The sequence below is a fragment of the Lepus europaeus genome, chromosome 7, assembly GCF_033115175.1.
Source record: "Lepus europaeus isolate LE1 chromosome 7, mLepTim1.pri, whole genome shotgun sequence".
Taxonomy (NCBI): Eukaryota; Metazoa; Chordata; class Mammalia; order Lagomorpha; family Leporidae; genus Lepus; species Lepus europaeus.
This window is the reverse complement of record NC_084833.1, coordinates 115,657,194-115,799,344: the sequence shown is the minus strand read 5'-3', so window position 1 is coordinate 115,799,344 and position 142,151 is coordinate 115,657,194. Positions and strand designations below refer to the sequence as shown.

At 53.6% G+C, this 142,151-nt stretch overlaps 1 protein-coding gene across 1 annotated transcript; it reads left to right on the top strand.

The window, feature by feature from the left end:
• Positions 1–30,125: 30,125 nt before the first annotated feature.
• On the top strand, positions 30,126–141,874 carry KIRREL3 (kirre like nephrin family adhesion molecule 3). The gene is made up of 13 exons (XM_062198461.1): positions 30,126–30,159; positions 56,351–56,500; positions 62,209–62,358; positions 111,157–111,314; positions 118,118–118,268; positions 124,851–124,956; positions 129,833–129,981; positions 131,019–131,146; positions 131,696–131,822; positions 135,103–135,203; positions 136,957–137,155; positions 138,508–138,543; positions 141,708–141,874. Exons 1-13 carry the CDS (start codon positions 30,126–30,128, stop codon positions 141,872–141,874), a joined length of 1,656 nt encoding a protein of 551 aa, XP_062054445.1.
• The last annotated feature ends 277 nt before the right edge of the window (positions 141,875–142,151 follow it).

Below are 142,151 nucleotides of genomic sequence, written 5' to 3'. Positions count from 1 at the left end.
TTAGACCAGCGAAACGGCAGTGTGAAGCGATGTGATTTTTATTGATCTTGGCTTTGTGTACCTTGTGAACAAGGACATGGGAAGAGGGGCTGCTCTCATTCAAGGTCCTCCAGTGGGTTTTCAGGGCCAGCTGTCTTGCCGTGTCTTCCCATGTGTGCGCTCACAGGCCACCGCGCGAGCACCGCCACGTCTAGGGGAGGGGCTCGTGGCTGAGTAATGCTCTCCAGTAGAGAGTTTGTTTTTAAGGGGAAGAAGTAAAGAATGATGCTCCTGTTACAAGCTGCTGGGGGAATTAGGGAAGCAGAAGGCCATTACTCAGGCTGGAATCCTGCCAAGATTGGTGATGTCATATTTATTTGCCAAGAGAAACACCTCCCTTATACCTCTTGGGCAGCAGAGACAAGCGGAAGCCCAGCTCCCACCGCTGTGTGCTGTGGATTTAAGACACATAGATGGAGCCTGATGACAACGGTGACCGTTTCCATTTATATGGTACCTCTGAGAGTGATAGATGGCCCCAGTGTGGCAGGTGCGCTGCAGAGACGTGCAGACAGGTGCGCGAAGTGACAGGAACGAGCCTTCCTGCCCATGCTGGACGGACACAGCTTCCCCCGGGTCCTTTTTGCCATTTGGTGGAAAATCAAGAAGTTTTCCCATCCAGTCCTCTGCTTCCAACCCCTCTTGAGAAAATAGGAGATGGATACTCACCATACTGACAAAACTCCACAACCCATCTTGGTTAAAAACGAATTCCTTGGGGCCAGTGCTGTGGCATAGTGGGTTAAGCTGCTGCCTGTGACACTGGCATCCCATATGGGTAGGGGTCCGTGTTGTGCTGCTCCACTTCTCATCAAGCTCCCTGAGAATGCGCCCAGGAAAAGCACCAGAAGATGGCCCAAGTGCTTGGGCCCTTGTACCTATATGAGAGACCCCAAAAAAGCGCCTGGCTCCTGGCTTCTGGCTTCTGCCTGGCGCAGTCCTGGCTGTTGCGGTTATTTGGGCAGTGAATCAGCAGATGGAAAATCTCTCTCTCTCTCTCTCTCTCTGTCTCTCTCTCTCTCTCTCCGTCTCTCTCTCTCCCTTTCTGTGAAACTCTGCCTTTCAAATAAATAAATAAATCTTAAAAGAAAAAAAAATACTAATTCCTTTACAAGGCACTACAGAAACCTCCAAGTTGTCCACCAGCAGTGAAATGCCCCTTACTGGGGGTCCCGCCTGCTGATTGTGACCCACGGGTGGCATCTGACCTGCAACTTTGAGGACGTCACAGAGGGAAGCTCTCCTCCAAATCTGGAAGGGAAAAAAAAACACATGAGTGGGACCAAGGGAGAGGAGCCGGCGGCGCCAACACCATATTCTGGGCCCCCTGACCCCAAGAAGGGAGAGTGACATCCATGTGGCTGCCCATGTTGAGAAAGACCCCATGCACTTCACTCTGCCCGCCTGGACATCCAGGCTGGGCCTGGGGCCAAGCCAGAGAAGCATGGGGGAGAGAGGAACATGACCATTGTGGAATCCAGGGGGGTGGAGAGCAGCTGCAAGAGAGAGTGAAGTGTGACAAATGCCAGGGACAGGCAGGAGACAAAGGCACCGACAGCAGGGGGCCAGGCGAGTGACACAGCACAGAGCTCAGAGCCCAGGCACCCTGCTCCTGGGCACCGACCATCCACGCTGTCCCCCCAGGGGCTGGGCTGTGCTCCGAGGCCCAGGCTCCTTGTCTGTTTCCCTCACTCGAGGACACAGCCAACACCTGCAAGCATGCGCCAGGTGCCCTGTCTGCCGCCACCGTGTTCTATTTCTCAAATTCCGCCCGCCAGGACGGCTTTGTGGCGGATACATCATCTCATTTTCTTGGAGGTCCAGAGGGGCAGCCACCAGACTGCACACGCTGAATGTCAGCTACATTAAGCCAACACATTCACATCCCTGAAAAACCCTATTTACACATAATAAACATGGGGATAGATGCCGCGGAGGAAATAATATCGTATTGATTAAAACAATGGCCCGTAATGCCTTCGGAAAGGCTGCCGTCACCAGCAGCTTCCTCCGCAGGCCTGCACACACACAGCCTCCCCACCTGGCAGCCTCGGGCCTGCCGTCAGCCGTCACTCTCCAAATTGAGAAGACAGGCATTTCCTGGGGCCACGGGCGCAAAGGCAGGAGTCTTCGTTTATGGAGCCCTCCCGGCGTGCCTGGCACTATGCTAAGCGCTGGCTCTCATTTCATCCCTCCAGCAGCCCCTGGAGGGAGGTGGGTGGGATTCTTATCTCCCTTTTGCAAAGGGGGAAACAGGAGTTAAGTGTCTTGCCCACAGTGGCACAGTGAGTAAGCGATGGAGCTGGGGTTTGAACCTAGGTCTGCTTATGCCACTGCACACATAGACCTATGCTGGTTATTCCAGGCTCCCCGGGGTATTCATTTGCTATCTGTATATGTAAGTAGGGAAAGAGTGAGAGAGATGCTCTGGTGGGCTGGCACGTGCAGTAGGCACTGGGGCCCACCACAGGTTGTTATCACTGGTTTGATGAAGGGGGTAGAGGGAAGGGCGACGATTGTGAGCAGCTCAGCCTTGGCCATGATCCCAGCTATTCCAAACCTGGAAGGTCTGTAGTTTGGCGAACCTGGAAGTCTCCAAGTCTCTAAAGTAGAAAACCTCGCATAAGAGAGAGAACTTTTTCAAAAATTGCATTTACTTCTATTCATTTTATTTGAAAGGAGAGAGACGACGACAGGGGTGGGGGTGCTAAGTGCCTGCCCCAAGAAAGATAGCGTTGTTGCCTTTGACTCCAAAGGAGGCAGGAGTGCCTGGGACCTCAGATGTGTGTGTCAGTTGGAGGAGCCTCCAGGAACACAGGAGTGGCAAGCTGTCCACATGGGATAATTTTCCATGATGCCGGTAGCTGGTGGGGGCAGGATCCGAGCTTCAAGAATGGACAGCAGTGTACCCTGCAGGCCATGAGCAGCCATGCACTGCGCTGTCCCTCACTGATGGTGTGACTTTGAGCAAGTCACTTGGGCTGCCCGAGCCTCATAGCAAGATGAAGAGTGCATCCTCTGTCTTAGGTGGGCGTTGTGAGGACTTGGCAGGACAATGTCCATGGCTGTACAAAGCGCTGGCCCGTCGTGCAGTCAGCACTCGATAAGGTCAAATCGCGATCTTTCACCTGTTTGTGCAGACTTCACCACCTGCCCCTTGGTTCCTCCTGGGCCTCTAAGCCTGTGAGACCTCCACATTAGGCTCTCAACCACACCTCCCCCTCCCGACCCGGAGCGGAGGGCAGGGCAGCCACGGGCTTAGCGGCCGCGCTCACCACACAGCCTGGATGGAGAAGGTAAATGGGTAGGTTTTGCGTTTGCAGAAATCCTTGCTTCACTGGGTTTCACTCTCTTCTGCTATAGGGGAGGATTTCCACTTCACTCCGGAGCCATGCAGGGATTAGCACTTCTGGCAGAATCAGAGGGTGTGCTCTGATACCAAGTCGCACAGGCAGAAGGCAGAAGGCAGACACAAACCCAGGCCTTAGCCAGGCTGGTAGAGCAGCTCCCAGGTGGCTGTTTGGGAAAATGCAGGCCCTCGTCTGGCTGAGGGGGGCAGTAGTTGGCTTGGTGAGAGTGGACCAATCACACAAGCAAAACCGGGACCCGATCAAGGGCAGGAGCTGGGCTTGGGGCTGGTGGACTCGGCTGCCAGCCCTTCTCTCTGAGCTGTGCAAGGGACATTGGGCAGGCCGCTTAAGTCCCAGAGGTCTCTGTTTTTCCATCTGTATAATGGAGCTACAAACACCTTGGCATAGAACCAGAAGACAGCATGGTGGCATCAGGGATCAGGATGTGGCCACCCCCTCCCCGGCACCTGCCCCGAGTCCCCTCACCTTCCCTTCTCCTGTCTTCTCAGCACACCTGAGGCTTTCCATGCCAGGGCCTAAGTCTCTTCCTCTGGTTCATGGGGAGCTGCTTCTGTTGTACAATGTGGAGATGTGGTTAATAATAACTGTATACTCAAAATTGCTAGAAGAGCAGGGTTTTTTTTTTTAAGATTTATTTTATTTATTTAAAAGGCAGAGAGAGAGAGAAATTTTCCACTTGCTGGTTCTCTCCCCAAATGGTTGCTATAGTTAGGGCTGTGCCAGGAGCCAGGAACTCCATACGGTCTCCTATGTGGATGCAGGAGCCCATGTTCTTGGACCATCTTTTGCCACTTTCCCAGGAACATTAGCAGGGAACTGGATTGGAAGCAGAGCAGCTGGGACTCCAGCCAGTGCTCTGGTATGGGATGTAGGCATTGCAGGCAGTGCCACAACATGGGCCCCAAGAGTAAATTTCAAATGTTCTCACCACCAGAACAATGGCAAATATGTGAGGTAATGGATATGTTAATTAGGTTAATTTAGTCACTCCACAATGTATACATATATCAAAAGTCATTGTGTGCACCATAAATACATACAGCTTTTGCTTGTCAAAAAATAAAAAATAAATAAATTTTAAAAGTTAAGAAATGGGCAGAGGATCTCAGTATGCAATTCTCAGAGCTATAAATGTCCAAGAAACACATGAAAAAGTGCTCAACATCACCAACCATCAGGGAAATGCAAATCGAAACCACATGGGGTCTCATCTCTCCCCAGTTAGAATGACTGTTGTCAAAAAGTAACAAACACTTGTGAGGATGCGGAGGAAAGAGAACCTTTTTTTTTTATGCTTCCTAATTTCTTCTTCTTCTTCTTCTTCTTCTTCTTCTTCTTCTTCTTCTTCTTCTTCTTCTTCTTCTTTAACTTTTATTTAATGGATATAAATTTTCAGTGTATAGTTTATGGATTACAATGGCTTCCCCTTCCCACAAGTTCCCTCCCACCCACAACCCTCCCCTCTCCCGCTCCCTCTCCTCTTCCATTTGCATCAAGATTCAATTCTCTTTATATACAGAAGATCAATTTAGTATAAAGATTTCAACAGTTTGCACCCACATAGAAACACAAAGTGAAACATACTGTTTGAGTACTGGTTATAGCATTAAATCAAAATGTACAGCACATTAAGGACAGAGATGCCACATGAGGAGCAAGTGCACAGTGGCTCCTGTTGTTGACCCAACAAATTGACACTCTAGTTTATGGCGCCAGTAACCACCCTAGGCTGTCGTCATGAGTTGCCAAGGCTATGGAAGCCTTCCAAGTTTGCCGACTCTGATCATATTTAGACAAGGTCATAAAAGACAGAGTGAGGATAGTAACCAATGATCCTAAGAGTGGCATTTACCAGGTTTGAACAATTATACAGCATTAAGTGGGGAAGAGGACCATCAGTACACACAGGTTGGGAGTAGAGCCATTGGTGGTAGAGTAGAGGTTATGATTACAAAGGAATGAGGCCCAAGTGCGCTAGACAGGGTCTAGAACAAAGGACAGAGTCATTATTAGAGGAGCTAAGAAAGGTGCTGTCTAAGCTACAATTAAGTTTTCTGATTTAGAGGCAAATAGAACCTGATAGAAGGGGCTTGATAATAATCTGGTGGGCTTTAGGCCTTGTAAGTTAAGAGGCCCAGACCTATCTAGGAAAGAGAACCTTTACACACTTGGTGGAAATGCAGAGTAGCACAGCCATTATGAAAGCAGCTACAGAGGCCCCTCAGAAAGCTGACACAGCTATGTCATAGACCCAGCCGTCCCACTTCTGGGGACTTATCCAAAGGAGTGACCTCAGCATATGAAAGAGATGCCTGCACCCCAATGCTCGTTGCAGCACTGTTCACAACAGCCAAGATACAGAATCCACCAACGTGTCCATGATGGATGAATGGAGGAAGAAAATGTGGTACATAGACACAATGGAGTATTACTCAGCCATAAAAAAGAGAATGAAATCCTAACATTTGAGCTAAATGGATGGAGCTAGAGGTCGTTATGTTGAGTGAATTAAGCCAGACACAGTAAGACAAATACTGCAAGTTTTCTCACATCTGTGAAAGTTGAGACATAAACCGTTTGAGTTTAGAACAGCAAGTCCTGGGTGTTGGGAAGGATGGAGGAGGGGACTGGTGGGAGGTTGGATAGCAGACCCCAAACACAGTCGGATGGAAGCTCTAGTGTTCCATAGCATGGGGGAGTGACTGCAGCCCACAGTAGTGATTTATGCATGACAGAAAGAATTGGAAAACAGGAGCACATGGGCTTCTCAGAAAAGATAACCAAGTGGAGAGGCTAGCCACCTGGTTTGATTGGCTTACACAATGTATAAGTGTTGAAATACTGTACTGTACACTGTACCCCATAAAAAGGTACAAGTATTGCATGTTCCTCAAATATTTTTTAAAGTAGAATAGTTTTTAAAACATAAATGTAAGTAAACCTAACTTTTAAAAAGTGACTATAACATGACTAGCTGTGAACCCACAAACCTCAGAAAACTCTAGTTGATAACTTACCCAGCAAGCAAGTGGCCTGGAATCCGTCTTCCCTTCCCCTCGTCCAGCTGTGGTTCATGTGTCTGTGTCCTTCCTGCCTACTCTGTCAGCCTCACTTGGGCCCAGTGTGAGATGGACTGTCTGACCCACTCAGGAGCTAGCAGGCATGGCCACATGGTGTTCACATTAGGGGCACCTGACAACAGGTGCTGGATCTGCACCACAATTTACTTATCTACTTAGCACATGCAAAGACTGAAAACCACAATCTACTTACCTACTTAGCACATGCAAAGACTGAAAAGTGAGAGTGATCAGGGGGAGGGGATGAAGATGGCAGAGTAGGGAGGGAGCTCACTGCTCTAGTCTAGGAGAACATAGTTTTAAAAAAGCCGAGAGAGTACAGTCCCTGGGAAGAGTTAGGGAGAAAACGGCAGAGGAAACTCTATACAAGTTAGAGGGACAGAGTGGACCTATGTGGAGGGCATAAACACCCACAACGGAGGACCCCGGCAGCTGAGAGCCTCCAAACCTGTGTTGGAAAACAAGGTGAGACCAGGCTGCAGCAGCCCAAGCCACTGGAAATGAAGGAAGAACATAGAGGGAATCTGGATTGGAGCCCCTTGGGGGATAGCGTAATTGCCAAACTAGAGGAGAAAAAAATAAATAAATAAAGGAGAGGCCCATTTCTCTCTCTACATCACCCTGCAACAGCATCCTGCAACAAGTCAATAGAGTACAGGCTTCATTTTGGACATACAGGACAGCTGAGCCAGCTTATGCCCGTGCCCAGCAACCAGCCGGGTGGAGACTCCTGAGTCTGGTGGGGAGAACTGAGAGGGGGCTGGGTGCTTGTGACTGTGGGAGGCTTCTATGGCAGGACTGTGAAAAAACTGAAGCTGTGTAGGAGGGCTCATGTTGTGTCTTGGACTTTGGGCAGTCACTGTGGGAGGTTCCACATGATCAGGACTTCCTCGTTACCTGGTAAGGGACATTGCAGGGAAATCTGAGCTTACACTGAAGACTTCGTGATCCTTTGTGTGGTCCTTGGGACAGAGTGGACAAACCCAATGGGGATAGCGCTCAGGCATTGGTCTCCTTTGAGGAGATTAGCTCAGCTGAGCAGAACAAACCTCCCCTCTGATAAAAAAGAAAGGAAAGAAGGAAGGAAGGAAGGAAGGAAGGAAGGAAGGAAGGAAGGAAGGAAGGAAGGAAGGAGGGAGGGGGGGGGAGGGAGGGAGGGAAGGGGGAGGGAGGGGGGAGGGAGGGAGGGAGGGAGGGAGGGAGGGAGGGAGGGAGAAAAAAGAGGAGATTTACAGAGCCAAACCTGACTATATCACCTTAGACATGCCCTTCACCCTGGAGAACTGAACAGAGCTCCTTGGCCACAGCCACCACACAGCTCTAGGTATTCACTGAAAGCAGGCACTCCACTAATCTACAGAGACATAGCACAATGATAAAAGCCTCCACAGCGAAAAAACAGAGAAGAAATCAACAAATATTTCCACAAATTCCGAATAACAAACACACCAATTCAAGAAACAAGAATAAGGAAGACAACATGATGCCTCCAAAGGAACACAACACTTCAATACTAGATTGTGAAGATGATAAGGTTGAAGGAATGCCAGAAATGGAATTCAAAAAATTGAACATAAGATTACATAGAAGTAATCAGAAACAAATGCATGAACTAATGTAATCTGTACATGACATGAAAGAAAATTTCTCCCATAAAATTGAGATCTTAAAGATAAATCAAAATGAAATGTTGGAAATGAAGAATTAAATAAAATGAATAAAAAATGCAGTGAAAAAGGCTTAACAACAGAATCAGTGAGGCAAAGAATATCTGACTTAGAAGACAAAGCAAAGGAAATTGAAGTCAGACAAAACACAAGAAGAAATTAGGAAACTGAAAATCACTATTGATAATCTACAGGACACTAGCAAATGACCCAACATACAGGTTCTAGGAGTATCAAAAGCCATGGAAAGAGAGAAAGGATTAGGAGGCCTTTTTAGTGAAATAGTAACAGAAAACTTCCCTAATTTGGAGAAATAAAGGGACATCCAAATACAGGAAACATAACTCCTAATAGACATGGCCAGAAAAATCCTCACCACGACACATTGTAATCAAACTCACCACAGTAAAACAGAAAGAAATTATTCTAAAATGTGCATGACAGAAATACCAGATTATTCAGAGGATCTCCAATTAGATTCACAGCGGACTTCTCATCAGAAACCCTACAGGCTAGGAGAGGATGGCAAGATATATTCCAAGTCTTAAGAGAAAAAACTGTCAACCAAGAATACTATACCCTGCAAAGCTCTCATTTATGAATTAAGGTGAAATAAAGACCTTCCAAAACAAACAGAAATTGAAAGAATTTGTCAACACACGTCCAGCCCTGAAAAAGATACTTAAGAACGTGCTACACATAGAAACACAGAAACATGATCATCACTATGAAAGAAGGTAAAGGTAGTAAAAGTACAAAGGAAATCCAAAGTGAAAAATAGGATAATTTATGGAAAAGTGGCAGATCAAAGTCATTACTTATCTGTAGTCACCTTGAATGTAAATGCCCTCAACTCTCCAGTTAAAAGACACAGACTGGCTGAACAGATTAAAGAACAAGACCCATCTATTTGCTGCCTACAAGAAACACATCTTTCCAACAAAGATACGTGCAGATTGAAAGTGAAAGTGTGGAAAAAGGTATTCCATGCTAACAGAAACCAAAAAAAAGAACTGTTATAGCCATCTTGATATCAGACAAAATAGACTTTAACACAAAAACTGTTAAAAGAGACAAAGAAGGGCACTATGTAATGATTAAGGGATCAATTCAACAGGAAGGTGTGACTATTATAAACGTATATGCACCTAATTACAGGGCACCTGCCTATTTAAAAGAAAAGTTAAGGGATCCAAAGGGAGACGTAGACTCCAATACAATAATAATGGGAAACTTCAATACCCCACTTTCATAATGGACAGATCAATCAGCAAGGACACAGCAAAGTTAATCGACACTATAGACCAAATGGACCTAACAGATATCTACAGAACTTTTCATCCTATAGTTGCAGAATACACATTCTTCTCACAAGGGTGTGTAACTTTCTCTAGGATTATATGCTAGGCCATAAAGCAAGTCTCAACAAATTCAAAGAAATTGAAATCATAACATGCATCTTCTCAGACCACAATGCAATGAAGCTGGAAAACAGCAATTCATGAATCTCTAGAGCATATGAAAACACATGGAGACTGAACAACATGCTCCTGAATGGACAGTGGGTCATAGAAGAAATCAAAAGAGAAATCAAAAAATTTCTGGAATAAATGAAGATGACAATACATGTCAAAACATAAGGGATACAGCAAAATCAGTGTTAAGAGGAAAGTTTATAGCAATTGGTACCTCCATCAAGAAATTGGAAAGGCACCAGATAAATGAGCTATCAGTGCATCTCAAGGATCTAGAAAAACAACAGCAAACCAAACCCAAAACTAGTAGGAGAAATTAAATAATTAAAATTAGAGAAGAAACCAACAAAATTGAAACAAAAAAATACAAAAGATCAGCAAATCGAGGAGCTGATTTTTTAAAAAAATAAACAAAATTGACACTCCATTGGCCCAACTAACCAAAATAAGGAGATCAATAAAATTAGAGATGAAAAGGGGAATGTAACAACAGACACAATAGAAATAAAAAGAATCATCAGAAATTACTACAAAGAACTGTATGCCAACAAACTGGGAAACCTAGAAAAAATGCATAGATTTCTAGACACATACAAGCTACCTAAATTGAGCCATGAAGACATGGAAAACCTAAACAGGCCCATAACCAAGACAGAAATTGAATTAGTAATAAAGACCGTCCCAACAGAAAAAGCCCAGGACTGCTTGGATTCACTGCTGAATTCTATCAGACATTTAAAGAATTAATTCCAATTCTTCTCAAGTTATTCAAAACAATTGAAAGAGAGGGAATCATCCCAAATTCTTTCTATGAAGCCAGTATCACCTTAATTCCTAAACCTGAAAAAGATGCAACAGAGATGGGGCCGGCGCTGTGGCACACTAGGTTAATCCTCTGCTGGCATCCCATATGGGCGCCAGTTCTAGTCCCAGTTGTTCCTCTTCCAATTCAGTTCTCTGCTGTGGCCTGGAATAGCAGTAGAAGATGGTCCAAGTGCTTGGGCCCCTGCACCCAAGTGGGAGACCAGGAAGAAGCACCTGGCTCCTGGCTTCGGATCGGCGCAGCTCCAACTGTTGCAGCCATTTGGAGAGTGAACCACAGAAGGAGACCTTTCTTTCTGTCTTTCTCTCTCACTGTCTGTAACTTTACCTGTCAAATAAATAAATAAAACCTTTAAAAATAAATAAATAAAGAGAAAAAAGATGTAACAGAGAAAGAGAATCACAGACCAATTTCCTTGATGAACATAGACACAAAAATCCTCAACAAAATTCTGGCCAATTGAATCCAACAACACATCAGAAAGATCATCCACCGAGACCAAGTGGGATTTATCCTTGGTATGCAGGGTTTGTTCAACATTTGCAAATCAATCAATGTGATACATAACATTAACAAACTGAAGAAAAAAACATGTGATTATCTTAATAGATGCATAGAAAACATTTGATAAAATACAACACCCTTTCATGATGAAAACTCTATGCAAATTTGGTATAGAAGGAACATTCCTCAACACAATCAAGGCAATTCATGACAAACCCACAGTCAGCATCCTATTGAATGGGTAAAAGTTGGAAGCATTTCCACTGAGATCCAGTAGCAGACAAGGATGCCCACTCTCACTATTGCTATTCAATATAATACTGGAAGCTTTAGCCAGAGCCATTAGGCAAGAAAAAGAAATCAAAGGGATACAAATTGGGAAAGAGGAAGGCAAAATATCCTTATTTTCAGATGACATGATTCTATATATAGGGGAGCCAAAGAACTCCACTAAGAGACTATTGGAACTTGTAGAAGAGTTTGGTAATGTAGGAGGATATAAAATCAACAAACAGCCTTTGTATACACAGACAATGCAAAGGCTGAGAATGAACTTCTAAGATCAAGCCCATTCACAATAGCTACAAAAAAAAAAAAAAAACAAATACCTTGGAATAAATTTAACCAAGTAAGTCAAAGATGTCTACGATGAGAATTACAAAACATTAAAGAAAGAAATAGAAGATACAAAAAATGGAAAAATCTTCCATGTTCATGGATTGGAAGAGTCAATATCATCAGTAAGTAGAAGAGTTATCTGCACCCCCATGTTTATTGCAGCTCAATTCACAATAGCTGAGATATGGAATCAACCTAAAGGCCTGACAACCAAAGACTGGATAAAGAAACTATGGGATGTGTACACTATGGAATACTATACAGCTGCAAAAAAAAAATGAAATCCAGTCATTTGCAACAAAATGAATGAATCTGGAAAATATCATATTTAGTGAAATAAGCCAGTCCCAAAGGGACAAATACCATATGTTTTCCCTGATCTGTAAGAATAGAGCACCTAAAACGAAATCTGTAGAAGTGAAATTGACACTTTGAGAAGCAATGACTTGAACAGCCCTTGTCTTGACTGTAATGAAACAGGTTTTTTTTTCTCTTCTTCATACTATTTGTTGAACTCTTTACTTAACATAGAGTTGATCAGGTGTGTATAAAGTCAAGTGAAAACAGATCTCAGTAAAAATAAGAGTGGGAATAAGAAAGGGAGGAGGAAGTTTGTAATTGTAAAGCTGCATAGTTCTGCATACATTCCTATGGACTTACTTCTAAGGGTACAGTTTAAAAACTTGCCATGGGACCCCAAATCCCATTAAACTGGGTGGTAAGAATGCCATTTTAAGTGGTAAAGTGATCATATCTAGTGTTAAAGTGAAAATATAGATAGAATTAAATGTTAATCACATAAATATGTAATAAAAATAGATAGAATTATATAGGAGAGAATGTTCCAACATGGAAAGTAGTCCCCACAGCAGACTCAGCAGTACCCTGACCTCAGAATCAGCCCATAAGGCTTCCTGGTCTGGCTGAAAAACCCATGAGAGCATTTCAGGCATGGAAAGCCAAGACACTGTGGCGCAAAATATTCTACATGAAGGATCTCTGTGAGTGAGACCCTAGTGGAAAGAAGTGGCCATCAAAGAAGGATGTACTTTTCTCTGAAAGAAGAAGAGAACTTCCATTTTGCTTATGGCTTTGTCTAAATACTGACAGTTTGTGGACTCAAAAGGCTTCCATAGCCTAGGCAGCTCATGTCAAGAGCCTTGGGTGATCACTGATGTCATTCATAAGAGTGTTAATTGTTAAATTAACAATAGGAGTCACTGTGCACTAACTTCCCATACAGAACCTCTGTCCTCAATGAGTTATATTATGAGAGTTAGCCATAAAACTAGTTATGTGTGTGTGTGTGTGTGCAAGTTGTTGAAATCTTTACTTAGTACAGAGTTGGTCTTCTGTGTATAAAGTTAATTGAAAATGAATTTTAATGGAGAATGGAACTGGGAATGGGGGTTGGGGGAGGAGGAGGGGGAGGAGTCTGGGTGGGAAGAATCACTATATTCCTAAAGTTATACTTATGAAATTTGTATTCCTTAAATAAAAGGTTTCTTTAGGGAAAAAAAAGACTGAAAGGTGAGCCCACTGTAGCTCAAGTGAGACTGAGAATTGTCCCTGTCAAGGAGGCAGGAGGAGGAAGAGGAGACTCCTGAGCCAGGGGACAGGGCTGGCTCTTTCTCTCTGACTCAGAGGGGAAGACAGGGCAGAGCGGCCCTACCCCCTAGAGGGCCCTGCTTGTCCTGAGTACACAGAATCATGCCAGCTCCCTCCCCGCAGGAGGTGAACAGTGACCTAGGCATGGCAGGAGGAGAAATTCCAGGCGCCACCCACTACATCCAAAGACCTCCTCAGTGTGCTTCAACCTGCCTTTCTAAACTTCACTACACAACCTGCCTTCCCACCACATCCAGAGTCCCCTTGCCTGTTCTAATATTAACTTGTGCTCTAGCTGTCCCTCCCACCTGCAATGCCCAAATACCTTCCAGCTGACAGGTTCCCAGCATTCTGTGCAGCCCAATCTAATACCACCTCCTCCAAGAAGCCTTCCTGGGGCAGAATAGCCGAGGTAGCTCTATCTACCCTGTGTGTGCCTCCTTTTCCCCATATGGGGATCTCCAGAGGAGCACATCCTTTTTTTAAAGATTTGTTTAAGAGAGAGAGAGAGAAAGATCATCCATCCATTGGTTTACTCCTCAAATGACCGCAACAGCAGGGGCTGAGCTGGGCCAAAGCCAGGAGCCCTTCTTCCAGGTCTCCCACGTGGGTTCAGGGGCCTTAAGCGCTTGGGCCCAACTCCTGCTGCTTTCCCAGGCCATTAGCAAGGAGCTGGATAGGAAGTGGAGCAGTAATTGGGTTTCACACTCACCTATGTTTGGGAAAGAACTACCTTCCCCAGCAGGTGCAATGTCCCAGGGCCCACGGTGTTGTCTGCTGCAGGCCAGAGTTCTGGTGGGGAGGGTGAGACTTGCTGAGACCCTGGCCAGTCCTCTGGCACAGAGGCAGCCTGTGGCCATGTCCTCATGGCTGGCAATTGGAGTGCAGACTGCATCCACTGCTTTCTGGCCAGCCGACTATGCCCCCTGGCAGGGCCCCAGTGTGTCCATAAGTCAAATGGGGACAACTTCCTCTCTCGAAGCCTGGTGAGGAGCAAATGTGAGAGTTTATGATACTTGCCCTTGGATGGCCCCGAGGACATGCCAGTCCGTTTGCTTCTCCAAGGCAGCACACCCAGCACAAGTGTGCTACGGCAGGCTGGAACCTCACATGGCCAAGCACGCTGGCTGGTTTGTGAGACAGAGTGGGACTTGGGCAGCATTGGAGGCCTGGATGCCAGGAACAGTTTGAGAACTCTCCAGAGGGGTGGGGCAGGTTCCAAGCCCAGATTCCCACTGGCTAGCCCAAGCAGGGTAAACACACACACTTGCACACACACACATACCTGCCTATGTGCTGCACATGCTGTCACTGCTCACCATGGTGTTCACCCACAGGGACATGCCATACCCTGTCCTCACTCCTGTGGACATAAACATTCCCACTTGGTGGGTGGACACACAGGAGTCACACCCATGTGGAAATCCACAGTGACATCGAGGATCACCCCCTGGTCTTTCCTAGGTCATGAGCCAAGGGTCTCTTCTAGCAGCTTCTCACTTGGGCTCCTCCTCCTCCTTCTCTGTGGGATGCTAAGGGATGGGCCAGCCAAGGAAGCCAGGGCCTCAGGTGCTCAGAGAAACTTTCGTGGGCTGCAAGCATCCCTAGCCCGACACACACCGAGGGCCATTGCTCTTGGAGAAGACGAGGCCAGCTGCCAAGCTTTTGGGTCCTAGGACAGAAGAGAGATGGGTGTCATTCTGTGTATCCCCTGGGTGCAGATTTGGGACTGAAGGGAGTCCCGGTTGCAAGGCAGTAGAGGCTATATACTACACTTAATAGATAGAAACTTTACAATTATTTGAGCTCTCCAAATAAAAAGTACAACTTGGGTGCTCCCTGCATCCTGCCGCATCGCCTGCCGTCAGCCTGGCCTGAGTGCAGAAGTCCTAAGACTGAATTTGTTCTGGGTGACATTTTGATGAATTTAGACCCAAACTCACTGGGTTTATTGATCCTAGAGAAAACGTTCATCCTTTAAAGACCACCCAGCTGCATACTTAATCCATGTGCCACACACCGGGTCGATAGGAAACACTGCCAAGACAAACATGGTGCTGAGCCCTTTATTGAAACAGTTTGTGTCGTTCAGTTTCTCTCTCCCTTCCTCTCTGCTGGAGCCCCAACCGATGAGGGAGGAAGCATCCCCCCGGCAGGAAAGGTGTGGGTGCTCAGCCTATGGGTCTCTGTGCGGTGAATGCATGACTCTGTGTGTGGGGGTGAGTGGGCTGGTGGCAAGCACGGGGTTCTGCTCAGCACAAGCCAGTTCCTTGTCCTCACTCTTACGTCCCAGCACAGAACACTTCATTCACAGCACAGGAATCCCTTGCTCCTCAACTGATCAGAAAGAACCCCCTCGGTGTGCCACCTAGAGCAAGGCACCAGGAAGACAGGAAGCCAATGTACCACATCCAGATCTACGGGCAGCACCGAGCCCCAGCCACACAGAGGCCAGGCTGTGGTGCTGCCACACTCTGCCAGCCTTAGAAGGGCCACAGTGAGAGCACTCTGCAGAAGGAGAGGCTGAAGCTCCACACAAATCCATCCGAGCCTGCGTGAAACTTGCCACCACCAAGTTACACGTAAGAGAGAAGGGAGCTAAATAGATGCTGTCTAAAATCATTGCCTCTCTTGTTTGCCACAATCAACATAGAAACCAGAACTGACAGGTAGTGAGCTCTTGAACAATGCTGAATGAATGAAGACTAGGAAAAACGGGAAGATGAAAGGCTGAATGGGTGGATGGAAGGTTGACTGCAGAAGGCTGGCCCACCCCTGAGGCTGACTGACGGACTATTTCTGTCAACTGGCAAATGATGGTGGAGAGAGAGCTGTCAGGTGGGCCTTGTGCGCACAGTCCCATTCTCAAGCAACCAGAGAAGCTCTCGGACCCGAGCCCTGCAGCGTTCAGGGGGGGCAGAAGTGCTAAGTCAGATGGTAGCCTGCAGAATATTCAGGCAGACGGTCCCTGCCTGCTGTGTCCCTCGACCCAGGTGAGTGGTCACTGCTAGATGCCAGGCTTGGCACTACATACTGGAGATGCCAGGGTTAGTCAAGATGTGCCCACCTCCCGGTCTAGAGGATCGGACCAAAGACACCACAGACCCCTCTGCAGGGGAGCTCAGATCAAAGGCATGCATGGGTGGGGTTGCCCCATAGGGAGCTCATGTCCGTGCAGATGGGCGAGAGATGGCCACACATCGCACAGAGGAGCCTTCAGGTTAGAGAAATTAGAGAGGGTACAAGAATGCCTGATGGGGGGGAATAGCAAGGCCAAGGCCAGCACACATTCTCAGCCCTCACTGCTATGCTGGCTCTACAGCAGCAGAGGAAGGGTCAGGAGACAAACGGGGAGGCGGGCAGCGTGCTCATGCTGCCATTCAAGGCCCTCGTGGGCCAGGAGAGACACAGGCCTGCTCCCAGGAGACCCTGGGCTGGTCACTTCCCTCCTCTGAGCCTCAGTACAGGGCTCAGCGGGGCGCTCTCTAAGCTCCCTCCTGGTTCTAACATCCTGTGACATTTCTGACTAATGCACCAGATCAGATCTGTACACAAGCCCAGAGGTGTAAGAAAACACACAAAGAAGCAGGGGTTCATCCAGGGCAAACCACGCAGGAGACGGTGGCTTCACTGGTAAGATGGTAAAGACCCCTCAAGGAAGGGGAGTGAGCGCCCCCAGGAGGCAGTGCAGGAACAAGCAGAGAGGAAGACTGTGCTGTGCCAGGAGCCAAAGCCAAAATTCACCTTCCCCACGGAGCTCCTAACATTCTGACAAAGGTGACCCTTCCTGTGACCCCCACTTCCTGTGGTCGGCTTTGTTGTTAAGCTACAGTCAAGGAGTGGGGGAGTGGCATCTGTTAGACTCGAAGCTGGGTAGTTTATAAAGCAAAGAGGCTCATTTAGCTCAGTTCTGGAGGTGCCAGTTAATGGCGCCGCATCAGCCCTGCTCTGGGGAGGGCTTCCTGGCTGGTGGCATCGTGCAACGGCAGCACCTGTGGGAGCAGGTGAACAGGAAGGGCCCTGGCCGTTACAACCACCCACTCTGGCAGGAAAAGAGTGCACTCCTGAGACCCAGCCCACGTCTCCTGACCTGCATCACTCATTCATGAGGGCAGAACCCTGGGACCTAATCCCCTCCCATGAGGCCTCTCCCCTTAAAGGTCCCACCACACCACACTGGGGACCAAGCTTGCAGCACATGAACCCCTGGGGGCACATCCAGGCCACAGCATGGAGGCCTTGGGCCCAACCTAAAGCTAGAAGGGTTTTAGAGACCCTTCTAGTAGAGGTTCTTAATGTGGGGGGGCTGCAACCCTTACCATCAGGATCATGGTGTTGGAAGGCAGAGGCTTTGGGAGGTGCGTACGTCACAAGGATGAAGCCTCATTATCCTTGCAGAGAGCAGTGCCTGTGCCCAGAAGTCCCTGGTCCTGACGCTAGCCCTGTTACCTGGCAGCCAACCTTTTCTTTCTGCCACCTGCAGCTCCCTCTCCTATGCCTCTTTTGGCCAGGCTTCCAGAGCTGGGCAGTCCTGGTGCCCTCCTCTTGGTGCCCCCAGCATGGTCCTGGGCCCCACTGCCCACATGTTCTGAGCAGTGCCAGGTAGAACCTTTTATTGCCCACTTAAACTGGACTTGTCCTGAGAGGGTCATTGTTAGGTCTTTCTGTATATTTGTTTCAACTCCTTGACTACTTGTAAGATCCCAAGAGTGGACCTTAACCTTCCTTCTACCCACAAAGCCCACTAGATACATTGTACTCACTCTGCAGTTAAGAAGCTGTTGGTGAAGTTGACAATACCATTTCCAGGACCCATTGCCACTCTGGTTCTGCAAAACACCAGCCTTAGGATAGGCATTGGGTGCAGCAGTTAAGTCATCACTTGGGACGCCCACATTTCATGTCAGAGTGCCTGCTTCTGATCCAGCTTCCTGCTCATGGGTACCCTGGGAGGCAGCAGGTGATGGCTCAAGTACTTGGGACCCTGCCACCCACGGGGAGACCCAAATGGAGTTTCTCACTCCTGACATTGGCCTGGCCCAGCCCTGGCTATTGCAGCCATTTGGGGATCGAACCAGCTTATGGAAGCTCTCCCTTCCATCTCTCTGCCTTTCAAATTGAAAAACCAAAAAACCAGCCTGGAGCCCACACACGATGCCATCCAGGAGTTGCGGGTCTTGGTCAGACTCCACTAGCCAGTCCCTTACTGCAGAACCGAGCACAGCCAGCCCCTGAGCTGCTCAGCTATTAAACAGAATAGGAACTTCTGTTTAAACTACAGAGCTAGAGTCCTTTGGCTAATCTTAGAGTATTTTATTCTTGCCCTGTCTTTATAAGAATCCTGGTGCTGTGGTTTGCATAAGGTACTACCGCTTGTGTGCAGCCATGGATCCATACTTCTGCACGCTGATAAGAGCATACTTGTCACCTGCACCTCCCAGGATCTCTCATACATCTAATTACCTCTCATCCACACCACAGCCCAGGACCTCTCCATGTTACAAACAGAGACTGAAGGTAGAAACCTCAGACCAGAGCCAAGAGGTGGTTGGAGGGGCCACGCTGCTGTGAGAGAAGCCCTAAGGGCTCCAGGGTCAGTGGTGCAAGTTTCCTGGCTGGCTTCCCTAGGTCTCAGGAGAAGACCTGGCCCTACTGCGCAAGCCTGCAGTGTGGGACTTTCTGCTCACCAGGCCCCTGGGCTTCAGTGTCCCTCCTCTTCAATGTCCAGGCTCTCTCACTGTGTCCTCTGGCCAGAGAATGTTCTCCAGATAAACAACAAGTGGAAATCTCCCTGCAGTCTAGGCTCTGGCACCAGCCACTTCCCCATTGCCATGCCAGAGCCCGAATCAGGAAATTGGTCACAGAAGCACACTGAACCTTCCACGTGCACTGAAAACCTGCACGCTCCATTGTTCCCGAGCAGACTCAGGAGTGGGCAGTGTGGACCCAGGGATTTTCTGGTGCCACTCATTCGTCTTCCAAGATGTATAGGATGGCTTACAAATGACCCAGTGGATATGTTGGTGGAGTTAGTGGGCAAGGGTGGAGGGGTGAGCAAATACCATTGTCTCTCCAGGGGAGAGTTAAGTCTAAGATGTCAGCTTGAGTCTGGAATTCTCTTATTTCTGCACTATCGTTAAGTGAACACACACACATAAATTCTCTCTCTCTCTCTCTCTCTCTCTCTCTCATCCCAGCTGTTAGGTGGCATGGCCCAGTCGGGTCACCTCTCTGGGGCCCTGCCCTTGCTGTGCAGGGTCTGTAGTCCCTGACGTGCCTGCCAGCAGCCAGCCTCTGAGTAAACGCTCGGGTTCTCAGGAAGCAATGGCTGGGGGTTCAGATCACGTTTTCCCTGGATCTGACTGGGGCCGATTCCTTCCATCGAAGCTATCAGTCTCCCCCTTCACCCCTGCCTGCTGGAAGGTTATCATGCAAGGGAGGAAAGGAGCTTGGAATTTTGCTTCCAGCTGCCAACTTGCACGTGGGCTTGTGAGGGCGGGAGGGGCTTGGTTTTCTCCTAAGCCTTGTGTTCAGATCCCAGGTCTGCCATTAGAAGCTGGTGCCCCAGGGCCAGTTGTGGAGCCTCTCTGATCATCCCGAGTGTCGCAGGTTGGGAGAGCAAAAATATGTGTTTGGCGAGTACAGCTTCAAATGCAAGCCCACGGGAGAGTTGGGTGGCTAATGAAAGCCAGTTACGACCTGCTTCCCTCGTTTGCAAACCCATGTTTCCTCCAGTCCCCGGGGCTGAGCCCTCTGGCAACTTTCTGGAATTAGTGCATCTTCCAAACAGCATCTTAAGAACAGGTATCATCTTAAGGACAGGTATCACTGACATCAAAAATAAGTGTAATTGTTAAGTCAACAACAGGAGTCACTGCACTTGCTCCACATGTAGGACCTGAGGTGTGCTATGAGAATTAACGGTAAAACCTGTCTTCAAACAGTACTTTATACTTTGTGTGTCTGTGTGGGTGCAAACTGTGGAAATCTCTACTTTGTATGGAGTTGGTCTTCTGTACATAAAGTGAATTAAAAACGAATCTTAATGAAAAATGGAATGGGAGAGGGAGTAGGAGGTGGGATGGGAGTGGGGGTGGGAGGGCAGGAATGGTGGGAAGAAACACTATATTCCTAAAAGCTGCACATATGAAATTTGTGTTCATTAAATAAAAACCTTAAAAAAATTTTTAAAAAAGAAAGGGCAGGTAGAATAAGATGGGGCCCGGGTCGGGTCTGGCAGATGGACAAGCTTCTTCCCCCGCAGTCATGACCCTCACCCTGTGCACAGGGAGCCCCCAGCAGGAGCTCCCCCAGCAGACCTGCCACCCCTCCCCTCCAAGAGTGAGAGGGACTGCGTTTGAGCTGTTTCGTTTTTGAAGGCAGAAGCAGCGCTGGCCTAGGGCCTCCATCTCGCTATAGGGATAGCTAGATAAATAATTACTATATAAATAAATAAATGAAAGTAAACAAAGAAAGCCTCCAATGAGCCCGAATTGCTGCCGTGCTGAGAGGTAACTGGCAGATTGGATTTAATTATAAGACACAGAGTTGTAATGGAGTGTGTGAGGCTCAAGGAAGATGCGTGCAAATGGGGGGACAGCAGGGTTCCCTGCCTTTTCTGTTGAGGCCCCTCCTAACCCTGTCGCCTGCGCGCCTTGCTGCATAGGCTGGGGCGATGGGCGAGGCAGGTCCCAGCGAAGGCTTTGCCGTGCCCTGGAGGATGAGGCTGTGCCAACCCCTGGGCTGCCTGCACCACGCAGGCCTCAGCCCCGCAGGTGGCACCAGTTAGGCCATTCTAGAGGGCGGCGCCAGCTCCGGACATGTAGGGAGGATGGGAGGAGGTAGAGCCAGGATACTACAGGTGTGCTCCCCTCCCTCCTCCGCCCCTGTGAAAGTGCACAGGACAGACAAGGCCCACCCTGCAAGGCCAGGCACGGCCACTGGACGGTGGATGTGGCTGCTGTGACTGCGTGGTGGCTGGAGGCAAGGAGGTGCCTCCCCCTGAACAGCTGTTCTACCCAGCAAGGGCAGGAGCACTCCCAGCCCACCGGAGCCCAGCTCGTCCCCTTCTGTCCCAAGGTCCCTAAAAGCCTGCACTGCCCCACTTCACAGACATTGCATCTTGCCCTCTGTCCTCCTCCTTACACCAAGTGAGAGAATTCGTCACCCACTACCTTCACATCGTCCAACAGGACGTGGGGGCTCCTGGGCCTCCTCCGGTGACAAATCCTTTCAAGTCAGCATCTGGCCCTTTGGGGGCCCTCTCAGTGAACCCTCGGCACACATGATTTTATTTGTGCCATCATGGGTCTGTACAGGGTGATCTGTACCAGCAGCCGTATTCATGCCCCCAGCCCACCCACCCTCTCCACACATTCCTGCTCCATCCCCTGGCCCCCTGGCCCCCTGGCCTGGGGGGCGGCAGAGTATGGGCTCTCCTGGGGCCTTGCTCCCCACTGTGGGAGTGATGCTCTCAACCACGTGCCAGCACCCTCTGGAAAGGGCCCTCTTCCCCTTGGGGTCTCTGCTGGTCCCCGGGGGCTGCTCAGGCTGCCCCTGAGAGGAGCCCTGGGCCTGAGCTTGGGAAACAAATGGTCTGGCTTTTAATCCTACCTCCTCTATTTCACACTTGCGGGAATTCAGGAAAACTGCTCAAACTCCCGGGCCCCAGTACTGCTGCAGGGCTAACATTCCGTGTCTTCATCAGTCAATCCACACGTCAGTGCTCTATTCAAAATCTCATCTCGGGGCTCCGCCTTCCCAGGGATCTGGGCCCCAGGAGAGCTGCAGGGGATGGGGTGGGGGCCCTGGAGGCTTCATGGGCCTCTGCAGGCTCCCCTGGTGTGCTCAGTCTTTGTCTCTTGGGGACTCTGTTGGACCTACCAGGAAAATGAAAAGAGAAGCCTTCCATCTGCCCAGCCTCCCAGCTGAGATGGACGCATGCACCATGCTGAGCCTCCCCAGGGGCAGGGCGTCCAGCTGCCAAGCATCTGGCCCATTCAGTCCTGCGTCACCGACTTCCAACTTTCCTGGGAGAAGTGGAGAAGTCTGAAAGCCTTCTAGGAAGATGGCTCACAGTGGGAGAAGACCCAGGGCAGGCCAGTGGGTCAGAGATGACCTCCTGAGTCTGGTTCCCTGCCATGGTCAACCGCTGGGATTAGACATGGTAAACTAGACACGGGCTGGGCCCTTCCTATACCTATGATAAACCTGTTCCCCACAACATTCTCCAACCAGCCTGTGCAACTTCCCTTGCTCCTCACAAAGCAGTTTGTAGGTAACCCAAAGAATCTAGCTGATGATCAGCTTTACTGACCTCAGCACTAACCATGTAACCCCTGTGGATCCTCAGTTTCCTCTTCTGCCAGGTGTGAATAATAATAGTTCTTACCTAGCAAGTGTTATGCGGATTAAAGAGAACAATGCATGCAAAGTGTCTAGCCCAGAGACTTGCAGAGCATAGCAATCAGTACCTGGCTGCTCTGAGTGTGCTGGCGAGGGACAGGAGCTCAGCCCCGGGGGCGAGAGCCTTCAGGATGCTGGACGAGGATGAGAAGTCTCCAGCCTCCAAGGCAGGGAGCCACTAGTGTGCAGAGGGGCACAGTGGACTCCAACTTTGGGGCATCCTGATGGCCAAGTGCCCCAGAGGAAAGCCACAGTCTGAGCCAGCTGCTCTCGCTGTTGGAATTCCAGGAAGTTCAGAGGCTGGAAGAAAGACCAAAGGCAGTGTCTGAGGGGGTAGAAGAGGATCCCAGGCAAGAGCCTGGCAAGGGGGCTGGTGCTGTGGCTCAGTGCATAAAGCAATGCCGGTATCCCATATCAGAATGTTGGTTCAACTCCCAGCTGCTCTGTTTCCTATCCAGCTCCCTGCTAATGCACCTGGGAAAGCAGCAGAAGGTAGCTCAAGCCCTTGGGCCTCTGCAGCCACCTGGGAAATTTGGATGGAGGATCCTGCCTTCAGCCTGGCACACTCCCAGCTGTTGTAGCCATCTGGGGGCGTGAACCAGTGGATGGAAGATTTCTCTCTCTCTCTCTCTCTCTCTCTCTCTCTCTCTCTCTCTCTCTCCCCATTTCAAGTAAATAAAATAAATGTTTTTAAAGAAAGAGCCAGGCAGGGTCTCAGAGAACCAGCCCAATGGGCTGAGACTCAGAGTCAGTGAGGAGTCACATCTTGCAGGGAAGGGCCAGAGCCTGGCACCATGCCCCAAGCCTGGAGGCAGGCAGGCAGGCAGGGGTGTGCCAGGTTTCACCACTCACCAGCAATGGGACTCTGGGCAAACTCCCCAGTGTGTCAGTATCCTTGTTTTCATAAGGTGGTTGTGAGGGTGAAATAAGATGGGGACAGTGCAAGTCACAATGCTGCCTGGCAAATACTTGCTGTCCTTTTCCTCCCCAAGACGTACAGACGTGGGTCACAGGGAGCAGAGGTTTGGAGAAGTCTGAGGATTGATGAGCACACGGACACCCAGATTTCCTGCAGCCCTATGGAATCTGGGCCAATAACAACAGACAATTCTAGGCCCTACAGCTGGAGAGAGCTGCTCACAATGCTGCCCACCTTGGCCGTGTGATGGATAGGGCTTGGCCAGCCAGCACATGGCAGAGCTGAGGCAGGCAGGGCCAGCAAAGGGCAAGGCCAGCATTGGTCACCGCTGGGTGAAGCTGGAAATGCTCATCAGCAGATTCTGAGGGAGACTTGCTCCCCACAGGGGCCCGAGATGATAGGCTGGTGGTCACAGAATCTCCAGGGACTGATCACAAATGATTGTCAACTCTTCCTGAAAGACAATAACTCAACATGAGCTTTTTACATAATTCATCATTTTAAAACCTTAATTTAAGACCCCAGCTGTTTCAAGTTTCTCTTATAAGAATTTAATTGGTATGTAATAGCATAGTTAACCAAATACAAATCAATAGTTTAAAACAACTAATTGATACTTAATCTGAATGGGGAGAAACTCAGTTCTAATATAATTAACTCATATTAAATAAGCTATGAAATAGCAATTATGTCTTTACAACAATGTAAAGTTTATAGTTCCTTAATAAACTTACATTAGCAAGCAATGAGATTCAAAAATTATGAAACAGGTAATATTGGGCTATTAAACATTTATTATTCATCCTAAAGGGCCAAAGGCAGGCAGTCGTAGGGATTAATAAACCTTTCCTACCCCTCTCTTCAAGTCCCTTTGCTAGTGAAGTTGATCAGAAAGCTGATCTTCGCATGATTTATGGGTGTCATTATTGCCTGGTATGTGAGTAATTATGATGAAAACAGCACTAGGCAGAGCCAATGCAGAAAAGAGGAAATTTGCAGTCTCAAGGTGGGAACTTTCCAAACCTGAGACTTCAGCACCCTGCAGCTGGTGAGGCACCCCTGGGCAGAGCAGCTACTGGCGGCTGTCACAGGATAATCTCCTGTGTCGACTCCCAGGTCAGGTTCAGCTGCTCCAGCACCTGCACCGTGCCCATCCCTGGTCCTCTGTTCCACACATCTTTGCTATGGCCACACCAAATGGCCAGCCAGTAATACACTACTTTTGTTGGATTGGCTTGGGAGACCTGCTCAGTCTAACAGATTCAGGTGGGCAAAGGCCCCTGAACCCTTGTGACTGGTGAGCTGAGAACAGGACAGGAAGGCCTCCTACAAGTGGCCATCCACATGCACCGGACAGCCTCAGAAAGAGGGAGGCAGTAGAAGCTGACACCTCTCCGCTCCCACCAGCTCCATTGGCAGTTACTTGAGAGCTCACTAGCTTCAGGCTGGGACAAGAAGCAAGCGCTATCCTCACCAAGGTGGTGCTCGCACTGGAGCCAGGAGCGGAGACAGGGATGCTCGGGGCCCCCTGGACTGCAGCTGAGTGCTCTTGGGCAGGCACACACAGAGTCAGCCCTCCGCACAGCTCTGTGTGTCTACCACCCCGCGGCCCCATTTTAGCAGCCCTGGTGGCCACTCTCCAGCCAATTAGGATCAGCCGAGCAGTTGTGTGATGCTGCTCCCCACACAGAGCTCTTCCACCTGGGGCTCCTAAGAATCCGGCCACTAGAATTCACCAGGTCCATGGAGAAGGCCAGCTCCTGCCCTCCCTGTTTGTATCAGCAGCTGGTTACAGCTGTCATCACAAAGTACCCCACACTAGGTGGTTTCTCAGCAGAAATAGGTTCTTTCCCAGCTCTGCAGGCTGGAGTCCAAAATCAAGACATCAGCAGGGTTGGTTCCCTCTGGGGACAGTGAGGGAAGGCTGTGCCCTGGGCCTGTCTCTGTGGCTTGTATGTGGTTATTGTCACATTTATGTGGCCTTCTCCAGAGTGTGGGTCCACCTCCAAATTTCCCCTTTTTGTAAAGACACCTCAGACTGGATTACGGCCCACTGTGGTGCCCTCATTTCAACCTGACCATCTCTGCAAAGCCCTACTTCCAAATACAGCCACATTCTGCAGTACTGAGAGTTAGGACTTCAACATAAGAATTGGGGAAGGGGCCTGACATTGTGGCACAGCAGGTTAAGCCCAGCATCCCACATCCAAGCATCGGTTTGAGTCCCAGCTGTTCTGCTTCCAACCCAGCTCCCTGATAATTGCTAATGCACCTGGGAAGGCAGCAGACAATGGCCCAAGTACCTGGGCCCCTGCCAACCACAGGGCTCCTGGCTTTGGTCATTTGGGAAATGAATCAGCAGATGGAAAGAGATCTCTCCCCAAATCCCACCTCTCTGTCACCCTGCCTTTCAAATAAAAGGCAAAAATAAATAAAACCAGTCTTTAAAAAAAGCATTTGGGGAAAGGAGGATACACTTGAACTTGTTACTGTCCTAACCCACGCCACAGGCCCCTGTTCTTTTCCCTGTGGGTCTTGACTGGCAGTCTCTGCAGCCTAGGGATCCCATACCTTACCCTAAGAACTCAGCCAGAAATCAGCCCTGGCTTCTAGCCTGAGGCTAGCACCAGCCAGAGAGTGTCCTTTTGCTTCTCTGAACTCCACATTCTGAAACTGACAAGAAGGAAATAATGTCTGCCTTACAGAGCTATGATGAGCATCAAATGAGATAGGGACTATAACAGCATCGTGAAAAACTAAGTGTCCCACAAAAGTGAAATGCAGCCTCATATTACCTGTGAGAAAAAGGGGCAAGAGTCCCGCCTGTGCACTCTGCAATGGAAGGCAAGTGGCTCCTTTTATGGAGACATCCTTTTTGGTTCCCCCCAAGGGGAAATCCCACCGCATTCCCCAGACTCCTGTTCCTGTGACCCACAAATTTCATCTACTCTACAACCACCCTCAGCAACCTGAATCCATGCACCACCTCTAGGCCCCCTTGTCTGTTCTAATCAGGTTTGGGGAGAACTGACCTGGGACCAGCCCATATTTCCCAGAGCTCTTGCCAAGTACCAGGCACTGGGCCTGGAACTCCCTAGGGTTGCAACATCCCCACTCCCTAGATACCCACCCTGTCCCAATAACTTCTGACTGGGCATACAGTAGTCCCCAAACCTTTGTTCTTCTCCATCTGCAAGAAACCCTGCACTTTTTTCTGTGAGCTCTCCTGTGAAGCCAGAGCCCCGTTCATCTTACCGCGTACTATATGAATGCCTTCAGTGTGTCTGGGTGGTTCTCACTCTGACAAAACCAAACAAGGCAGCCGCAGAGCCTTCTTGGGGGAGATCTTGTTCATGACCTTGCTGTTCCCAAATGGGCGTCTGTGATCTGACCCCACCACCCATCTCCGTGCCATGTAACAAGAAGGTGGCCGCTCAGCGTTGATTCCTGTTTGCCCTGTCACATTCTGTCATCTCCTGCTAACAGCCCAGTCTGCTCAGCTTAGCAGTTTCTCCAAGCCAGAGCACTTCCTTCCTGCTTCCTCCTCGTTCTCCCTGGGGGTCCATGTCTCTAACAACTCCCCTCCTTCCTACCTGGTCTCCAGATCCTCCCGCTCCCTCACCTCAGCCCTGCATGCTTACTTTATCTTGTACACCCAATGATCTCTTATTTAGCTCCAAAGAACACCCCAAATTTCATCCATGGACCACTGGCTAATTCTCACTTCACTACCCATACAACCTGCTCATCCTTTGTAAAGATCCTGCTGGCTTCTCCCCACTTTTCAGCAAAGACTCAGTCACAGAGCCCTCTCACTTCATAAATTTCTGCAGTGTGCTTATTAGCGCCTCGTAATGCAGCCACCTAAATAATTAAGACTAACCCACACGTGTCAAATTAAATGAGCCAAATACTTTGAGAAATTGCCTCGTCCTCAATTTCTTTTATTAATCAGCCTTTTTAAAAACTTCTTTTCCTGCTCATTTGCACAAATCAAACATGATCAGTGAGACTCTTTCTTACTGTTTGCATGGGCAGCCTCTCTGTGGGCAGTCACCCCGGGGGGTATGTGATATGTGACCTGGGATAGCTGGAGCTGGGGTGGCGGCCGTGGGTGCTCACATGGTCTCATCTTTAGGAGAATTGCTCCCTCTTCCGTTTGTCTGAGAGTTTGGGGAACTGTCCAGCAGACCAGTGAGAACATGGACTTGATCCCATCCAGTACTGTTCCCCTGGGCTCCCTCCTGGACTCAATCCAGGAGCCCAGACTTCCTTTCTCATTAGGCACCACTGCTTAGATGGACGTAAGAAGCTGATGGCAAATACAATAGGAACCCTCAGCCATTGTATGGCTCTGATGATGAACAATACGCGTGCAATTCGCATGGGCTGGTTAACTCTGCGCACTGAGGTTTCAGCACACCTGCAGCAAGACACTATTGTTGGCTGGAGCTCAGCGCCTCCTCACGGCTTGTACTTCCGCTGGTCCCCTCCTGGCATGCCGTATTCCTGTCTCTTGAAGGTGCTTGTTAGAAAGAATCCACAAATACAGTAAGTAAACATCAAAGGGGCTTTGATCCACGAAGCCCTCGACAGAGCAGGAGCCCCCAAAGAAAGGGCCAAGGCCTTGGATGGGGGAACTTAACATCATCAATTTGGGCGCCTGAGATGTGAGGCTGTTTGAAGTGAGGGCGGCTTGGCACGCGAGCCAGTGTGGAGGGGAAGGGAGAGAAGTGAGTGCCTTTGGAAACGCGCCCTCAGATCTGCCTCTCTGCTCTTTACTGATAGGCAATAAACCCCTTTACAGAAGCGGGAGATCAAAGCGGGCGACCTCCCCAGGCCGTGGCACTCTGCCACCGCCCGCCATGCTTTGTTTTTCTCCAGGGCCCGAGCACCCAAGCTTGACTTATCTGTATCTCATGGGCCCCCTCCCCACTCCCTTTCATCCTGCTCCCCTGGAAAGGTGGACATGGGCAGCAGAAGGTGGCTGGAGAGGAGGAGGAGAAACAAACTCACACTGCCGGCCTCCTGTCCAGTGCAGGCACTGACCGGCTGGGGCTCAGGGACACACCTTCCTTCTCTGTCCTGGCAGAGCTGGGAGGGACTGCCCTCACCTGTTGTTCCTTCTTTATGGCAGCTGACCCTCGTGTATGACTTCCAAGCAAAGAGGTGGCATAGAGAGTGTGTAGTAATCAGGGGGAGCGTTTAATCTCACTGCACCTTGTCTTTCCCCTCTGTGTAATGGGACAAGGTGGCTCGCCTGCCCATCTCATGATGTTGTGGGGATCCAGAGAGAAACTGAGCATGGAAACACTTCAGAACCCACAAAATGTTTAAGACAAATCAGGATGAAAGGACAAATACCACAGAGAAAAGCTTCCCTTCCTGTGAGGCCAATACACTCTAATCCAATGCTCACAACAGTGGACACCAATTCACAAAATACTATGCAAAAAAAAAAAAATAGATTGAATCTTGCGTTTGCTACCCAGACTCATCATTTGATCTTGTTTCCAGTAAGGTTGGAGCTCTGTGGAGTCTTGTGTGTCTCAGCTGTCCCAACCCTAAACTCCAAGTCTTTCTAGCTCCTAAGTGCTGGATAATGGTGCTGGATTGCACCTCAATGCACAGGAGCTCCCAGCCCCTGAAACTAACCCTCACCAATGGCAGAGAGTCCTTCTGCCCATACTTGAATCCCTGAATCTTCCTCCAAACTCACCCAATCGCTCTCTCCTCCTTGTGAAATCACCCGTTGTATTCAGTTAGCTTGTTCCATCCTGGACATGCCTGGTTAGAATCTGCCTCTTGTCTGGCAGGCCTGGCCACATCTCTGGGGGTCTAGGCGTGGTCTCCAAGTCTGGGATAGAAAGTAATGGTAATAGGGGTCTGTGCTGTGGCATGGTGGGTTAGGCTACCACCTGTGGTGCCGGCATCCCATATGACCACCAATTCAAGACTCAGTTGCTCCATTTCTGATCCAGCTCCCTGCTAATGTACCTGGGAAAGCAGAGGAAGATGGCCCAAGTGCTTGGGCCCCCGCTACCCATGTGGGAGACCCAGATGGAGTTCCAGGCTCCTGGCTTGATCCTGACCCAGACCTGGCCGTTGCAGCCATTTGGAGAATGAACCAGAGGATGGAAGCTCACTCGTTTCTCTCTCTCTCTCTCTCTTGCTCTCGCTCTCGCTCTCTCTCTGTCACTCTGCCTTTCAAGTTAATAAAAAAAAATTTTGAAATAAATTAATAAAATAATGGCTATGATGAGCATGGACTGCATAAGTTCAAAATTCTGTTCCCATCACCTGCTAGTTCTTTCATCTAAGGTCACTTACTGCATCTAAAAACAGGAATCACATAAAATGGAGACAATAGCACCTACTTCACAGAGTTGTGGTGAGAGTCAAACAAGAACTAATGGCTTAAAAGTATGCCTGGATGGTAGTAAGTGCTATGCAAATGTTTGTATAGGCAAGAAGCCTTGTTTATAAGAGCAACGAGCTCCTCAAGGCCCTGCAGAGGGGCCTCCCCTAACACCTGAACCACTCCCAACTCACTCACCTGTGCTTTTTTCCAGAGCTGGGCCTCCAGAGGAGAGGATGCTGTCTGGTGCTGGGCTACATGGCCAAGGACAAGTTTCGGAGAATGAATGAAGGTCAGTGAGAACCCCCTTCCCATGATCTCAGGGGCAGTATAGAGGGAGGAGAGGATGCCCTATGACCATGGTATGGAGGAACCAGGAAGGAGAGCCTGGGACACCTCAAAAAGGACACCTGAGCAGATCAGCTTGAATTCCATGAAGTTCTCAATGCAGCAGCATGGGGAGGAGTAGCTAATGCCTGGGATACAGCACGCTGATTTTCTCCTTATACTACCTTCCTTCCTCCCTCCGTGTCCCCTAATTCTCTTCTTAACTCTTCCCTATTTTTTGTTCCCCACCCACCTCCCAGGGCAATTAAATCTATTCCTTTCATCTTTTCTAATCCAGCCTTGTGTGCCTTTCTCGTCTATCATCCGCTTTTCTTGAATGCCTAGAGAATACATAACACATTACAGGGCACTAAAGAATATGGCAGTGTTTTTATTACCAAAGAACTTATGCTGGGAAATCTGCCCCAGCAGCTCCAGCACCCCTGCCTCTCCCTGTCAGTGATGAGGGTTTCTGCCTTCCTTTTGCACTGGGTCTTTCCACTGAGGCTTACGTGGGTCACAGGAGGCTTGGTTGGGAGGTCTTGGCATTGCTGTGGAGGCTGGCATGTGAGAGGCGTGCTGTCACTTACAGGCCTGCTGTAATAAAGAACCAATCCTCTCCATCCCTGGCCATCTGTCTCTGTGCAACTAATAACCCTCTCCATCAGATGCCACAGACTGTTTGTCAGGATTCAAAAGTAGATAAACAATGGCTGGGGGTGCCATTTATTCATTAAAGTCAGACAAATGATGCCTTGGCTCCCCACCAGCCCAGCTTGCCATGAGCTGACTCCTCCTTTCCCAAGGCCCAGAGACCCTGTAGCCCCATTCCCACTCCAGGCTAGGAGGAGGCAGCTCACCCCAAGAACCTCTGTCCCCAGAGTTAGGCCATAGCATAGTCCCAGTGCCCTCTTCCCCTGCTTGTCAGCTGCTTCTCCTTCTGACCCAGCCTACAACCCTCAAACCTCCACGTGTGCCCCAGACCTGAGCCCTTGCAGTTATGGGTCTGTTGCCAGCACCCAGCACAGTGACAGTGTGACAAGACTCACAGGAAGTGAGACTCCCCCATTTTTGCTTTGTTTGTGTGAGAAGGCAGAAGCAACAAGAACCCACTTCCCTCTTGTAGGAGCTCCCTGGATACAGCTGGGGTGGGGGCTGCATTTTCTCTCTTTCACTCACTTTCCTCTCTCTCAGCTACTCCCTCTCTCCCAATACCGCTATCTAGACCACAATGCTAGGCAGTAAACCCTGCCTATGGGAGCGGACAGTGTGCCTCTGTCCGTGGTTCTGAATAGATGCATTCTCTTGCTGGCGCTGCTCATTAGAGAAGTTGAAATGAAGTTCATAGGGAATGGGGAAGCCCCAAAGTTAGGAGCTGAGTTGCATTTGCCTATGCTCTGGGTGTCTGCCCCAGCTTCCAGATGACCGAGGAAACAACAGGTGGCAAAGGAGTGACCCAACATTTGCAATGAGTTGCAAGTCTCCACTAAGAATGTGGAGATATGAGAGGGGCAGGGTGGGACAGTGGGGCAGAAGGAGATTCTTGAGTAGGTCAACTTTGGCTACAGGTTGGGTGTGAAGGGGTGGGAGGGACCTGAAGTGGGAGGATCCTCCACTTCTGCTGCAACCAGCCTTGTCACCCAAATGTTATATTACACATTTTTACCCCTTTCTAAAGCTCAGCCTCCCTAACTCCCAACACATCTGCAAATAAGAAAATGCCCTAGCAAGTATGGTAGCTGTTTTATGCTTTATAATTATCTCATACCAATACTCAAGAAAGATAATTATAAGTCCCCACATATTAATAATTGAACCAGAATAGCAGCCATGACATTGATCATGAAGCAAAAATTTATGACAGTGCTACACAGAACACCTTGAACAATTGGGAAAATAGTAAAGAAAAAATAATTATTTTCCCATTTGCTGGAATCGGTGAGATATTGGAAGAGTTAACTACTTCCATTAACGATAAGGCAGTGATCATAGTATTTCCAATTTAGAATAAGTATAAAAGATCTACTTGTGGTATATGAAAGTATATTTGCTCTGTTTAACAGTATCCAGTAGGCTGTCTGTCACCTGGGGGGAAGTGGTTCCTATTTCACTTTTTTCCCTGATAATGTGGTATCTTTCTATTTTCTTCTCCCTTCATTCCATCTCCCCTTTTGCTCACTACATTCCAAAAAAAATGAACAGCTTGAAAAGGAGCAGGAGGAAAATAATGAATGAACAGTCACTTTATAGATCTGGGGTTTATCATAAGTTAGAGTAATCGCGATTTGTGCTGTTAAACTACACAAAGCAATAAAAAGAAAATGCTATTCAAAGATCATTTGAGGAGGCCTGTGCTAGTCAGTGAGAGGTTTGCTCTGTTTGGGAGTCTTAATAGCTTCTCAGATGGAATCTGCCGCATTTGCAGGAATGGAGGTGGTTGGTAATGTGCTGAGAGAGAGAGTGTGTGTGTATTCCTTCTTGTTTGGACTCAACACATCTAAGGCATCAAACAGAGATAAGAGAAAGAATCAATGAAGGCAAAGGAGGGAATAAAGGCAGCCCAGGCATAAGAATATCAGATTAGTCTGGCATAATTGTCTGCATGTGATTAAATACATGGTGCTTTAAGGGAGCGCTGTGAGGGAATCATGTATTTATTCATCAAACATCCATTAAATGCCATAAAAATCTTACCAACTTTTCAGTGCCAGGCATTGTTCTAAGCACTGGAGGTATCAAAGGCAATAAGACACAGTCCCTACCCTCAAGGATCTCGTAATAAAAACACACAGGCCTATCTCAGTGCAAAGATCCCTCCACGGAGAGGACCCACCTTAGCAAGTTGAGTAAACCAGATGCCTCTCTTTCCCCTCCCTCCCCCCAACCCCTCCAACATAGGCTCCACCGTGGCAGCCAGTCTGCAATTTGAGGACAGCTTGTGTACTGTGGGTCTCTCATGGGAAGACTAAGACCCTGCTCCTTTCCTCCTCTCCTATGCCCCCATGGCCTTAGCCCCGGGGTCTTGCACGTATGCACTGGTCACCCCATTTTTGTTTAAGTGGTTAATTTGAATGACAACAGAAGAATGATACCTACAGGGAGGGGACTCCTCAGGCAGAGCAGGTGGATATAGAGGGTTCCATGGAGAGTGTCTCCCTCATCTGTCCCCTAAGTGCTCCCTAGTGCTGAACCCCCCAGCTTGCCCTCCTTGCCATCACATAGCGTCTTCCTGGAGAGCCCGGGCCCAGGCAGACGAGCACAGCAGGAGGGTTGGGAGGCAAGGAGGCCTTCTCCAGGAGTGGTCTCCCTCCTTGCACATTGGCTCCCCTTCCTCACCCAGTCAACTGTCTGGAATGTTCTGGAGGCATCTCTGGGCAAGCACTTGCCATCGGATCTGCTCTCACCACTCCCTCTCCCCACACTGTAGTGCATGTGCACCCACACACCTGCACACACACCTGCACACACACCCCTTGCTGTTTTCCAGCTCTCTCCAGTGACCGTTTTCATTGCTTGCCCGAGCTGATCCTATTCCTAGGCTTAATCAAAATCTGTCACTGAGTATCAGGTGAGCGACTCAGCCTGCCCCTCAGAAAGCTGTGAGATTACAGCACAGCCCACTAACTCAACAGGGCTGGGAGCATCGAGTGACTTGGCCAGCAGGAAGTGGAAGAGTGAGGGCCACAGCCCTGGTCTCTGGACACCCAGGACTCTTGGAATTCTGACAGAAGGGCTGAGACCAGAAAGAGAAGGGAAGCTCTTAAACCAATGCCACCATCTGGTTTTTCAGAGAAAGTGGCAGAGGCACGGAGAGGGCAGAGCACAGGAGAGATTCAGGGAGAAAATCAGAAGAAGAAAAAAAAAAAAAGCCTGGAGCCAGGGAAGGCAACTCCCCTGGAACCAGGAAAATCTGTTAGGTCATAGGGCTCTGGAGGAGGAGAAATGAAGAAAAGGATGCTGAAGGAAGAGAAGGAAGAAGCCAGGAAGTGTTGGCCTCCCTGTCCGGCCAGTCCCTCAAGGTCCAGGCGTGCCTCCACGGGCAGCTCTCCCTCCTCACAAAGGGTGTGCTCACGGCTACAGGCTGGGCTGAGCAGATTTCCTGCACCTGCAGAGCCGCGGTGACTGGCTGCTTCCCTCAGTTCAGTGAAGGGAGAGCAGAAATGCCTCCTAGCACTGTCTCTTTCATCTTCCCGGGATGAAATGCTTGTGATTGGCAATGGTGGCGTCTGCTCCCTGGAGACCTCTTAGGAGGAGCTGGAGCACCCAGGAAGGAGAAAGCCAGATCCATGGAGAGCCAGCTCCCTAGCAGGCTCTTGCACAGCCCACAGTTCATGCTTGTCCAGGTCCTGAGGGCCAATGTTCCTCTACCACAGCACACATCCTCACCCCTTAGCCTCTCAGCAGAGACAGAGCCTTGGGAGGCTGGGGAGTGGCATCTGAAGCAGCTCTAAAGTTCTTTGTGATGGCGTGGGAGCCTGTTCTTTCTGCACCCAACCCCTCATGGGAAAAATTAGTCTGAGACTTCTACTGTTTTCCACCTATCCCCTATCCCAGAGAGAGAGGGGCCCACAGTCAGGGTGTGTGTGGCCAGGACCCACCTGTGCGATCTTGGACAAGTCACCAAACAATGTTGGCTAAGGTCACCTGGAAGTCTCTGGTGTGTGATGACACAAAAATCTTTCAGCTCCCAACACCCCACCCATCCCTGATTCTCACCACCCACCCATAATTTTGCCTTGGTCACCCAAGGAACCAGGACCAGGAGGTTGACTGACCTTGCCTGGCAGCCTCGGAAGGCAAATCCATGCTCTTTCTCCTGTGTGTCTGCAAAGGGAGTGCTCAGGCCCATGCCACCTGCACACTGGGTAGTGAGGCAGTCAGGCTGAGCTGCACGTTTTCCAGAGCAGAGGGCAAGCAGATGTAGAGTGGCCCAGGGACTCAACCTGAGAAGGGGCGGCCTCACCAAGGTGGACAGCGCCTCACCCTGGCTGCCGCAGCTGCAGCCTGGGTCATGCTAAGGGTCCACAGTCAGTTTCCAGAGACCATTCCTCCACCGCCTGCCGGGCCCCCGGGATGCTGGCTAATACTGTCATTTTGTTAGCTGGGGCTTTGGGGTGTGTTTTTTTCTTGTTTCATTTTTCTTACTGATGTGTTTTCTTCCACTGGGGCTGCAAAACTGGTTATTTGTATAACGTCCCTCTTTATTATTTATGGCAAGACTCAGACTTCCAGGGCACTTTATGATTGTTATTTAATTCACTCTGCGTCTTGGAACAAGAGACCCGCTATTTCCATTCTCCTGCCATGAACAGATAGAAGATTCTCGAGGTTTTTTCCCTAGGCTCATCCCTCCAGCCACCATTCAGGCTGAAGACCCCACCGGGTCCCTTTCCACATCCAATTCCCATCCTCACCAAGTCCTGGAAATGGGTCCCTCCTTTCATTTCACAGCCGGCATCCTTGTGCCTGTCCTCAGGCTCTCTCACTGGCACCACAGCAGGGCTCTCCTGCCTGGCCTGTCCACCCCCACTGCAGCTCGTTTTCCACATTCTAGCCAGGGCCACGTTCCAACATGCAAACTTGATCATGCTGCATTCTTGTAGAAAATATTCCAATGGCTTTCTACCACTTGTAAGGAAAAATATGGAAATCCTTAGCACGTTTTACGAGAGTCCATGTGATCTGCTCCCTACCTACTTCTTTGACCTCTTGGCCCTCAGCACTCTGTACTCCAGTCTCCAGGGTCTTCTCCCTGCCCCTCAGGCAAGGCAAGCTCCCCTCTGCCACAGGGCTTTGGTCTGCCCTGGTTCATCTGTGGGGGCTGCTGGCCATTCACCACCTCCTACCCCCAACCATCCAGGCAGCCACCACCATCCCACTCACCCTCAAGTCTCAGCTCTGCACCTTCCCCAGTGAACCCTCCACTGACCCAGGCCTCCCTGGTCAAGGCCAAGTTCCTATGTTCTAAGCTCTGCAGGACCAAGGCTCTTCCCTTCAGAGCCATTAGCTCAGTCCATGCACAGATGTTCCTAGTGCAGTTGTTCAACCAATCCTGTTCTCCCCTGCCAGTCAGTAGACTCTGGTCTCTGTGACACCCCAGCAGCCTACCACAGTGACTGAGTGAACATTACAGAAGAGTGAGGTCAGTGACTTCTGGGCCCCGATCAGTGGCTCCAAGATGCTAGGACCAGGGACTTGCAGGTCACAGACTCTTAGTAGAAACATTACCAATTCCCCATAGAGCAGAGAACTGAGACCCAGGGAGGGGAAGTGACTAGCCAGAGTGACACAGTCAACTGGGCATTACAGCCAGGTCTTGGGCACATGCATCTGACCCTGAGTCTACTTCTATTTCTACTCCATTGTGCTAAGTCCTTGAAGTGCACACCATCGAGTGGGTCCGTCAGGGAAATCTGCCTTCCTCAAGTGGGCATGGGACCGTGTTTTGAAAGTGGCAAGGAGCCCTAGAGAAAAGACAAGGAGGCAGACCCTTGGGATATGGGCATGGACAAGCACACACAGTAAGTCGTCCCCTCCCAGGAGCCCAGCACTGGGGGCACGGACGTGGTCTCCACCCTCAGCAACACTGCCCTTCACTCAGAGATCAGATGCGGGTGTTCCACACCTGTTGCTCTTGTGGTTGATTTGGTTGGAGTTTTTCTTTCATGCGCTTTGTCTAGGATGCTTAGTGGTCAAGTACTGTGGCTTGGGAGTTGGAGAAACCTTGATTCAAATCCCAGGTGTCATAAGGCAGGCTTTGAACCCTATCACTAAGGATTCTGGAGCCCGGAAGGCCTCCAGGCTGCCCAGTGAACCCTCCCTTCTGATGTTCAGCAGCCAGTCCCCAGGCACGTGAAGACTCGGTGGCATGCTGCAGAGTTGGGTACCCACTTACTCACCAGCTGTGTGTCCTGTGCCTACTCCCTACCCGTAGTGTGTAAGGACACAGGGCTCACCCCCAAGGACATCAGACACATAAGCGATTACAATAGTGTCATGGCTACCGTAAGCAGGGAAGTAAAGGAGCCACAGGAACAGAGACCGGAACTCAGACCAAGCTGCAGCCCAGATGAGCTCCATCCAGGATGGCTTCCTGGAGGCAGTGCTGCTGAGCGGGGCCCAGAGAGTGATCTGATCTTGAACTCCTCAAAGACAGGAAGCACACTGTCTGCCAAGGCCATGGCAGTTCCCCGTTTGTTCTGCTCCTCACACAAAGCCACTTCAACCCCCAGAGACCAGAGTCTCCACATTCTGAGTGCAGGATGGCAAGGGGACAGAGTGACTTGGGAAGCAGCCACTGGCAGTATCCAGCTGTGTCCTGAGGAGGCCCCATCTCTCCTCTGTTTCTCCATCCTTCCATTCTCAGCCCCAAAGCCTTAGTGCCGAGACCTCCCTCCAGCCCTCTCCCCAGGGCCTGAAGCGGGGCGCGGAAGATGGGGAACAAATGAGGGTGCTTAATGGCCTGCCTTGCGGTTTTAGAGCTGTGTGCTGGAATGAGCAGGTTCAGGCTGAGATGAATTATCCAGGGCTTTCATCAAAGGATAGCCAATAAGCACCTGAAGGAGCTCGCCGCACCTGCACGGAGAGGCCGTGTCACGGCGCCAGGCCCGGTGCTCTGGAAGCAGTCACCGGGCGCCGTGTTTCCCCTGCGCCATCTGCTTGTCCCCTGTGCCTTCCCTCCTGAAATGTGTTTGTTTCCATGGCAACGGTGTTGTTACTGGTAGGGGAGGAGTTTAATGACATTCAGAAGTACCAAATCAAGTCCATTTATATAATGGTCTGAAATACACATAATGGCCTATGGAATATAGGACATGGTGACAGTTTCAGTAACTGCACACCGAATGTGGGATAAACAGAGCCGTGTAACAGCCCCCACCTCCAAGTCAAATGCACGAGGAATAACCACCGTTCTTAGCACTGAAGAGCAGCACTTCTCGCCCATTATGCATGAAGGGAACCCGGAACACTACACGAGCCGTTCTCCTCTCCAGAGGAACGCACGCTGGGTCACGGCTTCTCTGCACCTGTCAGCGTTTGACCAGGAGCGAGGCGCGGCAGGTACAGAGGACAGAGTGCGCTGTGGGTCCCTCCCACGCGGAGGGGCGCGGGCACCCTCGCCGCCCCCTGCCTGCCTGCCGAGGTCACTACGCTGGTTGCGAGCGCTCTGTGTCTGCTCTTCGGCTCCTTTCTGTCTCAGGCACCTACTCTGTGCTGGTGCGGTGGGGTGCAGAGGCTGAATGACACCCGGAGGTCTCCCTTCTCTTACCCTGGCTCCCCCCAGAAGCAGGCCTTAAGCAAGGACTTGAGGGTAGCCACTCACCTGGGAGGTGTAGAGGGTGCGCAGGAGAGGAGGGAAGCGACGTGGAGAAAGGATTCGCCAGCAGGGGGAGCCCCACGGAGCCTGCCTCCTCTGGGGGCAGCCGCACCCTCAGCTCCGTGGGAGACTCCGAAGAGCGCTGCACAATGTGGGCCGCTTACTCACCCGCCCCTGTGAGCATTGCGTGGGCGGCTGCTGGGGTGCGGTCTGTGAAGTCCCGGCTCTGAGAGCACAGAGTGGCTTCAGCGGTCAAAGAGCAAGCCCTGGGGAGAAGGGCTGAGACTGGACGCTGGCCTGTGGGCTCTGCAGGGTCAGGGCTGCGGGATGCTGGTGGCCCTGACAGTGACTGAGGCAGCCGTGGGAGAACTTTGGGTCCCCCGGGGAACCAGAAATAGTCGTTTAATAAAGCAGCAGAAGAGTGATGGAGGGCTGAAGAGAGGCTCAGGTGGCGTGCTCTTGGGGCACAGAGTGGGGGAAGGCCCTGTTTTGTGACTACAGTGGCAGTGGGGGACGTGGAGAAATTAAGGCGGACAAGGGTCACCCGCAGAGGCACTTGGCACACGTTATTCCTGTTCTGAGGATGGAGAAACTGAGCTCAGAGAATGAGTCACAGGCAGACAACTCTGACGCAGTCAAGGACCACACCCTGGTCCTTTTCCTGCCACACTGCCCCACGGAGCCTTGCAGTAGGCATGAGGGTGGGAGACTCTCGCACCACCACCAGGGGCAGGAGTGACTGAGCACCCATGCTGTGTACTTGTCTACCTCTCCCCATGGCCGAGGGCCAGATCTCCCCACTGTGCACTGACCACAGACCCACACACACAGCCATCAAGGTCCCTTCTGATCTGCCAGCTACGGCCTGGGTGACTTTGCCCAAGAGGGAGTGCATGACCTGCACTGCACTGCCCAGAGTCGCAGGAAGGAAAGGAGGCGCCCCCGTGAGAGGCTGCTTTGGCTCTGAGGGTCCCCAGAAGGTGCCCTCTGCTCCGTCCTCATCCCCTGCCCCCTCCCCTCCCAGCCCAGCCTCAGAGAACACCAGGGAGGAGGGGTGCCGCCGGCACAGTTCCCCTGAGCAGCATTTCTGTGGCGTGTTAATGGGTTTTCCGTGAAATACAGCCTCCACTGTTAACTAAGGCGGCGAGAAGCTAGGTGAGACCTAATTAAACAAGTGTCTCTCGGAGACTTCAGTGAGGTCCCTGACGAGGTGAACCACCGGAAGGGGAGCCAAGTCACAGAGCTTCCCAGCTCACTGGGCCAGGAAAGGTTTCTCCCGTAGCATGTGTCACTGGTAGTGTTCCTTGGAATCCACTTTGGGGAGTCATGGCTTAAGGTCCAAATCTGTCACTAACTAGTTGTGTGAGCTTTGTCTTTAAACAAGGGTTGGGAGCAGGTGTTTAACCAAGTGGTTCAAATGCCCACAGCCCACAGCAGAGTACCTGGGTTCAATACCTGGCTGCAGCTTCCTGGCAAAGCGGACTCGGGGAGACAGTGGTGCTTGGGTTCCTCCCACTCCTAAGGGAGACCTGGAAAGTTCCAGGCTCCCAGCTCTGACCTCTACACAATCCCAGCTGTTACAGGTATTTGGACAATGCACAAGCAGATAGGATCTCTCTCTCTCTCTCTCTCTCTCTCTCTCTCTCTCTCTCTTTCTCTCTCTCTCTCTGGCATCCTGTCTCTAATAAGTATATTTTTACAAGTTTTTAAATTTATTTATTTATTTATTTGACAGGTAGAGTTATAGACAGTGAGAGAGAGAGAGACAGAGAGAAAGGTCTTCCTTTCGTTGGTTCACTCCCCCAAATGGCTGGTACGGCTGGCGCTGTGCCAATCCGAAGCCAGGAGCCAGGTGCTTCCTCCTGGTCTCCCATGTGGGTGCAGGGTCCCAAGCACCTGGGTCATCCTTCACTGCACTCCTGGGACACAGCAGAGAGCTGGAATAGAAGAGGAGCAACCAGGACTAGAACCCAGTGCCCATATGGGATGCCAGCGCGGCAGGCGGAGGATTAACCAAGTGAGCCATGGCGCCAGCCCCTATTTTTACAAATTTAAAGAATAAACCTCACTTGCCTTGTGGCAACCAATAAAGGAACATAAATGAACACTCTTCATAAACTGGGAGGTACTATCCAAATAGGAGGACACCTCAAAAAGTTTATGGAAAAAAAAATTGAAAGATGAGTTTATTTTGGTGAAAAAAAAACTATGAAATTCATAGTTTTTTCATCATATGCTTTTCCCATGACATTTTTGGAGACTCTTTGTATGCATGAATTGCAAAATGGTTCTCACCAGAATAAGCTCACCTTTTCATAGCATTTCCCATGAGTGTCTTGCTTTCCCCTCATGTAACAGCACTGGTGTGACTCATATAACTCATCACAACGCTGGTGTGACTTATTCGAATGGAGCAAACACCCTCCATTTCCCAGAGAACATTTCATTAGGAATCAAAGCAAACAAATAAATAAGTTTGCAAAAATCAGTCCTGCTCCTGATTAGGTATGTGACCTTGACCTGGATCCCTCTTGATCTATTTTCTCATCTGCAAAATGGGTATACTCAGTAGTCCTCTTCCTCGTGTGCCTTTGTTGTAAGGATAAAATATGCATAATGGTTGTGCGGGAGCTTTGAAAAAAAATACAAAGTACCATAAAATACAAGGCATTGTCATTAGAGTTCCAGGTTAATACCCCCAATTCAGTCCCATTTGTGCTGAGATCAAAACAGGATGTGTGTTGGGGAGGGGGGCGGCCGGTGGGAGCGATAACAATGACTAATAATCTTCATCCATATGTATGATGTTAGGAGCCTTGTATGAGCACGTCGCTGAGGGGAGAAAATGAATGTTTCATGAGCCAACGCTAAATGTGATATTAAGATGAAATGGATAGAGAGAGCCCTGCTTGCCTCTGCCTCCAGGTGTGCTAGGGAGGTCAGCACAGGCTCTGTGCCTGGTCCCCGGGCAGCTGGAAGAGCTGGCCAAGGGGGAGGAGCTCAGCTTCCCAGCTCAGGTAAGGGGCTGTCCAGTGTGCACTGGTGCAGGGCACTCCGCCCTGGGAGGCAGAAGAACTAACGTCCACTCTGCGTGCCAGCGAGGTAGCCTGGGGCGTGTTATTATAGCCATGCTGGGCCTCCGTTCCCCGTTGTGAAATGAGGCTAAGATCAACCCTGCACAGTCATGAGGTCTAGGTCCAGGCCCAGCTGTTTGCAAGAGGACTTTGTAATGTGCACAAGTGAGAAGGGTTATTATTCCATTATTCACTCAACAGATGTTTATTGAACATCTACTATGTGCCAGTCCCTGCCATGGCCACGTATTTCTCATCCTCTGTGTGCCAAACACCATGTTCAGCACTTCATGCGCATCACTTCATTAATCATCACCACCATCCTGAGAGCAGAGAGAATTTGCCCAAAGCTGTATCGCTACCAAATGGCAGAGCCTGGGGCTGTAGGAAGCCAGCACCCTGAGTTCTCCAATCAGTGGCCCTCCCCGTCCCTGATACTCCTGCAGAACCAGGGGACACCTCACCCCCTAACCCCTGCCGGCTCTCTGTGTTCTGCACATGCTCTGTGTTTGCCACCAGCCAGCATCCTCTCTTAACTCAGAGAGAAAGCCCTGCCAGCCCCTTTTGTTCCTCGAAGACTCCATGCCCCTGTTTCCATCCCCTACTCTCTCCTCTCAAGACACAGTCCCCGTGGGGTTCTGATTTCTGTTCCCGTTCATCAGCGTGGGCCAGCCACCAGGAGGCATGAAAAACAAACCCCTCTCGCCCCCTAAAAGGCCCTTAGAAGACAGAGCAGGGACAGACAGGGCAGTACCAGGTTAACCACAGCTATGTCTTCCCGCTCCTGATGGGTATCCCCGGAGGCAGGCGTGCTCCGCTCGGTGCCGGCTCGGCGCTCCAGTCCACCACGCAGCACGGAGACAAGTCCATCTCTGCAGCTCTCCTTCCCATAGGGCAGCTTCCTGTTATCTTGGCTCCTTCCTTCTCCAGAGATGAAGAGATTGTTTTAAACCTGCCGCCCCACCAGCTCTGCCCCTGGCTTCCAATGCCATTAAGTTTCATTATAACAAATAAACACCACAATGACATTTATAAGTTACCACTGAGCACAGAAGCACAAATATGAAGCAGATAAACTGCATTTGATCCAAATAATTACTGCAGGCAATATTGGGCTTAGTCTGAGCTGGCAGCCGGCTACCAAGTAATTTATTAGATTGCGTAAGGCAATGTTGCACGTTGAGTTTTTCATTATTGTGTCTCTTCCCCTCCCTGTGGCCTAAATAGGTTAGAGGAGTTTAGACGGTGCCCGGCCAAACAAAGACAGACTTTGTTCAAGCAGATTAAGGCCGGGAATGTCGGCCAAGTGTCCAGGAGTGGCTGCTTCCCAAGCTCCACTTGCAACTTGCGAGGAAAGAGAGAGCTCCAGCAACGATCTTGATGCTGCCAGCCAAGATATGCTCCCCACACTCCCACCCACTGGCCCAGATAGGAAAACAGGCCCCCGTGGAGGAAGTAAATGGCAGGGCTGGATGGAGCCCCCAGGACACCAAGGCTGGGTTCCTGCTGTAGGCAGATTCTCAGCCAAAGACCCTCCCTATCAAAAGGCCCCTCCGTAGCCCAGGCAGCCCCAGGCAGCCCCAGATCCCACTCCCAGGCGTCTCCTCCTGCAATAAATCAAAGGAAAGAAGCCGTCCGCCAGCCAAGTCTGCAAACAAAACAAGGAGAGCTGGCTACGAGCAGCCGCCTCCCTGCCAAACCCAAACTCATAAAGTTTGATTCAAGGGGTTACAATACCTCCTATTCAGCGTCCCTCCTGCCCCATTCTCCCAGCCTTAGTAAATTACCCAATAAGCAGCAAGGACCTGTAGTTATTGTGCAGTTAAATGGTATTTGCCCAGTAAATCCTGAGCAGAGTACTAACGGTGATATACAGTAACTAATTACAGACATGAATTCTCTCCCCAAGACGCCGAGTGTTACCAAATATTGCTGCGTTTAAGGGAGGAGGCTTGAAAGCTTGCTCTGTTCTCTGCAGCGAAGCCAGGAGTAACTCTTCTATTGGAGGAGCTGTCAGCCCCTCCATGCTGGAAAATGGAGATGTCCTTGGGGGCAGGTTGGGATGGGACCACATGGCACAAGAGAATGCACGTCCACAGCTCCTCCCCGATCTCAGGGGGCCCTTGCCGCAGAAGGGCCTCGCCAGGCACCAGCCGGTCCTCCTTGAGTCGTCTCACAGCAAATAAGCAGCTCAGCACCACGGTAGCTGCTGCAAAGGCCCAAGCCTCCAGCAATGCGGGGAATGGAAGTCATCATTCACCAGGCCCTGGAACAGAGAAAGCAGTCGGAGAAGTAGGGCTCCTGAGTGGGGATGCAGCGGGGCGGGGTTAAAGACAGCCACATCTTGGCCTCACTACAGATGACTTGTGCCTGAGTGATTGTTCGCAGAGCTGGTCTCAGTCCCAAAGGCACCTGAGGTTACAGGCAGGGGCAGGGCCTGTGCCCGGCGGGCAGGAAGCTGATGTCCCACTAGCCTCTTACCTGTTTTAGGAGCATAGCAGGAGCACTGGGGGCTCAGAGGCGGGGCTATGCTTTCTAAAGAGGAGGCCACAGAGCATAAATACTCTCTGCCCACCCAGCACCATTGTGTAAAACAAAGGGCAGAGTGGGGGGTCAGGAGTTCGAATCCCAAGTCCACCACACAGATTCCTCAACTTCTCCAAGCCACAGAAAATGGGAAGAATTCTCTCTGTCCCCCAGGGTGGATGATGAAAAGATGGTCTGGGCTTGCGAGGAGCTCTCTCCCTGTGGGTTCTTTCTCCCTTGATGCCTGGGCTCAGAGGTCAGCCTGAAACCCCTAGAGAGGGAGAAAACCCCTCCCTCGGTCCTGGGCACCCCTAGCAGCCTGCACCCTCCCTCTGCTGCTCCTCGAGGACCTTCAAGCACAAAATCTCTCCTTTATAAACATCTCCCCTTGAAGCAGAACAAAGACTGGGGCAGTCCTCGCAAGTCCCTTGCTTCTGGACTGCTGCATTCTCGGGGTGGATGCAAACAAACAGTGCCTGCCAGGTGGGGGCAGAAGAGGCAAGAGTGTGGCAGAAGAAGGTGAACGTGGAGGGTGCACCTACGGGAGGCATCAGGCTCTGGCCCCTGGCATCTAAGTCGCTACATCAGGGCTAACGGCAGAACCTTCTCCGAGAGGTATTGTGTGTGTGGATCAAGGAAGAGCATGTGTGTGAAGGGCTTTGTGGAGGATGACGCTTGTCCAAGAGTTAGCTGTGGTTAATTCTGGCCGGGCACAGAATCCCAGGGCGGTGAGAAGCAGATCCCTTTTGTAATTAGGGCACAAGTATAGTCAGCTCTCAATTATCTGCTGGCAAATCGTCCCCCTTCCTGGCAAATGCTGTCACCGGGAATGCTTAATGAAGTCCTCTGTTAACATTTCACAGCTTCTTCTCTTGCTCTTATTTGCATGAGACCCAAAGGGAATGATGGTCCTTTCCAGGCAAAACCAGTGACTGTTACCCCCACCACACACCCATCCCGGGGAGGCCTGAGCCACAGAGACAGTCGGCTGGGGAGGGTGCAGGGTAGCCAACAGCAGAGGTGACGTCTTCCACCCAGCTGAGTGGGAGGCAGGGAGGGTTTGCCAGCACTGGGTCGTGGATTTTTTATTTTTTATTAACTACTAAAAATTCCCAGAACATCAAACACATCCATATTCAAACATGAATACCAAAATGCACTCCAAAGTCAAAAATAAATGTTACTTAGGATTACTCATTATGCTGAGTTGTCCGTCATCTTGGATTATTCACACTCTTGCCCCTCTCCATTAACAAAGATAATTAAGAGTTGATTGTATTTGGTCTCCAAGAGGGGAGAAATTGAGGACACTGCACCAAGACCATCTAGTTCCAGCTGGGAACAGCTCCGGTGGAGACTCCGCAAGAGGCACTGGGTTTAAGCTGTCACTCCCAGCACAGGGCCAGTGAATGAGGCCGAGTACCTGGGGCTTCAGGCCAGCCTGTCTGAGCCACACAGTGCACGCCACATCCTGAGCCTGCTGCCACACCTTCCAGTGGGACTCCCAGCAGTGGCATTGTCCGGCATGCAGACCGGAGATCACTCCGTATGAAACCTTCTGAATCCCTGAGCATTGCAGAGGGACCTTGGGGTCCACTGCCGGGGGCCAGGCACGGGACTCAGCCCTTGCAGCTCTGCCTCAGCTCTGCCTCCACCCAGTTTATGCAGTGGGGTTCTGTCGGTGATTTGATTGACAGAAACGGTTGCCTGCAATTAAAAAGGTGTGAAAACTCCTGACCTCCAAGTGCCTTCACTGTGCATTGAGGACACTCAAGTGCACCCGGAGAGAGACAGCAGCCGGGCCAAGGCCACACAGTGACCTTGAAAGCTGAGAACTGCAGGGAACCCAGACCCTGGCGCCTGGGACGTTGGCTTGCAGCAGTGCAGCTCTGATGAGGTCCAGACGACCCCGTACAGCACCCCCTGCGGGCTGTTAAGACGCAGGTTCCTCAGCCAACTCAGACCCTCTGGTATCACGGAATCTGAGTCGGAACCCTGGGAACTATTTTTAGCCAGTTCCCCAGGTGCTTCTCATGCACAAGGAAGTTTTAGAACCGCTTATGCATGGCAAGGCCAACAGCCGCAGAAAAGGATTATTTTGTTTCTAAAGAAAATGGCGTAGGACATGGATCTTCCCCTAACAGACCAAGTGTCCTTGAGAGCTTTGCTTTCCACTTCTCTGTGCCCCAGCTGTATTGCTTGCAGCTTCGAGACTCCCCTCAATAGGACCTGGGATACACTAGAACATAGAGCATCAGGGTTCAGAGGAAGGGACCCAACAGATCAACTGACAGTCCAGACCCTGCATTTATTTATTTATTTATTTATTGACAGGCAGAGTTAGACAGTGAGAGAAACAGAGAGAAAGGTCTTCCTTTTTCCATTGGTTCACCCCCCAGGTGGCCGCTACAGCCGGTGCGTTGCGGCCGGCGCACTGCGCTGATCCGAAGCCAGGAACCAGGTGCTTCCTCCCATCGGGTGCAGGGCCCAAGGACCTGGGCCATCCTCCACTGCCTTCCTGGGCCACAGCAGAGAGCTGGACTGGAAGAGGAGCAACCGGGACAGAATCCGGCGCCCCAACTGGGACTAGAACCCGGAGTGCTGGTGCCGCAGGCGGAGGATTAGCCTAGTGAGCCGTGGCGCCGGCCCTAGACCCTGCATTTTATACAGCAGGAATCCGACACTTAGGGCAGAGAAGAGTCACGCCAGGGACACCCGCCAAGAGGTGGCAGAGGCAGCGCCAAAAGGTACCTTCTGGACCGGCCTGGGTGCTCACAGGGAACCTACACCTTCATGTGCCACAAAGCAAGCAGCCTTCAGAAAGGGGGCAGGAGATGCTGAGCCTCGCGGCACCAGCCAGCCTGCAGCGCAGCCTCAGGCCTCTCCCAGAGGAACCCACGCCGATGCCCTGTAGCGCAGGACTGGGGTGCACTCCTTGCCATGCCTGGAGCCTGCAGCTCCCTTTGGACTAATGGCAGCCCCATCCCTGCTCTCTCCAGCACCTCTTTCTTCCTTCTCTGCTGTTCCCCAGCTTCCCCGGACGATGGTACAGTCAGGGCATACTCCAACCCAGAGATACAAGAGGCTGAGACTCAGACCCAGAAAGGGACTTAACCTACAGCCCGCGGCCAGCCAGTAGCACCCCAAGACAATACCACCCAACATCTTCCTTCGACATCTGCCCCCACCCCGCCAGTCCCTGTCTACCCCCGGGTGACCTCAGGCAGGGATGGATGGGCTCCTGCACAGGCACTGTAGGGCCAGCATTTCCAGCCACACTTATCAGCATCATCTTGGCATCCAGGCCTTGGCTGGATCGATGGAGGACTCCGTCCCCCCTGTCACTAATGAGTGCCGAGCACTCTCCGGCTGGGCCGTACGGCTGCTAATCAGCAGGCAAAGGATTTATAGTGACTTTGGACTCTCCCTGCCTCGGCCAGCCTGATTGCTCTTCATTAAAGGCCCCGGGCTGTCCAGGACAACCTTGGTGGGTTGTGTGTCCTGGGGAGAGCCGTGCAAAGCCAGGGGGATCACAGGCTGCCCGGGCTGCCTCAGCTCGGGTGAGGAGCAAGGATAGCAGAATGTGTCCTTGGGCTTTCTGCCCCTGGGAAGGGCAGTCAGGTTCTGTGTCAGCCCAGGCAAAATCCACACTCCAAGCTCCTGCAGCCTCGTGCGTCACAATCAAGATACCAATGACTGCAGGTGGCAATGCTGGGGTTGAGAGTGCTTCCGAATCTCTCTCCCAGTACCAGCCTCAGAGAAACAGACAGTGGAGAGGAGGCCCTGCCCGGTTCTTCTGGCTTCTGTGTCTGGAGGTCCAGTCCCAGGCCAAAGGAAGATTGGGTCAGGTGACCTCTTGCCATCTCAACAGGGCTTGAAGCCTGTGCAAACCCTGACAGGAGCTAGGGACCCCACTCAAGGTAGCAGCTGCTCCTAACCTTGGCCTCCTCCCGTAGTCATATCAGTATCTATAACTTTCCATAGTTGGAGGTGAATTCTCAAGTCAACACCGGTGACAGGACACAAAAAGCCTTTCTCCTGTGGCCTGACCCATGGTGAGTGCTCAGTGAGTGTGACTAACCCACCGTCCCACCACACACCTGCATTTTTTTAAAGATTTTATTATTTATTTATTTGAGAGGTAGAGTTACAGACAGTGAGAGAGAGACAGAGAGAAAGGTCCTCCACCCACTGGTTCACTCCCCAAATGACTGCAACGGCTGGAGCTTCGCCGATCCAAAGCCAGGAGCCAGGTGCTTCTTCCTGGTCTCCCAGGGCCATCTTCTGCTGCTTTCCCAGGCCACAGCAGAGAGCTGGATTGGAAGAGGAGCAGCCGGGACTAGAACCTGTGCCCAAATAACACACTGGCGCTGCAGGCAGAGGGTTAACCTAGTGTGCCACAGCGTCGGCCCCCACACCTGCTTTGAAACAGCAGGAGGCTCTGCCGTCACCCACTCACACTGCTGCAAGCCAGGCACAGGGGCCCTGGATGCGTCCCTCTCCCTCATCCTCTAGCAAATGGTATCCACGCTCCTCCAAATGGCTTCTAAATCCATTTCCTTCTTTCCACGAATGCAGCTTTCTTCTGTGCCCTTGTGGCAGCAAAGTCTTCCCGACCAGCTTCCCTGGTTTCGGATGGTCCCCCCTTCCCCGGCCCTCCTCACTGTCACGGCTGTGATCTTCCTGGACCTGATGAGTCCTCACCAAGCACAAAGCTCTCAGGATCTGCATAGCCAAACCCACCAAGCCATCTGCGGGGCCTCATCCTTCTAAATGCATCCCCACGCGCAGGCGCACATGCGCCGTGCACCATGCACCAGTCGCAGTGGGGTCCCATCCATGGGGACAGCTGCCGTGGCAGAGGGCAGGCAGGGCTCTGTCTGTGCACTTACACAACCTGTTCTGTTCTCACCAACAACCCAACAGGCAGGGGCTGCTCTCCAGAGGCGGAAACCAAGGCTCCGAGGGACTGAGGGATTTTTTCCCAGGGACACACAGCTGACAGGGCAGAGCCAGGGATACAGCCTAGACTGTGTGGCTTCAGTGCTTTTGCCCCCGAACCACCTGTCATTGTAGCTCCTTGTGCACACGTCTGCTTTTCCCAGGCTCTACGTCCCTTGCAGCAGAAGACTTGGCAGTGGCGCCTGGACGTCCACACCCAGCCCAGAGTCTTGGAGACTGCAGAGTTGACTCCCACCCCTGCCTGAAGCCACCACGGCACCTCTTGAACCTCCCATAAACATCAGATTTATTAGGCAATCCATGAGCCAGAACACATCCTATCATCTACAATCTTACTCTCCTGAGCTGGTCACAGCAGCACATTCTGAAACTTCCCAGATCTCATAGCCCTGTGCTGAGCCCCAAGAAAACATCAGAAGTCGAGGTTTGGGCTTCCAGGAGCAATCAGAATTGTCTCACCCTGGCCACTGAGCTGGCTCCTTCTCCTTCTTGGCCTGCCATCTGCTGGCTTCTCAGGACAGGGGCAGCTTCCCTGAATCTCCTAAGAGGGCATTTTGCGAGCTCCCGGCTGGAAGAGAGCTGGGGTAAATATCCCCAGAACCTGCGTTCCTAAGCCTTCCCCAGCTGGCCACTACCAGCCGAGCAGACGGTGGCCTTCGGGCCTTCCTGCACGGCTGACCTGGCGCTCCCGGAGACCCTGGGGCTGATGGGACAGGTGGCGGTGGCACAGCCGCGGGAGGGCTGGAAGGCTCAGATCTCTCACCTGCACGACTTGGGGGAAGAAACAGAGTGCTAACAATTTCAGCTGAAAATCTGCAAACCCTCGGCTCCAGGGCCCCTGTGACAGGTGCTTCTCTGGCCCTGGTTTTAACTGCCCTGGGCTCAGAAAAGACTCCTAGAGAGTGAAGAGAATAAGAAAAGTCCTCTATAAAAGCCTTCCTTGTGCCAGGACGAGTTGATGGGCCATCCCCATTTTGCAGATGTGGAAACCGAGGCTCAGAGAAGGTGAGGAACTTGCCCCAGGTCACATCGTGGTGACAGAACCAGAGCTCTTCCCCAGGCCTCACTGCCCCCTGCCCTGGCAGGTGACCAACCCTTTGGCTAGGTATTCCAAGCAGGTGCAGCAGGTGCACTTCAGTCAGGTCTTCCAAGCAGGTGGCTGAGGGTTAGGCATCACTTATGCCTTTGCTTGTGTTTTCCACTACCCCAGAATGGAGTTTGCAGTTTCTGCTTCATCCCATTCCCCTTCTCCTCTTCCAGGAAGCCCCGTCTGGTTCCTCCATGCTTGAAACAGGCGTCCCCTAAACTCCCAAAAAACCTTACGTGACTCTGTCTGGGACTGGTCACTTGATCCCTGCTAGTCTACTGTAGTCCTGAGAGTGACCACGTGTACTCCCAGGGAGTTTCACTGGACACCCTGGGATTTGAGTCTGGGGCAGGCAGGGTCTCAGCTGGGCTGCCTCCACCCACGGCCATGAGGATGGCCTTGTACGTGCTTGCAGAGTAAAGGCAAACACTGCAGGCGACCCCAGCATTCCTGTCCAGCTGTGGCTGCAGTTTCCCCTACGGGCAGCAGTACCTCCCTCAGCCCACAGCTGCTGGAGCAAGGGCCCTGCCAAAGTGGCCTGTCTGAGAGAGGGAATGAGGGACGGAGCCGGCCACACACCAGCACGGAAGGAAAGGGCGACAGCAGGGGATCTGAAATGTTCAGCTCCAGGGCAGAACCTGCACCAAAGCTTTACCCCTCCTGCCCCAATAACAATCCCGGATCCCTGCTCCTTGTACGACTCCCTGCTGATGCTGGATCATTGCCTTTCACTGCCACCATGAAATCACGGTGCCAAGACACACTCCCATGGGGTGCCAACAGTCTTGAGACACTGGAGTACTAGAAGATGCCCCCAAAAGACTTGGGGCTAATGGTTATCACGGCAGAAATCAGTGAGTTCCAGGGCTTCTCTGAGCCTAGCATGGCAAGGCCCCAAGCACCAGGACCAAGGGGCAGGGGCCATCTTCTCACTATCCTGTGCACGCCACAGCCTTGGACCTGAAAGAGCCTCGAGACCACTGTCCCTTCCAGAAGTCCCCCAGAGTGGCCCTGACAGCAGAGTAGGGCCCGGGTCTGTTTGAAGAGGGAGCTGTTCCCAGGGAGAAGACAGGGAGGTGCTGGGAGATGGGGGGCACGGGTGAGTGGAGGAGAAAGTGAAGAGGGTGAAGAGAAAAGGGGCCGGTAGCCACAAACTCTTGGAGATCTACACCTTGACCTTTTGGGCTCACCTTTTAGCCCCAGAAAAAAGTCCTCCCTGAAATTCGAAATCTGAGGCTTTCCAGTATTCTGTAATAATCAAATTTGTTCAATCGAAATCTTAACTGTTTGGAGTGGGTGCTCTGCCTGACGGTTGAGATGCCCACATTCCACATTGGAGTTCATGGCTTTGATTCCTGGATCCGGCTTCCTCTTAATGCAGCGCCTGGGAGGCAGCGGGTGATGGCTCAAGTAATTGGATCCCTGCTTCCCACATGGGAGACCTGGATTGCGTTCATGGCTCCTAGCTTCACCCAGCTTTTGTGGCATTTGGGTAGTGAACCAGCAGACATCTCTCTCTCTCTCTCCCTATCTCTCTCTCTCTCTCCCTCTCTCTCTCTCCCTCCCTCCCACTCTTCCCCCCTCCCTCCCTGTCTCCCTCTCTCTCTTCCCCCCACCCTCTCTCCCTCCATCCCTCCTTCTCAAATGAAATGCGTAAGATTTCACAAACATCTTAAGTGATTTGCATGGAATCGAAGCAGAAAAGATCTGGCTGGAGCAGGTGGGAAATTTCTCACTGCAAACGTCCTCTGCCTCCCTCCAGACTACCAGATGTGTCTGGCTGGCTGGTGGAGTGAGTGCTTGTTCGAGAATCAAAATCCGGGTTCCAGGCCCTTCTTCAGTAGCCCACAAGGGATAGCGGTGAGGAAACAGGGCTGCAACCCTAGATTCTTGGGCTTGAAGTACACCGAAGCTCGCCCCTTGACCTCGGGCAAATCCCCCTATTTCTATGACCCTCGGTTTATCTGTAAGATCCGGGTAATGGTGGTCACCACACAGTGCAGGTGCAAGGCATACCAAGACCCAGCATCAAGTGGGTCTCCATGAGTGACTCAGCTGTGTTTGCTCCTGGAAGCCTGGCTCTTTGAGGCTGCGGCCTTTCCCACTGTTTCTCAGCTTTCCCTTCCAAGCCCTGTGGTCAGCACAGTATCTGCCTGCTCGGTGGTGATCACGTGAAAACAGCTTTCCGGCTCTCGGGAAACAGACTGTCCTGGGGACACATTCACAGGCACAGTGAGCAGAGCTGCATAAGGGGTTTGTGCACTGGGCTAGCCCTGGGGGTACCCTCAGGAGGGCTCAGAGAGGCCTGGGGTGGGAGTAGGGGGGAGGGGGAGTGCAATCCCAGAATGCTAGATCAGGGAGGACTTGAGCAGCTAGCAGCCACACGGGGGCGCCATAGAGCACCTGGGAGAAGGAGCGTTAAGACTTTGGAGCAGGTGTAATCCAGGGTGGAAGGTGGAGTGTTGTCCTGCGGAGGGCAGAGAGAAGGAAAGGCACCACCCTTGCAAAGGAAGGCTGTGAGGCAAGCGGAGATGGAAGGAGAAAAACCCAGGGCCTCACGTGCCGTGGATGAGGGGAGCGTGTGCAGAGCGTGTGGAGGTGCTGAGGTCTGGACCCCAGTTGTAGCAGCAGGAGTGACAGTGAGCGTTGGGCAAGACGCCACCAGCCCCCGCGCTGGCGACACACTAAAATCACAGCATAGGCTCGCTCCCCCAGCCTCTCTGCCTCTCCAAAAGATAACTGATTTCCTAAAAAAGAAAAATGGTGGGTGTTTAGCCTAGTGGCTAAGATGCTCATGTCCCATCTATGAGAACCTGCGTTCAATCCCCAACTCCAGCTTCCTGCTAGTGCCGGCCCTGGTTGGCAGCAATGATGGCTGAAGTACGTGAGTGCCTTGGATTGAATTCCCTGTTGCTGCAGACATTTGGGGAGTGAGCCAGTGGATAAGAGTGCACGTTCTCCTCCCTCTTTCTGCCTCGCTAACTTAAATCACCTAGTTCTCACAAATAGAACATGGGAAGGGGAGGTGGCACCAGCTGCCAGGCTTCAGGAGAACCTCCTCGGCATCCGAAGAAATAGGCAGTCGAGGGAAACCCTGGGCGGAGGCCGGCAGCAGGTGTGTCTTGTCCACACCGAGAGCAGGCCCTTAGCAGAAGAAGTGCTTACCCTGTGCTCAACTGCAGATGTCCCAGGCTCAAGGGGGAGCCCAGACGCAAGCTCAGGGGGGTAGACCAGGCCTGTTCACGAGTCTCACGCGGCAATGCCATGCCTGCCTGGTAGCAGGTACCAGGCAGCGTGTGTGGAGAGACAGTGTTCCCAGGGAGCTGCTGTCCACTCCGGATCACATCCAGGAGGTGACAGAATCACCTGAGGCACTTTCGCACTTGGTTCACTTCTTGTGTGGGAGTACACAAGGAAATGCAGGAATTAAAGCAGACTGCAAAGCAATGGGTGAGGAGCAGTTTCTTGGCAGTGATCCACACCCTTGGCTGGTGCACGATGCCGTCCCTCAGAGGCCCTTGAACCCCAAGCAGAGGCCTCTGGGTCAGTTGCACGGCTGAAAAGAGAGCGGCTCCCTCCCTCCACCCCCTTTTCCTCCACAGCTCCTCAACACTACCCACGCTGGATGGTAACACTCAGTGTATGACCCACTTGCAGAAGCGTCTCACTGGCTTAAAAGAGAAACGTAATTGAGTGGCTTACACCTAATGCACAAAACTTAAAATGATATTGCCAAGGAAATTATCTAGAAGGTATTAACTGCCCCCCGCCCTAAGTAATTTGCAGGTCCTGTTCTTCAGGCAGCTTTGTGAGACTGTGTTGTGCACCCAGCTGCCCCCAGAAATGTTCTATCCATACAGAAACCAAGAGGGTCCAGACAGACAGAACTGAAGCCCTGGGGGTAGCTGCAGGGATCGTGCGGGAAACGCGCTACACTCCAGGCTCCCTCCCAGACCCTGGTGTTATTGGGGGATCTCATGTCTGCCCCCAGCTTCTGGCTCTGAGGCACCCCCAGTGGCATAGTGAGCACCAATAGACCACCTCCACACCCACCTGCACTGGGCCCTCCTCCCAGCACCCTCCTTCCCCCAGAGGCTAGTTACCATGGCAACAGATGTCCTCGCTCTCCCACCACCACCACCACCCCCGCAGAGCTCACCTTGCCCCAGCCCCCCAGGTCACCTCGTCCAACTCATTCCGCGAAGTGGGGGCAATGGGGCTCCTAGGGACGGACATCTCCCGGGGCTCAGGCACCCCCTCGTCTGGGGCCCTCTCATTATAGCCCCTGCAACTCCCAGCTGACAACCTGATAATTCTGATAGCACCATCTTCGGCTGCCTGACATCATCCTTCCTGCAAGAAAGACTTTGAGATAAAAGAATGAGCTGTGAAATCCTCATTAGAGCAGGGAGTAAGGTCCCCTGTGACCACTGTCTCTCCTGCGCTCCCCACCCCTCAGCCTGCCTCCCTGCCCCTTCTTCCACTCCTCCTCCTCCTCCTCCAGTCTCTCCCGCCTCTCCCCCTTCTCCTCTCTCAACTCTTCCCTCCTTTTTGCTCCTGTTTTGGTGCCAGGAACACACTAATTACAACAGAGAACTTGAAGAGACAGAGAGGGGGGGAGAAAAAAAGCCCACTACACATAGCTGATTAAAATGTCCTATGAAATCTAATTTGTAAAGCTCAAATCAGAATAAAAAGAGTGTTACTCCCTCTATTCAAGGCCAATCTGATTGTTAATGAGACTCCTGTGAGACCCAGCCAAGATCTCACCAGGTGGACGACGCAGCCCAGCTCCCCAGCCACACCCCATCCCCATTGGCCAAGGACCCTGCGTCTCTGCTCCTGCGGGGGCCCACTCATGCCCTCAGCTGCCGCCTGCAGCTGACACCAGCTCTCCCCTTCTCGTCTGGGGCCATCCTGCTGCTGAGAGCTCTGCCCTGTGTGTGCTGCAGGCCCATGCCTTTGTGACCCCACAAGGGGCAGCAGCCATGTCCAGGACCCCTGGCCCTCCCTGGAGGGTGAGGCGAGGCTATGGTAGCAGCTTAGCCACCAGGTACAGTTTTGTCCCTGTTGTGTCTGCCATCTGCATAGCAAGGAGTGGAAAAATGTGGACCCCAGCTCCACCCCTCATCAGCTGTGTGACCCTGGGCAGATTCCTGTGCCTCTCTGATCCTGGTCTCTTTGCGATAGAACAGGGCTATCCCTGCCCAAATGGACAAAGGGGAATGTTCAGCCTGGATGGCACCATGAGCCAGGTGTTCGGTGACTGTCAGGGTCCCATGACCCACCCTCCGTGGCCTCCCAGGGAGCACGGTCACCTCGTTCTTCGGCAGCTGCATCCAAGGCCAAGCCAAAGAGCTGGCAACAGGGTCCTGGAGCCAGAAGGGCGTGAAGCCCGCGCCATGGCCCTGCTGCTGGACAACGCAGTGGCCCCCTGATGCTCCATTGCCCAGGCCCCACCACGGGGTTCACGTTCCCAGAGAGTATGATTGCTGTGACAGGTGGAGGGCAGCCCCCCGCAGTGTGTGCTGGGGGTGGGGAGCTGACATGCATGGGCTCCGTGACTGATCCCCGCCTCCTTTCCTCATCTGGAAAATGGAGCTGAAAATAGTGCCTGCTATTTTTAGGTTGTTAAGAGGATGAAAGTATTAATGAGCTAATATTTTAAAACCTTAGAGCAGAGGCTGGCATCTTGTACACACCATGTGTTTGTTTAATAAAATATGAACCAATTAGCTTCGCAGGTTCCATGCTGTCTTGTTTGGAGGTGTGAATGGGGAGGCGTGGGGGCCACCGATGATTTTCCTCCAAGCTATGGTGAGGTGGCAGGAGGGTCTGCTCCAGAAAACACAGGAAGAGCCACGTGGCCACGGGCTCCCTCGGCCACACCCTCTGCCACCCTGCACCACCATGCTCTCCTCTGCGTTCCGCCCCAGGCCAGCTCTAGGAGACACTGAAACCATTATGGGATGTCTTGGGTTCTCAGGTTTAAACAGAACCACACCAGTCCCCAGCCTGCTGCCCGGCTGAGGCATGGCGGGGAGAAAGCCCTGGCTGTGGGATCTCCCACCCCCACCATGGCAGAAAGCGAGGTCCCCTGGGGAGGTCTGGTTGGTCTCCAGCCAGCCTCCGCTCTGCTCCCACAAGTGCCGCCTGCACAGAACTGACCGCCGTGCTGTCTCCCTCCTAGGTCAAGTCTACTCCTTCAGCCAGCAGCCGCAGGACCAGGTGGTGGTGTCGGGACAGCCGGTGACGCTGCTGTGTGCCATCCCCGAGTACGATGGCTTCGTTCTGTGGATCAAGGACGGCCTGGCTCTGGGTGTGGGCCGAGACCTCTCAAGTGAGTACCCCGAGACCTCCCCTGCAGACCTGGCACCGGCCACTGCTCTCCCACTCACACGGTCCCTAGGGAGCACCCACGTACACAGAGCTTTGGGGATCACTACCAAGCCCAGGGCAAGGTCAGCCTGGCAGGGGTGGGGGGCACACGTAGGGCCCTGCCAAGGCAACCGCAGGCAGGACTGGAAAGTCAGTATGTCCACAGCAGGCTAATTTTTAAGCTGATAATTGTGTATGGTCTGCAAATGATGCTATAAATAATCCAAATGGCCTTTGGCAGAAAAAAAGCTGGAGGCCAGACTCCCCAGCACCGCGAGGGAATGGTGGGAGCCACAGCTCGCAGAACCCAAGCCGGTGCCGCCCTGCAGGCTCCACTCCAAAGTCGACCACCATTCACCCGAAGTCTGATTTTCAGAAACCAAATGCGCCTGCTTCTTGGCCCCATTTATCAAGGCAGGGCCTTTAAGGAAAGAGAAGTCGCCATCTGCTTCTTCCAGGCTTCCCACTCATTAAAGGGAGCCCAGCGAACTGAAAACTCGCAACCAAAGCTGGTCGGCCTGGGGGTCGGCATGCTGTGGGAGAAAAGAGAAGGCAGAAGTGTTGGCGCCGAATGGCAAAGCTTGTTCGGCACTCCCCAGGCTGGCGTTCAGCACCGAGCGGTGCTTCGGGCGCTCCCTGGCTGTTGTCGGCCCACGTGTGACCCACGGGCAGGTGGGCATGCCAGGAGCTTCGTTAACTATTAGGAGTGCTGAGCCCATCCAGACACCTTTCCCATACACCTTCTCCTCCAGGAGGAAAAACACACAGGAGCCATCCAGCCGTCGCTCCTCTGCCCCCTAGCGGGCAGGCACAGGGCGGCAAGCTGTGAGGTTTGGCATAAACAATGAGATTCAGGAGAGAGCTGGGTGTCATTTCCCGGTGAGTTGAAAGTGACTGAGGGTGGAGGAGGAGAGGAGAATGTGTATGCCGCTGGGAGGCAGCTTTGCACAGCTGCAGGAAAATAAAAAATCGAAGTGCACCCGGGGACGTGATGGCTAGGAAATTAATATTTTAAAATGTGAGTTATGTCTTGCCAAAAATGTATATTGAAACAGCATAGCATTGGTCAATAGCAGTTGCAGGGTTTGAATGCTGCAGCCCAGCTGAGCATGGATAAAATACACAATGTCTGCACAGTACACCGCACGGCCGTGAGGTTTAATATGATGGGAACCTGGTGATTTCAGAGACTCTGAACTCCCTGGAGAAACCGGGGGAACAGCACGACCTCCCCCGGCTAGAACAGCTGGTGCATTGGGTGGCCCTGAGCTTGGCCCGGCGAGGTTCCCAGTGAAGGAGGCTGCCTGGGCTCCTGGTCCACAGTTTTCAGCCTCTGGTCGGGGGCCATGTGGGTCTTGTTGGGTCATTGGTCATGACGAAGCCGCAGGTCACGAGGATGGTTCTGCAATGGTCATCACAGTGGGGACAGCTGACTCTCCGGCGTCCAGTTCCCGGAGTGGCTGGCTGGGGCCCAGGACCCAAGTCTGTTTAACACTGAAGAGTGACGGGCTCTGATTATCTGCTTTGTCTCCAATTTGACTTCATTTGTAGAAAGAAGATCGGCCCTCTCCACGCACACAACAAACTCCAACTCCTGAGAAAGTACTTGTGCCAAAAATAGCATCATGATAATAACGATAGATACCCACGGGATCCATTAATACTGCTTGCCTGCCTAGTAAGGAAGTGAGCATAACAGCTCAATTTGATTCCCAGAGCAGGGAACACTGCAAAGCTTTTCCTACAGGGAAACTGAGGCCAGCATCCCAGGACCTTCCATTCGAATCATGCGGCCCAGTTCCATCTGCCAGGAATGGCACCTCCCTGAAGACCTAATATCCTTCTGGAGCCAGTGTTGTGTCACAGCAGGTTGAGCCACTGCCTGCAACGTTGGCATCCCGTAAGGGCACTGGTCCTAGACCCGGCTGCTCCACTTCCAATCCAGCTCCCAGCTAATGTTCCTGGGAAAGCAACAGAAGATGGCCCAAGTGCTTGGGCCTCTGAACCCACGTGGGAGACCTGGATGGAGTTCCAGGCTCCTGGCTTAGACCTGACCCATTTGGGGAGTGAACCAGCAAATAGACAATATCTATCTATCTATCGATTGATCGATCGATCTTTCTATCTCTATCTCTGTCTTTCCCTCTCTGTAACTCTGCCTTTCAAATAAGCAAATCAATCTTTTAAAAAATTAAAAACAAAAGAAATCTTTCTGGTCACCAAGGCTGGAAAATCCAATCAAAGAAAATGATTTATAAATGCACTCCCTCATATCGATAGAACATCCTTCTTTGAAGTAACAAAAGTACTTCTCAGACATTATCTCATAAATCTGCAGTAATTGGAGAGAGAAAAAAAGAGCATTTTCCCTTTTATTTGATAGGCAAGCAAAGTCACGAGTAAAGAACAATGGGACTCGACTGTGGCGACCAATCCCAATGCACTAACCCCAAAGGGCCCAGACGCCCTGTCTGCTCGCCCTTGTAAAGACAGAGACCTTGGGGGCTCTGCAGCTGGTTGAGACCTCACTTAGGACACCTGCGTGCTGTATTGGAGTGCCTGTGATTCAGTCCTGCTCTCTTCCAGTTCCTGCTTCCTGCTTAACGTACACCCTGGGAGGCAGCTGATGCCCCTGCCACTCACATGAAAGATCCAGACCGGGTTATGAATTCCTGTCTTTGGCCTGGCCCAATTCCACCTGTTGCAGGATGTTAATATATCTATCTATCTATCATCCTACATTCACACAAACATACACACACACACACGCACACACCTTTCAAATGAATAAAAATTTAAAAATAAAGAAGCGAATTGTTTAAAAAGATAGAGACCTTTCTGGCTTTGTTGCCTGACTGCTTATTTGCATCATCATTTGTAGGCTACTCAGCATGTGTCAGGTGCTTTACGTACATGATGCTGCGTAATCTTCACCGTAACCTGTAAGGTACTAGTATTATCCCGTGTTACTGATAAGAAAACTGAAGCCTGAACAGGTTAAAAACTCACCCAGGACAGCAGAAGTAGGAAGTGATACAACGGGCCTTTGAACCCAGGCGATTTGACGGTAGAACCGAGATTTCAAATAAATTTGTCTCCCTGAGGAACAGTCATGAAGGAGTAATGATACCTTGGAAGGAGCTAGAACTTCCTCGGAATCTCCGTTTCCAAGTCTGTGTTTTTGCGAAGATGCTGCCAGTCCTTGGGATGGCATCACAGCTCGCCGCCTAATTAGGCAAATACAAACAAACCCATCACTGATGTTTTCAGCAGCTCATGAGAGCGAAATCCTGCTGCTGATCGCTTGCGAGACAACAAAAACACTAGCTCCAGCCAAGATGCCTGCAGGAAACCAGGGACTAATCACCAGACAGCGGGATCCAGAGGCTGGGTTGCCAGGGCCGCAGGCTGTTCTGGGAACAGCAGCTGCAGGGAGGGCGCTGGACTTGACCCACTTCCAGGCCCTCATCCTGGCCCTGCATGGAGCAGGTGTAGCTTACCTGGGCTCCAGGAGAGGCAGTGCTCTCTGGGGTGCACCCGACAGCCTTGTGAGCATTTCTGGCCAGGTCAGCACAGATGTAGGAGCCAAACCATTAAGGCCGTAAAGACATGAGCCTGAAGGGCTCAGCTGCCCAGGGCCAGGTATTAGTGGCCCGTGGTGCCACCCACCCTGTAGAAGCCCTGCCCTACCTCCAAAGACCTTGGCCTTAGAACTCACTAGTCCATTCTTTCATCCAGTGTAACGATCAACTCAGCAGCAGCATCCAATCTCTGCTTGAATCCAGCTGGTGGTGGGCACCTCACTACCTTCTCTGAACAGTTACAATAGTCTAGAATGTTCTAAAGTCCTGCCCCTGCCTGTGGGTGCTGGTGCAGCTTCAGGAACTACAGGAAGATGTTTCACCCATCCAAAGAGACTTTGGCATATTTGAAATCTTTGACTCTTCCTCTCATCTTCTCTTTAAAAGACGAAGGCTGGGCATTTAGCCGAGTGGTTAGGATGCTGGTTGAGATACCCACATCCCATATCAGAGTATCTGGGTTCAAGACCCAGCTCCATCTCCTGAGAGGCGTCAGGTGATGGACCAAGGACTTGAGATGCCTGCCACAAATGCAGAAGACCCGGGTTGTCCTAGTTCCTGGGTCCACCCCTGGCCCAGCTCCAGCTTTTGGGGTGTCAAGCAGCGGATGGGAGCTATCTATCTCCCATAAATAATTTTTTTCTAAAATACAAAGAGGCCAAATGTGGCCATTCTTATCCTCTTCCTATGACCCATTTCTGCCAACTCCCACTGCCCCAGGCAGCACTTCAGACTGAGGAGCCGCTTGCGGATGCCGGAGGGCAGAGGGGAGGTGGGAGTAGAGGAGCCGAGGGGAACGGGACAGGGAGGAGCACTGGGGTGTGGTGCGGCTGGAAGGTGAACCCTGCCAGGCGCAGGGCCCCAGACGCAGGCAGCAGAGATCCGCCCACCAGCCCCGGCGTAAGTGGGCATTTATATTCAGCCTTGCACAGCAGCAGGAACACTGATCAATGATTTATCATCCTCAAACTTTTATTTATCTATTATTCATCGCCAGTGGTCTGAGGGCCCAAAAATTCCTAAGTGTCCCGAGTGCCTCCTAAGTGCTTAATCAGGCTCTGGGGGTGCAGGGCGGGTGGCGGGAATGATGAGAACAGGGTGACCGAGGCTCCTGGGCGCAGTCTGCAGGCCGCGTTCTCTGCCTTCTGTCCATCCCGAAATGGAAACTTCTCTCCAGGAGTCTCTCTCCATCCTTTTCTGCAAATTCCTCTTTCTCCTTCCTTCCCACTCTTACTGTCTCCCCTGTGTGAATCTCAACCTGAGCCTCTCTCTCTCTCTCTCTCATAAATAAAATTAATATATTTTAAATAAACAAAAAAAGTAAAAATTTTAGGGAAGAAGCACGCATGTGCACACACAACATGCCGCCCAGCACCCTGGGAAAACTCTTACTTCTGTGCAGGTTACTAAGCCATTAGGGCCCCGAGTAATCACCTGCCTGGCCAGCCTCAGAGGCTGGCCCCTGCTCAGGTCTCCTGTGCTGGGCCTGTTTGTCAGCCACCTCTGCTCCCCACCTGGTCCAGCTCCCCTGATCGATGTAGAGAAGTTTTCAAGTTTTTCCTTTTCCTTACACAGGGGACTACTGGCGTCTACAAAGTAAGCTAGCAATAGACCATTTCAAAGGTAAAAGAGCATCGAAATTAACACACAGTAGCGCGGGAGCCACCCACTAAATATGAGACGCAAAGAAAGGGCCAGAGAGGTGAAGCGTCGATAGCATTCGATCCCCAGGAAGAAATGGGGGCATCGGGCTGCTGCGGGGGCGGGAGGTGGGGACACAAGTTCCCAGCGACAAACGGAAGCAAAGTCATCTTACTATGCACATCAAGTGTCTTGGGTTACGGCCATCAAGGGCCCCCTTGGTCACCTCTGCGGGACCAGGTTTCAAGATCTTCCCTAGGCCCGGGACGAGGAGGTAGATAGGAAGGCCCCCGCCTGCATCCCCTGTTTGCTGGATGCAGATGTCTCTTTGTAAAAGGACAGTTCTCCCGGGTGGTTCGTCTCTGCGCAGCACCCCGAGTGGACGTAGACTAGGCCAGTGTCTTTGCAACTGTGCTTCCATCTCCCTCTCTGCCTGCTCTCTCCCCAGGTTACCCGCAGTACCTGGTGGTGGGGAACCACCTGTCGGGGGAGCACCACCTGAAGATCCTGCGGGCGGAGCTGCAGGACGATGCCGTGTACGAGTGCCAGGCCATCCAGGCTGCCATCCGGTCGCGCCCCGCACGTCTCACCGTGCTAGGTAAGAGCCACCCGCACGTGGTGGGCATCCAGGCTCAGCCCCCGGAAGGGCCTCCCTGCCAGGCTAGAGGGAGCACAAAGGGGCAGCGTCCCCTGGGGCTCCAGACACGCTCTTCCCCTGGCCTCCATGGTGCACGCGTCCCTCTTCCCACCCAAAGGGATGGCTCCTGCCCTTGGAAGTGGGAAGGCCAATGCCACGTGACCTACAACTCCGTCCAACCCCTGCTGTGTGACTGCACCTTGGGGAGAGAATGAGGACTCCTAGGAGCGTGCTTACTGCATTGACAGCGTGCTCTGTGCCCGAGTTGGAGGCAGGGCCCATGCCAGACCCTGATGGAGGGGGACAAGGAAGGATAGGGCAGGGTCCCCGAGTCTTGTTTCTGAACTGATCCCCCCAGGTGCCAACAAAGCCCTCTCTGTCCACCTCCCATGCAGAATGAGCCACAAGCCTGCTTCCGCTAGTGACTTGCAGGAACACCTGTGACCCCTGCTCCTTCCCCCACCCTCCCCAGCTCCCCAGGAACCCTGGGAAAATTCACTTTAGGCCCTTCTTGCAGATCAGCCCTTTCTGCACCTTGGCCCTGCAGGAGGCCAGTGTCCGCCATCCCCTGCTGAGGTCCCCGCTCCTCCACTGAGGCAGACGTGCCTGGTGTTAGGGACTGGGCTCACTCAGCGCCCTCCTAACTGCCTGGTTGTGATTTAGAGTCCAGTCCTGCCCATCTACCTCCCCTAGCCAGACGTTACTGAGCAGCAGGGCCCTGGGAACCAGGCTTGCCCATCAGTGATCATAGCTCCCATTTGCAAAGCAGCTGCCAGCCGCTCTCAGAGTGCCTTCCCGCGCGCATGGCCTCGGCTGTTCCTGGCGCTCCTGTGTGGGCTGGGGAGGGCTCCCCAGACCATAAATGGGGGCTCTGAGAAGCAAAGGGCTCCTCGCACCACCTCACCGTCTCCGTCTGCTGGAGTCTCTCCCAGGCATGCTTTGGGGATCGTGCAGGGGCAGCCAGAGAGGGAAGACCCAGGCAGATGCGAGGAAGCTTGCGCAACAGGTCGGCAGCTGGCCCAGGCCTCGTGCCTGGTGGATCCGGCGCGTGCTGCTCAGAGATGAAATATTTAAGAAGGTGTCAGGTTATCTTCAGATCTACACGGCCAAAGATACCAGGGCAAGGGGAAGGCAAGCACTGTAGCTATGGGGCCCCGGAGGACCACTTAGCAAGCTCAGAGCCCAGTTTCTTGAGACCAGATGCACCCCCAACCGTGCATCCCCTCCAGCTTGCAGCATTCAGCCAGGGAAGCAAGATAAATAAGCTGGAATGCCCAGGCCTTCCCATGGAGTCAGCAGGAACATTCCAGGGGGCAGCAGCCCTCCAGCCTCCCCTGAGACAGGACTGAAATGGAAACTAGTCTTCAATTTAGTGTGGGGCTCTAGGGAGGCGGTGGGGTGGGGGGAGCTCTGAGGGCCTGATACTGTTTCTGATTTTGAGGACTGCAAAATGCCAGGTCAGATCTGCTAAGGGAGGTCATGGGATCCCTGTCCCCTGAGACGGCTCAGGCCACCAGCCTCAGGAAACTGCACCCGCTGCTTCTGATCCTGCTCTGGGGCCAGAACCCGAACACCATCCACAGCCTCAACTTCACACGACACCTGAAGTGTGAGGGTGTCCCCCATAGTTCCTGAAAAAACGCAGTTGACAGAGAAGTGAATTCTGGTGCAAAAAAAAAAAAAATGTTGATCCACGCACCATTTTCTTACAAGATGCATTTCCATAAACTTTATTGAAGATACCCACCTATACACAATATTAAAGCTTTTTAGCACCAAAATAGATTTCCCTTTTAATTCCATTTTCCACCAATGTCTTTGAAGGCCCCTTGGAGACAGACTCATACCCTCTCATCCCACCCACCAGCCACACCCGGCCACGTTCCCCTCCTTCCCCTCTGCTACTCTGATAGACAGCACAGTCCGGGGTTTGGGATGTCCAAATTCGCCTATGTGTCGTGCAGGTCAGGAAATCCAGACTCAGAGAGACAAAGACATTCCCAGGAGGCCACACAACTTCGTTAGCATTCAACATCAAGTCCAGATTTGCCAACAAAACCCATGCTCTTTGCCCAGCGTCCCGGTCCCCAGGGCCAGCAGCATCGTATCCGTCTGGATGCTGAGGGGCCAGGCTTCTCAGAGCAGGGCCTCGGGATCCAATCGGAACGGACCTGACGTTGTCTTCGGTCGCTGAATCTAAGAGGCATTGGCTGTCCTGTGGCCTGGCCTGGCACTGCCCTCTGGGCACAGAGCCGGGTGTTGGGGAGGGAGATGTTTATTCAGGTCTGGAGAGCAGCTGAAGGAGGCGAGGCAGAGCCTCCAGGGGTTCCCCCCAGTGTGTCCTCTGGAATTCCAGACAGCATCTTGTCCATCAGCATTCCATGCAGACTCCCAAGCAAGCCCAGCCTCAGGAGGGAAGAGCTGCCCCAGGCTCTGCCTCTGGTTCTCCCTGGCTCCTTGGGGGGCCCTGGCACCCCACCCTGGCTGGCTGAGCTGGCTGGGTGCAGAGTGCCACTCTGTGGGCAGTGGATGAACAGAGAGCTGTGCAGGCCGAGGGGAGGGAGGCAATTCTCCACCCCAGCCCCGGCGCTTCCTTCTCAACCAAGACCCCATCTGCTTTACCGTGACATCCATCGCAGCCCAGGAAAATGTTCCAGCCAGATCCCCCAAGGGAGCTGCCTTGCCCATGTCCCAGGAACGAGAGAGCTTCCTAATTTAGTCTGTATTTGCCTGAGATAGATTTTTAATTAAATAAAGTAAGAGCCTGATTAGAACCTGCGGAAGACGGAGAGCAGAATCAGATGGTATTCGGGCAGAACCGCAGAGCAAACACTTTGACTAGAACAGAGGGAGGCCCGTGGGGGTCTCCCATCAAAGCACCAAGTGAGGAGGGCAAATACTAGAGATTATATAGCCAGCAGATGTGCGTTGTTAAAATATGCATCTGCCTACAGCGACAGCATGCTCAGAGAAGCCAGAGGGCCGGCTCACAGAGCCTCCTGGGAGGGCGTGGGGACCCGCCCGGCAGCCAGGCCTACAGTCACAGACACATTAATTAGCATTGCGTTTCCAGCTCTCAGATGTAATCAGACAAGGAGCAACCTGGAGCTGAGCATGGACTACCCTGGGAGGCAGAAGGGAGGGAGCCAGCCAGTGAGGAGGGGAGGATGGGGAAGGGGTGGAGCTGGCAAAGCCAAAAGAGGCCAGCCTGGGAGCCCCCAGTCCAGGGTCACGATCAGCCGTGTTCCCTGGGGGACTGAGCCAGCTGATAAGGGCCAGGTGGCAACGGGCATCTCTGTCCACCACAGAACAGCTCAGGAATCATGGTGTTGCAGAGAGAAGCTGCACGTTTAAATAGTCTTGGTCCCACCCCCAAGGAGCTGCGTGATCTTGGGCGCTGATACTCAACCTCTCTGGTCCTCAGTGAGCTTCCCGGGAGAACGAGAGGTGATAAAGGAGAAGATGATCTCTCAGAACTGTCCGACTCCCAGGAGTCACTTCCACAGGAAGGAGGGCAAAGTGCTGCACCAAGTATTTTAGGAAAATGGGCCACTCCCGCTGGAACCTGGACTCGTGTGGTGACCAAGGCGTAGAGGGTAATGGTTTAGGGAAGTTTAGATGGCATCCCACTTTGAGGCTTGGAGATGGGACTACTCAGAGTCCTGCCCAGCCCTTGGGTTCTGCACTAAACTGGATACCTCAACCTCAGGGTCCTCCCCAGGTGCTTCCTCTGCGTTCGGCCTCCTCGGCACAGGGTGGAGGTGTCCTAGGCAGAGCTCTGGGCTAGGGAGCAGAGCGCCCTCTTGTGGCTGACCCACTGTGTGAACTTGGGCAAGGATCTTAGGGCTGGAACTGGGTCTCTAGTTCAACTGTGTAACCAGTACTTAGTACAGGGCACATACAATATGCAATGATGTTTGAAGTTTTTTAATTGAATGACTAAATGGACTTTCTGGTTCCTCAAGTATAAATGGTGACTATAAAAATAATGATCTTGTAGAACTGTGAACATCACACACGCACGCACACTGCTCCTGTTCCCACCTACAGAAACCCCAGGGGGCTGGCTTTAGCTCTGCAGTCTCCTTATCAAAGTGTCAGAAAGCCAACATCTCAGCTGTTCCAGAGCCAGAACTCTAAGGGTGGCTCTGCACTCGCTCTGTCCAGCTGCCTGAAGGGCTTGGGCAGGCAAGAAAACGGGTAACCCAAGGGTTGGATAGAGAACTGCGTAGGAGCCCCCTTATTAATGTACTGATCTAAGCCCTGGGAGTTCATCAACGAACAACAGAGAAAGCCAGCCCTGTCCTGGAGGAACTTGCGTTCTAGCAGGGAGTGAGACGCTCGATAAGCCATCGACAGGTAGAGTGCGTCCTTACGTAGTAATACAAGCTATGGCAAAGCAGCATGGGGGCGGGCTGGCAGTGGGGGAAGAGGGACCAATTGTCATATGAAGGATGAAAAGGGGCATTTTTCCCAATCTATCTCCCCATTCCCTTCCTCCTGGCCCATTCTAATATTAACTGTGCTGCCTTGTGGCTACTATTAGAAATAAAATTTCCTAAATCAGCATGAATTATTTTAGATGGAAACTAAGTCAATTCAAATAAAGACAGGGCTGTCAAGGCCCTGATCCTGAGCAGGGTCAACAGATAGGGTCCAATCTGGCATGCTACCTTAATGTGCTCGCTTCTCAAAAAACACGAGCTCCCATGGCCGCCTCCCTCCTGGGAGAGCTGTGGGGTTTCTGATGTCCATGGCATTGCTGGCAGCCCCCAGTCCCTAGTACTCCAGCCTTCTGGGTAGAGGGGCCTGGAGGCGAGCAGTGAGGAACTCAGGGTCTCACAGCAAGCGAAGGCAGAGATGAAAAAGAGCCCCAGGGTGCCAACTTCTAAGCTGTTTATGCAAAATCTGGTTGTGGGGAGGTCACTCATGGTCACCCTGACAACCAAAGGCAGGTATGCCGGGCCTAGTGTGAGCAGAGCGCAAGCTCCTCCCTGGCACACCAGGCCTTCCCGGGCCCACCGTCAGCCCCCTCCATCCCCAGCCCCACCACCCACCTGCTCCAGAGATAGCAACCAGCTTGTAGCTGAGCCTCCTTCACCCTGTGTTCCTGTCTGGAATGTCCTACCCTGCTTTCTTCCCTTGGCTCATGTGAGCTTGCCCATCCAGGTTTCCTTAGACAGCTCCTCCTCCAGGAAGCCTTCCCTGAAGTCCACATGGCCTGGTGGATCCCCCATCCCTGGCTCCTTTTGTTTTCGGTGAACACCTTGATCTCAGCACATTGTGGAGCAGACCTGTTTTCAGGTCTCTCTGGGGCATCTTGCATGTTTTGTACAGTCTAGGAGCACATAGCAGGTGCTTAGAAAATGTCCATCGTGGTAACCAAAGCAACAAGGCTTGGGAGAAAATTAGGGAGAGTTTCCACTGGCAGATGTAAGCCCCAAACACCTGTGAGGGTTGTGTTGCATTGGGCTGGGTTGGGTTTAGAGAGACAATGTGACTTCAGACTCTGGAAACCAGACTGCCTGAATCTTGCACTTGAAACCTGGCTATGAAGTGTCACACTGGTGTGACCTTGGGCAAGTTTTGTAACCACTTCGCGCCTACTTCCATGTGTAAAACAAAGGCAATAGGCAGGTGCCGTGGCTCAATAGGCTAATCCTCCACCTGCGGCACCAGCACCCCGGGTTCTAGTCCCAGTCAGGGCGCCAGATTCTGTCCCGGTTGCCCCTCTTCCAGGCCAGCTCTCTGCTATGGCCCGGGAGGGCAGTGGAGGATGGCCCAAGTGCTTGGGCCCTGCACCCCACAGGAGACCAGGAGAAGCACCTGGCTCCTGGCTTCGGATCAGCACGGTGTGCCGGCCGCAGCACGCCGGCTGCAGTGGCCATTGGGGGGTGAACCAACAGAAAACGAAGACCTTTGTCTCTCTCTCTCTCTCACTGTCCACTCTGCCTGTCAAAAAAAAGAAGAAGAAGAAAATAATCCTCTCTGCCTTCACAGGGCTATAGAAAGGACGTAATGAAATAACACATGAGTGTGCTTCCAAAGGTTCACAAAAAAATTATTTAAAAGGTAAGCAGGCAGGCACGGTGGTTAAAACACCAGTCGGGACACCTGCAGCCCACAATGCAGCTCTTGGGTCTAAACCCTGGCTCTACTCTCGGTTCCAGCTCCCTGCCAAGGCACACCCTGGGCAGCAGCACTGATGGCTCAAGTGCTTCAGGCTCTGCCACCAACATGAGAGATCTGGATTGAGTTTCCAGCTCCTGGCTTTAGTCTGGGCCTGGACCAGTTATGGGCATTTGAGGAATGAACCAGCAAGTGGATATCTCTCTCTATCTCTGTCTCTCTGTCTCTCTCTCTGTGTCTTTCTCTCTCTCTCTCTCTCTCTCTCTCTCTCTCTCTCTGCCTCTCTTTCTTTCTCTCACCCTGCCTTTCAACTAAAAATCTTTTTGAGGGGCAAGCACTGTGGCACAGATGTAGCCACCACTTGGGATGTTTGTATCAGATATCTGCAGGTGCCTCCACTTTCAATTCATCTTCCTGTTAATGCACCTAGGAAGCAGCAGATGATGACACAGTACTTGGGTCCCTGCCCCCGATGGGAGAGATCCAGATGGAGTTCCTGGCTCCTAGCTTTCAGTCTGACCCAGCCATGGCTGTTACAGACATTTGGTGAATAAACCAGGGGTGGAAGGTCCCTCGGTATGTGTGTGTGTGTGTGTGTGTCTTTGACAGTCTCTCCCCCTCTCTTCGTCACTCTGACTTTCAAATAAATAAATAAATGAAAACTAAAAATGTTTTAAGATAGATTTATTTCGGTGCAAAAACATTTTTAAATCTTTGCCCACTGATGCCGTCAAAAAGTTCACAAAAAAAAATGTATATTATGAAAAAGTTATGCATGGATTTTGAAATTAATTGCACCAAAATAAATGTCCCTTTTCTATGAACTTTAGAGTCCCTTGTAGGTAAGCACGTACAAAACGGTGCCTGCTATGCAGCCAGGCACGTGAGCAGTGGCTGTCATTATTCCTGCTATTACGGAGCGATGTTAAGAGTCACCAGCAAGCAGCTCCCCCCCTTCTCAGGGGTTCAGCCTGGGTCCTGGAGAAGCTTTTCCATGCAGCGAGTGAGGCCGAAAGCCAGGATTCCTGCAGACCCCTCCCAGCCGTATGCCCAGGAAGACAAGCAGAATTGATTTCCTTATCTCCGTGTGAAGCGTGCTTTGCCTGGGTCCGGCCTGGTCTTAGGTGCCGTATCTCATTTGCGCTGTGTGCCTGTTTCCTGCCACATTCATTACCCTGCAATCGCCCCCAAATAGGGGCAGCAAACCAGCCAGAGATGGGAGAGAGGAGCAAACAAACATCCTTATCTCCTGAAGCCCTTAAGCCTCCTCTGAGCTCCCCACACCCCACCCTGCCAACTTCTCCTTCCCACTCCCTCCTGCTGCTCTGCCTGGTGGCCCAGTCCACTCCCAGCATCCCCTTCTCCCCACCCCCTTTAGCCACTGTGCACAGCCTGCCCTCCCAGTGTAGCTCTGTGCTTTCCTGCAAGGCAGGTGATAAGGTGACCATGACTGGGGCCCATTGAGTTGCCCTGAGCTGGTTAATTGCCTCTCTCTTCTCAGTTATGGCCTAGCTTCCTGGGGTGAGGGGAGCCTGCTTTCCGAGGTCCATACTGTGAGTTCCATGCCTTATGCCCTCCTAAGAAGCCCACAGCACTTGTTGATCGGGACTGGGGGAGATCAGGGGGTCTCCATGGTGGTCCCTGCAGCCTTTGGGTCAAGGTGAGCTGATCTCTGCACTATCCTGCTGATCTGTACGTTGCCACCAAAGGAAACCCCACCCTGCCTTTCTCTCCCCACCGCATTTCAGCTTCCCTGGGATGTCAGGAGCCCCACTTGTACCCCCCAGTCCCGGCCTATCCACCATGGCAGAAAATGAGGTGGGGAGAGGGTACTTACAAGTGTTTAAGGACTGCCAGGGCTCCAGAGGGGTGGGGACCCACTGAGGTGGAGGCAAACTCAGCCCCTCCCTTCTCTCTCCTACCTGGATGTGGTCTAGGTCCTGGCCAAGGAGGAAGAGACCTGAGGCAAGGGGTGCATGCCCCCACCCCACTCCACTCAGCATCACCAAAGGTGACTGGGAGAGACTGGCCCAATGAGCTCTCCAGCCAAGTGGCTTTTCTCAAGTGGCCTGTAAGCCCAACATTGGCTGTCCAAGTGCTCACCGTCCAAGTAAGCTGGAGGCAGCACCCGGGTGACCACACCAGGCCCAGCCCCTCCATCAAAGCGTCTTTGGCTTTCAATACTCAACAAGGGAAGGCAGGGTCTTAGGAGCCCACATAAGCTGTCCAGCCTCCTGCTGCTCCCCGGACCCCAGGATCCTAATTCTGCCCAGCCCCGAGTGTCTCCACCCTAAACACCAATTGACTCAGGCTCTCCAGGGCAGTCCCGGGCAGTGTCAAAGTTCCCAGATCCAAGCAGGACAAAGGGACCCACCAGGAAGCTGGGAAGCCATGTTCTCACCCTTGTCCTGCCAGCTCCAGCAGCAAGATGTGGGCTGTGGTGGGTGACTTCTCAGGCCGTGCGTTCTCCCTGGCAGCACAGGAGCTGGAAAGATGAAGTGGAAATCCACTCCACAGTTTGGCTGTGATTCTCCCTCACTCGCTCATGGTTTGGGGGTCGGCCATGAGGGCCATTGTTCCCCTAGTCCCTCTTCCCCTGCTCCTGAAAGCAAGGATAATACATCCTGCAGATGCTTTAACCAAGCATGACCCTGGGCGATGCTGAGCAGGCTCAACTCCTCAGTGAAGAGGAGCGTGAGCTCTGACCATGGAGATTTGCAAAAATCAGGACCTTGATCCTCTGGCGTCTGCCGTTTGGCACAGAACGGGCTCTGGAGCTGCCCATGAAATCCAGGCCGCTTTCCAACAGCCTTCAGAGGGCAACCTCCCCAAGGAAGCCCTCAGCCCCTGCACCCCTCAGAGAGCTGGCCCTTCTGGTCTGGGTGCACCTGCTACATCCCTGTGTGGCTCCAAATGCACAGGCAAAAGCCAGCCTCTGCCTGGTACCCTCCTGGGGTTCTTGGTCAGGAAGCCCTGCTGGCCACTGGCTGTTTGCAAGGCTCTCTATGTGTGCATCAGTCACACTCACATACACAGACACCTTCGCTTTGAAGACAAATGCACTGGTGCACACACACCTACATGTGCACACACACACACCACATGGTTCAGAGTAAGGCCAAGTTATCCACACCCTCAGGATGGCAACATGCAAGACTCGGTCCCTGTTGGGAAGTAGAAAAATTCCTGGTGACTTGGTCACAGGATTGAGTGCCACCCTTGTCAGCCCCAGAAAGGAGCCGAGAAGTTGGAGCATGGTGTCACCAGCATGAGGCTCTCCTCGCTAATGGATCCCCCGGTGAAAGATGGAACGGAGTCCTGGCACACGGAGGGAGTCCAGGCCAGTCCCTGCCCCTGTGCAAATCACAAGTTTCCCCACTCTAGCTTCCAGGTCTCCTGAGTTTCAGCCCTGGGTTTCAGTCCAGAGTCAGCTTGAGTGAGCCTGGAGAGGCTGGAGCTGGACAGGGAGCCCTCTCAGGGCTAAAAATAGCTCACTCCTTTTCCGCACTGACCTCAGCCTGGGCCCGAGACGAGGGTTTCATGGCAAATTACGGATTTAAAACTGGCAATGAATCTCCATTACAGCATGAAATGAGAAAGGAAAATGCCGCTAAATGGAAGCCTCCCCCTGCAGCCAACTGGCCAGGGAGGGCTGTAGTTTTAGCAGAGAGTTTAGAGACAAAGTCCACAGCCCAAGGGCCCAAGGCAGTGAGGGAGAGAGAAACACTGGGAGAAGGGAAAGGGGCAGGGGCCTAAGGAGTGAACCCCTCTGCTCCAGACCAGGGCAGGACATCACAGAGGCAGATGCTACGAGGACCACTGGCAGGGAGCCAGGACCAAGCTTTCAGCTGGGTGCTACTCCCTTGAGAGCAGAAACGTCATAGCTTTGTGGTTTGGATGCTGTGATGGGACCTGTGTCAGGGGTCCAGCCACAGAGCTGTTTGCAGACCCCTTCTCATTGGCTTGGGAATCACGCTATGTAGCTCTCACAACAGCCCTCCTTCTCATCCCACACCAGGGAGACATGTCTGCAGGCTGTAAGCATGGAAGACAGAACACCAGCTCTGTTCTGCTCCAACACAGCTCACACACACACACACACACACACGGTGGGGCAGGATGGGAAGGGGGAGACCCAACTCAGCAGATCTCAAGGGGGTCCAATCTCAGCCATTTACCACTTTCTCTTCCTAAGTGTACTGTCCCAGAGGAGTCAGGACAACCATCACGATTTAACTCCAGCCTGGGAAGATGATGAGCAGAGAAAATCAAGCAGCCAGTACCCTCTGCCACCACCAGACCCACTCCTTGGCCCAGGCCAGCTGCATTCTGTCAGCACCATGGACAGAGCAATGCACCTGCTGGCTCATGGGGACACAGCCTCTGGAGCAAAACCTAAAGATAGATTGTGTACACAATTAAAAGAAAAGGCAGGTTCTGCTTGCTAAAGGGAAGACTTAAGGAAATTGGGTCCCTCTCAAATATTTGAAGAAGGGAAATAGATTTGTTCTGTGGATCTCCAGAGTACAGAACTAGGGACAGCGAGGAAGGTTTTCATCTCAACCATTAAAAAAAAAAAAAAAAAACTAACAGAGCATGGTCGAGTAGTGAGTTCTCTGTCTCTGAGAGTATTCAAGCACAGGCTGAGTTTTCCCCCATGCCTATTTCTTTTTTTAAATATTTATTTGTTTGAAAGTCAGAGTTACACAGAGAGAGAAGGAGAGAGAGAGAGAGAGAGAGAGAGAGAGAGAGAGAGAGAGAGAGAGGTCTTCCATCTGCTGGTTCACTCCTCAATTGGCTGCAATGGCCAGAGCCATGCCGATCCAAAGCCTGGAGCCAGGAGCTTCTTCCAGGTCTCCTACGCAGGTGCAGGGGCCCAAGCACTTGGGCCATCCTCTACTGCCTTCCCAGGCCATAGCAGAGAGCTGAATCGGAAGTGGAGCTGCTGGGTCTCGAACTGGCGCCCAAATGGGATGCCGGCACTTCAGGCCAGGGCTTTAACCTACTGTGCCACAGCACTAGCCCTATTCCCCATGCCTATTTCTAAAGGGAGGAGAACAATTTTTGCTCAGAAATGAGATGGTGGCAGCAACTATCCCAATTCTGACATGGGCTGGCCTGAGAGAGGGGAAGATGCAGAGAGGAGCAAGTCAGGACATTTTAACCCATTCCTTTTCCACAGTAGACACCCCCATAACAGCCTATCATGGACTCTGTCATGAGAACTCCAGCTAGCCCCAGGGAGAATCCTAGCCCATATCCAAAGTTTTCAGTTGAGACACGTGATGGTGACTTCATTGTCGTGGAATTGTCACAAAAGAGAGGAGTGACTGATAATCAGAAGTTGTTGAACATGATTCAAAGTTTGGTTGTTCTGCACACACCCTGGGAAAGCCCGGCTGCATCGTGGAAGTGCTGCACATGTGAGCATGAGTGTGATGGCTGGGGATATGGGGATGAAGGTCTGGTGTGTCCCAACTGCAAGTGCATGGCATGCACACCAAGTACAGTAACATCTCAGAGTTCAGAGAGAGCGTGGAAAGGCCAAAGGCACTGGGAGAATTCCACTTGAAGCCACCCTTGGAGGCAGCAGAGATGTGTAGTATGAAGAAGGGATGAGAGTGTTCCAAGCCTGCTGGTATACAAGGTGCAAGGACAAGGTGAGAATCAGTTTAGTGGGAACTGGGTTTGCAAGATGCCAGAGCAAGGGCAAGGGACTTCATCAGAGCTGGGATGGCCATGCATAGGATACTGGCTTTCACTCGCAGGAAGCTCTGAGCAGTTGAACAAGGTGCTAATAAGAACAAGGATGGGACGCATCCTCCCCCGGGGCTCCAGATGATCCCAAGTCCCAGACGGCTGTCCCCTGACTGGGTGCCGCTGGACAGGGGTGAAGAGAGCTAAAGCTAGGCACACTTCCTGTCCAAAGGAAGGGCAACACATCTTTCAGTGCTGCATGGAGAGAAGGAGATGGGGAATGGCTATGGCTGTGAACCTGCACTCTTGTCAGTACAGGGCACTGCACTGGGAGTCCACACACATGCTTCCTCTACCCTCTTACCCACTCTACCGAGAAGCCCAGGATCCCTTTTATGGATTGGAAGTTCAGACACAAAAAAGACTTATTAGTTTGCCCAAGTTCACACAAGCACCAGGACCTGCTAAGTCATGCCCCAACCCTTTTCCCAACTCCACTGAGATTTATGCTGCCCTTAAGATCCCCTAAGATCACAGACTCTGGTACAGGTCTCCCTGCAGCCCCTGGGAACCCCTGGAATGCTGCCCGAGTCCTCTCACCATCCCAGGGCTCACCATCAGGGAGATGGCCTGGACTGTGAACCAAAGGCTTCTGAAAACTCTTCTTGGTGCACCTTGAGAGCCAACGCCCCCAAACCTGCAGTGCCCACTTTCCATCCCAGTGAGTCTCCTGCTCACGGGCCTGTCCACTCTTCCCCTGACCATCACATGGCCTCTACATTGTTCTGTCCATGAGGAGGTGGGGTTTTCTAAGTGGAAAGTTCATGAGCACCCAGAACCCTGCACAGCTGCCTCCATCTCACAAAAATAAATAGCTGAGCCCCACAACCCAAGCAGGCTGGCTTCCAAAAAAGTGTCACATTTTCACAAGTCGATCAAGGTGTTTGTAAATGTTTATATAAAGAAAGAGCTTCCCATATGTAAATATGTCAGGAACCGTGTGAACAGCTGAGAAGTCACCTAGTAGCTTTGGTAATAGAAGCAAGGAAAGGAGGAGAAGGTGGTGGCCATACAGCCATCCTCTTGCTCAACCCCTAAACATGTGGCTCCCCCCACCGTCTGTTCACTTTCCCCTGTTACACATGGAGATGGACACACACACACACAGTCACTAGAATGCCGGAGAGAACCTGTTTTACAGATGCATCAACTGAGGTCAACAAAGAAAATAGTCAGCCCCTCATATCCACAAGTTCTGCATCCATGGGAACATCTGGGGGATATGGATCTGTCCTGAGTATGTGCATATGTTTTTCTTGCCATTTTTCCCTAAACAACACAATATAACAACTATTCACATTGCATGAGGTATTGTAAGTAATCTAGAGATGGTTTGAAGTATATGGAAGGATGTATATGGGCTATATGCAAATACTATATCATTTGTTTAAGAGATGAGAGACAGACAGACACAGACAGAGGGAGCTCCTGTCCACTAATTCACTGCCCAAATGCCCACATGGCCAGGCTGAGCCAGGATGAATTCAAGAGCCAGGAACTCAGTCTGGGTCTCCCTTGTGGGTAGCAGGGACCCAACCACTTGAGCATCATCGGCTGTCACCCAGGGTGTGCATTAGCAGGAAGCTGGGGCTAAGAGTGTAGCTGGGACTGGAACCCAGGCACCCTAATGTAGCAGGTGGACATCCCAAGTGGAACCTAGGTGAGATTCCCCACTCTGCACTACTCTATTGAAAGGATTTGAGCATCAGGGACTTGTGGTGTCTGATGCAAGGGGTGTTGGTTCTGGAACCAGTCATGCCTAGAGGCAGTGCACAGCCAGTGAAAATAAGTCCTTGGAGCCTTCTAAATGGGCAAAGCTGAGCCCTGGGTGAAAGCCACCAGGGAATTCCTATCTGTCTTCCACACTCAGCCCCAAATACCAACTTGGCATGGACAATAGTTCTACCAAAGACCACAGAGGCCTTTGATTAGAGAATGAGGAAAAGTCCTCCAATCGAGGGCTCTTCTTATTTGGGTACCTTCCACTGTCCTAGGCACTGGGAATATTCATCAGCAATCAGAACAGACTAAAAACTCCTGCCTTCATGGAACTTATACGAGGATACTTCAGAAAGCTCATGGAAAATAGAATTAAGCTTATTTGGGTGCAAAAAAATTTGAAATCAGTTCAGTTTTTTTCATAAAGCACATCTTCCAGGAACTTTTTGAAGACTGCCAGTATTCTAGCCAAGGGTGCTGAGCAATGAACAATCAACATGATAAGAAAATCCCACAGTTTATTAGGAGGTAGTAAATGCAATCCAAGAAACTAAAGCAGAGGGTGTGGGATTGGGTTCTAGAGGGGAGGAGAGTTGAGTGATCTGTGTAAGCTTCGTGGAGAAGATGGCTCTTTTCTCCTTTCTGTTTTTAAATAACAGCTCTATTGAGGTAAAACATACACATTACTAAATTCACCCATTTGAAATGTACAACTCAATGATTTTTAGTAGATCTAAGAATTGTGCATTCGCCAACACAGTCCAGAATGAGAACCTCTCCATAACCCTGGAGCAATCCTTGGTGAGCCTCTGCTCCCATCCCAGTCTCAGGCAGCACCGCACCAATCTGGTTCTAGCTCTATGGGTTTGCCTTTTGGGACACATCTTTTTTTTTTTTTTTTTTTTTTTTTTTTTTTTTTTTTTTTTTACAGGCAGAGTGGATAGTGAGAGAGAGAGGTCTTCCTTTTTGCCGTTGGTTCACCCTCCAATGGCCGCTGCGGCCGGTGCATCGCGCTGATCCGAAGCCTGGAGCCAGGTGCTTCTCCTGGTCTCCAATGCAGATGCAGGGCCCAAGGACTTGGGCCATCCTCCACTGCCTTCCCGGGCCATAGCAAAGAGCTGGCCTGGAAGAGGGGCAACCAGGATAGAATCCGGCGCCCCAACCGGATTCTAGAACCCAGTGTGCCGGCGCCGCAAGGCAGAGAATTAGCCTGTTAAGCCACGGCGCCGGCCGGGACACATCTTACAAATAGAATCATACCTATGCAGCCTTTTGCATCCAGTTCCTTTCACTTAGCATAATGCTTTTGAGAATCCTCTACTTCGTTGCATGTATCAATAGTTTACCTATTTTTATTTCTGAACAGTATTCCATAGCTTGCATACACCACATTCTGTTTATCCACTCACCAGCTGATAAACATTTGCATTATTTCCAGTTTGGGGATTACAAGTGATGTTGCTATTAACATTCACAGACAAGTCTATGTGTGGGTATCTGCTTTCATTGACTATGAGTTAGAAAAGTTAGGTCATATGGAAAGTTTATGCTTAATTCTTTTTTTAAAAAAAGACTTATTTATTTATTTGAAAGGCAGAGAGAAAGAGAGAGATCTCCCATCTACTAGCTCATTCCCCAAATGGCCACAATGGCCATGGTTGAGCCAGGTTGAAGCCAGGAACCTGTATCTCCATCCAGGTCTCCCATATGGGTGGCAGGGGCTCAGTTATTTGGTCTGTCTTCTGCTACTTTCCTAGATGCACTTGCAGGGAGCTGGATCAGAAGTGCAGTGCCTGGGTCTCTAACCAGCACTCAGGTGGAACGCCGGCATCACTGGCAACTTAACTCACTGCACCACAGTACCAGCCCCTGTTTTGCCCATTTTTAAATTGAGTCATCCCCTGAATACAAATCCTGTGGCGGATACAAGATTAGCAAATATTTTTGTTCAGGTTATGGCTTGTCTTTTTCCTTTTCTCAAGGGTGTCTTTTAAATCACAGAAAGCTTTTAATCAAGTCCAATTTGTTATTTTTTTTCTTTTATGGATTGGACATTTGATATTGTATCTGAGAACTCTGCCACACCAAAGGCCACAAAGATTTCCTCCTATATTTTCTTCTAGGGGTTTTATAGTTTTAGCTCTTACAGTAAGTTAGTCTAATTCGTTTTAAGTTAATTTCTGTGTAATTTGTGAGATAAGAGCCTAAATTCATCACTTTTGCATATGCATATCCAGCTGTCATATCATTTGTTCAAAAAGAGTTTCTTCCCTCCTACTGAATTGCCTTTGCATCTTTGTCTGAAATGAACTGGTCAAAAATGTAAGGACTCTTAATTTTAATGTAATTATCTGTGTGTCTGTTCTTAAACCAGAACCATACTGTCCTCATTACTGTAGCTTTATAGAAACTTTTAAAATCAACATTTTTCCTCTCCAAAATTCTTTCAGTTATTTCAAGTCCCTTGTATTTCCATATATATTTTAGTGTAAGCTCATCAATTTTGGCATTTGGATAGGAATTGTGAGAATGTTGGAGTCAACTTGGGAAGAACTTCCATCTCAATAGTGAGTCTTCCCCTCCCTGGACATAGAACATCTCTGCATTTATTTACAGCTTTAATTTTCCCCAGCAGTGTTTACAGTTGTCAGTGCACATCTTGTGCTTTTTAAAGTTCTTTTTGATGCTATTGTAGATGGAATTATTGTCTTAATTTTATTTTCAAACTCTGCATTGCGAATATGTAGAAATACAATTGATTTTTGTATATGGTGCTGGATCCTGTAACCTAAGTGTTGTTTTGAGAATTCCTTAAGGTTTTCCACATATGGGGTCATTTTGTCTATGAATAAAGATAGTTTTTCTTCTTCTTTTCTGATTTGTTGCTTTCTGTCCCTTGTTGGACTGGCTGGAACTTCTAGTGCAATGCTGAACAGGAGTGATGAAAGCAGCCAGGGCATCCAGTGTCTCTTTTTTTTTTTTTTTTTTTTGGGGGGGGGGCGGTTAATTTATTTGAAAGGCAGAGTTACAGAGAGAGAGAGAGATATGTTCCATCAGCTGTTTCACTCCCTAAATGGCCACAATAGCCAGGGCTTGGGCCAGGCTGAAGCCAGGAGCCCAGAGCTTCTTCTGGTCTCCCACATGGGAGCAGGGACCCAAGGACTCCAGCCATCCTTTGCTGCTTTCTCAGGCACATTAGCAGGGAGGTAGATCAGAAGAGAAGCAGCCAGGACTTGAACCAATGTCCATATGGGATGCTGGGGTCGCAGGAGGCAGCTTAATCTGTTACACAACAACACCGACTCAGCATCCAATCTTTCACACAAAGTACAATGTGTGCTTTCAAAGGTGCCCTACATCAGGTTGAAAAAATTTCCATCTGTTCCTACTTCGCTCCAAGTGTTTACCAAGTGTGGTGTTGAGTTTAATGAAATGCTTCTTCTACATCTTTTTAGTTGATCATGTGGTTTTTGCCCTTTATTCTGCTACTTTAGTATATTACATTAAACAGTTTTCAAATATCAAACCAACCTTGAATTCCTGGAATACAGAATATTTTTGGCCATAGGATATAATCTTTATGTTGGTGGGTTTCATTTGCTAATATTTTGGAGGTTTTCGTCTATACTCGTGATGAGTAATGTTCTCTAGTTCTTTTGTTGAGGTGTCTTTTGTTTTAGTACCAGAGAATGATTTTTTTAGTTTTATTTAAGGAATACAAACTTCATCCATTTCATATATAGGAATTTAGGAACATAGTGATTCTTCCTGGGAATAATGGTTTTGTCGAATGAGTTGGGAAGTACTCCTTCATCCTCTGTTTTCTGGGTGATTTTCTGAAGGATTGATGATGTTTGATAGAATTCACCAATGAAGCCATCTGGGCCTGGTGATTTCTTTGCAGAAAGATGTTTGCTTGTTAATTCAGTTTATTTACTTGATATTGGCCAATTCATACTTTCTCTGAAGATGGCCTTTGAACAAAGCCTTGCAGGTGTAAAGGAGTTAGCTATTGTTGTTGGCACTAAATCCCTTCTCGCAATGAAAAAGCAGTGCGGTCAAAGGGTGTAAGCAGAGGAGTGAGAGGGTGTGACTTACCTTTGAAAACAATCTCCCTGGCTGCTGGGTTGAGAGCAGACTACAAAAGGAAGAGGGAAGAGGGCCTTGTAAGAGGTGCTGCAGGAGCACAGATGATGGCTGAAGGGACTCAGAGCAGAACAGCAGCGATGGAGCTGGTGCACAGCCAGTGCCAAAGAGAGATGGATCAAGGATGATGCTGAGGGTTTTGGCATGAGACCTCTTGTTCCTGTATATTTGCGCTCAATATTCTGAACATGTGTGTGTGTGCATTTCTGGGAAGTTTTGCATCTCAAGGGAGTCAGTAAACTCCCAAAATTATAATTCAGCCCAATGGCTCAGTCAGCTTGGGCAGCTGTAACAAACGCCACGGAGCAGGCAGCTCACACAAAAGTCACTTCTCACGGTTCTAGAGGCCCCAAGCCTGAGAGCAGGACACCGGTCCCATTTGCTTCTGGGTGATGTCCTCACTTGTCCTGGTCTTGGTGCCCACAGAGGGAGGAGAGGAGAGGAGAGGAGAGGAGAGGAGAGGAGAGGAGAGGAGAGGAGGGAGGGGAGGGGAGGGGAGGGGAGGGGAGGGGAGGGGAGGGGATGGGATTCTGGGTGATGTCCTCACTTGTCTTGGCCTTTGTGCCCACAGAGGGAGGAGAGGAGAGGATAGGACAGGACAGGAGAGGGGAGGGGAGGGGAGGGGAGGGGATTCTGGGTGATGTCCTCACTTGTCTTGGCCTTTGTGCCCACTGAGGGAGGAGAGGAGAGGATAGGACAGGACAGGAGAGGGGAGGGAAGAAGAGGGAAGAGGAGGGGAGGGGAGGGGAGGGGAGGGAAGAGGAGGAGAGGAGAGGAGAGGAGAGGAGAGGAGAAGTGAGAGGAGGGAAGGGGAGAAGGGAGGGGAGGGGAGGTCTGTGTCATCTTGTTTTGGAAAGGGCACTAATCCCATCAGGACATTGCCACCCTTGTGAGCTAAGCTAATCCTGATCACCTCCCAAAGGGTTAGGATTTCAACACATATATCTGTTGAGGGGAAGAGCACAAACATTCAGTCCAGAGCAGCCGACCTGTTCATTTGTCAGGAACCAGGGCTCAGAAGAGTTGGCCTGCTTCCCCATGGCCATCCAGCTATAGAGCAGTACAAGGCCAGGCCCACCAAAGTGCTCTGTTTGCCTAGTGCACCGCAAAGCCAGACCCCCTCGCCCGGCACCATGAAACTACCCACCCCTGCCCCAGGAAAGACAGCAGGTGCACAGAGATGACCTCTCCTCCACATCCAGCTTCCAGCACCCACCCTCCCAGGCCAGGGTGCCCATCTCAGCACCCACATCGGCCCACACGGCTCCTTTCCCATTGCCTTTTGGTCTATCCAGGATCCACAGGCTCGAAGCCTCCCCAGGAAGATCTAAGAGAAAGCTTTTCTGTCAGCACAGCTCCCTGTTCACACCGAACCCACGAAAAAGCAGCAGCCTATCTGCCTAAGAGAATGAGAGCCCTTGGTTTTTATCTGTGTGGCAATCTTATCTAAACAGGTTCAGGTGGCAAGAGTGAGAGAAAAATAATTAAGGGGGAGGCAGGTGAGATGCTGACATTATTATTACTGAAGAGCTGCAAAGCTTTCCGCTCATGTCTCTACGCCCGTGACATCCAACGAAGGGGAATCAGCCTGGTCCATTATCTGCAGCACACAGCGGCTCACCCCACCTCCCCACCACCTATAAATCTTATTAAACGGGTTCCATTGGCAGGACAGGAAAATAATTAAGGTGAAGGGAGGTGAAATGTTGATGTTATTACTGTGATGCAACAGCCTCTTTAGTTTCTACACCAATGAAATGCAACCGAGGGAAATCAGTCTTAAAGATTGCCTTTCAGAGGAGCAAACGAGAGACGGGAAGCTGGGTTAGAAGAGAAAGCGGCGTCTAAACCAGGAAACACTTCCAAGTCTCTGCCCGTCTCTGAGGGGCTTTTAAGCCCGCAATTTACCTTCTGACTGCATTCCATTTTCTCACAAATCCTTTATTTCCAACTTACTTATTGGCTGGAGACACAGCACCAAAGGAGAAAAGGCAGAGTGATCCTCCAGTCCCAGTCTTAAAAATCAATAGCAGAGAACGGTTCCCTGGAGAGGAGTTTTTAGCCCTCACTAGGAACCAGAGCTTAATTGAGTCACTTCCCTTCCAAGGTGTGCCCACCCAGAGGCAGCGGCTCCTCCTGGCTCCTCCCACCCCAGGGGGTGTGGGCAGCACACCCAGGACAGGTGTGAGGGCTTCGGGTCTCAGGCCTTCCCCAGCCCATGTGTTGGCCCACCAAGGTGCATCCAATGCCCACTCCCTGCACCACAAGGGCTCCCAAAGGAGAGCCCAGGGGGACGGCGGCACCCAGCTTCACAAGCGACCACTGTCAGCTGCAGAGCAGAGTGGCCATCCAGGCGCATCTGGGGAGCTCTCAGGACGTCTTCCGAGTTCTTTGCCTTCGATGCTGACATTTAAGTTTCTGGAGGGTTTTACATTAAGCATTGAGACCTCTGGCTTCCCTTGCAAAGTCTGGCCAACGTGGGTACATCTGTCTGTTTGGCGACAACGTGGGTAATGGCTGCTCCTTTCGTGGAAGGTGGCCTGCCACGTCCCTCGGTGCTTTTATGTCACCAGCTTTAGATCGCTGCTGGGAAGGCAGGAAAGGGAGGTGAGGGCGGGCAGTGGTCAGCCGTGGCTGGAGAGTCAGCAAGGGGCGGCTCTGAGAGGGCTGAGGTGTGGTCCGAAGCAAGAGTGAAATCTGCACTAATGAATGGCTGCGTCTTAGATGAGTGGGCAGCACGTTCCCGCCCTGATAACAGCTGTTCTGGTTGAAAGAGCCCACCGTGTGGAGCTGAGCTGCCTGGATTCAAATCCCAGCTGCACCACCCACTTCCTTCTGGCGTGTAGCACATGAACAGGACCCAGGCCGTGCTGGGGTGGGACCCCCTCCATGTGCCACACTGCCTTCCTCTCTTGGTCACCATCACACCCGAACGAACCTCCTCAGCCCCTCAGAGTGACCCCCAGCCCCACACCGGCTCCTCCTCTCCTTAGGCAGATGCCAACACAGAGAATGCGGGTTGCTTTTTTATTTTTATTTATATATTTTTGCTTATTTGAAGGCAACGAGACACACATAGAGATCTCTCATGCACTGATTCACTTCCCAAATGCCCTCAACAGCTGTGTCTGGGCTAGGCAGAAGCCAGGAGCCTGGAACTCCATCCAGGTCTCCCACATGGATGGCAGGCACCCACATATTTGAGCCATCACCTGCTGCCTCCCAAGGTGTGCATTACCAGGAAGCTAGAATCAGAAGCCAAGCTAGGGCTTGAACCCAGGCACTCTGATATGGGATGCAGGGGTCCCACGTGGCAGCTTAACCACTGGCTGAACACCCATCACAGCAGGAGGCTATAGAACTAGAACGCGGCCCGTGCCGTGGCTCACTAGAGTAGACTAATCCTCCGCCTGCTGCAACGGCACCCTGGGTTCTAGTCCCGGTTGGGGCGCCGGATTCTGTCCCGGTTGCTCCTCTTCTAGTCCAGCTCTCTGCCGTGGCCCGGGAAGGCAGTGGAGGATGGCCCAAGTCCTTGGGCCCTGTACCCACATGGGGAGACCAGGAGAAGCACCTGGCTCCTACCTTCGGATCAGCGCAGTGCGCTGGCCGCAGCGGCCATTGGGGGGTGAACCAATGGAAAAGGAAGACCTTTCTCTCTGTCTCTCTCACTGTCCACTCTGCCTGTCAAAAAAGGAAAAAAAGCACTAGAATGAGAGTCTCTGTGCTGAGGTCAGAGGCAGCCTGGCTTTGCGAGTTCACCCCGCTCCTCAGACCTGCACAGGTAAGTGTGCGAGGGCCTTGAGCAAAGATAGTGGTACCTTGGCACTCAAAACACCTGCCTAGGGCCGCAAGGCTCGCAGCAAGGAAATGAAGCCCAGGAGTGGATGCTGAGCGAGGCCAAGCCAGGAAAGCTGGAAGCAGACATCTCCACAGCAGTGATAGGTGGCAGAGGGGGAAAAGGTGACGTGGGGGCTCTGCACCCAGGTACAGACAGGTGTGCGAGGCCACAGACCAGCAGCAGCCATTCCACGTGCTGCACTCCCAACATGACCAGGGAGTGGCATTGCCCAGTTAGCCTTGTGTTCTGGCACCCTCAGATCAGCCCACCCACATCAGAGCCCAAAAAGGTAAGCGTGCGATAAAAATGTGTCTCACTTTTTCAGTCCAGTGAATGAGAGTCACTGGGCTGGCCTCATTGCCATCCAGTAGGCTTTGGGTATCGGAGCCTCCAGGGAGCCCCAGCTAAGCTGTGCGGGCCAGTGGGGCAGCCATGAGCCACAAATCCTTATTGAAATTTAAATCTGAATTAGTTGTAATGAAACAGAACTAAAACTGCAACTCCTCAGCAGCTCCAGCCTCGCTTTCAGCGCTCAATAGTCCTGCTGGCATTGGGAAGGCTGATTTCCTGGGATTCAGGCCTTTCTAGATCCTCTGGCCAAATTCCATCTAATCAGACTCCTGCGGCCCATGAGCACCCAAAAATGGAGACAGGTTCAAGGCTGCAGGCCTGAGGAAGCGGGGGTGGGGTGGGGGGTGAGTCACCTTCCCAGAAGCGTTTCTGTGGAGGCCGTGCAGTCAGTGGCAGAAGCTTCCCATTAATTCATTCACTCACACGGTCTCCAGACCTTCCTTAACTCCCCGCCGTGTGTACAAGTGTGGACCAGATCCAATCAGGAGAGCCCCAAATAGCGAAACGCCCTCTGGAGTTTATCACAAGGGAACAAGAAATGAGAGAATGAAAGCAGTGCTTGCATAGACAAACAACATGCTGAGGAAGTGTGCATTTCCACTGGGAAAACCTGGGAAGACTTCGCAAGGTCCCAAACTCTCCCTTGGGAGAAAGTGGGATGTTAGTAGAGGAAAGAGGAGCAGTGATCACAGTGACCCGAGCAAAGGCACGGAGAGGTCCTCCCCAGCCCCAGGTCCTCCCCAGCCCTGGCCGCAGAGCCGGGGTTTCAGGATGTGTGGAGTACAGTGCTTGAGGAAGTGTGATGTGGGCGGGCCTGATGGAGAGGAGGGGGCTCAGAGCGCCTCGAGCTGTGCTGAGGACTTTGAACTTGGTCGTGGGCAGTGGGGCGCCACTGCAGGTGTTTGAGGAAGTTCATCGCCTGATCTTCAGGTCCCAGGAAGAGACCTGATGGGGCATGGAGCTGAGGGCAGGAAGTATTGGTTAATTAGACCCTGGTTAACAGCAAGTAGGGCAGCCCTGAGTTGTAGAGACACAAAGAAAGGGGCAGTCCAGGGCAGGGGGCACCAAAGTGGGGGGTGGAGACTCACTCCCCTCAATGTTTGTTCTCCAGGAGACCCCTAGGTGATGCCTTTAATCCTGTCCAAGTGAACAATTCCGGCAGCACACATCCCACTCTGCCTAAGCAACAGGCTGTTTCTTTAATGACCCAGAAGTTCCCATGTTCAAGGTCCTGAGCCACTGAACAAGTGGCATTTACCGAGGGGGAGCAGGGATGAGAGACCGCAACCCTAAGTGTGTGCTGGCAAAGTGTTCCCCATGCAAGCCAGCACAGCTGCAGCCTGGACCAGCCCAGCCCCAGGGAGCCCAAGCCAGATGTTCCCCTCTCCTCTGCTCACCTGAAGGGCACAGGGTGAAAGTCACAGAGCGAGGCCGCCTGCTTGCCCTGTGCCCGTGCCCTCGGCATGCCCTGGAGACCATTAGCACGTCTCTGGGAACATTTAACTGCAAACAATCTCTAGTCGGGATCTGTTATAATTACTAATTAGATCTGATTATAATTATCTCTCCCTGCTGTCCCTCACCTGACACACAGGAGAGTGGCAGGGCCTTGTGACAATTAGCATGAGGCTCCCTGATACGCTGGCTGATTAGGGACACAATTGCAGGGTGTGGGGAAGAGCCTGGCTTATTAAGGGGAGGCAGAAAAGCTGTGAGCAAACTAGGGGGAGACCGGGAGGCAGGAAGTGGGCGGGGTTTTCCCTTTTGTCTCAGCTGATGTCATCATTTCAGGGAGGAAGCTCCCCTTCTCCCCTGCTTCTCCCAACCCCGAATTTCCAGGCCTGATGGACGCCCCGACTAGGCCCCCTTTGACTCCAGGCCGGTGGAAGTAGTGGACCTGATAAGCAGCCGCGCTGGTCGTGTGACTTTGGACAAGTCACGTACAGGTCTCTGTGCCTCAGCTTTCTTCTGTAGAATGGGAGAGCACTCGTCCCTGAGCTGGGTGCCTATAGGGCCTCTGGGAATCTTAGGAGGGGGCTGGTGAATGGCAGGGACCTGCACGCTCTCTGGGGGTCACAGACCATGGCTTCGTCACCCTGGAACCTCCAGGCTCAGCTGAGGCTTGGCATAGAGAAAGGGCTTGGGGACTAAAGGAGGGCCTGTGTGCACCTGCCACCAGGGCAGGCGGCTCTGCCACACCATGAGCAGCCCTGGGAGAAGAGAGGCCCCGAGACTCACCACTCACCTGTGCACCCAGCCTGGCTTTGGCATCCACTCGGTGAGATGAGTGGCTTCACACTCAGACTGGCTCACCATGAAGAGGGAAGCTGGGAGCCAGCGGTGCAGCTGAGGGAGGCGGGTCCCCTCTCTGGGCCTGAGCTCCATCACCCACAAGTGGTTCTTGGGTCCCAAGTGGATGCTGGGCTGGTTCTGAGCAGCAGAGGAAAGACGAAATGGCTCTGGGGAGCGTGTAGGGTGGCATTTATGTGAGCCAGCTGGCCACTGTCACAGTGTACAGGGGAGACCTGAATTACCTGTGTAAGCCACCCAAATGTCCACCTAGATCTACCGTACACTTGCTATATACTGATGATCAGGAGCAGAGACGCCAGGCACACAGAAAACCAGCCCCCTTTCTGTTATTTTGGTAACAAGGAGACACACACGCAGGCACACATATGCACACGCATACACACACACTCACCTGTACAGGCCTTAAGTCTGGGCACACACACACACACACTCACCTGTACAGGCCTTAAGTCCAGGCACACACACACACACACTCACCTGTACAGGCCTTAAGTCCAGGCACACACACACACACACTCACCTGTACAGGCCTTAAGTCCGGGCCCCTATGTAATTTATGCAGCTGCTCTGGCTCTCTGTGACCCCACTCTCTGGCTGTGCATTGACGCCACTCTGAAAGGATTCCTGGAGGAATCTGGGAGTTCCTATCCACGGCCATCATCTTCGGACCTGTGTCTCAGTGCACACTGGCTGGGCCTGGCATCTCCATCCCTGACTCCCTGCTTCCTGCAGCTGGGCTTGGGATCCCTTGCCTGCCCTCCCAACTTTCCTGGGATTTTGGCCTGGTGGAGGCAGGGAGTTAGGAGTAGCCCTCAATCCCTTGAAACCCCCCCAGATTTATCCTCCTCCTCCTCCTTCACCCCACATGCCAAGATCTGGTGGCAGGCAGAATGAAGACTGCAGACACCTTTCCTGCCTCACCTGGGCTCTGGGCAGCCAGGGACTTAAGACTGGCCAACACACCAGGATCCCTGATGCAAAGGTGGCATTGACTGGTCAGGCCGGCCATCTCACTGCACCCAAGATTCTCAGTAGCAAGCTCATAGAGACTGAGCACCATAGAACCACAGAGCTGTAGCATGTCAGAGATAGAGAGGCCGTGGGATCCAGACCAGAGGCCCTGGGTGGGAGGTAGTATCTGTCTTAGGCCCCGCCCACCCCTCAGCCTCATTCATCTTCTCTCTAGCATTAGCACCTGCTTGATTCTCTCTCTCCTTCCTCCTCATGGAAGAGCTCTGCTCACTCTTCCGCCTGCCCTCAGCCTTCCCTGGCCTCCCCAGCCTGGCTGAAGGTACTGCACATCCCACACTTCCCCCCGCGACAGCAGTAACCACACAGTACCGTGCTCTCTCAGTCTCCCCGACCTGGTCTACAGCCCCTGTGGTCAGAGACCATGTCTGGTTGCTCTCCATATCTCCAACGCCTCACCCCTGCCTAGCAGAGAGTAGCACTCCATGCAGGTCATTGAACACATGAGTGACCACCAAGGTCACTTGCCAGCAAACAGAGCTTCGTCTTCAGCCCAGGGCCCACTCTGAGCGATGGAGAAGACGGGGAATCCTAGCAGAGCAACTAGAAGGCCGGAGCAGGCCAAGTTTCCTGCCCCAGTGCCACGGGCCACAGTTTTGCCAGCATCCCCAGACTTCCCACTTTGGACAGAGCAGCCACTCTTCCCAAGCCTCAGTTTTCTCATCTGACAAATGGGTCCACTAAGGGCTACCTATCTCAAAGGGTTTTGTGACAATCAAGTGAGCACTGGATGTGAAAGTGCTTCATAATTACAACTCTCTAAAGAGAAGTGAGGGGCTGCCAGCCTGCCGTGCTGTGCTGGTAGCAGCTCGTCCTGGCTGGCGACAGCCAGTGCTGCACCCCTCCTCTGCACTCAGGGACGCCACCTTGATAGGTGGAGTCGGTTGTGCTGGGAGGGTTGACACCACAGACATTGGCAAACCTTATAAATAGGGACTGTGTTGTGTGTGTTTGGAGAGCCGGTTAGCCAGCACAGCTCTGCCCTAGCACTTCCTGTTATTGGTCACCAGTAAGGTCACCATGAATCTGAGCCCTCAGGCCAGTCCCTGTTCCCGTCTGGGCTGGTTCCTAACGGTAAATAGGAACAAGCACTCCTGGCCGCCTCCACTAACCAGCAGCTGCTTGACATGAGCGGTAAGCGCTCTGAGCTCTAACAGAAGCCGGCTGGAGAACCCCCAGGTGAGAGCCGTCCTTGCCCGTGATGAATGTCCACTCCCGGAGTCATCCTTCATCGTAAAATCAGCAAGAGCAGGAACTGAGCAGTGGCTCACACTGGAACTGTGCCCGGACCAGACAGGCCGGGGGCTTGCTCAGCCACCTCCATGACAGGGGCTGGCCGCCGCTCCCCCAGAGTGCACTGCCCTGATGAGCTCAGCAGCTCGCTTTACCCCGTGAGCTCTGGAGTCCCGGGGATTGCCAAGATGAAGTCAGAAGCCGCCTGTGAAAGCTGCCAGCCAGCTATCAAGTGCCGACGTATCGCCAAGTGCGGACTATGGGGGCGGGGGTGGGGGGTCCTTCAACCAGAGCGTGAGAGCTGCACAGGCCCCCATAAGAGATGTGTGCATCCCCCCCAGGTGCAGAGGAGAGAAGAAGTGAGGCCAGGTGAGGGACAGGGGTTTGTGATGCAGCTAGTAGTGGCTAAGCCCTTGGTCCTGAGCACTACTGTGTGCGGCGGCTTGTTCTAGCCAGTAAATGTACAACAGGACAAGTCACTGTTCACATGCAACTTCTACCAGTGGAAGGAGAGAGACAATGAACAGCAAAGCTGGGTGCCTTAAAGGAAAACAAGGCAGGGCCTGGAAGTGGGGCGGGGAGCGCCAGAGCTGCTCTCTTACATGGATAATCAGAGAAGGCCTCGTTGAGTACAGAGCTTGCAACCAAGGACTCGAAGGAAACGAGGGTGCCAGCCAAGCACACATTTGGAGAAAGAGCATTCCAAATGGGGCAACAGCGAGTGCAAAGGCCCTGAGGCTGGAAAGCTCTTCATGTTTTCCAGCAAGAGCAAAGAGGCCTGCATGGCTAATGCAGGGTGAATAAAGAAGGGAGTGTTAGAGATGAGGCCAGAGGGAGCCGATCTGGCCAGATCTTGTAGATTCTAAAAATGACTCTGCAGGTGACTGCACAGATAGGACGCTCCCAGAAGCTTTGAGCAAAGGCAGGACCTAGCATGAGAAGAGTCTCTCTGACTGCTGGCTTGCGCAGAGATCATGGGGGCCACGGGGATGAAGGCAGGAACCCCAGGAGGCAGTGGTCCAGGTGTTAGGTGGTGGTGACCTGACTTAGGGCAGCAACAGTGCAGCTGCTGGGAAGGGCTGAGACCCGTGTGTATTCAAAGGCAGAGCCCACAGCAGTGAGAAGTCAAAGATGACCAATGTGACACCTGAGCTGGGATGCCAGGGCTGGAGCCCCAGGGTCCCACACTTCAGGCTGGTGCATGGCACCGCCCTATGTGAGGAGAGAAGGGAGCACCCGCAGACCCCGAGGCGGGCATGAGCGAGCTAGTGCCCTCCTGCCGCACTGTTCCGACAGTGACACCAACAGGGCCCTCCCCGAGACAGTCACAGGTCTGAGAAGATACAACAGTGTCCCTTCAGCTCAAAGGCATTAGCCGCCAGCGTGGCGCAAGGCTCTGAGGTGAAAAACCCAGGCCTAAGCAGTAATCCAGGCCCTTTGGGTATTCAAGGAAGGCTTCCAGGAGGAAGCAGACCTTGGGTCCTGAGGATGAACCACTCAGTGGTCAGCCAGGAAGGTGGTGGGAAGTCTGGGGTGGGGGGGCTCACAGGGAGAACTTTAGGGAGTCAGTGGGCATGAGAAGCTAGCAATAGGTGACACAGGGCTTAGAGTTCAGACTCCATTCTGCAAACCACTGGAAGCTTCTGGAAGGCAAAGAAGAGCAAGATTGCAAGCCCTCTCCTAAGCTTCCCTCTGCCATCAGCTTCTGCTTGCTCCTCTCTCTTCCTACAGCCTCTCCCAGCCCCCAGCTCCCCATTCAACCTGGAGGACCACCGGGAGGACAGGGGCTAAAAGGGTCCCTGGAATTGATCAGTGCATAACCTGGCCACCCTGGCTGAACCTCACCTCTCTCTCCCAGCACCAGCTCAGAGCCCATGGGAGCCTCCGCTCACCGGGCTTGTCCTTGTCTCCCCCAGCCCTGAGGCCCTGTGGCCCTCCTGGGTTGATTAAGGGGACTATCGTCCTCCTGGGACTCGGTGCATGAGCTCAGTACTGGCTGCACCTCTTCCTTAGGGTCTTGGGAGCCCATCCATCCTCCCCCAGAGCCTGCACCCAACCCTTACTCACTTCCCCTGGGACAACTCCAGGCCTGAATGTGCCCCAGGTGGATCCAAGGGCCAGGAAAGAGGGGCAGCACCCACCCATGGGGATAGAGCATGGCCAAGTTCAGCATGAAGCAAACGCCTCCTTAGGCACAACAGTTTACAGGCACCAAAAAACTCAATAATCCAGATAACTAGTTTAATGCAATAGTTTTAAAAAGTCAAAATGAAGGCCAAAATATCCATGACGAACAAAATATTAAACAAAAACACAATTGCAGCCCTGAGCCAAGCCGTAACACAGCCTAAGGTAGGGGAGCTGTGGTGCCCCACTGTACCTATTTTTATGTATTTTTAAAATAATTCATTTTTTTCCAGAATGTCAATACAGGTCAAAAATCATGAAACATTTAAAAGTACATGTATTAAAGCTCACAACGGGGCCGGCCCTGTGGTGCAGCAGTTTAACACCCTGGCTTGAAATGCCGGCATCCCATACGGGCGCCGGTTCTAGTCCCGGCTGCTCCACTTCCGATCCAGCTCTCTGCTATGGCCTGGGAAAGCAGTAGAAGATGGCCCAAGTGCTTGGGCCCCCGCACCCATGTGGGAGACCCAGAAGAAGCTCCTGGCTCCTGGCTCCTGGCTTCAGATCGGCATAGCTCTAGCCGTTGTGGCCAATTGGGGAGTGAGCCATCAGATGGAAGACCTCTCTCTCTCTCTCTCTCTCTCTTAAAAAAAAAAAAAAAAAACATTCTTTTAAGTTTACCTATTTTATTCACAGCAAAAACAGAATGTGTTGGATTTTATCTTGCTGGATTTAATGGATGCAGTGGAGAGGTTCGCCCCATTTATTCATTTCTATTGACCAAATGAGCCTCATAAATAATTTTTTAAGATTTATTCACTTATTTATTTATTTTTGGATTTTTTATTGTTTCAACCAATTTTTTTACAGAATATAAATCTTTTTTAAAAGATACATTCCTTCACTTAGTCAATGATAAAAATCCTTATTAAACACAAAGCCTAAACATCATCACTTACATTTAAACAGAAATACAGATCATTAAAAGTGTATGAACTTAGAACACAAAATGTAGTTTTTACTGAAGCAGTTATATGAATGAGGCTGTTTTTAAGTTTCTTCACTGACAACCCCACTTTAACCACTGAACAAATTGTTCTTAAATTAACAGTAGTAAAAATGTAAAAATTCAAATTTAAACATGAAAATATAGAACAACAACAAAAAAATGAGCAGGAAGTATCTTCATTACCAAACAGATTAACAAATTCACACTAGGGTACTTTCGGAGGCATATCAGAACACCTACATCAAAGGTTGCATTCATTTGAGATGTGTCAGTACACGGTCAGTGCTGAGACTATATGTAGCACTTACAGTACATGCAAAGCAGCATTAGATTACTATGCTTCACATTTGAGAATCACAGATTTCAGCTTTCTGCTACAACTCGCCAATTTAACATTACAGCTAATGCAGTGACAATTATTTCATATTTTTTCTACTGACAATAAGCAAGTTATCATCTAAGCATAGGGAATAATACCATGTCTTCTTCCTTATAATAATAAATTTTAAAATCCAAATACTTTGTATCATGGAAACTTTACCTTGTTGTACAAAGGCTCCCAAATACAATACAGTGATATAGTTTATTCTTGGTATATTCCTTAATTCATAGTTATTTTAGTACAGATAAATGCAGAACACTACTCCAGATCATTGGGCAACAAAAGTGTCTGTGTGTCACTACCTGTATTTAGGCACGAGCACACCACAACTACAACCATGGCAAGTGGATGCCCTCACACGTCCTCCACTGCTTCCGGGGTTCCTTTGCACATCATGGGAGCTAGCTTAGTGGATACTGTTGGGTCTCAACCTATCTCAGAAAGTCCCTTTATTAAAAATTTTGGAATTTAACTAATGGAACACCTGCAGTCTCAGTAAGCTAGTTTTTTTTCCCCGTACTCTTCACTGTCTAGTTCAAATGCAATATGTAATGTTTGAAATTTTTGTAGACACCTTATTAAATGATTAAAGGCATCTAAGTAACATTAGTGGATAAAATATTAACCAAAAAAAAGACACTAAGATTATTTTTGAGACTTTTTTTCTTAACCAGAAAAGCTATGGGATTCACAATGAACACAGATATAATGCCACTTTTTTATAGATAGACTGTATTTTTTAAGATTTATGTATTTAGTTGAAAGGCAGAGTTACAAAGAGGCAGAGACAGAGAGAGAGAGAGAGAGAGAAGGGTCTTCCATCCACTGGTTCACTTCCCAGATGGCCGCAACGGCCAGATCTGCGCTGATCCAAAGCCAGGAGCCAGGAGCCTTTTCTGGGTCTCCCACATGGGTTCATTGGCCCAAGGATCTGGGCCATCTTCTACTGCTTTCCCAGGCCACATAAGAGAGCTGGATAGGAAGTGGAGCAGCCGGGACTTGAACCAGCACCCATATGGGATGCCGGCCCTGCAGGCGGCGGCCTTTCCCATGACACCACAGCGCCGGCCCCTCCAATGCCAGGTTAACCCTGCTGTTCCACAGCATCAATAACAAGAGGAAATGAATGGGCACAGAAAAGAAGAGCAGGGTTCCAGGAGAAAGATCTAGTAAACACTTGAATGTTGGATGCCTCCGACACAAAAGGGTTCACAGTGCTCATAAGGACTATCATTAAGTAGTTAAACCTTTATTTCATTTCTAATTTTATCTGGAAATAAAAACCTAAATCATTACATAATGTGTCTTGTCAATTAAGGTTTTCAAGTATTCAAGTAATGCAAACCCAAGTATTTTCTTTTGTGGCAACAACACACTTATGTACTGAACTTCAAAGATGGGAAAAATTCATTTAAAATAACTGGTAGACTCTTCTGCCCAAAGACATAAGAACTAAGACTTAATACTGTAATCACACAAATGGTATGTAATAAGAGAAGGAAAAAAAAAAGATGGTCCAATGTAAGCAATGTCTTCTTTTAAAAAGGCTCAAAAACAGATTGCCTTAATATGTGGCTAGATTTCCAGTAACAGGATATTCTGAAATCTAAGGAACTTCAAAAGAAAAAGCAGAGTAGGTTCAATTTCCCTGCTGTTTTTCCATAAATGTTCCTATTGTTACTTTGGATTTCCTTTGTACTTTTCCTGGGAGATTTTATGCTTTTTCCTTCTTTCATAGTGATGACCATGTTTCTGTGTTTCTGCATCTTTTGCAGGGCTGGATGAGTGGTGAAAAAAATTCTTTCAATTTCCGTTTGTTATGGAAGATCTTTATTTCACCTTCATTCATAAATGAGAGCTTTGCAGGGTACAGTATTCTAGACAGGTTTTTTTTTTTTTTCCTCTCTTAAGACTTGGAATATATCTCGCCATTCTCCCCTAGCCTGTAGGGTTTCTGATGAGAAGTCTGCTGTGAGTCTAATTGGAGATCCTCTGAAAGTAATATGGTGTTTCTCTTGTGCACATTTTAGAATTTTTTCTTTTTGTTTTACTGTGGAGACTTTGGTTACAATGTGTCGTGGTGAAGATCTTTTCTGGTTATTTCTATTAGGAGTTCTATGTGTTTCCTGTACTTGGATGTCCCTTTATTTCTCCAAATTAGGGAATTTTTCTGTTATTATTTTACTGAAAAGCCCTTCTAATCCGTTCTCTCTTCCCTTGCCTTCAGGAACTTCTAAGACCTGTTTGTTGGGTCATTTTTTAGTATCCCATATATCTCCAACACTGTTTTTAGGTTTTTTTTTTGGTCTGACTGTAAAATGTCCAGAGATTTGTCTTCAAACTTGAATATTCGCTTCACAAATTCTGTTGTTAAGGCTTTCCACCTCATTTTTCATTTGTTCTATTGAATTCATTTCCAATATTTCATTTTGATCCTCTGCCCATGTTGCTAGTGAACTTATCCAAAGCCACACAGCTCGGACCTTCGAGGTCAGGCTTCCGACTCAGGTCTGACTACAAATACAACATAATATCGCCAGCCCAGGGATACCACCACCAACACAATTTCTTAGCCTGAACGAGCCCTGAGCACTGTGGAGTATAGGCCTGGGTGCTCCATTTTCAGCTACTTGCCCACGGACTGATGGATGCTCCCCCCAGTCCCAGTGCCTCTGTTCAGTGAATGCAGATTGTCACTAATGGGAGTCTAAAATAAACACGGAAAGAGAGGTTGCCTCCCTTCCCCAATACACACAAACGCACAGACACACACACACACATACAGGGTGCATTCCAAAGTCAGAGGCAAGTAGTATTTTCAATTAAAGACCAGATTTGGATGTACCCATGCCTGTGGCCACAAACATCACCGCCCATCACGGGAGCTGCCTGTGACGTGAGGACACACCAACATATTTCTCCACCAGCCACACTGAGCCCCTCCCATGCCCACTCCTCTGAGCAGGTCATTTGGTGCAGCACACAGGCCTCTAAGTTCCTGGGAGTGACCGTGATGTGGATCCAAGCTGAAACCCATAGATTCTGACCTCTCAGCAGCCCATGCGCCCGCAGCATCTCCCCGCTGTCCGTCTGTCTCAGCATCCGCTGGGCACGGAATCCTTTCCACACAAATCAGGTGCTCAGCAAAGGGAAAGGAGCCTCACAGGGAGACAGCAGAAGAAGGGAGGTGATGGATCCAAGGGCCACTGGCCCAGGGGTCCCAAAAAGGGGAGTGGAATGTGGAGTGTGGGCAACACAGAAGGTAAGGGGCTTGTCCAAGATTTCAGGAAAGCCAAGGACACGGGCTGTTCTCATTCCAAACTTACAGTGATGCAAACGTCTGCAGCTATCTCAGACCCAGCAATGCCCTTCTGTGCCCCACATCCCAGCATCTCCAGAAAGTGGCCTGTGAATCCAACCAAGAGTGCGCGAACTTCCACGGGGAGCAGCAGATACTCGATATGTGCTGGGGATTTTTTTTTCTTGACAGGCATAGTTAGACAGTGAGAAAGAGAGACAGAGAGAAAGGTCTTCCTTTTTCTGTTGGTTCACCCCCCAAATGGCCGCTACGGCTGCGCCAATCCGAAGCCGGGAGCCAGGTGCTTCCTCCTGGTCTCCCATGCGGGTGCAGGACCTAAGCACCTGGGCCATCCTCCACTGTCTTCCCAGGCCACAGCAGAGAGCTGGACTGGAAGAGGAGCAACCAGGACGGAATCTGGCGCCCCAACTGGGACTAGAACCCAGGGTGCCGGCACTGCAGGCAGAGGATTAGCCAAGTGAGCCGCAGCGCCGGCCACACTGGAGCTTTCTAACTGCCTCCCCTCCATCAGGTGTCTCTCCTGGGCCTCGTCTGCTGACCTCCTGCTCTGTGCAGGCCCCAAACCCAGGCAGGGGAGACCGGGAGGAACGTGATGGGGCCAGGTCCCAGGGGAAGCCGGCATCCAAGTGAGACGCATGCAGCCAGCCATCAGTGAGTCCCCCACAGCTAGCTCTGCAGGCAATGGGGAGGGCAGGAGCAGCCCAGCCCCACGGTAAGCACCACGCTGTGCGCTAAGACACAAGTGGACGGGACTATTCCCTGCCTTCTGGGTGCTGGGTCATAGACTACTGTAGGTATTTTAGTAAGGCCTAAAGATTACACAGGTCAGAATCGAGAAGGCCAGGCAGAGCCTGGGGACCACACTTGGGGCTGTGCAGCTCCAGCCGGTGTGGCTGGAGGTAGGCACGGAGTACTGCACCGGTGGGCCAGGACCAGGTGCTATGGAGCATTCAGCACCACAAGCAGAGGAGTGGCAGGACTGCATGTCATTCTGTGGGAGGGGCTAGGAGACAAGGTCGCCTGGCAGGCTCCTCCAAGGGGCTCCCTAGCAATAGGGGGGCATGAGGTCCTGCTCACAGGGCATTGTCCACCTGCAGCACCCCACAGCTGGAGCTGCAAGGGCCTAGGTGGCCCCCCGCTGGCCACACCAACACTAGTAAACACCAGGAACGGGGATGGCAAGGGTCAGAGGCGGGAGAGCTTTCCCATGCCTGGGCTCAGAGACACACAGTAGAACCAGGATCCCCTCCTTACCCTGTCAGCTCTTCTCAGAGCCCACTGGTATCCAACCCATCCCAACCCACGTGGATAGTGATGGACAGCAAGAGGACGCCTCGGGAGATGAGGCCACGACCCTGCAGATCAGCAGAGTGACAGAAGAGAGGGAGGGGCCGGCGCTGTGGTGCAGCAGGTTAAAGCCTGGACCTGCAGCACCAGCATCCCATATGGGCATGAGTTCGAGTCCTGGTTGCTCCATTTCCAATCCAGCTCCCTGCTAATGCACCTGGGAAAGCAGCGGAGGATGGCTCAAGTTCTTGGGCCCCTGACCCAGGAGCAGCTCCTAGCTCTGGATCAGCTCAGCTCTGGCTGTTGCAGCCCATCTGGGTCTGGGGAGTGAACCAGCAAGTGGAAGACCTTTCTCTCTCTCTCTCTCTCTCTCTCTGTCTCTACCTCTCTCTGTAACTGTCTTTCAAATAAATAAAAATAAATCTTTAAAAAAAGAGAGAGAGATGCAGGGGGAGAGAGATATCTTCATCTTCTACCTGCTGACTCATTTCCCAGATGTCTGCAACAGCCAGGTTTAGGCCAGGTCAAAGCCAGGTGTCAGCAACTTCATTCAGGTCTCTTTCATGGGTGCAGAGGCCCAAGTGCTTGGGCTATCTTCACTGCTTTCCCAGGTGCGTTAGCAGGGAGCTGGTTTGAAAACAGAGCAGACAGGAGAGCATTCCAATATGGGACACAGGTATAGCAAGCGGCAGCACTGGCCCTCTAAAGTGCACACTTCTATAATACAAAAAGCAATGTTCCCAGTCTCCCATTTTAAAAGGCAATGATTGGTCTTTCCTATTTCTGGTTTTTAAACCTCTTAAGGAGGTGACTCTTTTTCCCATGCTTTTTGATTTCTGTAAAGACTTCTGAGGCCCCAGAGGTGGGCAGGGAAGGGTTCCACCTGACCTCATTTTCCTCCACACCGAAAGCCATGGAGCTCCTGGAGGAGGTGGATTTGCTAGATGGGGAGCTGTAGCAAAACCAACCATATCAGTTCTGCTTTCTATTTATGGGACCAGTGGGGACACTCTCGAGTGCTCACCAGCCCTTTGCGGGATCAGGATGGCTGCTTTGAAGCTGTTACAGCAACCAGGGGGGAACAGAGGCAGGTCCTGGCTCCTGAGCCACCTACAGTATCCAGCTGCTCTCTGCCAGTTGTGTGGCTTGGCCCCAGCGATCAGCCAGTCCATGCCTCAGTTTCCCCCTGTATAAAATGAGGACTGTAGGGGAGCTCATCACGTGAGGTTTAAACAAGTACAGGCAGCCCCCAGACCAAGTCGTGCAGAGCAGAGGGCCCCAAGATCAGGTCAAGGTCAGAACCAGCTGGAGAGTCTGAACCACAGGAGGTGGCACTGGCTGAGTCCAGTCAACAGACAGAGGGTGGGCTCTGGCGTGTCCTGCAGCCCTGGCACAGGTGCTGAGCTGGAGAAGGGAGCCAGCCCTTCCCCAGCAGGCCTGGGAATGTGCCTGGAACCCACCTCCCAGGTGGCCCATGGGGTCCACCCTCCACTCTGCTTCCCTTCCTGCCCCTCCCTGCCCCCACCCTTCCTGGTCCCTTCCTCCTCCCTCCTGTCCGCTCCATGCTGTCTCTCTGCTGCCACCCTGTGTCTCCCTCTGAACACAGAGGGGGCTCCCTCAAGCCCTGCACGCTTGCCAGGCACACAGCCGTCACACAGTAGCCTGCCACCCAGCGCCAGCAGGCACATACACAGACACGCATGCACATGTGCAGGTGCACACACAGACACATGCACTCACGTGGGCACACGCAGGTGAGTCTGTATCTAATGACAAATCCGTCTCCTCAGCCACAGCTCCTCCCTGAGGAGCCGGCTCAGACCCTGTCCCAGAGTGAATCACAAACACACAACCTTCAGCCTTCCTTTGGGGTTTGGCTTTGCCTCCGACAGCAGGTGTCTCCCTCGCCCTCACCCCAGGCCCCCTCCTTCCTTAGGGCCCCCCCCGACCTCCCTCCTCTATTGCCATCACCTGTGCTACCTTTGGGGCCATGGGCTCCTCTTCCATCAGTGTGGTGGCCTTGTAGGTGCTTTGGGGCAAGGGATTGCCCATTGTACCAAGGAGGCTCGGGCTGGGGCACAGAACAAGGAGGTTTGAGGACAAGAGACAGAAGCAGACCTGTTGCACCTGCAGTGCTGTCTCTCCACCTCCGTGGTGGTGGTGGGAGGTGTTTATTGAATATAGTGACAATGCCAACAGCTAACATTTACTGAGGTCTTACTCTGTTGCCAAGACCTGGAACAAGACGCTTTTATTAACTCGTGTGTTAACTCACTTAATGAGCACAGCAGGCCTGTGAAACTGACACTGTGATATTCATGGACACAGAAATGATCCAGCATGAAGAGTCCACAGCCACACAGAGGGCGATGGGGCCAGATGCAGCAAAGCACTCTGACCTCAGAATCCCCCTTCTTATCCCCTAAACAAGGAGCTCCAAGTGGGAGGTGGGCTTCCCAGTGTCCCTGAGCCTTTGCAAGTGGCTTTGGAAGTCAACAATCCATGCCAGGGCTAGGGGCAGAGCTGGAAGTCAGCCCCCAGCATGAGCACGCCTCCCTTCAGACTGCTCGCCATCCCCAAAGCCTGTGTCTTCTCTCTCCTTCCTCCCCTCTGCCCCCAAACTCCCAGGAGATGCACCACAGAATATATGGGCGCAACATCCGAGAGCACCCCCTCCTGCGTCCTGCCTCAAATCTTTAAGATGACCCGAGTGGGCAGGAGAAGGGTCTGAGAGGAGAAGACCCTGTTAGTAATTAAGTCTCATGCATGCAACAAATGCATCTACGGGATTGCCAGATAAAATGCAGGCGGCCTCGTGACGTTTCAGACAAAGATACTGTGTGGGGCTGTTTTTCATGACTGAGTGTAGGCAGGCAGTATGCATGCAGAGAAGACTTTCTCCTGCTCGTAGTCTGGGGGACTCAAAGGCATGGCACCCACGAAAGCCGGGCCCTGGGGAGGATCCCACGGTGGGTGATGCATGTGAGAGCACCAGGGGAGGAAGAAATCACAGAAAAAAACAGAAGCTGGATAGTGATTCGGGCTGGGTTGGTTCTTTTTTTTTTTTTTTAAGATTATTTATTTGAAAGGCAGAGTTACAGAGAGAGATAGAGAAAGAGAGGAGAGAGAGAGATATCTTCCAACCACTGGTTCACTTCCCAAATGGCTACAATGGCCAGAGCTGGGCCAGGAAAAAGCCAGGAGCTTCTTCCAGGTCTCCCACGTGGGTGCAGGGACCCAAGCACTTGGGCCATCTTCCTTTGGCACATTAGCAGGGAGCTGGATTGGAAGTGGAGCAGCCTGGACTAGAACCTGCACCCAAATGGGCTGCCAGCACTGTAGGCTGCAGCTTTAACCCAATGAGCCTCAATGACGGGCTTGTTCTTATAACAACTCGCTGCACAAGCTTTCAGGGTCCCCAAGAGCTGCCTTAACCCCTAGCCCAGTGTTCTAAGGACCTCTCAACAGCCCCAACTCAAACTTCTCGCCACCTCCCGTGACTGCCAGTCAGCACACAGGCTCCCAACACATGAACCCCTGGGGTCACACCCCAGCTATGTCCAAATTATAGTGTTAAAAAAAAACACAACAGTGTTTTCTGTATCTGAAATTGACATTCACTTGGGTGTCTTGTAGCTTCACAATCTGGCCACCCTACACATATCCCAACTCTGCAGCTCACTAGCTGTGGAATTATGGGCAAGTAACAACTGATTAGTGCTTCCTTGTCCCCATCTCTGAAAGATGCGTCAGAATTGTATCTGCCTTACATAGGGGTGTTGTGAGCAGCGAATGATATTTGTAGAATACTCAGAACAATGCTTGCTCTATCGTAAGCCCTATGCCAGTTTTAACCATTATTCATGTTATTCTTACTGCACAGGATAACATACTAGCTGGTGGCAGAAAGGCAAAGCTGTGACAAGACTCCCACCTGGAACCATGGGGACTCTAGAACAGGTCTGCACATCAGTGCAGTACAGATCTGATGAGAGCCAGTGAGAGAGGGACAAGCGAGGCACTAGGGAGCAGGAGGAGCTGGCTTCCGATTGGATAGGATCCAGAAACAGGAAGTACTCACAATGGGCCAAGCATCATAGTACATAGTAAGGAGAGAAAGGAGAAGCTGGCCAGATCCAGCCCCCAGGGAGCTCACAGCGGAGACAGCACTGAGCACCGTGTGCATCCCTGGAAGTGGGCACCTGGTCTATGGAGGACAGAGAGGTGGGGGATGAGAAGGAGAGAGGGCTTCCTGGGGGTGACAATAACCTGAGTCTGAAAGAATCACCAAGGCCATCATCGCCTTTGACTGGAGAGAGGATGCAATTGCTGCCAGCTAAGAGTCAGGGCAAAGACAGTCCCAGCAGAGGGAACTCTGCAAGCCAAAGTGTGTAGCTCTGAAAGGGCAGGCTGTCCTCGCCGGAAGGTGCAGAGTCCAGCTCAACCAGAGCTTGGGGGGAAGACCAGCAGGGAGGCAGCCTCGTCAGGGGGAAAGCCAAATGCCCTCCGTGGTAGGAGCTGATTTTATGGAGCCCTTGAATGCTGTGGATAGCTGGGGTTGATCTTCCACGACAGTCACCTGGCCATAACAGAGGCAGAGTGGACTGCAGTGGGGAGAGTGTGGATGCTGGGGCCCCGTTCTGAGATTCCTCCAGGAGCCTGAGGCTGGGGGCAGCCAGGAGCAAATCAGACCAGAGGCTGCTACTGAGTAGCAGGCGCGCCTGTCTGCTGGAGGGGAGAAAGAGTGCGGCGTTGTCTCACCCAACACAAGGCTCACCGCAGGCACCTCCACAGCAAAACACAGATTGCCAAGGGACAAGCATAGCAAGGTTCAAGTTTATGTCACCAAAGTTTTACTGACGCGAGAGCCTTCAGGAAAACAAGATCCGATGACCCAAGGCTTGGGCTCAATCAGAAATGGGCAGTTGTGCAGAAAAGTGATTGACCCAATGGCGATAAACCGTGGGTCAGGCTTTCTGTCCCGCTTCCTCTCGGCCTCTCTGGGTTCTTCGCTCCTTCCACCCACGTATAGGACAGGTCCAGAATAAAGAGGTTTTGATCCACTTTCAGAGGAGGTAAGCCACAGAAATGTGTGTGGCCAGCTGTCACACAGAAAGGCACAGTGTCAGAAAGGAAGATTTCTGTTTCTGCTGCTTCCCTAATTTCCAAGGGGCCTTACTTTGGGGCTTCGTGTTCTGAGTCCTGACACTGCACAATCAAACCACCCCCAATACCGTGAGTGAGCAATCTAGGCTGGGCTCAGCAGAGGAGATGCAGCCTGCCAGAAGTCACTGAGCCCCTGAGACCAGTTTGTATGCCTTCACAGGGTACCAGAGACTGGGTTATGATGCACAGACAGCTGTTGCTCTCAGTTGTGAGGGCTGGGAAGTCCAAGTTCAAGGTGCCGGTGTCAGGTGTGGGCCTTGGTGCTATATCATCCAATGGCAGAAGGCAAGAGGATTAGTGGGAGGGGGGCGAGAGATCACACGCATGGCCTCAAACCCCTTTATAATGAGCATCAGTCCATTCCCGGGAGTGGAGCCCTCTTGACCTCAATGCCTCCCATGAGGCCCCACTCCCAACACTCGTACATGTTTTTAGGGGGCACACATTTTAACCACGCAGAAGCCAAGCCAGGCAGGGCAGCACAGCATCACCCCCAGAGAACAGCTAGGTTTGCCACCCGACTCCTGATGGGCACAGCAGGGGACGAGGAGACTGACGTCCACTTTTCTAGGGGTCAGAGCAGCAGACTTCTAAGGCCCAGACACCCTGCCCATTTTCTTCATGGGATTGCACCAGGCTGTGTGGAGCATCAAGAGCACACACGTCTGTAGAACCCTGGAGCCTCTGGGAAGCATCTCCCACACATCTCCCTCAAGCCTGCCTGTGTTTTGGTTCTTCTATTCTCTGTTTTATAAATGAGGAAACCAAGGCACAAGGAGACTGAGTGACTTGCCCATGGCCACGAGCTAGCAAACGTGGGACCCAGCTTTGGAACCCAAGCAAAATGAACAGGGCAGTTGGGGAAGAAGTACTTTAGTTGCAGGTGGTTTTTTATTTTTTTTTAAGATTTATTTTATTTATTTGAAATGCAGAGTTACAGAGAGAGAGGGAAAGAGATCTTCCATCTACTGGCTCACTCCCCAGATGGCCACAATGGCTGGAGCTGGGCCAACCCGAATCCAGGAGCCAGGAGCTTCTTCTGGGTCTCCTATGTGGGTGCAGGGGCCCAAGCACTTGGACCATCTCTACTGCTTTGTCAGGCTCATTAGCAGGGAGCTGGATCAGAAGTGGAGCAGTCAGGACTTGAATAGGCACTCATATGGGATGTCGGTGCTGCTGGTGGAGGCTTTACCCACTGTGCCACAGTGCCGGCCGGCCCTTTGCAGGTTGTTCTTATCCACAAGGAGAATTTGAGGTAGGAAGTGATGGGGGAGGGGCGGGGGGAATGAAACTGGAGGGATTGGGAAGGACCAAAAAGTTCAGACTTTTCTGATGGCAGTTTTGGGGAATTTTTCTTTCAAAAAAAGATTTTCAGCCTGCGCTGGATGAGTGAGTGACTGAGCAGGTGGATGGATAAGCAGACTCTGTGAGGATCACCCCGGCACAGCGCAGGGGATTGGAGCAGGAGGGAGTGAGGCTGAGGCGTGGTGATCCCTGCAAGAAATAATGAACCCCTGAGCCAGGAAGACTGAAGCAGGAAAGGACCCACACAGCTGAGAGAGGTTTCAGGGAGAGATCAGGGGGCTTAGCAATGTGGGATAAAGGGAGTGGGGCCCAGAAAGACGCCAGATCTCAGACTTGAAAACTGAACGGCAGTGCTGCTACCCAAAATAGGGACCATGGGGAAGGCACGGCTGCTGGGGGAGATGGGGACTTTGGTGGCAGACAGGCTGGGGGCCATGGCCGTGGATAGTGGCATCGTGGCTCTGGAGCTCAAGGGAGAGGTCTGGGCCAGACATGATTGTTGGGGATTTATCATGTCAAAGATGGTGACCACATCCACAGTGAGTGGAGGTTCTCATGGATTATGTCTAGAATGAGACAACCTAGGCAAAACCGGCACTTAACACATGGCAAGAAGGCGAGGAGGAACAGCCACGGCGGGAGGGAGGAAACCGGGAAGCCAAATTAGGTTGTGTCTATGTCCTACCATTTCATTAGCTTCTTAGTACTTATCTACAGCAAACCTTATATTAGGTACTAGGTGTTGTGTATTGTCTGTCTCTGTCCGACTAGAATAGAAACTCCACCAGGGAAGGTGCTTTGTACCCCCAATGCTTAGAACAGAGTCTGGCACATAGTAGGTACTCAACACAAGTTTTCCAAATGAACGGTGGGCCAGCACAGGGAGCCAGCCCCTGGAAAACCAGGTCTTCCTTCCTGCTGTCTTGATGTCTGCAGTTCTGCACTCTGGCCATGAGGTGGCGCATCTGTGCCAGTGAGGGAACTACTGGCTGGTATTGCACAGGACCTAGAACTTGAGAGTTGGGCGTGATGCAAGAGTGCGGATCGGATCCGGACAGCAGAACTCACGCATGCATTCCCTTAGCAGACATCGCTAAATCACCAACCGCAAGCCAGGCTTTGAAATGCAGGGAGGGGAACGGCAGGGGGAAGTGTGCCTGTCTGAATCCCACTGCCCCAGCACCTCGGTGTCTGGGGGCCTGCGGGTAAGAGCAGGAGAGTTGACTTAACAGCTGGGAGGGGCTCTATCTGTAGGGGACACTGAACTTAATAATCAACATGTGTGTCAGCCTTTACAAACCTGTCACATCTTTTTGTGTCATAAAAGCGAGCCTCATAACTCTGCAATATAAGTATTTTATTATCCCACTTCTCAGGTAAGAGGGCTATGGTTATCAGAAAAGATAATATGTCCATAATCAAACAGCGGTGGACTCACACAAAGTTCAGCCCAGCAAACATGTTTGCCGTACCACGCCCTGTGATACAGACTAGGGGAGGGGCAGGCGCCCACAGATATTTCCGAAAGTTGTGTTGAGATAGAGAAGCAGAAGGTGTGCACACAGCTAACAGGGAAAGTCTAGAAAGACTTCCTGGAGAGGGGCCCTCTTAGCTAAGTCCGGGTGAGATTGACCTGGGGGAAGCGGGGGAAAGAGAACTCCACGTTGGAGCTACGGAAGAGGCCTGTACAGATGGCACGGAGGCCGGCTCTCAAAGCCAGCACGCGGGATGAAGCGTGTACCTTTCTCCCCTCCAGCCCAGGAAGGGGGCCGCCGCCAAGCCCAGGGGTCCCACACATGCTGTCGCTGCCCAGAGCAGTGCTTTTCAAACGTGGATGTACATGCGAATGTTCTGGGAGCTTCTGAGGGTTCAGATTCTGGCTCAGGAGGCCCGCAGTGGAGCACACACGTCTCATCATCTCTAACAAGCTCCTGGGCGATGCCGCTGCTGCAGGCAGCTGCACCTGCGCACTGGCTCGGGGTAACCAGGGTCTCAGCATCAGCTCCAGCAGGGAAGGCCGTGTCTGGCTCCTGCTCAGCCCTCATACCTTCAGTGGGACACACAGAGAGCTGATGAGAGAAAAATGCGAGGATGAAGGCAGGGAGGCCAGGGGACGTGCAGGCTGTGCAGGACTGAAGCCAGGGGTCTGGGGACACAAAGGATGCTGGAGGTGGGAGAAGTGCTCATTAGGATGAGCCCGAGGCCCTGGGGCCCTCCCTCCCCTGCAGTCAATGCTGGAATCCCTAGCACAGGCTCGACCAGCTGCCCACCCCTTCCCCAGAGACCCTGGGGCCTAGACAGATCACCAACAGCAAAGGCGTATGAGCTACCAGCTGCAAACTTCTTCTTTCAATCTCACCCAAGGGTCTCTGACCTGTTACCTCTGCAGTCTGGGCTCCAGACACATCCGACTGGGGTCCCAGCTCCCCTAAGTGCCCTGGAGAAGACAGGCTGGGGATCACCACCAGCACCAGGCCATCCCCAGCCCGCGCTCCGCTCTGCAACACAGACCCAGCTTCCCAGGCAGAGAGCTCCTCCACAGCTTCCCGGAGGGCTAGACGGCCTCTCCTCTTTGCCCACCCCAACACCCACTCGTCCCACTCTGGCTGGCCCCTGCACCTGCCCTCTCACACAGTATTGAAAAAGCTCCAACCTCAAAAGTCAGTGCCAAGCATGGCCAAGTCTCCTGCTTGAGATTTTCTTTCAGTCATTCAACAGATATTCATTCAGCACCTGCTATGTGCTGGGCCAGGTGCTGGGGTGAGGAGGGGGTGGCAGGCACTGATGCCCCAGGGGCAGCAAGAGCCAGAAACACTGGCACTTGCAGGAAACCCAGAGGAGTTCAGATTTAGTTCTCAGTACACGGGGAAGCTCTGGAGGGGTTAAAACTGAGCAGGGATACCAACGGATTTGTGTCTTTAGTTTTTTATTTATTTCTTTAAGACACAGACAGGGCTCCTATCAGCTGGGTCACTCCCCAAATGCCTGCCAATGCCCAAGGCTGGACCAGGCTGAAGCCAGGAACCATGAACCTAATCCAGGTCTCCATGGGTGGCAGGGACCCAACTAGTTGAGCTGCCTCCCAAGGCGCCCATGAGCAGGCTGCTGGGATCAGGAGTGGGGTCAGGACTCAAACCCAGTTACTGCAATATGGTTTGTGGGTGTTCCAGCTGGCATGGTAGCCACTAGGCCAAGGGCCCACCCCCAGGTCCATGCTTTTAGGGGACCACTCTGCTGCTTTGTGAAGAAATGCACTGTTCGATGAGTGCTGCTTCCAGAGGGCTGAGTATCTGAGGTTCTCTGCTGTCCAGTCTGGGGGCAGGAGGATGGCCCAGTTGACCTCTGCCCCTGCTTGCTAGGCAGTAGAACCTTCCGTGTCGGTGCTGCCGCCTCCTGCCATCGGCCATGCGTCTGATGGCACGGACACCAGTTGTCTGGACTGGCAGAAGAGCTGGGGAAGTCCTGGAAGCCCAGGCAGGGCCCGTGTAGGTGGCCACGTGGCCCTAGAGGAAGCCCCAGGGCACCACACTAGGAGAGTCTGCCCAGCCTGCTCCAGTGGAGTTGGCCAACCTGGTACAAAATGAGCTTGACACTGAGTGGTTGCTGGGCACAGAGGCAGCAAGTGGGCCAGCCGATCCAGAATGGGAGGGAAGTCCTCTGAGCTCACTGCACCTTGCCCTCTGTTCAGCCAGTGTGCTGTGAGAAGGAGCCCAGCCCTGTGTTCCAGTCCAGAAGTCCAAGGCCTTTCCTGGGATCGCTTCTTAGAGACAGCCTTGGTCTGGGCATGGCGCAGGACAGCTGGCTGCAGAATCTTGTCTCCCTCAAAGGGAGAGAAAGAACATTGGTTCATAAAACAGATGACAGCTTTGTCCGCCCTGGCTGGAGCCTGAACACAGCTCCCAAGCCCACTGCACCAGCTCCTTGTGCTCCGTGGTCTCAGTTTTCTCGTCAGTGCAGAACTGGGCTCTGTGACGTCTTCCCGCCGCACCTTTGCACCTGCCAGTAGGCAGGGTCTCCCCCTGCACACAGGGAGAGGGACAGTGCCCCACACTGTCCCCCCGCGGGGCCCCCACACAGTGGCAGGTATCAGGCAGGGAGGGAGGCCCCCAGCCACCCACCCAGATCAGGGCAGATGAGCCCAGCCACCCGCACAATGGTGGAACCTTCACTCTTGATCCGGTGCCTCTCCTACGCCGTGCCCAAGGAACCAGTCTGCGTGCGGCATTCGCACTCACGCCTGCCCCTGTCGGAGGCAGGGCTGCGGCGTCCCAGGCCAGCTCCCGCTCTGGGATCCACTCCATCCCCCAACAGTTAATGCAATATTTTTCCTGACTGACAACAAGCACAACACCAAAACAGCCAACTATTTTTATCTCCAGATTAATCACAAAAAGGCTAACGCTTCCACCTTCCTTGTGATTAAAAATTAGGAGACCAAACTCTGTAGTGGTTCGGGATAATAACCAATCCTCGGGGTCGGGGGTGGGGGCATGAATAATGCATCTCCAGGCTCGGCGACTTCCTCCCTCCCCACTGCCCCAGCGCTGGGCTGAGTTGAGTGGAGAGGGAATGACCGCCTCCTCCCATCTGAGCTGCAGCTGCCCAGGGCTGCTGGTGATTTCCGCTCAGCCCGCAGCCCCCAGCATCCTCTCTCCTCTCCCACCCCTCCCTCACCCCCACCCCCACTCCCCCATCTGGTGTGCAGTGAGGCGAAGGCCCATCAATAATGCATGGCTACACGAGTAAGCAGCGTGATAACCACTTATTTGGGAAGATGTAATCAGGCCCATTCTGAGGGTGGATGTTTGTGCGTGCGCGCCTGACTACTCCCCCAACACAGCGCCCTGCCCCCCCTTGCCAGCACACCCTCTCATCTAGAATCCCACAGCACTGGAGGACAGCCCACCCTGGGACCCCCTGGTGAGCTTTGGAAAGTCCCGATGGGGTGGGCAGTTTGGCCTGCTGGGTTTGACTCCCAACTGCAGCTCCTGAGTGCTATGGCTTGGGGGTGGGGGAGTGCAGCAGGTGATGGCTCAAGTAATTGGGATCCTGCCATCCCATGGGGAACACCTGGTTTGAGTGCCCAGCCTCTGGCTTCAGCCCTAGTGGTCAGGCTGTTGCAAGCATCTAGGGAGTCAACCAATGGATGGGACTTTCTCTCTAATGATTTTTTTCTTTTAAAATATTAAGTTCTGCTGCCCAGGGTACAACTCTAGCCATGGAGCTTTGGCTAGCTGGGGTGGCCTGGCAAAAGCCCATCTTAGGCCCAGCAACTGCCAGGGCTGGAGGGACTGGCACAGAGCTTCCCTAGGGCTGTCACACTTCCTGGGGAAAGGAACACTGCTCTCCTGTCTCCCTGCTCGGACCTGGGGTGCCGTCCCTAGCCCTTCACCGCCAGGGAGGAGACGAGGCTGGGTCACAGTTCGTTCTGTTCTGAAGCTCAAGGAGCCTTTTCCAACATTTCCGGCCTACAGCAAGCTCAGGGAGCCTGAGCGCCTCCGCCTCCGGGGACAGAAAGGGCAGGAGCCCCAGCCCTCGGGAAGGGTGAACGCAGACCCCTTCTCCCCACGCCCTGGCCCGGTGCAGGCAGATGAAATCCCTGTTGTCAGCAGCCAGCTCCACCCACCGCGGACGGAAAGCCCTCATTAGCCTCCCCTGTGCTCTGCGGCCACGCCCACGCCAAGGAGGCCTGGGCACTAATGAGAGGGTATAGAGGGGGGTGCGGATGCCGGCGGGGGGTCCTCATTGTCCAGCCCAAAAGTACTACTTCCTCCAACCTGGCAGCTCCAGGGCCTCCTGGGGAGGCCTGGCAGGAGAGCACAGGGGCCGTTGGGGTTGGATGAGGCCAGCTTCCTCCCTGGGCCAGGATCCCGGGTGGAGCCAGGGCTGGCTGAGTCGAGTCAGTGATGGGGTATTGGAAGCCCTGAGGGGGTTGAATATCCTCTGGGGATGTGGCACCGTGGCTGCGAGGGCGGGAGCAGACCTCCCCCAAGGCCAGGTAGCAAGCAGACGGGGCGACTCCCCTGAAGCCGGCTGCTGTGGAAGGGGCTCTGGATCTCGGCGGAAGCCTGCCGGGGTTGGCGAGGGGCTCCTAGGCGATACTGTGGGAAGGGGAGGCGCTGGGCACCATCCGCAGGGGCGAGGCTGAGGAAGGGCTACTATGCTGACCAGCCCGGGGCTGCCACACTGGCGCGTGCTTACCCCAGCCTCCAGGCCCCAGGTGCCGAAGTCTGCTCAGGGCTTCCTCTGGGAAATGTGCAAAAGGCCCTTAGGGCTGGGTTATCTGTTGTCCAGACGCACCTTCACCCTCTCGCTGAGAACACACACAGCTCACACTTCTGCTGGGTCACGGGCGGGGGGCGGGGGTTGAGCCCCACTCAGCCTGCAGGAAGGCCACAGGCATTCCTCAGGGGACAGTCACCTCAGGGGGCCTCCAGGGAGCCCCGCCCCTGCTTTGGCTTGTCCAGGGAACAGGAGAAGCCTGAGCCCCTCAAGTGTCTATGAGCATAAGCACTGCAGGGCTGTGTGTCCTTAGGCAAGTTACTTGGCCTCTCTGGGCCTTTTTTTTTTTTTTTTTTTGTAAGGCAGAGTAACAGAGAGGCAGAGACAGAGAGAAAGAGGTCATCCATCCACTGGTTCACTCCCCAAATGGCCGCAGCAGCCGGAGCTGGGCTGATCCAAAGCCAGGAGCTTCTTCCAGGTCTCCCATGCAGGTGCAGAAGCCCAAGCACTTGGACCATCTTCTGCTGCTTTCCCAGGCCACACAGCAGAGAGCTGGATCAGAAGTGGAGCAGCCAGGACTCAAACTGGTGCCCTTATGGGATGCTGGCACTGCAGGCGGCAGCTTTACCTGCTATGCCACAGCACCAGCCCCTCTCTGGGCCTCTTTGTAACCGATGCTCATCCACCATCCTAACTGCCAGTCCCATGGCCAGTCTTGGGATCATCGTGGGGCCTCCACTGGGACAGTCAGTGTCTGTGGAGCTCTGCGCTGGGCACTGTGGGGCCACGCTCCAGGTACTGAACTGCCCGCCCTTCCTGTCACTACAGACCCCTGGGCAGGAGCCACAGGTCCCCAAGCACACCGCAGAATACAGTGGGAGAGCACGGGCGGAGTCGCTGGAGCTGCTCTGAGAGGAACAAAGCTGCCTTGGCCTGGAGGGGCTGCCCTGTGCCCTGCCGAGCATCAGAGGCCTGGCTTGCCGCTCTGGCTCTGCCTCCCGCTCACCGAGGGACCTGGAACAAGTCCCTTTCTTGGTGCACCTCAGTATCCGGAACTGTGCAATTGGGATAATAGTAATGTTAGTAATGTTTACCTAGGATTAAATCAGCCAGCAGATGTGAGATGTGACAGTGCTTTGTTGAAAAAAAAAACAAAGTTGAAACGGAAGAAACTGCAGATCCTGTCTGGGTGGGGAGAGTGGCGCCTGCCTGGTGTCCTCCCCGCCTGGTCCTGAACAGGAGGGAGCAAGTGACAGGGCCCTGTTGGCCCCCAGACAACAGGGACGCGTGTGTCGGGATTACTGCTTGTGCTGCTGCTGTCGTCATAGCACAGGGAATTCTGCATTTTATGCAGGCATGTCCACGGCTGTCTGCCACCAGCCCCGCCCAGCCTGCCACCCCCGCCTGACCCCTCACTCTCTCTGCAGTGCCACCCGATGACCCCGTCATCCTGGGAGGGCCGGTGATCAGCCTGCGGGCGGGTGACCCCCTCAACCTCACCTGCCACGCCGACAACGCCAAGCCGGCTGCCTCCATCATCTGGCTCCGAAAGGGCGAGGTCATCAACGGGGCCACCTACTCCAAGGTGAGGGGGTGGGCCGGGGGTGGGGGTTGGGGAGGGGAGGCTCTGTCTCTCCACAACTCTCCCTCTGTCCCCTGCAGGCCTTTCTGTTACATTTCCCTTCTCTTACTCCTCGTCTCTCTGCATCTTTCTCTCTCTGTCCCTTTTTCTGTCTCCTGCCATGACTCTCCCACTAGTTGTCGGACTATCCCTCTTAAGAAGCTGTTTGTTTCCTGGAGAGACAGAGAGATCTTCCATGTCCTGGTTCCCTCCTCAAATGTCTGCAACAAACAGGACTGCGCCAGGCCAAAACCAGGAGCTGACAACTCAACCTGGGGCTCCCGCGAGGATAACAGGGATCCAGCGACTTGAGCCATCCCTGCTGCCCCCCAGGATGAACATTAGCAGGACCCTGGGGTCAGGAGTGGAGCCGGGACTCGAACCCAGGCACTCCACTGTGGGATACCAGCATTCCAAGGGGCGTCTTAACTGGTGCACCAAACACCCACCCCCATCCTGTTTTTCTTTACTAAATCTGGGGAGCTTTCCAGAGCTACCAGGTGAGGTTGTTTATTCTGCCCTTTCCCGTGTGCCGGGCTAGGGGCCAGGACTTGCTAAGTGCTCACGGTATCCAGCCCATAAGCACTTAGCAAGTCCTGGGCTCTGCCATGCCCACCCACAGGAGAGCTTTTCTAGTTCTTACCAGGTACCACGGGCTACACGTGCCCTGAACTGGCCCTTGTGTTGATCATGTTTTTCGTGTTCTGTATTTTTTTTTTTTAACAGGCAGAGTGGATAGTGAGAGAGAGAGACAGAGAGGAAGGTCTTCCTTTTGCCGTTGGTTCACCCTCCAATGGCCGCCGCGGCTGGCGCACTGCGCTGATCCAATGGCAGGAGCCAGGTGCTTATCCTGGTCTCCCATGGGGTGCAGGGCCCAAGCACTTGGGCCATCCTCCATCTGCACTCCCTGGCCACAGCAGAGAGCTGGCCTGGAAGAGGGGCAACCGGGACAGAATCCGGCACCCCGACCGGGACTAGAACCCGGTGTGCCAGCGCCGCAAGGCGGAGGATTAGCCTGTTGAGCCACGGCGCCAGCTTGTGTTCTGTATTTTCCAAGGGGCCTTGTAGAGCCAGAAAGGGACTGCACCCCCAGGGTCAGTGAAGTGTGGAGGCCGGGCCACCATGTGCCCAGTGCACGCCTTTCATCCACAGAGCCCTGACCCGGAGCCCACAGCCCACCTGCCTCCCTGTATCAGTTGCCTCAGTCCTGGACGCCGTCCTCTGCTCGGCACCTCCCCAGCGCTAGGGGTCAGACAGCTGTGGACCACCCCACAGCCCACTCACAACAGCTGTCTGATCCCACCCCGTTCAGCTGCCTGCTCCCTCGTTCCTTCCCCATCCAACCACAGTGAAGGCCCTGCCCACCTCTCCCCATCCCCCGCCCCATGTGGCCCTCAGTGGCCTGCTGAGCGCCTCCTCCAGGAACTGTGAGTATCAAATCTTACGGCCTCACCATCTAATCGGTACCCTCACCAAAGCTGGATGAAAACAGAAGCCAGGGTGCACCTTGAAGCAGCCTCCCAGGGCTGCCCCCAGGGAGGTTGTGCACAGGCCCGGAACAGAAGTGGGAGCCACAGGGACCTTGGAGGAAGGCTTGTCCCGTCTGTGGTGTCTACCGCAGAACTGGGGGAAGCAGTTGCCCTGAGCTGTCAGCGGGCACCACTGGGGCTGGCACTGTAGCTCCATGCGCCCCATCCTGTCACTTTCCTGTGCTCCTCCCATTGCTCAGACAATGGGTAGCCACCGCATGAGCTCTGAGCTGCAGCTGGGCCAGGGGAACACAGTCCCTGGGTCCTGAAACTGGGGTTCCAAGCCCCCAGAACCCTCCTCTCCCCAGCTCTCCTGGGCTTCAGAGGGTGGGGCAGTGCATAACCTGTCCCCCAATCTTCACCCACCACTGGCTCTTCCCCCAGGACCCTGGAAAGCTAAGCCAGGCCTTTGCTCTCAGAGCTTGGCCCCACCCAGAGACCAAGGCAAACTCCCTCCCTTTCTCCTGCAGGAATCCAGGTGGGGTTTAGGGGAGCAGCCTTGGGAGACAGATTCTTGGCTGGTATCCAGGACTGGAGCCAGGCGGTGCTGTTATGAAATGCAGACAGAAGACCCAGGGAGTAGCCATCCAGAGGCAGTGAAAAGGGAGGGAAGGGTTCTCCTCCCAGGCAGGTGCCTATCTAGCCCCTCTCTGAAGCCAGGCCACCCTGGGCCCTGCCCAGAGTTACATCCTGCAGAGCCCATGGTATGACTCATCTGGTGAGAGATCAAGGTCACCCTACAGGACCTGTCCTAGGGCCACCTGGACCCCAGCATGGTGTCCCCAGCCTACTGTGAAAGCCCCTGAGGGAAACTGCATGGAGCCGCTGGAGACCAGGAGGGGGCCCTCTGCCCTCCACCCCCAAGGGCCACTGGGGGACCCCGGCCCCTTCCCCTGGGGAAGAAGACAGGCAGACGAAGTGCCCTCTAGCCCTCCCCGACCCCGCACAGGCTGGCCATGCCTCTGAGACGTGCTGCCCTGGTGGCCTGGGTGTCAGTGTGAGCCCTGTTGTTGGGCGGGGCCCTTGGCACTGCTCACCGGGGACTTCCAGGGGAGTGTCTGGCAAGGCCTCTCTAGAGGTCATGGGCACATGGCCATGGGAGGACAACCGGGCTCCTCTCTTGTTCCTCTGGCTTCTCAGGGCCAGACCCCCCACAGTGGAGACCACAAGGCATTCGTCTGAGAAACCAGTGATCCAAAAGCTGACAAGAAAGCCTGTGTTCGGAAGAGGAGGGGAGACTATGGGCTGAACCCAGAGAGAAGCCTTCCCCAGGAGCCAGCTTCCTGCCCCACCTGCCCCCTCCTAAGCCGGGAGGAGGAGGAGGCGGCTCTGAGCCTGGTGTGTGCAGCAGGCAGGAGGACTGCTTGGCCTTTCCCAGGTAGCACCTGCAGCCCCGCCACCCCATGACCCCTCTGCCTCCTCCTCTGCACCTGCCTGGGGGCCACCCTCTGGGCTCCACAGCCTCTTTTGAGCCCCTGCTCAGAGCAGCTCTGGAGAACCTGCCCCCAGGAAATGGATGGATGCCCACCCCCACGGCCACACTCCCTACTACACCCACGCCTCTCACTCAGCCCTGGCTGTGAAGGGCACCCAGGCCAGCGCTAGGGCTCAGGCTCTGTCTGGATCCATCCCCAGGCTGCTGGAGAGGGATGAGTAAAATAAATAAATAAGGGACATGGCTGGTGGGGGAGGGGGAGGTTGCAGAGCGGAGGCCTGGTTGCCAGGCAATCAGGCCCACTGCAGGACTTCCTAGGCTGTTTGCATAGCAATGAGCTTCCAGGGTTGGGGCACCCGCCCACCACATTCCCTCCAACTGCCCATCTCAGAGGGCCCAGGCTGGCTGTCCAATACCCAGCATGCGCTCTGCCCTCCCTGGGCCCAGCCTCCCAAACCACTGCTGGGAAACCAGAGGTGAACCCTGGCTCCCACTTCCTGGGACAGGGTGCAGGTGCACAGGCAGGAAGCCTGTCGGATCTAGGATGAGCCAGGCCTCACAGTCACAGGAGCAGTAAGGACACAGGCCAGAAAGCAGGTGCGTGCACAGAGACAAGAGAGGGACAGAAACCCACCTAAGGAGAAAGATGCCCAGGTGCGCTCATTCTGGGCACGGGACAGCAGCCCGGGACTCGCAGGCTGGGCCTGCAGTGTCCTGTGCCCGCCACGCTGGAGGTGCCAGAGACTAGAGGCCTCCCATTACTAATTCACTCCCCAGAGCCGATTTGCACCCTAGTGACGGCTACCAAAGCAGAAGATGGGGGGGTTGGGGGGGCAGTGCCCAGGGCCTGTCCCCGGAGCCCAGCTCAATGAGGGAACAAGGAGTGAGGGAAAAGGGAGGTAGAGTCAGGGAGCTGGCAGAGGAGCGGAGCGGCTGGGACAGGAATCATCCTGTGGTGGAACGGTCCACCTGGACAGCACCTGCCAGGCCACCGAGTCCAGAGGCTTTGTTTTCATATGACGAAAGTGACCATCAGGGGAGATTTTTCAAAGAAGAATGCAGCAAAAGAAATGAGAACAAAGAAAGAAGAGAGGAGACCATCAGGAAGAAATGGGAGGTGGAGGAAAACCAGGGTACAGACAGGCACCCCAGCTGGTCGGCCTCCCTGCCCACAGTGCTCCCTTGGGAGGCTGCCCTGGCTCTGGGGTTCCCCATGCCAGGGGGCCAGGGGAAGGTGCTCAGGGCCTTCCTGGGGCGTGCAGCTTCCCATGCTCTCCCTTGTTTAATAAACACATCTCCCCTTCTTCTCTAATTAGGTGGAACAAACAGTTTGAACCAGAATTTTTATTTCCCAGAAAAGCGTGCGGCCCGGACCCAGTAAATATGTCATTAGTCATCGTGGCGAGGCAGACAAGCACGTCGGATCGGGGAGGATGGAGGCATCCGAGGGCCTAATTAGAGCCCCAGCTCCTGGCTCCCACCATCACCACCCTGCCCGGAGCCCAAAACCCGGAGAGACTCCTGGCAGTCACACTTCTGCAAATGTCCTTTGTTAGCATCCCTGGAAAAGTCTGGAACAAGATATGGAAGGACAATGCCCGTCCCCCTCCTCCCAACCCTCCTCACCCAACTCCTTTTGTGGTACGTTAGCCCCTGGCCCTCGCCCTGTTACCTCCAAGACTGCCCCGAGGCCTGCTGGGACTGGCTACTTCCCAATCTTCCAGCACTGCTCTCGGGCCTGGCTGCGAGGCCTGGGGCCACCTCCTCCCATCATCTCTGGGAAAGAAACGGCTATGAGACCTCGGCCAACAGGGCCTGCCTAGAGCCCAGGCCCTGCCCGTGTTACAACACACAAGAGAAAGCCCAGGGCCTCCACCCTGCTCTGTGGCTCTCTCTAGAATGCCTAGCCTTGGCTTGGCCCAAAGCAGGATACACCAGTGTAGACTAAGGCTCAGCCAGGTTTACCCAGTGCTGGAGGCCACAGAGAAGGACCAGAGGGCTGGCTGCATGTGGCTGGACCTCGCTGGGGGCTGCTTCATCTTCCTCACCGTTCCCGCACCCCAAGCATCTCGGGGAAGTGGGCAGGGCGTCATAGTTCAGGGTCGCAGCCAGCTCTGCCCAGCAAATCCCTAACTCCCTTTGAGCTCAGTTTTCTCTTTTGCACAGTAGCAATAGCGCCCCCTGCCCCGCAGGGCCCTGGCGAGAATTAGACCATGCTGTTGTGAGTCCACGGGAGGGTTTCAGGAAGTGGGATTCCTTAGTCTACCCCCTCACTCCAATCAGAGCAAAACAAGACTGCATCCAGCACCCAGCCCTGGAGGGAGCTAAGTGTTTCAGGGCTGAGCCAATCCCCACCTGGAAGTACCCCCAACCCTGCCCCTCCCAGCACACCTGCCTTAATGGAGCCCCAGATTGGTGGGGAGGTAGCTGAAAAGGGTGCAGGGGAGGGCACCCACTGCTGGATGACACTGCGGAAAAACAACGAGGGTGGAGACCAGTGGCTGTGGGACTTCTGTCTGTCACTGAGCGCCCCACCCAGGTGCTCGAGACCACAGACGTCCACTCGCTCTGGAGGATCCTTCCCTGCCTCTCCCAGCCCCTGGGGACTCCTGGCATTCCTTGGCTTGTGGCTGCCTCACTCCAGCCTCTGCCTCCCACTTCACACAGCCTCCTCCTCTGTCTCTTTGCTTTCTCTTAAAAAGGCCACACAGCCTTTGAGTTGGGCCCCACTGTAAATCCAGGATGGTGTCATCCTGAGGTCCCTAATGGATTACTGGCAACCAATCTGCAAAGACCTTCTTTCCTATTCAAGTTCTGAGGTCCTGGGTAGACAGGAATGTGGGGAGATTATAGCTCAACCCACAGCAGGGCCCTGGTATTTGCTTTACCACCAACGAGAAGGGTGAGTGTGGTCCAGTCCTGAAGTCCCCCTCAGCATTACCTGTCCCCTCTCATGTCAAGTGGGAGGTGATGTCACCTGTCCTGCCTACAGCTTGGTTGAGGTTCTGATGAGGTCAGAAAGTGAAATGACACAAGAAGTTGAAAGGGCTTGTATAGGGCGCCGTGGTGTAATAGGCTAAGCTTCCTCCTGCAGTGTCAGCATCCCGTATGGGTCAGAGCTGTACTTCTGACCCAGCTCTCTGCTATGGCCTGGGAAAGTAGTATTAGATGGCCCACGTGCTTGGGCCCCTGCACCTGCGTGGGAGACCCGATAGAAGCTCCTGGCTCTGGATTGGCTCAGCTCCAGCCATTGTGGCCATCTGGGAAGTGAACCAGTGGATGGAAGACCTCTCTCTGTGTCTCTACCTCTCTCTGTAACTCTACCTCTCAAATAAATAAATAAATCTTAAAAAAAGAAAAGAGTTCATATAGGTAAATAATCAAGAGGTCATTGTACACGGAATCTTCCTGCGTCCCCACACACCTCCGCCTGCCCCTCCCGCCATGCCAGACAGAAGACTGGCGCCCCTCACTTCCTGCAGACTCTGAGACTCACCGGGGTGGTAGAGGTGCAACAGATGCGTATTCGTTTCCATTCATTTCTTTTGTGCCTTTGGCCTACTTGTCCAGGCCGGTTTGCATACAGGATGACAAACTCACTCCCTCTTCCTTCCACAGCCCACTGCTCAGCCAGGCCAGGCAGCCATGGGTGATGCCACACTGGTCCCCCTGGCTCACCTGAGCTGACCCCTCTTTCCATGGCTTGCCTTTCTCCTCTCTGAGCTGCGACCCGGCCCTCTCCTGGCCACACAGGCCATCCCAGGCCGGTGACACAAAGGCTTCTCTCCCTTCCCCGCCCCCAGACCCTGCTGCGCGATGGCAAGCGTGAAAGCATTGTCAGCACCCTCTTCATCTCCCCTGGTGACGTGGAGAACGGGCAGAGCATCGTGTGCCGCGCCACCAACAAAGCCATCCCCGGAGGAAAGGAGACCTCGGTCACCATCGACATCCAGCGTGAGTACTGGACGGCCCTGCCAGGCCTGGGGTGGGAACCAGTGGCAGCCCTGCCCATGACCAGGGCCACTGGGGCTCGGCCGGTGGGTATGTACAGAGCTGAAGGGCCATATTGTCCTTCTCACTGTCGTGTGAAGCCACCTCATTTGCAAACTACATTTCCACACCTTTACAAGGTGGAGCTTCTACACGGGTCAGTGTGGCCAGCTGCTGGCTTAGCCAGATGGACCCCCACCCTCTGTGGGCGAGGGAGTCAAGGCCAAGTGCTGGGGGCTGAAGGGCACTGAGGGCTCCAGGACAGGTGAGCAGCCTTGGGCACTGCGGAGGGTGTCCTGGGCCACCCCCATGGCAGGGTTGGCCAAGGACATGGAGGTAAAGGAAGAAGATCAGCTGCCGGGCAACTCATGCTTTTTTTATTTTTAAAGATTTATTTATTTTATTTGAAAGGCAGAGTTACAGAGAGGCAGAGAGAGAGAGAGAGGTCTTCCACTCTGGCTCACTCCCCAGATGGCCGCAACAGCTGGAACTGTGCCAATCCGAAGCCAGGAGCCAGGAGCTTCCTCCGGATCTCCTACATGGGTGCAGGGGCCCAAGGACTTGGGCCATCTTCTACTGCTTTCCCAGGCTATAGCAGAGAGCTGCAGCAGCCAGGACTCTAACCGGTGCCCACATGGGATGCTGGCACTGCAGGCTGGGGCTTTAACCTGCTGCGCCACAGCGACGGCCTCAGCTCGTGCTTTTTATGAGCTTTGTCTCATTACCTTTACCGTGATCGTTTGGAAGGCATAATGACTATGGTCCCTATCTGGGGAAACAGGCATAAAAAGGCCGATCAGACTTGCCCAAGGCCATTTCCAGGCCCACCCGCCTACCTTTCCAGAGCCCACCCCAGCAACTGCTCTCTGCTCCACATGGTTGGTTAGAATCAATCTCGACCATAACCATGCTTTACACTCCCACCAGCACAGCCTTTCAAAAGTCAGCCAAAGGAGACTCTTAAGGACATCCTAAAAGTCCCCTAAGTGTCATACACTCAGAAGTGGACATCTCTGGCCAGCACCGTGGCTCAACAGGCTAATCCTCCACTTTGCAGCGCCGGCACACCAGGTTCTAGTCCAGTCGGGGCGCTGGATTCTGTCCCGGTTGCCCCACTTCCAGGCCAGCTCTCTGCTATGGCCCGGGAGTGCAGTGGAGGATGGCCCAAGTCCTTGGGCCCTGCACCCCATGGGAGACCAGGAGAGGCACCTGGCTCCTGCCTTGGGATCGGTGTGATGCACCGGCCGCGGCGGCCATTGGAGGGTGAACCAGCGGCAAAGGAAGACCTTTCTCTCTCTCTCTCTCTCTCTCTCTCTCTCTCACTGTCCACTCTGCCTGTCAAAAAAAAAAAGAAGAAGAAGAAGTGGACATCTCCTCCCTTAGATCAGCCCCCTGCTGTGGCCCGGGGGGCCAGCTGGGGCTGCCTGACCATAAGGCTATGAATGACAAGGTTGGAGCTACAGGCTGTCAATCATGACCTCCTTAGCATTTCATTCATTTTAAAACAAGTGCATAGGGCCAGTGTCTTGTGGCATAGCGGGTAAAGCTGCGACCTGCAACGCTAGCATCCCATACGGGTGCTGGTTCATGTCCCGGCTGCTCCACTTCTGATCCAGCTCCCTGCTAATATGCCTGGGAAAGCAGCAGAGGAGATCCAGGGATCTGGAGCCCTGAGGGTTTTGAGAACCCGTCATGGCAGCCAGACAGCCGAAGTTCCCACCTTGGGTCTAGAATCCTGGCTGACATTGTGTGGATTCTAGAGGGCGGAAGAGGAGGTTATAGAGGTAGCTGGGCTTTAGACACCCAGACACAAAGGTTGAGCTCTTGGGGAAAACTTTGTCTTCTCTATACTGCCACAGCCATTAGCAAACCCCCTGACCCCCCATACACCTGTACCTCCCCCCACAACTGCTCTCCCATGCACACAGACCCAAGGATTTTTCTTCCATTCCCCATCCAATAAAAGCCCTGAGCAGCAGAGCTGTTTTCAAACCTAGAACAAGAGAGATGGAGGGAGCTACTGGGAACTGGCGTTGGGACTAGGGCCAAGGGAGGGAGGAGCCTGGGCTGTGACATTTAAGGAAGTGCTTACTCTGAAGGTCCCATGAGTACACCGGTGGGCCCTGATAAGGAGGACCTCCTTAAATGTTGCACCCTAGATTCCACCCTCCCCTGGCCCTGGCACTCAGTACCACCTGCTTCTGCCTGGGAGGAGCTAGGACTTGGAACTTAGGCCCCACAGTTAAGAGGAGGCAGAAGCTGCAGGGTCATATGCTCCAGCTCCAACACCCATGTACTGGGTTGGCCTAAGCTTGTAAGTTTGTTCCAAGGAACTCCACTTCCCAGTCTGGTTTGACCAAGTGATGTTCAAGATCCCTTCCTGCTCTGGGACAGATCATGGATAAGCCCCAAGTCAAATCAGAGAGGAGTGAGGGTGGGAGACACCGGACACCCAAGCCTCCTACTTCCCGGTCACCTTTCGCAATCACTGTGTGGCCCCATCCTCTATGCCAGCTGCACGATCCCTTATAAAAGAAACAACTTAGATGGCTCCTTGAGACAGCAGCCCGGGCCCTGGAGGCAGGTGGGAAGAAGCTGTGTTCCTGCCCCTGGGCACTGTCCATCACCCAGGAGAGCCTCTCCCTGCAACAAGAAAGCCATCATCGGAGCCCAAGCCCAGCGCGCCCCCCAGAGGCACCCTCCAGCAAGAGCATCCCCTCGCCACGCTGCGCAGGCGCCAGGGTCTGCCTCCTGCAAGCCTTTCCAAGGATATCCGAGCCACACTAGGCGGGAGGCTCAGAACCCAGGAGCCTCGTTTCCTAGGTGGGCCCCCTTCTTGGCTGTGGCAGTTCTTCCTGGATGGGACACTTCCTGAGTGACATTGACCTGGTTAGTTAACTTCTGCGTGCCTCGGTTTCCTCCTGTGTACACGGAGGTAATAACGCTTACCTCCGAAGGCTGCAATGAGGACGAATCCACTCACCGGTGTCAAGCCCTAGCAGCGTGCCTGACGCCCGGCGAGCCCTCTGCACGCCCAGCTGCTCCTGCCACTCACAGTCGTAGGTGGCAGGGGAGGACTCATCACGAAGCTGCCCCAGCCCCCTGTCTCCCCTGTCTTGGGGGTGTCGTCTCCGTGCCTGGCAAGCCAGAGCACACCCTCTCTCCTCCCCCACACTCCTCCTCGCTTGTGCATTCAGGGAGCGTCCAGCTGCTTTCTGCGGACACCACGGGCTGGATCAGAGCTGCCGTTGCAAACCCGCTCATTTTCTCAGTCAACCGAGAAGCATCCAGACTCAGCAAAAGCACATTTGTTGTTTGTTTCCCTTGGTCTTTCTATGTTACTCAACGGAAGACAAAGCCCCCAGATTGAGTAATGGGAGGGAAGGCTTAACGCCCCCAAAGCCTCGCCACATCTGGACTCCGGGCCCAGCTGCCAAATTTCGAATGGATGTGCTAGCAAATCACTGAGTCATGAAGTTCCTCTCTCCCCACTCCCCTCCTCCACGCAATACTTCCTCCAAACACACACACACATGCACGCACGCACGCATGCTGCTGACGGAGACACTGACAGACTCAGCTGGAACATCTGTCCCCCGGGATCTCAGCTCCACCAGCTACATCAAAGCTGCCCTCCTGTGTGTTATGCAGCCGACATCGCAAGTGGGATTGAAATCATGTTTAATAGTTGGCTATGACATAAACTATTTATACCTCTGGAGCTCGGCAGACTCCTGAAAATTCATATCCTGCACTTCAAGAGGACAGGGCTACAGAGACGGGAGACCTAGGCCTGGCTCTGTGGGGAGACTGGCAGGTGCGGGACCCCCACCACCGGGGCCCACTCTCCTGGGGCCCTTCAGGACACACGAGGATGTTGCAAAGAGGGGACGAAGGGGCAGGATAAGGGCCTCCTGGGGTGAACTGAGGGTAGCACATACAGGACAGAGCTTCAGGCAGTAGAATGTCCTCCAACAGGTGCTCACTGTGCCACTCTGCCTCCCGAAAGATGATCACTTTGTAAAGGACACTCAGGTGAGGGACGGGCCACCTGGAATGGTCCCCCAGGGCTTTTGTTTTAAGATGCATTTATGTATTTATTTAAAAGGCAGGGGGAGAGAGAGAGAGAGAGAGAGCTATGATCTTACATCTGCTGATTCGTTCTCAAAATGTTTGCAACAGCTGAGGCTGGACCAAGCCACAGCTAAGGAGCCAGGAGCTTGGAGCCAGGAGCCAGGAGCCAGGAGCCAGGAGCCAGGAGCCAGGAACTCTATCTGGGTCTCCTACACTGGTGGCAGAGGCCATTATCCAGTGCCTTCCCAGGAGCATGAGTGGTGAGCTGTATCAGAGGCAGAGTAGCCTGGACTCAAACCAGCTCTCCGATATGAGATGCCCTTGTCACAAGCTGTGACTTAACCCACTGGGCCACAACACCTATCTCTGTCCCCCAAGTTCCGTGGCACGTCCCTGAGTCTCTTGACCTGGCACTCTCCACCTCCTCAGGCTGAGTTAGACTGAGGTCCTCCACCCCCAGTGTTGGATTTCATAACACGAGGACACAGGCCAGCCACATATTGGATCCACATGGCTGTTCCCCAACCCTGGCGCCCCAGGGAGTGCTTTTCCAGCCACAGCCAGGCACAAGTCGGCAGCCAGCCTTGCACGGAGAGTCTGGACTCCTGACTCAGCCTTGCCTGGACTCCTGCGGGCAGCAGTTAAGGAGGGTTCCCGGGGTTCCCACAGTTGGAGCTCTCCTGGGACGAGGGAGGCAAGTCTTCGTGGGCATTCTCATATTTGCAACCTCCTGAGCTGTGCTTTCAAAAGCAAGATGGAGATGGCCGAATCACTTCTCCGGTCATTCTCCAGCCTCTCCGGTAGCACCTGCTTCCTAATTTGTGGACCCCTATGGACACCAAGGAAGCCCCAGCGGGTTCCTCCCAGGCCCTGCCCTGTGCCTGGCACTGGGGAGCCCCAGCCATCGGTGAGAGTGGGGAGGGTGGCCAGTAGTCAAATGGGTGCTTGCTCTAGGGTCAAGCAGGCTCGGTTCACAGCCAGGTATTGTGGGTATAACTCTCTAAGGGTCTGACACAGGGGCAAGGCTGGGCAGGCTGGAGTCTTAACCCTCTGCGGTCCACATTAGGGGACTCAGAGGGGTCAGTATTTTCCCCAATGGCCTCCGAGTGGCTGGCTTCTGCACTTCATCTTCTAGAAATGAGCTAGAAAGCACCCATGGCCTCCAGCCACGTGCTCTGCCTGTCAGGGGGACTGGCATCAGACAGGCACCAAGGACCCCAGCTCAGCCGTGAGACCCACCCTGCCCTCCTAATTCAGCCTGGAGTTGAACTCCAGCCAGACCTGCAGGCCATGGCAAGCAGGAAGCACAGGTGCTGGCTTGTCCTCTCCCCTCCCCCTGGGAGCACCAAGGCCTGGCAGCCACAGGGAACCAGCCTCTGGAGAAGGTCCAGGGCTGGCCGCCGAAGCGCTCCCCTCTCGGCAGAGCCAGGCCAAGCCGAGACCCCTCCCAGGGCTGATATCACTCTGTGTCTCCTCTGCGGGCTCTACGTCCATCTTCCTGCCTCACAGCAGTTTCTGCTTCTCCTCACCTCTTGTCTCCAATCGGCATTCCTTTGCTCGGACTTCCTCCCCAACACACCATCGGTTCTGTCTCTGTGCTGGCTTTCCCCTGGGCTTCTCTGCTCTCAGTGTGAAACCTTTGCCTGGCAAAGTCTCTGGACATCTGTCAGTCTCTCTGCTCCCTGCACCTTTTTCTTTCTTCTCTCCCTCTGCATTTCTGAGTCTGGTGTTGTACGTCTGTCTCTCTGCCTCTCTCTCCCTAGGTCTCCCTGCGTGGTTTCCACTTCTCCACTCTCTCCTCTGTGCCCCTCTCTGGCTGCCTCCAATCCAACTGTGCCCTCCGTCGGCTTTCACATCTCTGGTTCCTGTCTCCCAGTGTCTCTCCTTCTCTCTGACTTCCCATCTCCTTCCCCTCCCACCGTTTGGCACCCCAGAGCTCAGCTTCTTATCATGACAAATGAGAAGCCGAGCCCCAGCCCAGGGAGCGGAGGGCCTGGTGACGCCAACCAGGGCTGACGAAAGGGTGCCAATGCCACGTTCAAGTGAACAGATGCCCTAGGACCTTTACACAAAGAGATAATAAACAGACGTTTCAAAGACGGACAGTTTGCATCGAGATGGGGCCGTGAGTCCCCGCTCACTCCATGCCCCCAGGACGCTGCACCTCTCCTGCTGATGAGTTTTGTTCTACCCAAAACCAGAAGCTGGGCAGCAGCTCCTGGGGCCCTGGCTGCACATCCACTTCCACACCAGGCCTTGCCACCCCCCAGGGCTCTGATGCCCCTACACGACGGTCTGAGGCAGGCACTTCCAGGGACGGGAGGAGCCTCCTGCTAAGACCCCCCTCCCTCCATCTTCTAGGGTAGGGTCCCAGGGTGGTGGGGCTCTCTGGCCTTTCCTCTCCATAAAAGCCAGGGGTCTCCCAGCAGCCCTTCTTCACACAGTCTACAAATGATTCTCCTCTCTCTCCAGACCCCCCGCTTGTCAACCTGTCAGTGGAACCGCAGCCAGTGCTGGAGGACAACGTGGTCACGTTCCACTGCTCTGCCAAGGCCAACCCGGCTGTCACCCAGTACAGGTGAGCATCAGTGCTGCAGGGGCACAGCCTGGCCGCCCGCCCTGCACCCCGTCACTGTCACATGCGGTGTCACCTGCCAGGCTTCCGTGTCTTGTTCCCTCCTCCTACACCTGCCCACCAGCTGGCCAGCGGGCTTCTTCCTTCCCTTCACGCTCCTGCACTTCTGAAAGCAGGGAGACAGCCTCGGGACATGAGTTCAAGCAAGCAGGAGGAGCAGAAGGATCAGAGCGTGATCCCAGCACGTGCTGGTCACAGGCACCTGGGCAGGGTCGGAGGGCGCCTGAGATCACACAGACCCGAGGCTCCTGCGTGTCTCCCGCTCGCTGCACTGATAAAGGCACCTGCCTTTTGCATGCCTGTCTCTGCCTTTTGACCGAGTTTCTCGAATTGCAATTTAGTCACTTACGGCTCTCAGCATGGAGCACAGTGCATGGCAGGTGCTCCTTAAATGTGTCGACAGCCACTCCTCGCTCTCCCCCACCCCCTGCCCTCCCCCCTAGCCACAGCTCTACAGTGCAGCCCAGGTCCCACCCCACACGCACACGCACACAAGCCATGGATCTGGGTTATTAAGCTATAGCCTCAGCAGGTGCCAAGGGCCCCAGACTGAGAAAAAAGCCAGTCCAGGGGGATGGACAGCAGGGAAGACAAGAGGCAGGGTGGCTCCAGCCAACAGAATACAAGGACACAGGCCAGAGTTGCAGGCTGGATGCTGGACGAATGAAAGAAGTGACTCTCTGCAGAAAGGATAATTAAGCAACACAGGACTCAGAAACTCAGGCAGGGCATCGGGGCTTTATCCCCTAGGATATTTTGAAATAGGATGCAAACCCATCTGCCCTGTCCAAGTTAGCCGTTCCATGGACTGGAGGCGGAAGGGAGAACAGAACATCTCCAGGGTCCCCTCTGAGCAAAAGACTCCATCTCCAGGGAGTCCCAGGAGGGTCCAGGGAAGGTCTGGTCTGGCTGGGGCCTGGCCTCCATCAGAAGTGACTAAAGAAAACCCAGTGAGGCTGCTTGTCTCTGGCTTCCACCCTGCACCTGCCAGGCCCTGGCTTCTCTCGCTGAGTGCTCCCAGCTCCCTACCCAGGGCCCCTAAACACCAGGCACAACATGCTCAGAAAATACCTCTAATACCAGTTCCCAGGGCATTCCTTCCTTTCCCTCTGCCACGGACCACCTGAGCAAACACCCCCTAACCCTCAGCACCCCCACAGCCATCTCCTGGGTACCTACACCCCCACCCCTCAACACCCCCACAGCCGTCCCCTGGATACCTGTTGGGCCTCAAAGACCAGCTGCACAAATTCCAACCTCCATTTACCTTCACTGCCCAGCACCAGGTCAGCTGAGGATCTGCTGATGGGAGTCTGGGCAGACAGTGGAGCAGCGCACCCCAGGAGCTAGCAGCCTCCACCCAAAGGCCCAGAACCCCACCCACACCTGCCTTCCGGCCAGTCAGGCCGGGTAAACACACCCAGGTCACCCACCTCCCCAGAGCAGACAGTAATGATGAAAAGCTGTCCACCCACACCCACATGGGGCCAGGTCGTGACGAAGCTCTTGTGGCTAAATGTTAGCACTTGGAGAATCTGGGTGAAGGAGGCAGCCGTGACTGGAGCTAATCTAACTCTCCTTGGAACATCTTCCTCTGCTTTCCCAGGCGCATTAAAGAAAGCAGAGCAACTGGGACTTGAACTGGCCCCCGTATAGGATGCCAGCCTCGCAGGCTGTGGCTTTACCTGCTGCACCACAGCACCAGCCCCTGGAGTTTTCTTTGTCAAGCTAGGAAGTTAATGACTGTGCACAAACAAGACAAGCACATGTCTCTAGGCCACAGATGCCCTGAGGGATTTCCTCCCTCTTCACCCTGTCCTGGAGCTCACCGTGTCCTCCAGGGTCAGCCCTGACGCAGAGGAGGAACCGAGATAGGCAGGGAGGGCAGAGGTCCCTGGCCGCCTTCCAATTAGCCCTGTAAATGCTTCTGCGCCACACTGGCCACCCTCAGGACTCCAGAGGCCTCTGAGGGTCCTTCCAGCCCCCAGGAAAAGGTGGAAGAGCCTGGGAAGGCAGGAAGGGGAGAGGCCGGGAGGAGAGGAGGCAGCAGGTGCCTGTGCCCACCCACACCCACTCAGCCCTTGCACGATGGGAGGCCTCCTCCCACACCAGCTGCTCCTCCTCCCTGCCGCCTTGGAATGCAAAGATGCAAAGGAAAAGCATTAATAGCAGATCTCATCACAGAAGCGCGCTGACCAGACTGCAGGATCTGTTTCCTGACGCTGGCCCGGATCGCCTCCTGCCTGCTCCATCCACCTGCCTTTCTCCAGCCCTGCACCCAGGCAGAGGTCGTGGGGTGGGCGTGGGGGCTACCCTGCCAGCTGCCCGCAGGGACGGGAGTCCGAGCCAGCAGCACAGGCCCCAGGCATAGCCCGAAATGTTTCTGAGCCCTCACCTCTGGGGACTCTGAGTATCCCCCAGGCAGACAGAGGGATGGGGTCCGCCATTTGACACGCCCACCCGCTGGCCTCCGGATTCCGCCATATAAACAATCCTCTTACATTTGTTCAGACCAAAGTAGACGTTGATTGGGAACAGCTTAAGCAGACTGCGTTTTCAGAGGGGCTGGGAGGTTGGTGGAGGCAGCAAGGTGGGGGCGGAGCCGGCGAGGGGCGGAGCCAGCGAGGGGCGGAGCCGGAAGGGAGGGGCCGGGACTTGCTCCTGGGCTCTGATGCTGAGGCAGGGGGCTCGGATGCAGAACTGTGAGCCTCTGTGCTTCTGGAAGGGACCCCGCGAGGGTCTCTGTGGCGTGACAGGGGAACAGAGGGGAGGGGGAGGGGCGGAGCCAGGTGCCAGGCGGGGTGTCCAGGAGCACCTGGGAAAGGATATCAGAGAAGGCCTCCCTCCTGCCCCCTCCTCCGCCCCAACAGGGCAAGGCCCGGCCTGCGGAGCTCGGCCTGCTGACCCTTCCTTCTCTGGCTCTCGCACGATGAGAGGAGAGGCCAGCCTGGCTGACATGTGGGGCTTCCAGACCTGCAGGGGAACCCCAGAGCTCTCCAGGTCACATGGTGGGGCTCCCCTCCCCTGGGCGCGGCTGGAGGGGGACAATGCCCACCTTCTCCAGGCACCTGGGGGAAGAAACCTGCGGGCTTGTCCATCAGACCAAGGGCAGCTGGGCCCAGCCCAGCCCCAGCCCAGCCTCCTTCCCGAGCCCCAGCACCGGAGCCCCTTGCTTCAGAGCGTAGAAGGGAAGAGGGGCTGGACTCGGGCCCCCAGCTGTGCGTTTGGAACTGAATTCCTCCGCCCCAGGCAGGGGCCGTGCCTAGCTATTAAGTCTGGTCATTCAATTAAAGTTAGAAGTGGAAACGACTCATGAATAACTCATAATGGTTTGTGGAGAAGCTCCTTAAGCTCTCAGGGAGCTATGGCTTGCTCTGTTGAGAAACTATAATTGTTATTATTAATCGTGTTCTTAATCATTACTCGATATTAATTCTCGATAACAACCACATGTTGCCAGCGCAGGTGTTCGTGGGACGCAAGGAAGCGGCAGTCTCTCAGGGCCCCACGGGCTGGGCTGAGCCCAGAAGTGAATCTAGGGCCCCTTGGGGGCCAGGGACAGGAGGGGGCCAGAGGCAGGGGAGGAGCCAGAGATGAGGAGGAGGCAGAGACAGGGGAGGAGCCAGCGATGGGGCAGGGGCCAGACGCAGGGGAGGAGCCAGAGGCAGGGGAGGGCAGAGGTGGAGGTGGGGGAAGCTGTGGTTATCGGAGTCGGGGGTTATGGAGTGGCCAAGGAAGCACCCCAGCTCTGCAAACACCCCAAAACAGGCTTGAGCTGTGGGAAGAACCCTGCTAGCAGTTCTCCGATTTTAAGAAATAAAGTGTTGTCCGCACGATTAAACCGGGGGGTGCTGAGAACTCTGTCTCCTCGGGGACATGTAAGGAAAACCCCCACTTCACACACAGGCGCACACACACACATGTGCTCACACTCACAGATGTGCGTGAGCCTTCACCCACATACCCACCGTGTGCACTCAGATGTACACATGACACTCACACTGACACACACACGTACCCTCACGCGAATACACATGGTGCACTCTACACACACGTGCTCACACAGATGCACACACATGCCCTCACACGAATACACACTGTACACTCTACACACACATGCTCACACTCACAGACACACACACATGCACACAACATACACGCAGATGCACACACACAGACACACACACAGCTACAGGGCTTCAGGGCTGCGTGCACACTACAGGCGGCATGGCCACTGGTCCAACGCAGTGGTCATCACCTCAAGGCCAGGGCCACGCCACGCCTGGGCAGCACTGACTTGTGGATGAAAGGACCCTCCTCCCTGCCCCCCTCCAAACCCCAGCCAACAGAGCTGTGACCTCAGGACCAAGGCCAGGCTGGGAGGGCAGAGGCTGGGCAGCGATGAAAGCTAGAGCCGTGCCTAGGAGGGAGGCTGCCCGGAGTCCCTGGGGAGAGGGAGCAGGGCAGGGGACAGGATAGCGGCAGGTGCAGGGCAGAGCTGATGGGGAAGACTCCTGGTTAATGTCTCTCCTGCAGCTGCTCACCTTGCCTGGAAACCCAGCTTCCTGGAGCCTCACAGCTGCGTGTGTGTGAGTGAGTATATGTGTGCATGTGTGTGCACACGTGTGTGCAGCTGTCTGCAGGCCCACGGTGGGGTTATCCATCGTGTAGCCAGGCATATGAGCCAACAAAGCACATCACCAACCTACCTTCTTCCGAAATAACCCACTTGTCAAGTGCCACCGTGTACAAAGCCCCTCCTCCAGAGTACATCTGGCTCCCCGAGGGACGGCCTTGGCACGCTCGGCCTCTGTTGCAGGTGGGCCAAGCGAGGCCAGGTCATCAAGGAGGCATCCGGAGAGCTGTACCGAACTACCGTGGACTACACGTACTTCTCCGAGCCCGTCTCCTGCGAGGTGACCAATGCCCTGGGCAGCACCAACCTCAGCCGCACCGTGGACGTATATTGTGAGTGCCAGGCTGGGCGTGCTGCCCTGGGGGAGCGGGCATGGCGTGGTCTCTGCCTGGGGCTGGAGAAGCTGTGGCTGCGTTCATTGTGGGTGGTATAACCATCCCGTGCCGCAAACTGAGAACGCTGCGCACTTACAGAACACCCCCTTGTGTGGCGCTCCCTGTGTGTTTGGATTCTTATCAGGACCTCGTGCAGGACCCATGGCCCTGTGCCCTACGCTTCTGCAGGCTTTCTCTCGGCCCCACTCTTTTCCACTAAGCTCAGTCTGCTCTTGGAAGGGGCACGCCTTGGTGGCCTGGCCGGACTCTCTGCCACACCCATGGGCCAAGGCCAAGGCTGCAGGTTTAGGAGGTCAGGGAGCACCTAGGGGAGTCTCCAGGAGTCCACTCCAGCACTGAGTGGAGGCAAGGAACGTGGAGCCCTGGGCTGGTCTGCTTCAGCGAGCTCGGACAGGAGGCCAAGAGAGGCCCCAGAAGGGATGACCTGAGATGACCAGTGGGAATCCCAGAGGGAAGGGGTCCGGGCAGAGACAGTCCTGCCTCCTTCATGGCATCCCAGAGCCTCCTTGCAAGGGCTGCTGGGACAGCTCGGGGAGCTGAGCCAGATGTGTCAGGTAGCTGCGTTCCAGGTCCTCATCCCAGGCCCAAGGCAGGAAGAAGGCCTCCTGCCCCTACACGGGAGTGGGGCTTCCTCAACTTGCCAAAGCCAGGTAGCACCAGGGTTGAAGGCAGGGGATGAGGCAGCCCCATGTCAAACCCAAGCAGAAATTGAGCCCAAGCACCTGCTGTCTCCGTGGTAGGGGAGAACTGGGTCTCCTCCTACTTCCTGAGGCCCACCCCTGGCCCCAGGCCCCCCTGGGCAGAGGCCTCAAATCTAAGGCACTGAAGTGGATTGAGGGGACACAGGTTCCCTGCGGTCTCCCTTCATATTATCCAGCTTGTGGGGTGGGGGAGGAGGCAGAGGTGGCAGCCAGGAGGGACCTGGAGCTCTCCAGTCCCCACCTGAGCCCTCCTTCCCATCCTCCCCATCACAGTTGGGCCCCGGATCACCTCCGAGCCCCAGTCGCTGCTCGTGGACCTGGGCTCCGACGCCGTCTTCAGCTGTGCCTGGACCGGCAACCCATCCCTGACCATCGTGTGGATGAAGCGTGGCTCCGGCGTGGTGAGTCTGAGCTCAGGCCACAGCATCCTTCCAGGGCCCTCCCACTGCCAGACTGGGGACGTCAGCCTGTGGGGGCTTCAGCATGTCCCCGACACTGGTGCGGTGTCACCGTCTGCGTCCGGCGCTTTCTCTTGCCAGCTACCCCTTGGCTTCTTTTTCCTTCCTTTGTTTTCATTTTTATTTCAAATTCAGAGAATGAAAGTGAGACAGGCAGACGGAGCTCTTCCACCCGCTGGTTCAATCCCCAAATGGCCACAACAGCCAGGGCTGTGCCAGGCTGAAGCCGGAAGCCTGGAGCTCCCTGCGGGTCTCCCATGCAGGTGGCAGGTGCCTGTCATCTGTGTGGGATCAGGGGAGGGGCCCCAGGCACTGTGCCATGGGAAGTGGGCATCCCAAGCAGTGTCCCAACTGAACACACCCAAGCACCCTTGGCCTTGACTGTGGTGCTGGCGACAGCCACCCACCCCAGGTCTGCCCCCAGGCCCTCTGGCTCCAAAACACAGTGAGCTTTCTGCTCCTCTTGGCATCTAATCCTCACCATTCTCCTAGGTCCTGAGCAACGAAAAGACCCTGACCCTCAAATCCGTCCGCCAGGAGGATGCTGGGAAGTACGTGTGCCGGGCAGTGGTACCCCGGGTGGGAGCTGGGGAGCGTGAGGTGACGCTGACTGTCAATGGTAAGACCCCCACAGCGGTAGCCTGGGTGGGAGGCAGGGGAGAGGGACCCAAGGAAGCTGTCACCAGTTCTGGGCCTCGTGGTACCCCCAGCTCTGGGTCAGCAGCCGTTACACCCACCTCCTGGAGTCCCCGTCGAGGCCAGGCTGGCTCTCTCCTGGCTAGCTCTCTGCCTACCTCCTTCTTTCCTTACCACCTTTGAAGGGGGCTCAGCCCCATGGTGGTAGCTGAGGAGCCTTATCCTGGCCAGGAGATAGGGGTCCAACATAGACCCCTATGTACCCTGTGGCCACCCACCATGACAGTGGCCATGGGGTCCAAAAGGAGCCTTTTCCCGTGGCAACAAAGCCACACAACCAAGGACACTTGTCCCCATCCCCATGAGACCCAAGATGCAGGTCCCCTTGAGGGCAGGGGATGCATCTTGCTACAGATGATAAAGCCAGTTGGGCAGGAGAGAGTTCTCACAGTGGAGGTCGGTGGCTGACTGTTCCGGGAGACAATGTCCTGTGCCATGGTGTGGGTGAGGCCACCCAGGCCTAGGTGATGGCATCTCAGTGCCGGGTGTTGTCCCTGGCACACAGCTGCTCCTGGAGAAGCTGGGACCTAGCTCAGGTCTGCCCCAAGAAGACTGCAGCACCAGGACAGAGATCCCCAGAGAGAACGGAGCTACGGCTTAGAGAGAGAGAGAGAGAGAGAGCGCCCCTGCCCCCACCATAGTCTGCCTCAGTCTAAGCCCCGAGCCCAGACCCCTATTTGCAGGGCCTCCGGGTCCCTGACCCACAGCAGGGTCCTAGCAAGGGGCTCCCTGACCTGAGTTCTCACAGTTAGCCCCTCTCCCCTGGGGAAGCCGCCCACGGCCTGCCTCATTTGTTCTCCCCTGTGCTAAAGAAGCATCAGCAGGTGATGGCACCCCACCTTCCCCCTCCACTGTCCCCACCAGCCTGCACCCCTCCCCTCCTATTCCCTTACTCTCTACTCCCCCAGGGGTGGCAGCCCCCAGGCCCCAGAGCCAGTGTTCAGGGAGCACGTGCCCTGCACAGAACTCTGACTTAGAGCCCTCCTGTCTTTCCTGTGTGTCCCCAGGACCCCACCAATAAATTGGCACCGCAGGGCTAAAAATAACAGCATCTGATCGCGCCTCCATATATCCATGGCAACGCGGCTGCAGCCTTTTCCTGCCGAGCCGCCGCTGTCTGACACTCGGCTCAGCCGCCAGGCCCCCGCTGCCCGCTCTGGGGAGGGCACTGGGGAGTTGCCTGTCCCTGCCCATCCCTGTGGCCACCAGCTGGGCCAGACACCCTCACATCCATGGGGTCCCTGCCCTCCAGGGCCCCTGAGCCTGAAGGTACTCCCAGAGCATCCTCATTCCTGGGGATGAGGGGTGGATGAAGGAAGGGCTGCCATCTGGCTGTCACTTTAGACATTCCAGCATTTCCCAAATGAGATTGAAAGAGGCGTCTTAAGTTGAGAACGCCCCCTGGGGAACGCATGCCTAACAGGGACATTTCTCCCCAAGGCAGGGACAGCCTGAGCCCTGGCATCTCCCCAGAGTGTAATCTGTGTCCCCAAGGGGTTCCCATCCCCTCCTGTGCCTCCACTCTCCCTGCAGGAGCTCCCCCGGGTTGCCAAGCAGAGAGAAGCCGGCAGGATCGAACCAAGTCAGGACGCTGCTCTTTTATTGCTGCTGGACTAGGGTGGCCTGGCCCTGAGGCCCCCAGGGAGGGTAGCCTCCCAGCCCCCACCAGTCTGTCCCTACTGTGGGAGATCAGGTGGGCCGCAGTCTGGCACCATAGCCTACGGCGTGAGACTGGCCACCCGCCAGCGCCCTCTAGGGACGTCTGCGGGCATAGCTCTCACCTGAGCTGCCTCCAACCAGGCTGGAGCAAAAAGATGCACTTCCCTTTGTCGTGCTTTTTGCTTTCTTTGAAGAAGCCCGTGAACGCACAGGCATCGGCTGATAGCTTGTGGAATCCTGAGGGCCCCTGGGGAACCCCCAGGTCCCGGGACGGGACGGGACGTGAGCGGCAAGTTTGCGTGGTGGCGTCACCTTTCAGCCTGGCAGCCAGCCACAGCACCATGCTCAAGCATGGAGCCCTCAGGCCTCAGCCCACTGTTGATGCCCTCTGCAGGCGGGCGGCAGCTGTCACGTGCCTCCTCAATCAGCAGCAGTCGCCGGAGTGTCTCCCGGGGACATTTCCTCCACTGGGCTGTGAGCTCCTCGCAGGAGCTGCAACAGTGCGTTCATGAAGGTGGCTGATAAACAGCAGTATCTTCTGGTTTGTTCCCACGTGATTCTGCCTCTTCTCCAGACCCCCTGCTCTCACTCTGGGTGCTGCTGTCGGAGCATCCCACCCATCACCACGGGCCCTGGAAAGGGGCAAAAGCTTTGCATCCCTCCTCCCGTCCCTGCAGCCGCCCAGCCCAGCCAGGAGGTTAGCAGAGTAAATGGCTATGCCAGCCGCTCCTCCTGGCCCCTCTCACCACCAGGGAACACTTAGGGTGGGTAACAGGGAGAAGCAGGCAGGAAACGCTGTAGGACAGCTCCGCTCCAAGTGGACTCTCTGGGCTGCCCAGTGTGGCCAACGAGATAGGCACACTGGGAACCTGATGCCCATGAGGTTGGTATGGGAACGGTCGGTTTCGGAGTCGTGGTCTCACCTGGGCTATCTCATAGGTGAGTGCATGTGGACTTACTAAGGGATCTCCCGCAAAGGCACAGGATAAAGGCTGCGACTGTGCAAGGGCTTTCCACCCAGGGAGGGTGAATCCAGTTTGGGTAGCGCAGCATCACCATTCCTCTTCCTGATTGGCCTGCTCCAGCCGGACACTCAGTTTGTTAGGCAAGAGCGCCATCTGCTGGACGTCTTAGAAATGACTTGCGAGCCCGCGGCCGGCTAAGGCGCAGGTGACATTTGTTAGCGAAGCCTGGCTCCCGCACCTCCTCCACCCCGTTCCCAAGCTTACCACCTCCTCCACACAGAATTATTCTCTCTCCATTGAAGTCGGTTAGCACTCTCTCTGCACCGCCTTGTGGTGCTAACACTCGCCACCTCTTATTACTGTTATTTATTTTTCCTGGGACTTGGAAGCATTCACTCAGGGCTCCTTGAGAGGTTTACGGCAGAATGCCCAATTCATCTTGGAGTCCCCTACCTTGCATTTCACCTTGCACACACAGGCTTTGCGTAAACGTTGACTGAATGCAGAAACCCCGCAAAGAGGGCGCCAGCCGGGGACCCAGCCTTACCGGGTCCCTGACATGAGGCTGTCTCCCAACAGGACCCCCCATCATCTCCAGCACCCAGACCCAGCACGCTCTGCATGGCGAGAAAGGCCAGATCAAGTGCTTCATCCGGAGCACGCCGCCGCCCGACCGCATCGTGAGTGCCCGGGGAGGCTGGGCCAGCGCCCCCGCCCCCACTCCCATGGGCTCCTGGGGTCACCTCTGCTGACAGCAGGGCTGGGGTGGGGGCAGGCGGGGCACACCTCTGAGCCTGCTGCTCCTCTGTGGGGAAAACTACACCTGCTTGCCTCTCTTGGAAAGGTGTGGTGAAGACCCAGTCACAGCAGCTCCTGTCTCAGGACAGGCTGTGCTCACAGCCCTGAGCTCAGACACCAATGGTTCTAACCCGAGTCTGCACGCCAGGAGCAGGCATATGGCCAAGGCAGTAGAGGGAAAGGCCAACCATGTCTGCCTCTCCTGGGGCCAAGCCGGTCTCTGGCCATCTTCAACAGCGCCAGTTACAGCCAGCAGCCCCACTCCGCACCACCACCCTAACCCCAAGGCCCCTGGCCATCCCAGAAGTCCAGCCTCGTGGATCAAGAGTTTCCAGGCTCCCTCCCTTCCTCAAAACTTGTATCTCTGTGGTGCAGCTAAGGCAGCTGTGTGGGTCTGCATTTTGTAAAAGGGGGTCTTGCACTGAAATCCATTTGAAACTGGCAGAAATTCAAGCATGCAAACAAAGAAAAGTGAGCATTTCATAGCACTTACTGGGGAAAAGGTTATTTTTCATTCTCCCCAATGCCTGGACACTCCTGCTGGGGGGCAGCCAGGCCAGGGATGGTGGGGGCTGAGCACCCAGAGCTGGGATCTCATCAGAGTGTTGTTGCTGTTAGCCACTGTCTCGGGTGTTTGTTCATTCACTGTCTGGGAGATCCATAGAAACGCTGCAAGAAGTCAGGCCTCTAGCGAATGTCCGGGCCTCCCTGTGTTTGTATGTTGCAACAATAACGGCTGTGAACCAGTTCATACCACCCTTCTCCCATAGATCTTCAACCCTGAACTCATGGTTCTCAACTGGGAGCAACTTTGTCCCCGGGGGACACCCGGCGGTGTTTGGGGCCGGCGGTGCCACTGGGGTCACAACCAGGAAAGGCCAGGGATGCTGCCAGTGTCCTCCAGGGCACTGGCGGGGCCACTGCGGCTGGTCCTGAGCCCTGGGCCCCAGCCTGCACGGCGGGTTCCACACCGCATGTCCCGGCGGGGCTGGGGTGTGTGCAGTGCAGTGTGCCAGGGGCGATGCTGAAACCAGGCACACTGTCATCCTTGTGAACCAAGCGGAGGAAGACATCACAAGTGCAGCTTGAAGGACACTCCCACAAACAGGAGCAAAGCCAGGCAGGGTCCTGGGGCGCGCAAAGAAGGCGCAGTACCAGGCACTGCCAGATGCAGCGCCAGAGAGCACCTGTGAGGGGTGCACCTGTGAGCGGTGCCTCTGCTAGGAAAAAAAAAAAAATTCCCAGGGCAGACCCACGTCCGTCCGCTTCTGGGGCGGGCCCAATCTGTGTGTGCGCGTACGAGTGGACGCGTGGACCCACGAGGTGATGTCTGTGTTTGTAGCATGTGGTGTGCGTGCATGTATCTGAACCTGCACTTGTGGATGGGTGTGTGTATTGCATGGACGGATGTTCGTGGTATGTGTGCATGTGTGGTGCTGTCTGTGTAGGTGTGTGCAATGGTGTTTGTAGCATGTGTTGTATGTGTGTGTGTGCGCGTGCTGGTGGCGCGCGGTAGCGGGCGGGAACCTGGCCGTGGGCACCTGGGCGGGTGGTAGCAGCACCATGGTCCCTTGTGGGCGGCTCTGGCGGGGTGTTCTACTGATCTGCACCACCCACCCCCCACTCCCTCGGCAGGCCTGGTCCTGGAAAGAGAACGTTCTGGAGTCGGGGACATCAGGGCGCTACACGGTGGAAACGGTTAGCACGGAGGAGGGGGTCATCTCCACGCTGACCATCAGCAATATCGTGCGGGCCGACTTCCAGACCATCTACAACTGCACCGCCTGGAACAGCTTCGGCTCCGACACGGAGATCATTCGGCTCAAGGAGCAAGGTGAGGACTGCAAGGGCTGCCAAGGCAACAGGGACGGCAGGGCCCCTCCTGGCCCAGGTCAGCCCCTGGGGCGCAGCATGCCAAGAGCACCTGCCAGCAGCTAGAGGGCAGGGCAGAGAGCAAGGCACAGGGCTCTGCCTTATTGGCCACACAGCCGTAGCCAGAGGGCTCTCTGCAGAGGGAAAGGACGCTAAGCTCCACCAGAAATCCAGAAGGAGAGGGACACCGCTCGGGGTGATGGGCTCCAGGGCAATGCTGCAGGTGCAGCCGGGCTCACGGCATGAGAAGCCGCCCCACAGTCTTCCGTGCCTGCAGCCCTCCCTTGTGGGCCCTGGCCTGGCACCCAGTGAATGCCCTTAGCGGATGTTCTGCCCAAGCAAAACGAGGACACGCTGGTATGGCTGTGTGGCATCCTGGCCCGGCTGGTCACCCAGAAGTCCCTGGGAAGGTGCTCAATCTAAAGCTAAGGAGGATGCTAGCCTGTCTCACTCCCTGGTGTAGGGCGCTGCGCTCCCAAGGAGCCACCGCCAGAGGGCAGCACTGGGCAGACAGCCGCAGAGCAGCAGGTGGGTGAAAGGGAGGGGCGGGAAAGAAGCCACAGGCCACCGTGACCCCAGCGGCCGACTGTCTCAGCTCCTGGCCAGGGAGATGCCTGGAACGCCAGTCTCTGGCTCAGAGTTCTTGGGCACCGACTGAGTGCCTATGACTTGCACAAAGCAGAGAGACTCGGGGCCGGGGGAGGGGGGCAGCGCAGAGAAACACGGCGCGGGGAGGGCGGGCGGCGCTGGTCTCCTAGGAACTCTGCCTGTCGGGGCTGCAGATCTTGCCCCTGGCCGGCAGGACTCAGCCATGATGGACCAAGGATTCGTGCTCAGCGGGGCCTGACCCTCTGGACAAGAGGTTGTGGGCCGAGCGGGGGGGGGGTCCCAGCTGGGCCTCTCGGGCCTCAGTGGATCCCACAGTGATCACACTCATCTCCCAACACCTCCTCCGGAATGGGCTCTGCTTTGCATAACGCTTTGCACATAATTTGCATAACATCATCCACACAACATCCCAGACCCTCCCTGGCCCCCTGTTGCCTACCCTCCTGTCTTCCCCTCATCCCCCCACCGTGCCCTCCCCTCGGTGTTCTCGCCCCACCCCCACCCCTGCTGGAGTCTCTAAGTCAGCCTGAATCAACTCCAAGCGCAGCCGGGCGAGCCTGGATCTGCAGGGTGGTCCCAAAGACGGGACTGAGGAGGGAAGCCCACCCCCACCCCACCACAGCCCCTCCAGGGGCCGATCCCCCATCCCGCCCCGGCCTGGCCAGCCAGGCTCTGGCTGTGGACGCTTGCTTTATTTCCAAACAGGTTCGGAAATGAAGTCGGGAGCCGGGCTGGAAGCAGGTACGGAAGGAGACAATGAGAACTGGCCCCTGGAGGGGGGAGGGGAGGGACTTCTTGGCTAGTGGGGGAGGGGACCCCAAGAGGGTAGGGAGGCCATGCAGGTGCAGGCCTCTAGTTTCTCTGCCTTCCCGAGGTGTCGGTACTGAGGGCTTAGTGCAGTCAGAGCAGCCGGGAGAGGGGCTCCAGCCAGGCGGGGGGCCTAGGGAGCCCAGAGACCTGGCTGTTGTCTGCTGCCATGGCCCGGGTCTCCCTCTTCCCCGGGTCTCCCCCTTCCCCAGCCCTGGTTCCTGCACCTTTCTCTCAGGAGCCCTGGTCCTGGCCCTGGTCTGGCCTCCTCCACTTCTGGTCTCTCCCTGCTTCTCAGCATCTTCACCAGCTTGGCCGTTGGCTCCCAGGATGCTGCCTGCTTGACCCCCGCTTGCCCGCTCACCCCTTGCCCCAGACTGGGGGTGCTGGCAGTGCTCTCTCCCCAGGAACAGGCACAGCGCTCCCTGGTTTGAATTGCTCTGGCCCCGTGCCCCAAGCAGAAGCCCAGATAAAGAAGCAGGACAGAGCCAGCCAGATTCAGGGGCCGCACTAAGGCCAAGCTGAAGACTTGGGCATCTTCTGCCTTGATTCTCCTGCAACACTGAGCCCTGGCCGCTGGGATCTCCTTGAATAAGCTCCACGGGGGACCCCTCCCCCTCCCCTCTGCAGGGCAGCAGTGCAGGGTGGGGCCACACAGATAGTTGTCAACCCCCTGCTGTGTTCTCCCAACTCCCCTGGTGGCCACCTGGTGCCGAGGGGTGGCGTGTCCCTGCTGTCTGCATTTCACGTGCGTCTGCTCACATTCATCCAGAGCTCCCTGACACCTGCCTGCTTCCCTTGGTGGCTCAGAGTCCTCGTGCCCAGTGCCCCCGCCTTGAATGGTGAGGAGGCTAAGCAAGGGCAGCCCTCCCTCCGGTCCTCCCCAGGGAACGTCCAAGGATGCTATGGCCAGGCAGAAGCCAGGCAGGGAGGAAACACACTGGGAACTGGGAAGGGAGGCTACTCCAGGCCCAGCTGCCCAGACAGCTTCCTCCTCCACCCCGCCCCCTCCCCTGCACACCTGCTGCGGGCCAGTCTCCAGCTGAGACCATGCCCCTCCTGCTGGCTATGAACAACAGCTGGAAACATGGGTTCAAGGTACCAGGGAGCAAAGGTATCCCAGACCCATACAGCTGCTCCAGCTCTCTGGTTTTCAGACAGGCCAGCGAGACCTGACAGTTAAGAACTGTCCACGGCTGTGATTTGGACCTGAGTTCAGCTGTGACCAGCCCCCAGTTTTCCCAAGGAAACTCTCTAGGAACCCAAGGAGAAATTGAACCAAACCCAAATTGTGAACACTCGAAAGCATAGAACAATGAGCTTCCAAAGCAATTTCCTTTCCCAGTGGGATTGAAACCCAGAGACAGAAGCCCCTCTTTATCAAAGGAAGCTCAGCTGAGGGCAGGTCCCTCTGCTCAGTGCTGGCTGCTGAGGCCAGCCCAACACCTCTCCCTCCAATCTTTGAGTATTGCCTCCTCTGTCACCCTCTCGATGGCCTTGGCCACCAATAGGTAGGTTACAGGTGAGCTTGGGTGAGAGTCCTGGGGTGGCAGGGGAATGACCCAGTGTCATCACACACAGTCAACCGGGGGCAGCCGGCTCTCTCGGGCAAGTGTCCCCTCCCACGCCGCTGACACCTCCTCTCAGCAGCACCTCTAGGCTCCAGGGTTTGAGGGTTTCTTCCTCTCTTTAAAGGAAGCAACATAGAGAGGCTAGCCCACAGAGCCAGACCCGATACCTACATGTTGCGCGGGTCATTGTACTAATGGCCGTGGGGTGGGGAGGGGGGAAGCTCCATGTGCTAAGGATCTTTCCTCTTCTTTAAGGACTTGGCCTAACACAGCTCCCCCATCCCATGTGATACCCAGAGCAAAACACATTGAAATAGGGCAAGGTACCAGGTTCTCTTCCAAGGCCCTTATCGGCTCCACTCATTCCACTCACATGCAGCCCTCTGGGGAAGGCGCCATTACTACCCCATGTTACAGAGAAGAGAGGTAAAGTAGGTCGCTCAGAAGAAGTGATGGAGCCAAAACTCAAACAATCGGCAGCCTGGGCTGCACGCAAGCCTTGGAGGATGCCATGGGACGCAGTAGATGGGGCCGGGTAAGATTGGAGAGGGCAAGCAAGATGAGGGAGGAATAGGAGACCATCTGGGTTTGCCCTGACTCTACTGAAGCTGTGTGCCCTTGGCCATGTCTCTCGAGTTCTCCGGACTCCCTTCCCTCTGTGACGTGGGAGATTTGGACTCGGTGGCTCGCAGAGTCCCCCAGCCCCAGCACTCTCTAGTTCTACTCCTGGGCTCCAAAGGGTGTGCTCAGGCCCCCTGTGCAGCCACAGAAGGGCCAGGGCTGTCTGGTCCCCATCACCCTCCCCAGGGCAGGAGATGGAAACTCAGCAGGGAGTGAGGGCTTGTCCCTCTGGCTTGGGGAGGGGCGCCGGATGTTCAAGGGGCTAGCCTGGAAGAAGGAGTGGGCTGGTGGGGTTTCTCCCTAAAGAGATGGCAGTGGGGGAGCTGTACTCTTGCACCCCCAGTCCCTGGGACATGGACGCCTGGGGGCTACAGCGCCTGATGCCCAGCAGGCCCCAAGGAGGAGCTGCCCCAGAGCTGAGAGCTCGCCCAGCGCCAGAGTGCCCGTGCATCCCCCATGCACCTGGGAAAGGCAAGAGCAGGAAGGTGCAAACCCGACAGGCAGGACAGGGGCCTCAGCCATTTCTCAAAGAAAAGCCAGGACGTGCGACTCGCCAGCACTGTGTGATGGGACAGTGCTTGGTTAACCCCAAAGGCGGCCAACTCATGCCCGCCTCCCTCTTCATCTCCAGTATCCCTCTCCCTCGGCCCTCCCTTCTCTGTCTCTGCCCTCTTCCCCCAGTTCCTCACGCCCTCTGCTCCACCCCGTGTCCTCCACCCGGCTCTACAGTCCCAGGAGACCCGACCCCTGTTGGACTCTGCCTGTGCCTGCCCAGGCCCCACCCAGGCATCTTCCCAGGCGGGCCCCATGTGGCAAGTGGCCTGGCCCCAGCTCATCAGGGACTGCACCCGAGGGACCTGGGCGAGCTGTGCCATTCCCTCACCAGTGCCTGTGTTTCTCCCACAGAGTCCGTGCCGATGGCCGTCATCATCGGGGTAGCCGTGGGAGCCGGCGTGGCCTTCCTCGTCCTGATGGCAACCATTGTGGCCTTCTGCTGTGCCCGTTCCCAGAGAAGTACGGGAGGGAGACCCGGGATCTCAGGGAGGGGGGACAAAGAAAAAGGCCAGGCTTAGGCTGCCCCAGAGAGCAAGCAAGCAAGAGCGAGCGAAGTGACCAGTGCTGCGCACTCCGGGGGAAGGGATGGGTCTGAGGCACTGGGGCATCCGCAGTGCCCGCGGGACGTCTGACAGCGCATGGCCACTCAGCGGATGCTAACCTGGGCTAGGATGACCTTCAGCCTGCAGGGCCGCCAGCCAGTGCTTGGAGCCAAACTTACACTCTTGACTGGGAACTGTGCAGAGAACTAGGAGGGGGAGGCTCGCCTTGACCCTTGCTCTCCTGGAGCTGCTG

Coding starts and splice junctions, on each gene's coding strand:
- KIRREL3 (XM_062198461.1), top strand. CDS start 30,126: ATGGCCAAGGACAAGTTTCGGAGAATGAATGAAG. Junction 111,315..118,117: donor ACGGGGCCACCTACTCCAAG/GTGAGGGGGTGG, acceptor CCCCGCCCCCAG/ACCCTGCTGCGCGATGGCAA. Junction 137,156..138,507: donor CATTCGGCTCAAGGAGCAAG/GTGAGGACTGCA, acceptor ATTTCCAAACAG/GTTCGGAAATGAAGTCGGGA.